Source organism: Balaenoptera borealis (genome assembly GCF_965194805.1).
Source record: "Balaenoptera borealis genome assembly, chromosome: 7".
NCBI classification, from domain to species: domain Eukaryota; kingdom Metazoa; phylum Chordata; class Mammalia; order Artiodactyla; family Balaenopteridae; genus Balaenoptera; species Balaenoptera borealis.
Genome location: NC_138864.1, coordinates 19,622,688 through 19,743,183, shown reverse-complemented (window position 1 = coordinate 19,743,183; position 120,496 = coordinate 19,622,688). Strand labels below are relative to the sequence as shown.

The 120,496-nt window shown below is 41.8% G+C and overlaps 2 protein-coding genes and 1 long non-coding RNA gene across 10 annotated transcripts; 2 read left to right on the top strand and 1 right to left on the bottom strand.

The window, feature by feature from the left end:
- The first annotated feature begins 4,680 nt into the window (after positions 1 to 4,680).
- On the top strand, positions 4,681 to 57,548 carry DLD (dihydrolipoamide dehydrogenase). Of its 8 annotated transcripts, none has more exons than XR_014246861.1 (15): positions 4,681 to 4,832; positions 6,320 to 6,398; positions 14,508 to 14,587; positions 15,078 to 15,146; positions 15,727 to 15,796; positions 17,239 to 17,339; positions 17,649 to 17,792; positions 18,225 to 18,326; positions 32,399 to 32,589; positions 33,253 to 33,423; positions 33,743 to 33,932; positions 34,357 to 34,494; positions 35,391 to 35,480; positions 35,569 to 35,752; positions 55,926 to 57,548. XR_014246861.1 is itself a non-coding variant. In XM_082399842.1 (15 exons), exons 1-14 carry the CDS (start codon positions 4,794 to 4,796, stop codon positions 35,632 to 35,634), a joined length of 1,530 nt encoding a protein of 509 aa, XP_082255968.1. In that variant the 5' UTR covers positions 4,681 to 4,793; the 3' UTR covers positions 35,635 to 35,681; positions 55,926 to 57,548. The 8 variants fall into 8 exon arrangements, 4 of the variants coding, with proteins under 4 accessions (XP_082255968.1, XP_082255969.1, XP_082255967.1 ...); XM_082399842.1 differs by having other exon boundaries at positions 35,569 to 35,681; XM_082399843.1 differs by lacking the exon at positions 55,926 to 57,548 and adding an exon at positions 35,958 to 36,327 and having other exon boundaries at positions 35,569 to 35,681.
- On the bottom strand, positions 43,792 to 119,507 carry LAMB1 (laminin subunit beta 1). Its single transcript, XM_082399701.1, has 34 exons — positions 119,272 to 119,507; positions 119,020 to 119,142; positions 117,788 to 117,963; positions 115,104 to 115,239; positions 111,925 to 111,998; positions 104,788 to 104,976; positions 104,634 to 104,697; positions 100,344 to 100,546; positions 95,847 to 95,967; positions 93,827 to 94,015; positions 93,392 to 93,571; positions 93,142 to 93,254; positions 91,903 to 91,982; positions 81,055 to 81,190; positions 79,627 to 79,785; positions 78,165 to 78,292; positions 77,827 to 77,950; positions 77,183 to 77,387; positions 75,897 to 76,040; positions 75,450 to 75,681; positions 72,568 to 72,731; positions 71,101 to 71,325; positions 69,871 to 70,085; positions 69,054 to 69,150; positions 58,440 to 58,809; positions 55,535 to 55,719; positions 54,206 to 54,447; positions 51,354 to 51,557; positions 50,594 to 50,738; positions 48,609 to 48,816; positions 48,280 to 48,421; positions 45,847 to 46,023; positions 44,266 to 44,425; positions 43,792 to 44,090 (listed from the first exon to the last, which is right to left on the bottom strand). Exons 2-34 carry the CDS (start codon positions 119,054 to 119,056, stop codon positions 43,954 to 43,956), a joined length of 5,361 nt encoding a protein of 1,786 aa, XP_082255827.1. The 5' UTR covers positions 119,057 to 119,142; positions 119,272 to 119,507; the 3' UTR covers positions 43,792 to 43,953.
- On the top strand, positions 58,816 to 65,853 carry LOC309632408. Its single transcript, XR_014246897.1, has 2 exons — positions 58,816 to 63,777; positions 64,164 to 65,853. It is a non-coding gene; the product is annotated as an uncharacterized lncRNA (long non-coding RNA).
- Positions 119,508 to 120,496: the final 989 nt, after the last annotated feature.

Sequence of the window (120,496 nt, the reverse complement as noted above, 5' to 3'; positions counted from 1 at the left end):
TGCAGAGACATTTATATATTCTTCTTCTGATTACTACCAATCTTACATATTCTTTTTCGTGTATTGCAGGGTGTTGAGTTCTTTGTGCTATACAGTACGTCCTTACTGATTACCTATTTTCTGTATGTAAGGGTGTGTATCGTAATTTAAACTTCCTAGTTTATGTCTCCCACCCAACCCTTCACCTTTGATAGCCGGAAGTTTTTTTTCTAAATGTGTGACTCTGTTTCTGTTTCATGTTCGTTAATTTGTATCAATTTTTGCTTCCACTTAGAAGTGACTTTATTTGATATTCTCTGTGTGACTTTTGTCAGTTTTTATGATCGTATCCATGTTCATCCATGCTTTTGCAAAAAGTGTCATTATAGTACACTTTTGACTTAGTTTTTCTCAGTTTACTTATATACTATAATGACACTGTAAGTAATTATCATCAACTCAATCAACCTCAGATGCTCAAATTAGCATTTTGGTGTAGTTTTGTTGTTGTTTAAGCATCATCTAAGAAAATGAAATTTGTCAGGAACAAAGGAGGTGATTAGGACATAAAGTACAGTTATTTCCTCCATAATGAGCAGGACCCTGTGAGGCTCCTGGGCACAAAAGCATTTCTGTGTCCCCTGTTTCTTGCTTGTAGGAAATAGGCTTCATTCAGCCTCCATGACCTTCCCTGAGTTCCAAAGGCAGGTTCAAAGAGTTGCTAATCAGATACGGAGACAAGGGAGGAGCAGTCAAGAAACAATAGTGAAGGGTTTCCCTGGTGGCACAGTGGTTAAGAATCTGTCTGCCAGTGCAGGGGACACGGGTTCGAACCCTTGTCCAGGAAGATCCCCCATGCCGGGGAGCAACTAAGCCGGTGTGCCACAACTACTGAGCCCACGTGCTGCAACTACTGAAGCCCAGGCGCTTAGAGCCCGTGCGCCGCAGCGAGAAGCCACCGCAATGAGAAGCCCGCGCACCGTGATGAAGAGCAGCCCCTGCTCGCTGCAATCAGAGAAAGCCCGCGCTGCAGCGAAGACCCAACGCAGCCAAAAATAAATAAAATAAATAACTCTTTAAAAAAAAGAAACAATAGTGAAGCCTGGGGGCGGGGTCCTGGGTCCCCCTCAAGGGATACATATAACAATATCTTTGAGCTGTTTTGCAGATGCTAAAATCCCCACCAGGTGAAAGAAGTTGACTGCATGCTGCCCATAAGCACATAGACCCTAGACCAGTAGGAACCAGAAGGTTGATGATGCTGACTCCCAATTACCTCACCACCAACCAATCAGAAGAACGTCGACGTGTTGACCACGCCCTCCTCTTTGAAGCATTACTATAAAACTCGTCTTTATCCCCTCTCGGTAGGGAGACATAGTTTTGAGGGCCTTAGCCTGCTGTGGCCCCCTTTGCCTGGCAAGCCAATAACTCTATTTTCTACTTCACCCAAAACTCTGTCTCCGAGATTCAATTCGGTACTGATCTATAGAGGCCGAATTTTGGCTACAATAAAACCACGAACTACCCAGGGGAGAGGGCTCTATGGGCAGTACACCTGAGACCATTTGGGCTGTTTGTGTCCTAATAGATGGAGAAATTCAACCCCACCAAACCTGAGTTAATCAATCAAGGCCGGCCAGTGCCAGAGATGAGGACTTACCCCACAAGAGAACGAAGTAGTAGAAAGAAAGAGCCAAGGAATTCTCTTCCTCACTGGTTAGTGCTGTGTCCAGCATGAATAGGTGTAGCACAGAATTGTGCAAAAGGCAGGGGCACACTGTGGTTTGCTGCTGATTGACTGCATGAGTTTAGGTATGTTATTTAAACTCTCTGAGCTTGTTTCCTTTACTTAAAAACTGGATTAATGATACCTGTCTTGCAATCCTATGAGATTTTTTTAAAGTTCATTTAAGGTGTCTGGTACACAGCAGCTTTTTAATAAATGGTAGTGTACTAGTCGTGTTTCTGGATTGCAAATAATCTCTGAGAAGTCATCTCTGGTTCACTTTGGCAAAAAGGAATTTATTGGCAAGCTGTCTGATAGCGAAAGAACCAATGTGAAGTTTTGAGAAGCAGGCAGGAAGATAGGCGGCCCCAGCTGAGATTTTCCACAGGTAGGGTCTGAATGGAGCACTGCTATTGTCACCACTGGCCACCGAGCAGCTGCTAGTGGCATGAATTCTAAGCTGTCAGTTTCTTTGTGCCACTCCTTCTGACTTTGGTCCTGGGAGGAGCTCTGATTGGCTTAGGTTCTGTGCCTGTTCTACCTGTTGGGAGTCAGGAGAGCCAGGGAGGGCCACTTGGGTTTCCTAGTGGAGTGTGATCTCACACTGTGACAGATCCCTCAAACATGGAGTGAGGGTTCCACTAGATGACAGAACCAAAGTAACGAACCTCTACTACAGATGTGACTGTTATGTGATTCTCTGGAAGCCAACTCTATGCAACTCAGTGGAATAGCTTTATAGCTGGAAGGGAGCTTGTAGCCCCTCATTTGAAAATTTGGGCAGCCAAGGTCCCAAGACACGACTTATACTAGATTACACAGAAAGTGAAGAGCATTCAGGTCTAGAACTTTGGTCTCCTAATTGTCATTCCAGTTCTCCTCACTGCATTCTTTCCCATCTGTAAAATGGGTATGATAATAATGCTTACTGCCTGGAGCACTCCTACAAATTGTTTGGATTTTAGCTCGAGCATCGCTTTCTTAGGGGAGCCTTCTGTCTCCAACTTATCTTCTCCCCAAAGCTGTTCTTCCTCCTATTTCTGTATTGACTGCCTATTTCTGTATTGGTTTCACTACCCACCCTGCCATCTAAGGTAGAAAGTTTGGAGCCGTCATCATTGTTTCCTTCACTCTTATTCTCACTTTCAGAATTGATAGAACTTGGTGATTGTAGCCAACCTTACTGGTGTCTCACCTGTATCCTTTTAGCACTCACTTTTTCTTTTCATGTTCACCCAAACCCTTCTAATTGGAAGCACCAGGGACTCTTTGCCTGAGAGATTTCTCCGGCTGTTGGTGCTCACTCAGCCCACTTACAGGGCAGGCCAGATGTGCCAGGGAGTTAAAATCCCTATGAGCAGTCCTCAACCAAAGCCTGATGGAAGTTGATGGATATATTTTGGGTAGGACAACTCTGAAGCATGTTTTATGCTGTCTTCCAGAGGTGTCCAGTGAGTCTGAGACACAATTGCCCACAGTGGTAATCTACTCATTAATGTAACTGAAATCGTTTCCATCTCTTTTCCATCCCCTACTGATGCTTTCTTGGTTCATCTCTCCAACAGACTTGTTGCACTCAAATGCTTGTCTCCAGGTCTGCTTTTAGATGTAGTCAAGTAAAACAGTGACTAATTAGATATTGGGATAAAGGGAAGAATTGAGAATGGCTACGAAATTTTTTTCCTATGGACGACTGGCTATTTGGAGGTATCATGAATTATAAAGGAGACAATATGTATTTAATATTTTAGATATTAGATAATTGCCATTGAGGTGCCGGCAGAACCGCCCAGTTGGATGTGTTCAGTAGACAGCTGAAAATACGGAATTGGAGTCCAGGAGAGAAGTAGAGATAGGAGCTAAGGATCTAGGAGTTATCATTATCAGTGTATGCAGGTGGGTGCTAAAGCCAGGAAAATGCTTAAGATGGCCAAAATGCTTATGTACAGAGGAAAGAAGAGGGAGAATGGATATTGAGTACAAAGTGGCAGCCTCTATAACAAACACTAAATATCATTCATATCTTCTCCCCTAAAACAGCTTACCTCAGCAAGGAGTAATTTCTTTTCTTTTTCTTTTTTTTGGCCATGCTGCACGGCTTATGAGATCTTAGTTTCCCAACCAGGGATGAACCTGGGCCCTTGGCAGTGAGAGTCCGGAGTCTTAACCACTGGACTGCCAGGGAATTCCCATTAATTTCTAATTAGTATTTAAATCCACTGCCTGGGCAGTAAACTTTCAAGAAATATAGAATAAAGTTTTATCCACGCTATACAGAGTTATTGTAAAGCAAGTATCAGACCTTAGATCTCCGTGCTCAGTTCTGAAGACAATGGTTTTCAGTGTCTCTTAAAAAAGCATAATATCACCCCCCACCCCCCACCCATTCTAATTTGCTTCAACAGGGAGGTGTGTTTCCCAGCTTAGGAGATAGAAGATAGTGTGTTTTCTACACATTGCCAGTTAGCTTAGTTACTTAGAGCAGGATGCCGGTGATAACACAGTCTGTGACCCCATCTCTTACATGGCATTTGAACTGAGGAAGAGATTATAAAGCAGTAATTAAGACTAAAGGCTTTGACCTCAGGGCTGCAGCTATGTGTCCTTGGTGAGACCTTGGGGGTATTGTTTAACCTCTCAGGGCCTCATCCAAGAAGTAGAAATACTCGGAATCCTTCGTATAGTTAGGGATAAAGTGAGATAGTGCCCGGAAAGTGCTGAGACTCCTCAGCCTAGCAGCATCAAGCACTGGTGAAACTTTATTTTTTGTAGTGTGCTTTAAGCAAACGATAGCTTTACGATAGCAAACGCCTTCCAAGTATTCTATAACATCACATTGCAACTCCGGACGCTTTCACTCCCCTAAAACGGTTCCTCATTCCCCGCTGCCACAAAACACTACGCTCTTTACGACAGTGTACGACGCCGAGCCTGACTGGTCCGCAGGGCGCGGGCCAATCGCGCGGCGCCCGACCGATGACGTAGGCCGCACTCGTGCATGCGCAGAGCGGGGAGACCTTGGCGAGGCGGCGGAGACGCTTAGCGGAGGTGAAAGCTTTGGCGGAAAGGAAAGTCCAGCGGCAACATGCAGAGCTGGAGTCGTGTGTACTGTTCGTTGGCTAAGGTGAGGGCCGACTGGGTGGGGTCGTGCTGAGCCAGAGACACAGAGAGGCCCGCTGACGGGGACCAGGACGCGGCCTAAGTGGGGGGGTTGGGAGAGGCCGGCGGCCAGGCCGGGACCAGCTGCGGCTCCACCCCTGAAACTGCTCAGCCCGGGCGGCGGCTCGGAGGCAGAGGCCTGGGCGGTGGAGAGGCCCTGCCGGTTGTATGACGGCCAGCAGTCACAGTTCCCTCCCAAGCGTGGGCCGTGGAGCCTGGCGGTCGCACATAGGCCTTGCCCCCTTGGCGGTGGAAGTATGAGTCTACCTTGCCCCGTATGGTCAACTCTTTTTCATACCTTTTGCTCATCCTCATCCCGGCCCCTGAGTGGCCTTTCTGCAGTGGACAGGTAACCTTGGGCCACCGCTTGAAAGACCCAGACCGAGTCAGCCCTAACACGTAGCCCTAGGAATTCCTCGAAGGTCCCTTCAGTGTTTGCAGTTTTAAGCTAGTGTGCCTTGACTTCCCTCTTAGAAGCTTGTATTTTTAATTGTAGCAGGTTAACCTCAGGAAAGCTTTTCTTTTTCATTTATGTACCAAATACAGCCAAAGTGTATATATGTGGGATCGTGGCTGGATACAATATTGATGCAGACCTTAAAAATAATACAGTAGTCAGACTCCTTTGTTTCAAAGATGAGTAGCTTATGTTTTCCGAAGTTAATGTAACATGCTAGAAGTCGTACTTTTAGTGAAAGGCAGAGCTGGGACTAAGACTCAGGACTGATATTTATTCTGCTGTTCTTTGGACCGCTGTCCTGACCTCAGGTGCAAGAATTGCCTTGAAATAGACAACGTTACTAGCTCAGTGTAGGTTTTGTCACTACTTCCCATTTGCCTTCTGTGATAGGAGCAATTTGCTTTGTTCCTTTGTGCCTCACTGTTCTTAGGAAATAGTAGCCATTCACATTTAGAGGTTGTTGTGGAGATTATGATGCAGTTTGTAAAACTGTAGTAGCTCTTGAATATGAGTACATTACTTGGTGCATTTTTCTAAGGTATTTTGTCTCATTTTCTATTTCTGTGGGACGGTTCAGGTACATCTTCATAGGTTGTACATGGATCACGTGTAAAAGGATTGCATAATGAAATTATCCAAGTACTTAAGCTAGAACTTTGAACACTTCAGTTATGACATTAAAATGATCCCTGGCACCAAAAGTTAGCCATGCTTCCTGAAAATTTAATAAAACTTAACACCATTGAGTAACATGTTTTAGTTAGGTTAAATATGAAATGGGATGCCGACTGTTCATAATGAAAAGTGTGGCAAGCTGACTGTTTTTACAGAAGAGGAGAAATTGATGTGTAACCTCTGTGGTAATGGAAGATACACTAATAATCATTGCTTGATACATTTGCCTTAACTCATTGTTTTCAAGGACCTTCAGGAGTTCTATATTTTGAAATCATATTTTACATGCTAGGAACATTTTCTTTTCTTTCTTTCAGAGAGGCCATTTCAATAGAATATCTCATGGTCTGCAAGGAGTTTCTGCAGTGCCACTGAGAACTTATGCAGATCAACCAAGTAAGTACTTAGTAAAACAGGTTTTCCTCATATTAACTCATATTTCCTTTGTGTTTAAAAGCAAGTGAATGGTAGAGTAACTAATAATAAAGTAATCGGTCATAGAATTCATTTGTTCATATGTTTATTCACTAAAATGTTTATAGAGCATCTGGTGTGTTCCGGGTGGTGAATGAGGCAAAGCCCTGCAGTTATGGAACTTATAGTCTGGGGGTAAAAGACAAACAGTACAGGGCTTCCCTGGTGGCGCAGTGGTTGAGAGTCTGCCTGCCGTTGCAGGGGACACGGGTTCGAGCCCTGGTCTGGGAAGATCCCACGTGCCGTGGAGCAACTGGGCCCGTGAGCCACAGCTGCTGAGCCTGCGCGTCTGGAGCCTGTGCTCCGCAACAAGAGAGGCCGCGATAGTGAGAGGCCCGCGCACCGCGATGAAGAGTGGCCCCTGCTTGCCACAACTAGAGAAAGCCCTAGCACAGAAACGAAGACCCAACACAACCATAAATAAATAAATAAACAAATACTTAAAAATAAAAAAAAAAAGATAAACAGTACACAAGTAACAGGGAAATATTTTGGGAGGTCTTTGAAAACGAAAGCTGGTAATTGGGAGGTAAGGAGGCTATTTTAGATAGGGTGTCAGGGCTTTCCTGTGTAAGGGCCTGAGTAAAGTGAGGGAGTGAGAAGGTTATTTCAGGCAGAGGGAAACAGCAGTGAGAAGGGTCCGAGGTGAGAATTTGGTTGTGAGGTTTAAGGAATTGCAAGAAGGCTGGTGTGGCTAGAACAGAGACCCATAGAGTGTAAAATCAGAGAGGTAGGCAGGGATCAGATACGGAGGGTTTTGTAAGCCAGGCCAGGATTTTACTCCCACATGTGAAGGGAAACCACTGAAGGGTGCTGGGCAGAGGAGCGATTTTATATGTTTACACTTAAAAAGTTATGGACTTCCACTGCAGGGGGCATGGGTTTTGATCCCTGGTCGGGGGACTAAGATCCCGCCTGCTGTGCTGTGTGGCCAAAAAAACCCCAAAAAACTTAACTCTGTCCACTGGGTAAGATTGAGTGTGTTAGTTGCTTAACACTGTTTAGAATGGTGAGAAATCTTTTTCCACGCTGAATGAAAATCTTGGTGGGCTTATCAAAAGCATGTTTTAAAGATTAGAAGAATGTACCCTGAAAGGAAGCTGTGGACTATGAATACTTTTGTCTTTATACTTTTCTATATTTTTGAAGTTTCTGTAAAAGATATGTATTTTTTAAAGTATTTAAAACAGGGAGTTAATGGGTTTATAGTAAGGTACTTTGGCCTCCCAGTATCAAGACTACTGAGTATTTGAAATTACCTGTTTTGACATTTTCTGGAATCGCTCATATAATCATAAGTAAAGTTGCACATGATGTCTTGAAGCTTCATTATAGAAACCATTAACTGGGGGGAGCTGTGACCATCAGTCTCCCTGCATTCTGTGAAATAATTTTATTCTGTATCCTTAAACTGTTGTCAAACTATTATCATTTTGTATATTCCTAGAATAAAGCGGAGGAGGAGGATTTGGGTCACTAATGACCAACAGTGGTTGATTTATCCTAGTTTTGAACAGGTCAAGAAATCCTTTAAAAAATACACTTTTTTTTTTTTTTTTTTAAATGAGAGCCTCTGGGAATTACAGTTTTGTCTTTTTAAAAAATTTTATTTATTTATTTATTATTCATGGTTGTGTTGGGTCTCTGTCTCTGTGCGAGGGCCTTCTCCAGTTGAGGCAAGTGGGGGCCACTCTTCATCGCGGTGCGCGGGCCTCTCACTATTGTGGCCTCTCTTGTTGCGGAGCGCAGGCTCCAGACGCGCAGGCTCAGTAATTGTGGCTCACGGGCCCAGTTGCTCCGCGGCATGTGGGATCTTCCCAGACCAGGGCTCGAACCCGTGTCGCCTGCATTGGCAGGCAGACTCTCAACCACTGCACCACCAGGGAAGCCCCCCAAAATACAAATTTGATGGTGGCGGGGTGGGGGGGGAGTTGGACCCGTTACGTCCTTTGTCCCTTCTTTCCCCCTTTCAGTTTATTGAGGTATAATTGGCATACACCCTTTGTCTCTTTTGTTAAATGGGAATATTACTTATTCTTCTCAACTCAACAGGAGAAATACTAGATTTTCATTTCCAAAGCATGCAAGTAAAGACTTTTCACGGCTCATTCTACACCTTTGGTATTACATATTCAAGGAGGATTTATTCAGTACCTTCTATTTGCCAGGCAGTCCCTGGGCAGGAACTTAAGATTGTAATGTTACGGGAATAACTGAGTACTCATGAATCTAATAATTTAGTGATCCCTTGACATCGAGTAAATTATAAATCCCTTAGTACCCATATAGATTCCGTGCATAAAGTCTTTGGTTGCATGAAGTAACAAGCGTTTTCTGTACATTTTTATATTTGTCTGAGGTGTTTATTTAATGTCTGTACTTTCCTCAAGAGTGCACACTTCATTAGGGCAAGGACTGTGATTTGTGACTGTTTAGCACCAAAAATGGTACAGTAGGTACTCAGTGCGTATTTATTGCATAAACTCTGGGGCCATGTCAGTTTTAGTTATGCTCCATCACAAGCATCCAGTATGGTGCCTGGTACACAGTGAGTACCCAGCAACAACAGTGATATTAACTGATGCATTGAGGGCTTACTCTGTCTCAGGCACAGTCTTTAATCCTTGTGGTTCTCCTACCAGGTATGTGCTGCTGTTTTCCCCATTTAGTGAATGGAGGAGCTGAGTCGAGAGAGCTTAGCTAGGAAATGACAGAGCTGGGAAAATTCTTCTGACTCTAGAGCTTACACTCTTTATCATTGTTCTGTTTGGCTTGCCTCCTTACATGAGTATTGCTTGACCAACTTGAGGAGTTCAAGCTTATTATGATACAGTCCCTGTTACAGCATCTGGGAGGTGTTTGAATATGAACCAAGTTCATCAAGGTTTGAAAAGTATTGTGTATTGTTGTTGATATGACCTGTTTCATGACAGGAATAGACTTACAGCCTTCATCAGTCACATTTGCTATGTTAATTTATTCATTCATTATTTCAACAGATACGGAGTATCTACTGTGTGCTAGTTATTGGGCTAGTTGCTGGGATACAGCAGTGAACAGGACAGACAAGATGCAGCTTTATAGTTTACAGTCCACTGGGGAATATAAACATCCAACAAATAATTGTGATAAGGACTCCACAAACTGAGCATTGGGAGTTACGATATCTGTATGTGGACCAGGAATGGTCACAATTATTTTCTAAGGAAATGATGATATCTGAAAAGGGTTGGGGTGGGAGTGGGTATGGGAGGAGGTGTTCCAGGTAGAAGGACCTGCATGTGGGAATATTTTGATGTGAGAAGGAGCATAGTGCATTTGAGGAGCTCACAAAGGGCCAGTGTGGCTGAAATATGTTGACGGTTGACTTCTCCAGGTTACAAAAGACCCTAACTCTTTATTTTAAGGGCAGTTGGAGGTCATTGAAGTGTTTTAAGCAGGGGCATGATATAATCAGATTTGTTTTTAAAGCTCGTTTTGGTTGCAGATCAGAGTGTTTATTGTAATAACTTTTTCTCTCATTAGACTATAAGAACCAGGGCTCTGTCATTCATTGGTAGCCCAAGAGCTTAGAATTGTGTCTGTAATGTGAAATACATGCTGTCAGTATTTATTTCTAGATAGATGGGCCAGAATGTATGTGGGTAGACCAGCCCAATTCTGTGCGTGTAAGGTACCAGTAATTCATTATTGCTGAAGCTTAAACTGCATGATATTGGTGGATAAGCAGAATGTGGTGGGAGATGAGGCTGGAGAAATAGTTATTGAAGAGATTTAGATGTGTATTTAAGAACTTGGATTTTATCTAACAAGAGGCAGGGAAACCAATGAGGAGCAAGAGAATAAAGTCCTAGTTGGGTTTTGGCAGGAGGTAACACCATGGTAGCTGAGGAGGGTGAGGATGAGACTGGAGGCTGCAGGACCAAAATTGGGAGGAGGATCTGAGAAGGGAAGAAACATGTGTTGAGTGCCCAGTGTGCACCTGGCATTCTCTCAGGATCTTGACATACCTTATCTCTCACCTCTCAACCCTGGGATGTAGATATTACTGTCACTGTTATGCCTATGTTGCATCGAAGCCCAGAGAGATTAAATAATTTACCCAAGAATTTAAGAGATGGTAGAGCTCATATTTGAACTCAGGTTTGTTTAACTTCACATCCTTTCTTCTTTTACTGTGTTTCTCTTTCGTTATGGACTGGCGGGTTGTAGGGTTATGATCAGAAAGTAAAAGTATTAGAATTCAAAATTTTCTTTGAAGCTGAGCGGTTTAGGGTGATCACAGGTAGAGGATGTGACTATGAAAATAGACTGAAGATTAAGGCTATTGATTATTGTATTTTTTGTTTTGTTTTTTGGGTTGTTTTTTGTTTTTGGCTGCACCACGTGACATGTGGGATCTTAGTTCTCTGACCAGGGATTGAACCAGTGCCCCCTGCAGTGGAAGTGCAGAGTCTTAACCACTGGACCGCCAGGGAAGTCCCAGGCTATTGATGATTTTAAAACAGACCCCCCCCCCCCCGTCAACAAAACAACAAGTAAACATTACAACAAGTAGCTCTTATACTCATTTAGTGAAATTGGTAATTAATGATTACTGCCTTATATTTCTTTTCCTATTCCTTTTATTTTCGTTTTAAAAATAATCTTGATTTATCTACATTTTGATACGTGCCTATTTCCCCTAACTATAACGTAAGGTTTTTGAAGGTAGTGATGATTTCCTCATAGGGTAGGCATTCATGAAATTTGATTTCATTCTGATAATGAAGAGCTTCGTATCATTTTAGTTGGAGTTCCTGATTGACCTGGAGATTATGGGATCATCTGAGTGTTTGGGAGGCATAATGGTGTAGGAGCATAGGCTTCAGAATCTAAAGAATATGGCTTGAATCCTGGCTGGATCAATTACTAATTGTGCAACCTAACATAGGTTGTTTAGTTACCCTCAGCCTTATTTTCTCCCTGTTAAATGGCAATAATAACTGTGTAACAGAGATGTGCTGAGGCTTAAATAAGACAACAGGAAGCATTTAGCTCACTACCTGGCATGTAAATTATCCAAGTGGCAGATAATATTGCAGACTGACTTCTTAAAACATGTGTTGTAATTTGTTGATGATTACAGTTGGTTTGTAACTGGACACCTTTATTTCAGTGGTGGCCTTGATAATGTGGTATCCTTAGTTTCCTCATAATGATACAATAAGTAACATTTGTAGAGTAACTTGTAGAGCACTTTTTCCTGCTTTTTCTTTCAGTTCATTTCATGACATTGACTAATTAAGTCAGTCACCTCTTATTGTACCCCAGTTCTTTTTAAAGTATCAACCCAATAGCTTTCTGCTGGTATTTTACTGCCACCTGAAATGAAGATTGCTATCCAGCTGTCTTTTGCCGTTTTGGCTTAGTCATCGTTCTCTTATGCTATCAATTTGTATATCCTTTTCAGTTTTTCTTTTTCACTTTTAAAGGCTGATGCTAGTTTTGTAAAATTATATATTAAGTGTTCCCTAAATTAATGTATTTTGTTTAACTACTTTTCTATATCCTGATTTTTAAAACTACTTTAAAATTGAGAAATGCTTCTTGACAAGGAGATGGTGAGTCAGAATCAGGTATTGTAAACTGTCACTTGCAAGCAGCCTTTGGTAAAGGTGAAAGCTAGCTGGTTTGTTTTTCCAGTATTTTATTATGAAAAATTTCAAACATTTAGAAAAGTTGCAAGAATTTTACAGTGAATACCCATGGATTCTTCACATTTTACTATACTTACATTATCACATATCTGTTCATCCATATACGTATCCATTCATTCTTCTTACCTTTCTGATGCATTTCAAGGTAAATTGCAGACATTGGTGTACTTCCCCTAAATAATAGCTTATTTTTGAAGCTTTGCACTGGATCATACCCTCCTGTACTTTCAGTTGACAAGTCTTCAGATGAAGACTTTTCTTTTTTCCCTTCATCTTTGTGCTTCCTAGCACTTTAGTGGGATTCTAATGGAATGGTACACTTAGTATCTTCAGTGCACGGCGAACTGTTTTTTGGTATTTTCTACGGTTTTTAAAAAGACCTAAGATCACACAGTAAATTGGGAAATAAAATGCAAGTATTTTGGCTTTTTTGTGTTTAGATTTAATCAATAAACATGTATATTATAACCAAAAAATGTTAAAAAATCAGCAAAGAAACATGTTTTGTAGCTTGTATTTACATTACTGTGAAATTAAAAATTAGGACCCAAACAAAGGGATATTGTTTAGGTCCTGATTTGGTTCAAGATTTAAAAATAGAAATACATTTTATTACATACTTAATTCTGAACGTGAATGAGTGAACCAAGCATTGTGGCCAAAAAGCATAATGGATCAGTAAAAATTGAAGCAATACTTTTATCATGTATTGGACCAGCTATATTTTTTTCATGTATTGAGTAATCCTAATTATCATCTGACATAACCAAGGAGAATCAGTACATTGATTTATTCAGTAGGACGATTCTTAGATTTTGTGGATAACTGGGTTGGATAACTTGTTAGTTGTCATCCAACATAGAGGTTATTTGATTCTGTTCAGGCCAGCAAAGGTCTTTCGAATGATAGTACACTCCCATCCCCTAGGGGGTGTGTGTTTTGTGGGGGAGGGATGATAAGAAATTAAATTTGCTGTCTTTGTAGGTCAGAATATAGTTATTATACAGTGAATACTTACTATGTACGTTCCAGGTACTATGCTAAGCTATTTGCATACATTATTTATTCTGTATTACAGCCCTATGAGGTAGATTTTCTTGTACTGTTTATTTTGCAGATGAGTAAACTGAGGGTGAAGCAGGTTAAATTACTCGTCTAAGGTCAGATAGCTAGTAATTATAAAGCTTGATTATTGCTCTTGGGGATAGGTGAAACTGAGGAATGGAGTAGTTTGAATAATGGAAAGACCACTGGAAGGAGAGACAGAAAACTTAATTTTGTCTCTGCCACACGAGTGCTAGATGACCTTGGGCAAGTTAATTGACCTCTCTGAACCTAGTGTTTTTTATCTGTGATATATCAAATATATGCCATCCTTACCTTCCTCCTAGGAAGTTCTGGGAAAAACATGATAATATATGTGAAAGTGTGTTAAAAACTGCTAAATGCTAGGTTGCAATGACAGTTGAGGGGTGGAGAAGGGAGACTGTCTCTAACTCTTAACAGTTATTATTGCTTTATTTGATGTTGGATTGAGGAGAATGGGAATAATTGGACTTAATTTTACATTTGTATCATAATTATTATATTCCTCAGGCTACTGATGAAAGTTAACTTTCAGTTTCTTATCTTTATATGATAAATGTCCAGAATAGTTCATTGAGTTCTATTTAGCCTATTATCTTAAACTATACAAAATGTATCATTATTCCAATAAAGTTCAAAACGTATTTGCCATGCATTATAGGGAAGCAGAGTTTTCCCCCTGATATCTTAGAAGTTAAGTACCTGAAAAGGATATAATCAGTCTTAAATTTATTGAGAGAACTAAAGTATTATACAAAATTATCTTATTTAATCCAAACATCAATCATTTAAGGCAGTGTTATTGTTCCTGTATGACAAAAATGAGGTCACTTAGTCACACAACTAATAAGTGACAGGAGCCACTTATTAGTTCAGGAGCTGAGATTTGAAGCCAGGTATGTCAGATTCCAAAGCTCAGGCTCTTTCCTTCATACAGATGCGTCAGTAAATGCCTGTCCGTCATGAAACTATGGAATTTAGCAAGGTCAGTGGGTACAAAACTCAGTTATATTTTGGTATGCCGTAATGAATAAATAGAAAACAAAATTTAAAAATCTGTGCCATTTCAGTTATGTCAAAGAACATCAGGTACCTGATTCATCAGGAATGAATAGTACTGTGTAGAAAATGCTGATTATTTGCGCTTTCTTGGAGGTGTAAAATGTAAGATTTTTTTTTTTTAATGTACTGTTTTTGGTCAATATTAAGCAATTTATTGTTTTGTATCAATTTGCTTTTATTGTAGTTGATGCTGATGTAACAGTGATAGGTTCTGGTCCTGGAGGATATGTTGCTGCTATTAAAGCTGCCCAGTTAGGCTTCAAGGTAAGGTTTAGGCTCAGACTAGGTGTTGATTCCTTTTCATTTGGCAAGAATTGATCACATTCACAAAATACTTTGCAGGTAATTAATAATGGTAAATAATTTCTTAATTCTATAAATTATATTTAGGCCTGAGACTAATGAAGAGAGAGGGTTTATTTGGTTGTAGGATTTTCATGAAATGGAAAGTGAAGTTGTTATTTTTCCCCTCCCCCCAATACTTTTTTGTTTTGGCTTCTTATCACACTTTGGAAGATACAGTAATAGAGCCAAAAACATGTATTTGGTTTGTTAAACAAAAATATTTTTTAGACTAATTCGCTTTTGGGTTAATATTATTCAAATAATAAATTATAAAGGAGTCTATTTCATTCTCACAAACACAGTTTCAGTAGCATGTTTTGTAGAAGAATTAAGACAGATACATTTGGAATTTTAGTGAACCGAAACATTGCAGGTTATGTGCAGTAAATAAAGTTTTCTTTGGTTGTAGGCAGTCTGCGTTGAGAAAAATGAAACACTCGGTGGAACATGCTTGAACGTTGGTTGTATTCCTTCTAAGGTGAGCATATGTTTTGTGCAGTGCAGAAATATTTTCATTAGCCACCAGCTAGAAGGATATATTGAAATTAGAATATTAAACTAATACAGTTATTAAAAAATAAACCAGGGATGATAAAAACACGTTTTTCCCATGTTAAAACTTAGAGTACTGTCATCAGTCTGCCATACATTCCTGAAATAACTTCCTTGTCTTAGAATGCTTAGCCTTTGAGCTAGGCTCTGATGACAGACTCTGATGTTCCATTTTTTTTCTTTTTAGCTTTCCTTTACAGTGAAACAGATAGTAGGTAGTAAATTCTTCTTTTAGGCCCTTTATATATGAAAATATGACTGCTTTTTTAACCTGCCTTTCTGAAATGTGTATTTAATTCGTTGCTTTTAAAGAAAGTAAAGATGTTTTTTCATTCTTGTTCGTTGAACGTTTAAGTCGTTATTGTTTGCCTTAGATTAATTATGTAAGAACAGAAACTGAATTGGTGTAGTCCTATATGCTATTTCACATAGAGAATGTCATTTTGTAAGTGGTTTTTGATTATATATAGTTTGTGAAATTTGATAATTGAGTCTATTTCCTTTAGGCTTTATTGAATAACTCTCATTATTACCATATGGCCCATGGAAAAGATTTTGCATCTAGAGGAATTGAAAGTATGTATACCTTTCATATTTAGCAATATTATCACTTAACTTGACTCTTCTAGCTTAACTTGACTTGTGTCTAATGAGTGTGTAATATATGTTCAGTGAGGGAAGAGTAAGAAAAAGATCTTAAAAATGTGAAAAGATTTATTTAAGAAAGAAGGCTTAAGTTCATATTCCTACTATGACATCTTGTGTTCCTTTGCTAACATGTGAGAGAGAGAGAGAGAGAGAGAGAGAGAGAAGTCAGTTTTTATTTCCCTGAAACCTAGAGATCATTAGGAGGTGCTGGATTCCTGAGTGCCATGGGCAAATAATGGTGAAGGAAGGAAAGTCTACTTAAGTTCTTGGTAGTGGAAAGAGATGCAAGGAGAGGGGGAAGGATGCAGCATAGTGGAAAAGAAGGACATTTCATAATGTTTTAATTTGTTATGTCATATCTCCTGCCATTCTTTTTGGACTGTGTTCATTTCATCCTTTTTCTCCAATTATTGTTGTTTACAGATATATCCAGGAGGGTAGTCCTTCTAGGAAGGGCCAAAACACACCTTTGTTGGAGGCGGGGGGGTGTGTTAATTGATTTCCCTTCATTTATTTCTTTGTAGCAGTAGGTTTCTGAAAGATTGGGCTGTAGTGTAGGCAGACAGGAAGGTATAGGAGTGATGTATATACATTAAAGCAAATATATTAAGCTCGATGAAAAGTAGAATCAAAACTCACTTTCTGTACCCACAAAGGAAAGAAGAGACAGGGTTAGTCAAAGAAGTGCATTGTAGGTAAAGCTTCATGTTCTAGCTCTGTGACTTAGGTAAATGAAATCTCTCAGGGCCTCTGTTTCCTCATCTTTGAGATATGTGTTGGTTGCATGAGCTGATTTCTGAGGTAGTCTTACATGTAAAGTTCTGTTGAGTTTGAGTTTCTTTATCTTCTGAGTTGCTTCAGAGTTTTCTTCTGAATTAAATGAGTGAGTAAAATCTAGTTTTTTAAACTCTTTTATATTAAGCTTCTGTATTTGAAGTTTTCAAATGTGTATTTTTAGTAGTTGTTTCATGAAATTTAGCCTTTTCTTTTGTTTGCAATTTCCAGTGATGTTTTACTTTGTCATTTTTATCAATACTTAAATTTAAATCTCTTCCAGATTTATAATTACCATAAGGTGTTTGGAGAATATATTGTCATAATGGGGTGTAATGTTATATTTTGGACTTCGTTTTTCCTGAAGGTGGACTTTTTACAGTGTGTGATAGGTTCCGTTATTGTGATAGGATGCTGTTTGCCTTTTGCCAGCTACGATTATTGTATCAGTTATTAGATTAAAAATTTTTAATACTGCCTTTTAAACAGTTCTGTAAGCATTAGGCTGCAGTTTTTTAGACCTTGATTCATGAAAAATATCACACATTGCTTCAGGAATTTAGCTATGGATTAAAGATTTATTTAACAAATTACAGTGTCTGAAGTTCGCTTGAATTTAGAGAAGATGATGGAGCAGAAGAGTAATGCAGTAAAAGCTTTAACGGGTGGAATTGCCCACTTATTCAAACAGAATAAGGTCAGTGTGTTTAATGTTCAAATTTTTGCTTTATTTTATATACACCTTAACATTGCTTTATGCTCACAGTGATGTTATTAGAACTTGGCTGCTGGAGAAAATTTATTTAATTTAAAACAGTATGTTAACCTGAAATAGATTTCCCTGATACATATAACAAAACGTTTGCTGTTCCATATGTAGCATTACTAAGTAGGGAAGTATTTTGTATTGGATAAATTATTTAATAGTTTTTTCTTACTAATCATATTTGTTTCTCCAAAAAAATTATTTTAAACTTTGTGAATTTATAAACATTATTTTATAAAGGTTGCTCATGTAAATGGATATGGAAAGATAACTGGGAAAAATCAGGTCACTGCTACGAAAGCTGATGGCAACACTCAAGTTATTGATACAAAGAACATTCTTATAGCCACAGGTTCAGAAGTCACTCCTTTTCCTGGAATTACGGTATTTACATGTTTTACAACTGTCACAACCTTCCTACAGAAATATGTTTTATAAACGACTTTATGCTCTTTATGAACTTTGAATGACAGATCTCTGACTGAAGTACTATATGTTGACAGTCATTCAGCTTTGGGAAATTGCCTGTCTTTATTCTGCAGTAATCGTGACCAGAAATAGAACACTGTATATTAAGATATATTTCAATTCAATATGAAGTTAAAATTTACCATTTTGTTTTGAAATGCTGAATGATAAATTTTTTAGTGAGCATTTTTAATGGGTTTTGATAAAATTGAGTCTATGGACAAAAGTCGTAAGTAGCTCAAAGCAAATAAATGACTTAGTATTTTTAGTTATTATACTGAGTGAGATCACAGTTTATAATCAGGTTTTTCCAAATAATTTTGATTGTATCTTTTTTTAAAATTACAGATTGATGAAGATACAGTAGTGTCATCTACAGGTGCTTTGTCTTTAAAAAAAGTTCCAGAAAAGATGGTTGTCATTGGTGCAGGAGTAATAGGTGTAGAATTGGTGAGTGATGTTTTTTTCTGCCCCTTATTACTTAACATGGAGTTGGACAGGACTTAGTGGTGCTCTGTTTGATTCTTTGTATAACATCACAGGTAGATCAGCATTGAGGGTTTTTTTTTGTTTTTTTAAAAAAATTTATGTACATCCATTAGTTTTTTTTTATATAATTAAAAAAAAATTTTTTTTGGCTGCTTTGGGTCTTCGTTGTTGCATGCGGGCTTTCTCTAGATGCGGCAAGCAGCGGCTACTCTATGTTGCAGTGCGCAGGCTTCTCATTACGGTGGCTTCTCTTCTTGGGGAGCATTGGCTCTAGGTACACGGGCTTCAGTAGTTGCAGCACGCGAGCTCAGTAGTTGTGGCTCACGGGCTCTAGAGCACAGGCTCAGTAGTTGTGGTGCACGGGCTTAGTTGCTCCCCGGCATGTGGGATCTTCCCGGACCAGGGATTGAACCCGTGTTCCCTGCATTGTCAGGCGGATTCTTAACCACTGCACCACCAAGGAAGTCCCAGCATTGAGTTTTGCTTAGACATTTATCTAGTAGTAAAGAATTTTCAAGGCAACCTATTTAAGTAATCATTAGTCATTAGAACATTTCTTTTGTTTTGAAATCTGCTTCCCTGTATCTTTCACCTTTCCTATTCCCTAGAACTGGACTAATTTTTAAAAATCTACCAGCCCTTCAGGTATTTAAACGTGCCAGCCCTTCGACCCTTCAGCAGACAGCTCTCATTCTGAGTGAATTACATGACTTATGTGACCTGACTCCTCCCTGCCTCTCCATCCTCATCTCGATCCCTCTTAACTCAAGTTTTAGAAATGTCACACTACTTGAAGTTCTCTGAATACTGTGCTGTCTCCTACCTTTTCACTGCCTGGTTCTCCTTTCTTGTCCGTCTGGCAGTTTTCATGTTTGTCCAGTGACCTCTATCCCTCCATTTTAGGAGTCCTTTCCCAGGGCCGTTTTACCTTGTAATCGCCAAGAATGGCTCTACTTCTGAAATCACAAATCCAGACATTTTATTCTCTAACCATAGGCTCCTTTCCTCTAAGTAATTCCTCAGGTAGACAGACTCTCTAACTTAATCAAGTTTTCTAGTCCCTAGATCCCTCTTATGTTTTTGCTCTCTGCCTTTATCCCGTCTTGACTGCTTTCGCGAGCAGGTTAGATTCTATAATGTGTCACTTTAATCACTTCCTTACAGGTGTTCTTGAGTCCCTTGCCTTGCTGTTCTGTCATATCTGCTTGGCAAAACTAGTCCTGGTTGAATTCAGCTGTCTGTCTTTTTAGGCTATACCCAGGATATTGACTACACCAGGAGAACGACACGCACCCTGCAGATTAGTACCTGTGTAAATTTTTGGTCACAGGTCTCAACAGGATCCTCAGCCTTGCTGACAACTCCATTATTTCCTTAGCTGGTACACTCTCCTGGTGCCTGCAATGGTTGTTTCATTTCCCACTCATCTCAAACCTCTGCCAGCACAGTGTCTTCCCCTGCTTGCAGATGACCTTGTCTCCTAAATTCCACATAAGAGAAACCATCAGGGGAGAACTTCCTCAGCCTGATGCCCCAGATTTCAAAATATTTTTACCCATTGTTACACTTGTTCTCTTGATCTCTGTTGTAACTCTGGAAGTGCTTTTTTCCCTAAGACTGAACCCTTTACCTGTGCTTGGTAGTGCATCATCTCCTGCCTTCTTGGGGACTTTGTTTTGTGATTTTAATTTTTGTATTTTTTTTTAGTCTTCAAACTCTCCTCTATTTTTGCTTCCTTATTTACGTTTAAACCTGCTTCTCTGTGGGCACCTGTGTGCATTCACACATGCCAAGATGCCTTTGCACTCATAGACACAGGCTGTGTACACATAAATAAGCCTTTTTTTGATCCTGTGTCCTCCTTCAGTTGCTAATTTTCCTCTCACCTTCTCTCCACAACCAGACTTCTTGAAAGAGATGCCCACACTCCGTTTCATCAGTTCCCACTCACTTCTTCGTCCATGGCTTCTTGTGCCATCAAATTGCTCTTGACAGGGCATGAATGGATTTATTGCTCAATCCAGTGGACTGTTTTCTTCACTGCTTTATTTGGTAGCAAACAGCATTGCTGATTTTCTTGCGTTTGAAACTTTTCCCTTAACTTCTCTGATCAAACCACACTGTGGGTTTTCCAGCTACCCTTTGGGCTGACTTCTCATTCTTCCCTTTCTCAGCCTTCCCTTTAATTGTTAGTATTACTCTAGATTCTGTCTTAGGGTTCTATTCCAGACCCTTTTTGTCTTTCCACAGAATATTCTCTTCCCTCTTACCTCAGTTACACAAGGACTCAAATATTTGCAGCCTAATCCTTTCTCCTTGCCTCTGAATTTTTTATATCTGAATGCTTACCAGCATCTCTGTTTGTAGGTCTCACAGGCACTCAGTTCAGTAAGTGCCTCTTAACCTTTCTCTCCCTCTTTCACTCCCCCAAATAAAACAAAGCCTGTTTCTTTTCTAACATTTCCCATATCTGAGTGGTACTGCCATCTATCTAGAGGCCTAAAGAAGTTTGGAAACTGTATGTGACCTCTCCCATGCTTTTGTGCCCCATATTGAGTCAGTCCCTGGGTCGTAATGTGATACTACCTGTTAGGTGGCTCATGAATATATCCTCCTCTTTTCATGTGTCTACTTAGATCCCACTTCATGCCAAGATCATGTCTTACCCTGGGTTTCTCTTACTTCTTTAACTTTTTCTAATCTGTTTTCCTCAGAGTGGCTGAAGTGATTTTTCTGTAACACAAATGTAATCATGTCTCTTCCCTGCTGAAAACCCTTCAATGACTCATTATAGCTGTTAGGATAAGTACAAACTCTTAAATGTTGGTTGGTGCTGGCTCAAATCTCCAGCCTCATTTCTGACCCCTTTCCCTCTCAAACTATGTTCAAGGTATATTGAAATATCAGTTCCTGAACAAGCTGCATTCTTTGTCTGTAGGTAGGCCTTCCTTCTGTTTGGAACATTTCATCCCTCTACGAGTTTCTGCACTTTCTGAGCCCTTCCCTGCCTACCCTAGATGTCCTTAGGTACTTTTGCTGAGTGTTCCATTGCACCCTATACTTCTTGTTCTAGCTTTTGTCTTGCTTTCTTGATGTTACTTGTTCACTTGTCTCTCTTTCATTAAATCATAAACTCCATGAGGGTAGAGATGCTGGCTGTTTGATTTACTGTGTGTCTTTAGGATCTAGCGTAGTGGCTGATCTATAATAAGTACTCATGTATTGGCTTTTATTATTGCTCTATAAACATTTGTTGATATAATAAATACCTTTCAAATGTCAGCTTAGAAGTTACCTTTTTAGTGGAGACTTCTGTTTAAGAAAGCTCAGGTCTTTCCTTCAAGTCTTCAGTATAATGTGTCTGCATCTTTGCGTCATCTACTAATAACAGTATATTGAATCTATTTGTTTATGTCTGTCTTTTTTATAGGACCATAAGCTCTTTAAAGGCAGAGATTGAGTTTTATTCATATTTAAATCTCCATTGCTTTTCTTTTTTTGTTTTGTTTTTTTGTCTGCACCACGCCGCATGCGGTATCTTAGTTCCCTGACCAGGGATTGAACCTGTGCCCCCTGCAGTGGAAGCGTGGAGTCTTAACCACTGGACCACCATGGAAGTCCCTGATACTACAGTCTTTAACCAGTTATAAACATAACTGAATACCTTGCTGATACCAAAATATACTACATTAACCAGCCCAGAAAAACTTTTAGAAAATAAAGTGTGGGTCGTTTACATGACCCGTTTGAAACACTTGTGGTAGTGTCTAACGATTGTCAAACCAGCTGTTTAAAAATCTCTTCTAGTATTTAGCAGAGGTTGACCTCTGCTCCACATTTCAGAGTCTATTCTTTTTTCTTTTTCTTTTTTAACTTTTTATTTTATATTGGAGTATAGTTGATTAACAATGTTGTGTTAGTTTCAGGTGTACAGCAGAGTGATTCAGTTATATGTATATATGTATTTATTCTTTTTCAAATTCTTTTCCATTTAGGTTGTTACATAATACTGATCAGAGTTCCCTGATTGGGTTATCCATTTTAAATATAGTAGTATGTACATATCAATCCCAAACTTCCTAACTTCATTTGTATATTACTTTTTTCAACCTCACATATAAGCGATATCATATGATACTTGTCTTTCTCTGTCTGACTTACTTCATTCAGTATGACAATCTCTAGGTCCATCCATGTTGCTGCAAATGGCATAATTTCATTCTTTTTATTGGCTGAGTAATACTCCTTTGTATATATGTACCCCATCTTCTTTATCCATTCATCTGTCAGTGGACATTTAGGTTGCTTCCATGTCTTGGCTATTGTAAACAGTGCTGCAATGAACATTGGGGTGCATGTATTCTTTTGGACCATGTTTTTCTCTGGATATATGCCCAGGAGTGGGATTGCAGGATCATATGGTAGCTTTATTTTTAGTTTTTTAAGAGCCTCCATACTGTTCTCCACAGTGGCTGTACCAATTTACATTCCCACCAACAGTGTAGGAGGGGTCCCTTCTCTACACGCTCTCTCCAGCATTTATTGTTTGTGGATTTTTTGATGATAGCCATTTTGACTGGTTTAAGGTGATATCTCATTGTAGTTTTTTTTTTTTTAAGATTTTTTTTTTTTGATGTGGACCATTTAAAAATCTTTTTTGAATTTGTTACAGTATTGCTTCTGTTTTATGTTTTGGTTTTTTGGCTGCGAGGCATGTGGGATCTTAGCTCCCCCACCAGGGATTGAACCCATACCCCCCGCATTAGACTGCCAGGGAAGTCCCCTGCCTTGTAGTTTTGATTTGCATTTCTCTAATACTTAGTGATGTTGAGCATCTGTTCATGTGCCTCTTGGCCATCTGTATGTCTTCTTTGGAGAAATGTCTATTTAGGTCTTCTGCCCATTTTTTGATTGGGTTGTTTTGCTTTTATGATATTAAGCCCTATGAGCTGTTTGTAAAGTTTGGAGAGTAATCCCTTGTTGGTTGCATCATTTGTAAATATTTTCTCCCATTCTGTGGGTTGTCTTTTCATTTTGTTTGTGGTTTCCTTTGCTGTGCAAAAGCTTTTGAGTTTAATTAGGTCCCATTTGTTTTTGTTTTTATTTCAATTAGTCTGGGAGACGGATTGAGAAAGATATTACTGTGATTTATGTCAGGGAGTGTTCTGCCTATGTTTTCCTCTAAAAGTTTTATAGTGTTCAGTCTTACATTTAGGTCTTTAATCCATTTTGAGTTTATTTTTGTGTGTGGTGTCAGAAAGAGTATTTTAATTTCATTTTTTTTACATGTAGTTGTCCAGTTTTCCCAGCACCATTTATTGAAGAGACTGTCTTTCCTCCGTCGTATAGTCTTGCCTCCTTTATTGTAGATTAATTGACCACAGGTGCATGGGTTTATTTCTGGGCTTTCTATCCTGTTCCATTAATCTATATTTCTGGTTTTGTGCCAGTACCATACTGTTCTGATGACTATAGCTTTGTAGTATAGTCTGAAGTCAGGGAGCCTGATTCCTCCAGCTCCATTTTTCTTTCTCAAGATTGCTTTGGCTATTCGGGGTCTTTTGTTTCTCCACACAAACTTTAAGATTTTTTGTTCTACTTCTGTGAAAAGTGCCGTTGGTACTTTGTTAGGGATTGCATTGAATCTGTAGATTGCCTTTGGTAGGATAGTCATTTTGACAGTATTGATTCTATCCAAGAACATGGTATATCTCGCCATCTGTTGTGTAGTCTTCGATTTCTTTCATCAGCCTAGTATAGTTTTCAGAGTACAGGTCTTTTATCTCTTTAGGTAGGTTTATTCCTAGGTATTTTATTCTTTTTGATATGATGGTAAATGGGATTGTTTCTTTAATTTCTCTTTCTGATCTTTTGTTGTTAGTGTATAGAAATGCAACAGATTTCTGTGTATTAATTTTGTAACCTGCAACTTTACCGAATTCATGATTATGGGCTCTAGTAGTTTTCTGGTACAGTCTTCAGGATTTTCTATGTATAGTATCATGTCATCTGCAGACAGTGACAGTTTAACTTCTTTTCCAGTTTGGATTCCTTTTATTTTTTTTTTTCTTTGATTGCTGTAGCTAAGACTTCCAAAACTATGTTGAATAAAAGTGGCGAGAGTGGACATCCTTGTCTTGTTTTGTTGAGTATGATGTTAGCTGTAGGTTTGTCATATATGGCCTTTATTATGTTGAGGTATGCCCACTTTCTGTAGAGTTTTTATCATAAATGGGTGTTGAATTTTGTCAAAAGCTTTTTCTCCATCTATTGAGATGATCACATGGTTTTTATTTCTGTGTTTGTTGATGTGGTGTATCACACTGATTGATTTGTGGATACTGAAAAATCCTTGCATCCCTGGGATAAATCCCCCTTGATCATGGTGTATGATCCTTTTAATGTATCGTTGGATTCAGATTTGCTAGTATTTTGTTGAGGATTTTTGCGTCTATGTTCATCAGTGATATTGGTCTGTAATTTTCTTTTTTTGTGGTATCTTTGTCTGGTTTTGATATCAGGGTCATCACCCTCATAGAATGAGTTTGGGAGTTTTCCTTCCTCTGCAATTTTTTGGAACAGTTTCAGAAGGGTAGGTGTCAACTCTTCTCTAAATGTTTGATAGAATTTGCCTGTGAAGCCATCTGGTCCTGGACGTTTGTTTTTTGGGAGTTTTTAAGTCACAGTTTCAATTTCGGTGCTTGTGATTGGTCTGTTCATATCTTCTATTTCTTCCTGGTTCAGTCTTGGGAGATTGTACCTTTTGAAGAATTTGTCCATTTCTTCCACGTTGTCCATTTTACTGGCATATAGTTGCTTGTAGTAGTCTCTTATGATCCTTTGTATTTCTGTGGTGTCAGTTGTAACTTCTCCATTTTCATTTCTAATTTTATTGATTTGAGTCCTCTCCCTTTTTTTTCTTGACAAGTCTGGCTAAAGGTTTATCAATTTTGTTTATCTTTTCAAAGAACGAGCTTTTAATTTCATTGATCTTTGCTGTTGTCTCTATTTCATTCATTTCTGCTCTGATCTTTATTTCTTTCCTTCTACTAACTTTAGGTTTTGTTTGTTCTTTCTCTAGTTGCTTTAGGTGTAAGGTTAGGTTGTTTATTTGGGATTTTTCTTACGTCCTGAGGTAAGATTGTATTGCTGTAAACTTCTGTCTTAGAACTGCTTTTGCTGCATCCCATAGGTTTTGGATTGTTGTGCTTTCATTTTCATTTGTTTCTAGGTTTTGTTATTTTTGTTTTGTTTTGTTTTTGCCAAGCTGGGCGGCAAGTGAGATCTTAGTTTCCTGACCAGGGATCCATCCATTGGTTGTTTAGTAGCATATTGTTTAGCTTCCATGTGTTTGTGTTTTTTAGCTTTTTTCTTGTAGTTGATTTCTAATCTTGTAGTGATGTGGTTGGAAAAGATGCTTGGTATGATTTCAGTTTTCTTAAATTTACCAAGGCTCACTTTGTGACCCAGCACGTGGTCAGTTCTGGAGAATATTCCACGTGCCCTTGAGGAAGAATGTGTATTCTGCTGCTTTTGCTTTTTTTTTTCTTTTTTTAAAATTTATTTATTTTTGGCTGCGTTAGATCTTTGTTGCTGTGCGCGGGCTTTCTCTAGTTGCAGGGAGTGGGAGCTACTCTTCGTTGCGGCGCGCAGGCTTCTCATTGAGGTGGCTTCTCTTTATTTCGGAGCATGGGCTCTAGGCGCACGGGCTCTGTAGTTGTGGCTCGCAGGCTAAGTTGCTCCACGGCATGTGGGATCTTCCCGGACCAGGGCTTGAGCCTGTGTTCCCTGCATTGGCAGGCGATTCTCAACCACTGCACCACCAGGGAAGTCCCCTATTCTGCTGCTTTTGGATGGAATGCTCTCTAAGTATCAATTAAGTCCATCTGGTCTAATGTGCCATTTAAGGCCTGTGCTTCCTTGCTGATTTTCTGTCTGGATGATCTGTCCATTATGAAAGTGGGATGTTAAAGTCCCCCACTATTATTGTGTTAGTGTCGATTTCTCCCTTTATGGCTGTTAGTATTTGCTTTATGTATTGAGGTGCACCTATGTTAGGTGCATGTATATTTACAATTGTTATATTTTCTTCTTGGATTGATCTCTTGATCATTATGTAGTGTCCTTTGTCTCTTATAACAGTCTTTATTTTAAGGTCTATTTTGTCTGATACAAGTATTGCTACTCCAGCTTTCTTTTGATTTCCATTTGTGTGGAATACCTTTTTCCATCCCCTCACTTTCAGTCTGTATGTGTCCCTAGGTCTGAAGTGGGTCTCTTATAGACAGCATATATATGGGTCTTGTTTTTGTATTCATTCAGCAAGCCTGTGTCTTTTGGTTGGAGCATTTAATCCATTTACATTTAAGGTAATTATCGGTATGTATGTTCCTATTGCCATTTTCTTAATTGTTTTGTCTTTGTTTTTCTAGGTGTTTTTTCTTCCCTTCCTCTTTTGTTTCCTTCTCTTGTGGTTTGATGACCATCTTTAGTGTTGTGTTTGAGTTGCTTTTTCTCTTTTGTGTTTGTACGTATTGCAGGTTTTGGGTTTGCTGTGCCCATAAGGTTTTGATATAGCAGTCTTTATATGCATAAGGTTGTTTTAAATTACTGGTCTCTTTCTTGCCTAGAGAAGTTCCTTTAGCATTTGTTGGAAAGCTGGTCTGGTTTTGCTGAATTCTCCTAGCTTTTGTTTGTCTGTAAAGCTTTGATTTCTCCATCAAATCTGAATGAGAGCCTTGCTGGGTAGAGTATTCTTGGTTGTAGGTTCTTCCCTTTCATCACTTTAAATATATCGTGTGACTTTCTTCTGGCCTGCAGAGTTTCTGCTGAGAAATCAGCTGATAACCTTATGGGAGTTCCTTTGTATGGTATTTGTCATTTTTCCTTTGTTGCTTTTAATATTTTTTTCTTCGTGTTTAGTTTTTGTCAGTTTGATTACTGTGTGTCTTGGCGTGTTCCTCCTTCAGTTTATCCTGCCTGGGACTCCCTGCGCTTCCTGGACTTGGGTGACTGTTTCCTTTCCCATGTTAGGGAAGTTTTCAGCTATTATCTCTTCAAATATTTTCTCAGGTCCTTTCTGTCTCTCTTCTCCTTTTGGGACCCCTATAATGCGAGTGTTGGTGCGTTTAATGATGTCCCAGAGGTCTCTTAGACTGTTTTCATTTCTTTTCATTCTTTTTTATTTATTCTGTTCACACTGTGATTTCCACCATTCTGTCTTCCACGTCACTTATCCGTTCTTCTGCCTCACTTATTCTGCTATTGATTCCTTTTAGTGTAGTTTTCATTTCAGTAATTGTTCATCTCTGTTTGTTCTTTAGTTTTCTAGGTCTTTGTTAAACATTTCTTGTATCTTCTCGATCCTTGCCTCCATTCTTTTCTGAGATCTTAGGTCATCTTCACTATCATTATTCTGAATTATTTTTCTGGTAGGTTGGCTATCTCCACTTCTCTTCATTGTTCTTGTGGGATTTCATCTTTTTCCTTCATCTGGGACAAATTCCTCTGCCATCTCCTTTTGACTGACTTTCTGTGATTGCAGTTTCCATTCCGTGGACTACAGTATTGTGGCTGTTGCTTCTGCTGTCTGCCCTCTGGTGGATGAGGCTGTCTAAGAGGCTGGCAGGCTTCCTGATGGGTGGGGATGTGTTCCCGTCCTGTTGGTTATTTGGCCTGAGGTGACCCAGCACTGGAGCCTACAGGGTGTTTGGTGGGGCTGATGGCTGCCTCCGGGAGGGCTCGTGCTGATGGGTACTCCCCAGAGCTGTTGCTGCCAGTGTCTTTGCCCCTGCAGTGAGCCACAGCTGTCCCCTGCCTCTGCAGGCGACCCTCCAATACTAGCAGGTAGGTCTGGCCCAGTCTCTTATGGGGTCACTGCTTTTTTCCCCTCGGTCCTGGTGTGCATGAAATTTTGTGTGTGCCCTCCAGGAGTGGAGTTTCTTTTTCCCCCAGTTCTGTGGAAGTCCTACGATCAAACCCTGCTGCCCCTCAAAGCCGGATTCTCAGGGGACTCCTCCTCCTGCTCCCGGACTCCCAGGCTGGGAAGCCTGTTGTGGGGCTCAGAACTTTCACTCCTGTGGGAGAACTTCTGTGGTATAATTGTTTTCCAGTTGTGGGTCGCCCACCGGCGGGTATGGGATTTGATTTTAGCTAGATTGTGCCCCTCCTACTGTCTTGTTGTGGCTTCTTTGTCTTTGGATGTAGGGTATCCTTTTTGGTTGGTTCCAGCATTTTTTAGTCGATGGTCATTCAGCAATTAGTTGTGATTTTGGTGTTTCCGTAAGAAGGGGGGTGAATCTCATGTCCTTCTAGTCCACCATCTTGAGCTAATCTCCAGAATCTATTCTTCTTTAGAATCTATTCTTTTCCACCTTTGGCAGTACTCTTATGCTAATTAAGTTCCCAGAGTTCACTGATTGACTCTCTGTTATCCAAACTCTGTGATCTCATTTGTTTGATTAGCGAGTTAATTCATCCAAAATCATTAGTTGTTGTTGGGCTTCACTTCTTGCTTAATGATATTTCTTCAGTTCACTCCACTTTGAAAATGGTTCTCACAGATGGATAAAACAAGCAAGAAAAAAGGAATAATAATAGATTTACTTTCTTTTGTTAAACAGTATAATAATATCCCCAAGCAGTAATTCTATTTCCTCCATCTCTGCACTTTTGCTTTAGGTTTTTTACAAGCCTTGGGTCATTCCAAATATCTTGCCACAATGTTTTAGGTGTCTGTTACCATATTGAATTAGTTTTCACATGTTATTTTAAAAATTTAGGCTTATCAGAGAATTTACTGTGTAGTCATACATATCTCTTTACTTTCTCATAAAGTTAGTCATATGACTTATTTTTTATTTATAGTTCTTGTTCCTTCTTCCATTACAGTTTAATGTAGTGCTTTCAAGAACATAGGTTTTGGAATCAGATATAAATTTGAATTTTAGCTCTTCCTCTTAATGACTTTATGTCCTTGTTAAATTTATAACCCTCTCTGAACTAGTTGATTCATCATAAAAATGAGGAAAAGAATAATTGCCTTATAAGATTTTGTTGGGATTTTATAAAGTTAATACATTTAAGAAACTTAACATAGTGCCTGGCATTTAACAAGCTGTAAATAAATTGTAGATGTTATTGGAGTTTTCCTATCTCTAAGGATTTTGAAATCAGCTTTCCTAAAGAGTTAGGGCACTTGTCTAGGTATGCTCATTGTTCCTTACTTTGAATTATAGACTTCAAGATGCTGCTTCTCATCATTTCTACTCTTACTATTTCGATTTAGGTTCAGAAGAGTGATTCCTTTCTTTTAAACATCTTTATTGAGATAAAATTTACATATATAGTTTACCCATTTAAAGTGTACAATTCAGTGATTTTTAGTATATGCACAAAGTTATGCATCTGTCATCAGTATCTAATTCCAGAACATTTTCATCACCCCAGAAAGAAACCCCGTGACTATTAGTAGTCATTCTATATTCCTCCCTTTTTCCAGCCCTTGGAAATCTACTTACTGTGTCTATGGATTTGCCTATCCTGAACATTACATATAAATGGAATTCATGCAATATGTGGGAATTTGTGTCTGGCTTCTTTCACTTAGCATAATGTTCTCAACGTTCAGGTATACTTAATTTCTCTTTATGGCCAAATAATATTCCATTCTATGGATATAGCACATTTTCTAAATTAACTCATCAGTTGATGAACAATTGGGTTGTTTCCACTTTGGGGCTAGTATGAATAATGCTGCTATGAACATTTGTGTACAAGTTTTTGTGTAGACATCTGTTTTCATTTATTTTGAGTATATACTTAGGAGTAATTCCTTTTTTAACCTTTCAAGGAACTGTACAGCAATTGGGAGATTGGGATTGACATATATACACTAATATGTATAAAGTAGATAAGAAACTGCTGTATAAAATAAATAAATTAAATTAAATTTTTTAAAAAAAAGGAGTTTGGAGGCCAGAAGGAGGAGCTCTCTCACCCTACCACTAGTAGTCAGTTGCAGACCCAACAGGAGGAGACATACCTCGCATCTCCAACAGGAAGAAGGTTACTACTGTACTACCCCAGCAGAAGGAAGGAAGATTCTCCTTGCAATAACCTTGCCAATGGGAGACTGTCATTATTCAGCTAATAAAAAACCACTACAGCTTCCAATTTGCAGGGCTCCAATGGACTTTTTATTTCTAACAGCCTTCCCAACTCCACCTTCTCCTCTATAAGAGAAACGTTCATCTTCTTTGTTCTCCAGACTTGCCTGTGGTTCACCATGGATTGTATGCCCCAAATTGCAATTCTTTGATATTCCCGAATAAACCAGTTTTACTCGTTAAAAAAAAAAAAGGAACTGTACAGCAAAGTGAATCAGCTATATGTATACATATAGCCCCTCTTTTTTGGATTTCCTTCCAGGTTCTTTTTTTTTGTTATTGAGTTTTGAGAGTTCTTTATGTAATCTGGATTTAGATTCTTTATTTAAATCCTTTATATGTTTTTTTAAAATTTTATTTTTGGCTTCGTTGGGTCTTTGCTGCATGTGAGCTTTCTCTAGTTGTGGTGAGCGGGAGCTGCTCTTCAATGCGGTGTGTGGGCTTCTCATTGCCGTGGCTTCTCTTGTTGCGGAGCACGGGCTCTAGGCGTGTGGGCTTCAGTAGTTGTGGCACACGGGCTCAGTAGCTGTGGCTCACGGGCTCTAGAGCGCAGGCTCAGCAGTTGTGGCACACGGGCTTAGTTGCTCTGCCACATGTGGGATCTTCCAGGACCAGGACTCGAACCCGTGTCCCCTGCCTTGGCAGGTGGATTCTTAACCACTGTGCCACCAGGGAAGCCCCCAGTAGATGGTTTGCAAACATTTCTTCACAGCCTGTGGTTTCTCTTTTTGGGTTCATAATGCTGTCTTTTGAAGCGAAGTTTTTAATTTTGATGAAGTCTAATTTATCTTTTTCTTTTATGGATTGTGCATTTGGTATTGTAGCTAAGAAAGCTTTGCCTACTCAAGGTCACAAAGATTCTCTCCTATATTTTCTTCTAGAAGTTTTATAGCCTTGGGTTTTACATTTAGGTCCATGATTTTGAGTTACCTTTTCATGTATGCTTGTTATTGGATTGTTAGTGTCATTGTATTGCCTCTAGTTAACTCAGCTCTGACCCCAAAAATTCATGAAATTTTTTAAATGAATACATGAACTTAATTTAGTTGGTAAGGTAAACTCTTAAGGTGAATTTTAAATTATGAGATGAATTTAATACAGATTCTTGCAAAGGATATATTCATAGCTTTTCATAGTTTATTTAATGCTGTAAAATTATCTTCATATTGCCAGTTTCACATATAAGTATTCACAAGTTATAACTGATAAAATGTTGTTAAAATAAAAAGCCAGCATTTACTTTAAATTATAATTTGAATGAAAATGTAAACATTTCTCTGTTGAGAAAATAAAATATGAAATCAGCTTAATATTTTGCAAGCATCAGTAATTAGCAATAAGAGGTTACTTCTTCCCCCTCAAGACCTTCCTTCCCACTGTTGTTCCTCTTTCTGGACCAATTACCAGTGTATTTCATTCCTTCTCCAAGTCTTTGTGCAAATGGCACTCGCAGTGAGGCCTTCTCCTGGCCACACTGTTTAAAATTACAGTCCCTCTCCTTTCAGTAGTCCTGGTTCTACTTCCTGCTTTATTTTTCTCATAGCTCTTTTACTATCCTCTGCATGAATTTTACTTACTTGTCTTCCCTGTCAGAATTTAAGGTCCCTGAGGGCAGTGTTTTGTTTACTGACGTATGTCTATCACCTAAAATGGTGCCTAGCATATAGTACGTGCTCAGTACATGTTGAGTTAGTGAATATTAAGTTATATATGTTTGTCACAGTGTTAATTTTAAACCTCAGAGTTTCTAATAGGAACATATTAACACAAGAAAATACCTTACAATAAACTGTTTAAGATGATTTTTTAAAATATTTGCTATAGAAGCCTTTATTTTTATGATTATTGTTTTTTTATTATTTGCAGGGCTCAGTTTGGCAAAGACTTGGTGCAGACGTGACAGCAGTTGAGTTTTTGGGTCATGTTGGTGGAATTGGAATTGATATGGAGATATCTAAAAACTTTCAACGCATCCTTCAAAAACAAGGATTTAAATTTAAATTGAATACTAAAGTTACTGGTGCTACTAAGAAGTCAGATGGAAAAATTGATGTTTCGTAAGTATGCTACGTTTGTTTTTGTTATGATACCCTTCTGTGCGTTTCTTTAAGAAAAACATTCAGTTTTTAGAATCAGATTCTTTTATAACTTAATACCATTTTACTGTGTAGTATAACTCAGTATTGCTTATCAAGTCAGTCCATTGAAATTCACGATTGCATTGATGATAGAAAAATTAAGCCAGTGTTCTCATTTGTAATGTACTTTTTCATAGTATACATTCAGAAAAATTTAAACTCTCAACATTCAGTAAAATTAATTCAGTATTTTTAGACAGATACATGGGGAAATCAGTAATATTATTGATTCAGTTGCTTACTGTGCTTGGCATTCTGTTTGTGTAACACTGAAATAACTTGCCTAAGGTCACATAGCTGGTGGGGGCAGAAGCACTACTTGAACTTGGATCTGTCGGTCTCTAAGACTTAATGTTCTTAAACTGTGTTATACAGCCTGTTGTTGTGAGGTTCTAATGATAGACCTCTAGAGGATATGTACATTTTTCTTTGCCTGACCCTTACGTTTATATTTATAATAAAATAAACTTACACTGTTAGAAGTGTCATCGATACTTGAGAAATGTCTAGTCTTAAATTTCCAAGTCTGTCAGCTGTTCATATAGATGTGTGTTTAACAGTTATACACTGTTCATTATCTAGTATTGAAGCTGCTTCTGGTGGTAAAGCTGAAGTTATCACTTGTGATGTACTCCTGGTTTGCATTGGCCGACGACCCTTTACTAAGAATTTGGGACTAGAGGAGCTTGGAATTGAGCTGGATCCTAGAGGTAGAATTCCAGTAAATACCAGATTCCAAACTAAAATTCCAAAGTAAGTTGGATACTTACCTGCATTTTCAATAATTTTAAGCAAACACTATTTTGAAAATAAGGCTTTTGTCATGCTTAAAAAGTACATTGGCTGTGGGGAAGAACAGTAAACTTATAACATGTAAAAGCAAAAGTAATTAATTGAATTTTTTCACTACCCAGAGATTAGAATCTGAACTCAACCGATATTTGAAGAGCTGTATTTGATTTATTTTTTGGTGACTTTATAACTAGAAACGTGTATTTTGTTACCCTGGTATAACTGTAGATGAGTGTCTGTGATTTCAGAAGTTGACTGTTTCTTTTGATCTCCGTGGCAGTATCTATGCAATCGGCGATGTGGTTGCTGGTCCAATGCTGGCTCACAAAGCAGAGGATGAAGGCATTATCTGTGTTGAAGGGATGGCTGGTGGCGCTGTGCACATTGACTACAATTGTGTACCGTCGGTGATTTACACACACCCTGAAGTTGCTTGGGTTGGCAGATCAGAAGAGCAGTTGAAAGAAGAGGTAATTCTGAATGAGAGTAGTTTTCCTCTAATGTGTGATTTGAGTTAACACCAGTAGTTGAGAATCCTTTCATTATTGCATTAATGCATTTTAATAACTATGGTAGAACATTACAGGTAAGTTTGTATAATTTTTTACTTTGTATCTTAAAGGAGATCATTTGGTTGCCTGTATTCAAAAACTAGTAATTCCAGAGCTCTTATATTTGGCTTTGAAATATATCCACGTGGGCTGACATTTGCATTTGCTTGTGTTTGTACCCAAAATATATTTCAGTAACAAGCCTTTTGGTCTTTCCTTCTATATGCTTTGTGAAGAATTGCCTTCTTGGGATTTATTTTCTGAACAAATGGTAGACGCTTTCACCAAATGGGAATGAATTTTTTGATAGTTTATGTACGTTCTCATTTTCTGCTTCTCACAGGGTATTGAGTACAAAGTTGGGAAATTCCCATTTGCTGCTAACAGCAGAGCTAAGACAAATGCTGACACAGATGGCATGGTGAAGATACTTGGGCAGAAATCAACAGACAGAGTATTGGGAGCACATATTCTAGGACCAGTGAGTACTTTAAACCAGAAATCCCACTAGGATTTCTGGAAAGCAATGTTATTTAGTAGATTAATTTAAAACTACCTGGTGTTTACATTCTGCGGTTAATTATTTACTAGCAAAAGTTTGAATATGGCTTCTTCATGTATCGTTTCTAGCACTGACATTCTTGCCCATCGTATCATCTGCATTCCATGCTGCAACTAAGATTTATCCCTTTAAAACATACACCAGGCCATTTGCCTGCTTAAAACTCTAGTGGTCCTTTCTGCTACAGACTTATATAAAAGGCCCCACTGAATTTGGCCCTGGTTACTTTTCTGACCTCATCTCTTTCCACTCATCCCCTTTGCTCATTAATTCCCTGTCTCATGGGCCTTCTCTCAATTTCTTAATAGGCTGAGCTTGTTCCCATTTTAAAGCCTTTGTTCTAGAATCCTCTGCCTTCACATCTTTGCATGACTGGCTTATTATTCAGGTCTTAGCTCAGATGTTACCTTCTAAGAGAAGCCTTTCCTGCCACTGCACATGAGGTATGCCCTCCCCTAGGTATCTGGTGCATCAGTAATGATACTAGAACATTTGAGTGCTTACTCTGTAACAGTTTTTCCTAGATGCATGCATTAACTTTAGTTTCCATGACCCTGTGAGGTAGGTGGTGGTGTTCCCATTTTTGAGGTGAATAAATGGGCCGAAGCACAGAGTCAGTGAGTGGTTAGGGCAGTACGTGGTAGGAGTTGAATCCAGGCCATCTCGCTTCAGAGCCCAGGCTCTTAACTTCTGAACTGCTTTTTTCTGTTAAGGTTTTTCTGACTGGAGGCAATTAACTGTTCTAATCTCTCGTATTAGAAGGTAGTTGTTTTTGCCATAGAAACAAAATTACTTCTTGGTTTATTATTTTAAAGGGTGCTGGTGAAATGATAAATGAAGCTGCTCTTGCACTGGAATATGGAGCATCCTGTGAAGATATAGCTAGAGTCTGTCATGCACATCCGGTAACAACATATGCAATTAATGGCTATCTCAAGTTTCTTCTGATTCACAAATACTTGGTTTTTAATTCTAAATTTCTTCCCTTTGCAGACCTTATCAGAAGCTTTTAGAGAAGCAAACCTGGCTGCATCATTTGGCAAATCGATCAACTTTTAAATTAGAAGATTATATTTTTCTGAAATTTCCTGGGAGCTTTTATAGAGGTAACATTTCTGAACAGGAAATGCTCACAGCTCCAAGAATTTCTAGGACTGAATTACGAAACTTTTGGAAGGTATTTAATAGGTTTGGACAGAATGGAATAATCTCATCTATATTTTAAATAAATTTAATATTTTATTTCACTGCATTAATACTGCAGAAAAAAAGCTACTTATAGTAGCATCCTGGAAAATTTTCTTCAACCCATATTTTCATGCTGTTTATGAAAGGCTCAACTTCACTGAATTTATGCTAAGTAGCTTTTATCTCTGATACAGGATTTACTTACATGGATGGAGCTGGACTATGCTATGTGAACAGCTGTGTTTGAAACAAGGTGATCAAGTTATTTTAAACTTGGTTTTCACATTGGAAACAGTCATTAGAATAAGTTAAACATGTATAAACTGAACTGATGTAAATAAAAAATGATGGTCTATCAGTTATTTTAATCCCCAAAGTCTTGGCAGTTAGAGGTAGAATTTGTGTTTAGATTTTTAAGGTTCTAGTGAGGTCTACAGTCTGAAGTATAGTTATATAGTTGACCAAAGTAAGGCAGTATATATACGAAATTCATATATTAAGTGGAGAAGCAATGTATTACAGTGGGAAATTAAGATATGGAAATAAACATGTCTTAAATATTCATTTACTGGTTATTCTGAGTGGATGTCAAGATGGTCCTAGATTTTTTATGACTACCTCTACCATACATTCTTATTTATTACTCTTTATTATTGCTTTTATAGGCCTGGATAGATCTTTTTTTCCCACACTGTAGGACAATATTAAGGTATTTAAAAGGTCATTATCCTTTCATCTGTTTCAGTGATACCTACTAAATGTTTAACATTTATTTTTGGAGAAACAACATAAGGGAATCTTTAATCTGTTGTCTTTTCTTAAGTGGATTGCCAGTGTATCCTGGCTGGGTAAAATCGACTATTTCTTTGAAGAGTGCTATAAAATTATATTTATTGATAAATATTTAAAATGGCTGTTTCTTAAAACACTTAAATAACAAAGTGTTGAATACTAAGTAGACTTTATTATAACTAAATTTAAGAATCATTTCAGATTCATTCATCATATTTGATATAGCATAAATTTTTAAAGAAAGTAAATTATCTTAAGGAACTGAAATATGCAAACCAGATATTCACTTGATTGCAATATAAAGGTTATATATCATCTTAAGGAAAGTTTGGAGAATGTAATTTATGAGCAGAAAGCTGTATGGAATAAGAAATCATCAGTTGATCCATAGATAAAAGGAAAATGTTTAGTAGGCTTCAGGTTTTTATTGATTTATATATAGGTCACATTTTCCTTTTACTTCACATGTCCAGTGCTCTTGATTTGTATTATGGTCATTATAAATGGATACATTGTAAAGACTGGATTCTGTTACATACCTCTGAAAAATATTGAATTTTTTAGTGGGCAGTTAACTTGGTTAAACTCCAAACTCTTGTTGTCTTTGTGCGTGCGTGTGTGTGTGTGTGTGTGTAGGGGGAGGGCGGGTGGACAGCTGAAATCTCTACGCAGTTGTTTTAGCTTTACCTGGGCTACCTGAAGTTTGTGCCATGCACGTAAAGTTCACAGGTCACCCAGAGATTGGACAAGGGATATGCAGAATTTATACCTCTTTTCTGGGGTTCCTCCCCTCATATTTCAGTTGCTGTTGGTTACCCCAAACTCTGTCCTCCGATTCCTTAACCAGTAAAACTTGGCTTCTCTCCAAGTTGCCACTTGGGACCTCCCCTCAGTGAAAAGCTATTAAAAATAGAAATCTCACGCGAGGCTGTTATTTGAGTGCAGCGCGCACCCCCTCTTCTGTCTACTTCTGGTTGTTGTCCAGTACCTTTACTTTTTAAAAATATATTTTATTCAGAGTTTTCAGTTGTTATCTGTAGGAGTGGTGGTCTGATATGTGCTATTGGCCATTATTGGTAATGAACTCTGCATCTTTTTAAAATCTGAAATCCCAATATTATGTGAAGTGCTAATTTATATAAACCTCAAACATGTCCTCTACTCTAGGTAGAAAGATTCTGATGAGGGAATAGTGAAATTTAATTTAATACAAAGTCCTAGCTATAGAGAGACACAAAATAATAGTTACATGCAACTTTAAGGATTCCCATTCACTGTGAGAATGGAAATATACCTGGTTGGGAATGAAGTCCTAGGTATAAGAGAAATTTTTAATGTTCGCTTATTGTTATTTATTAAGTTCTAAGTATTCTCTTGGTTTGTGAAGGGTGGGGCTGTTAGTTGTCCAATTCATTGAGCTGATTAAAATGAGTAATTTCAAAGTGCGACTTTTAGTTGCTGAAAAGCAATGAGGGGTAGTGAAGGTTTCTACCTCTGCTTAATTTTAAGTAAAATACTTATAATCAAGGGGGAAAAAAAAGACTTAGTTGCCCTGGTAGATGAGGAGGTACAACCACTTTGGTAGTTATTAGAATTCCTATCTAAATAAAAGTGACAACTGTGTGGAACCAGAGGGAAGTTGCCTTATTATTGAGATTACAGCCATTAATGTAACTTTTGTTCAGGCCCAGCTTCAAATGCAGCTGTGTTGGATGTGTGGGTTGTTGTTACGTGGTGCAGAGTAGCCTTTTCTCTAAGAAGAATGTGTGAAAAAACCACTTAAGGCCTGGCCTGTTTCCAGCTAACTCAGCTATAAAGTCGACAAAGGCTTGGCAATTGTATTCCAGCTATTTTCTTTATCCTGTGGAATAACTGTTATCTGATTGTGAAATCAAATAAAATTCAATGTAAAACCTGAGAAATTATAGCATCCTTCTGTACTTTGAGTAGCACTGCTCACTGTGCACAAGCAGTAATATCCCCAAACTTTGGCTCAACTTAATTTAAACGTTCCCCTCAGCAGCCCTAGCCCTGTTTTAGGTGGCAATACTCGTATTTTTTTTTTTAATTTTATTGGAATATAGTTGATATACAGTGTTGTTAATTTCTTCTGTACAGCGAAGTGACTGAGTTCTACATATATTTATTCTTTTTCATATTCTTTTCCATTGTGGTTTGTCACAATATTGAATATATAGTTCCCTGTGCTATACAGTATGACCTTGTTGTTAATCCATCCTGTATATAATAGTTTGCCTCTGCTAACCCCAAACTCCCATTCCTTCCCTCCCATACGCCCCCTCCCCCTTGTAGTTGTAAAGGCAACTACAAGTCTGTTCTCTTTATCTGTGAGTCTGTTTTTGTTTCGGTGATAGGTTCATTTGTGTCATATTTTAGATTCCACATATAAGTGATATCATATGGTACTTTCTCTTTCTGATTTATTTCAGTTAGTATGATAATCTCTAGGTCCATCCATGTTGCTGCAAATGGCATTATTTCATTATTATTTATGGCTGAGTAGTATTCCATCGTACATATGTACCACATCTTCTTTATCCATTCATCTGTCAACGGATGTTTAGGTTGCTTCCATGTCTTGGCTATTGTAAATAGAGCTGCAGTGAACATTGGGGTGCATGTATCTTTTCAAATTATAGTTTTGTCTGGGTGTATACCCAGGAGTGGGATTGCTGGATCATATAGCAACTCTATTTTTAGTTTTTTGAGGAACCTCCATACTGTTTTCCATAGTGGCTGCACCAATTTACACTCCCACCAACAGTGTAAGAGGGTTCCCCTTTCTCCACAGTCTATCCAGCATTTGTTATTTATAGACTCTTTTTTTTTAAATAAATTTATTGATTTATTTTTTAAATAAATTTATTTATTTATTTTTGGCTGCGTTGGGTCTTCATTGCTGCGTGCTGGCATTCTCTAGTTGTGGCGAGCAGGGGCTACTCTTCGTCGTGGTGCACGTGCTTCTCATTGTGGTGGCTTCCCTCGTTGTGGAGTGCAGACTCTAGGAGCATGGGCTTCAGTAGTTGTGGCATGTGGGCTGAGTAGTTGTGGCTCTTGGGCTCTAGAGCGCAGGCTCAGTAGTTGTGGTGCACGGGCTTAGTTGCTCCGCAGTTTGTGGGATCTTCCTGGACCAGAGCTCAAACCCGTGTCCCCTGCATTGGCAGGCAGATTCTTAACCATTGTGCCACCAGGAAAGTCCGGGGGCCACTCTTCATCGCGGTGTGTGGGCCTCTCACTGTCGTGGCCTCTCTTGTTGTGGAGCACAAGCTCCAGAAGTGCAGGCTCAGTAGTTGTGGCACACGGGCCCAGTTGCTCTGCAGCATGTGGGATCTTCCCAGACCAGGGCTCGAACCCGTGTCTCCTGCATTGGCAGGCAGATTCTCAACCACTGCGCCACCAGGGAAGCCCATTTATAGACTTTTTAATGATGGCCATTCTGACTGGTGTGAGGTGGTACCTCATTGTGCTTTTGACTTGCATTTCTCTAATAATTAGTGATGTTGAGCATCTTTTCATGTGCCTATTGGCTATCTCTATGTCTTCTTTGGAGAAATGTCTGTTTAGGTCTTCCCATTTTTCGATTGGGTTGTTTTTTGTCGTTGAGTTGTATGAGCTGTTTGTATATTTTGGAAATTAAGCCCTTGTCAGTCACATGGTTTGCAAGTATTTTCTCCTGTTCTGTAGCTTGTCTTTTCGTTTTGTTTATGGTTTCCTTTGCTGTGCAAAAGCTGGTAAGTTTGATTTAGGTCCATTTGTTTAGTTTTGTTTTTATTTCTATTGGCTTGGGAGACTGACCTAAGAAAACATTGGTACGATTTATGTCAGAGAATGTTTTGCCTCTGATCTCTTCTAGGAGTTTTATGGTGTCACAACTTATGTTTAAGTCCTTAAGCTATTTTGAGTTTTTGTGCATAGTGTGAGGGCGTGTTCTAACTTCATTGATTTATATGCAGCTGTCCAACTTTCCCAGCACCACTTGCTGAAGAGACTGTCTTTTTCCCATTTTATATTTTTGTCTCCTTTGTCAAAGATTAATAGGTTGTGTGGGTTTTTTTCTGGGCTCTTTATTCTGTTCCATTGATCCATCTGTTTTTGTGCCAACATAACACTGTTTTGATTACTGTAGCTTTGTAGTATTGTCTGAAGTCTGGGAGGGTTTTGCCTCCAGCTTTTTTCTTCAGGATTGCTTTGGCAATTCTGGGTCTTTTATGGTTCCACATAAATTTTAGGATTATTTGTTCTAGGATCACATTAAATCTGTAGGTTGCTCTGGGTAGTATTGCCATTTTAACAATATTGATTCTTACAGTCCAAGAGCATGGGATATCTTTCCATTTCTTTGAATCATCTTTAATTTCCTTTATTAATGTTTTGTAGTTCTCAGCATATGTCTTTCACTTCCTTGGTGAAGTTTATTCCTAGGTGGTTTTTTTTTTTTTTTGGATGTGATTTTAAAAGGGATAGTTTGTTTACATTCCTTTTCTGATATTTCATTGTTAGTGTAAAGAAATACAACTGGTTTCTATATGTTAATCTTGTATCCGCCTACTTTACTGAATTGTTTATCAGTTCTAGTAGTTTTTGTGTGGAGTCTTTAGGGTTTTCTATTGGGTTGGCCAGAAAGTTCGTTTGGGCTTTTCTGTAAGATCTTACAGAAAACCTGAACAAACGTTTTGGCCAACCCAATAAATACAGTATCATATCATCTGCATATAAAACAATTTTACCTCTTCCCTACCAATTTGGATACCTTTTATTTCTTGTCTGATTGATGTGGCTAGGATTTCAATACTATGTTGAAGAAAATTGGTGAGAGTGGGCATCCTTGTCTTGTTCCAGATTTCAGTCGGAAACCTTTCAGCTTTTCATGGTTGAGTATTATATTGGCTGTGGGTTTGTCATAAATAGCTTTTATTATGTTGAGATATGTTCCCTCTATGCCCAGTTTTGTAAGGGTTTTTTAATCATGAATGGATGTTGAATTTTATCAAGTGTTTTTTCTGAACCTATTGAATGATCATGTGGTTTTTGACTTTTCTTTTGTTGATGTGGTGTATCACATTGATTAATTTGCATATGTTGAACCATCCTTGTGACCCTGTGATGAATCCAACTTAGTTGTGGTGTGTGACCTTTTTATGTGTTGTTGGATTTGGTTTGCTAATATTCTGTTGAGGATTTTTATGTCATAATCAAAGATACTGGCCTGTAATTTTATTTTTTGGTAGTTTCTTTGGTTTTGGTATCAGGGTGATGGTGGCTTCATAGAAAGTCTTTAAGAGTGTTCCTTCCTCTTCAGTCTTTTTGGAAGTGTTTGAGAAGGATCAGTGTAGGTTCTTCTTTGTATGTTTGGTAGAATTTCCCAGTGAAGCCATCTGCTCCTGGACTTTTGTTTGTAGGGAGGTTTTTTTTAAATTACAGATTCTACTTCGTTTCTAGTGATTGGTCTGTTCAAGTTACCTATTTCTTTTTTACTGGAGTATAGTTCATTTACAGTGTTGTGTTAGTTTCTGCTGTACAGCAAAGTGAATCAGTTATACATATACATATATCCACTCTATTTTAGATTCTTTTCCCATATAGGTCATTACAGAGTATTAGGTAGAGTTTCCTGTGCTATACAGTAGATCCTTATTAGTTATCTATTTTATATATAGTAATGTGTATATGTCAATCCCAACCTCCCAATTTATCCTCCCCCCATCCCCCTCTAGTAACCATAAGTTTGTTTTTTATATCTGTGACTCTGTTTTGTAGATAAGTTCATTTGTACCATTTTTTTTAGATTCCCCATATAAGTGATATATTTTTCTCTGACTTACTTCCCTCAGTATGACAATCTCTAGGCCCATCCATGTTGCTGCAAATATCATTATTTCATTCTTTTTTATGGCTGAGTAATATTCCATTGTATATATGCACCACATCTTCTTTATCCATTCCTCTGTCAATGGACATTTAGGTTGCTTCCATGCCCTGGCCATTGTAAATACTGCTGCAGTGAACATTGGGGTGCATATATCTTTTTGAAGTATGGTTTTGTCCTTTATTCCTTCTTGATTCAGTTTTGGTGGCTGTGTTTCTAGAAAGTTGTCCATTTCTCTAGGTTGTCAAATTTGTTGGCATATAATTGTTCATAGTATTGTGGTTTTTGTATTTCTGTGGTATCAGTTGTGATTTCTCCTCTTTCATTTCTTATTGTTTCTTGTGTCTTCTCTTTTCTTCTTGGTGAGCCTGGCCAGAGGTTTTGTCAATTTTGTTTACCCTTTCCAAGAACCTGCTCTTGGTTTTATTGATCTTTTTTCTTTTAATCTCTATTTATTTCCTCCCTGATCTTTATTATCTCCTTCCTTCTGCTGACTTTAGGTTTTGACTCTTCTTCTTTTTCTAATTGTTTTAGGTGGTGGGTTAGGTTGTTTGAGATTTTTTTGTTTCTTAGATAGAAAGGCCTGGGTTGCTATGAACTTCCCTGTAAGAACTGCCTTTGGTGCATCCCATAGATTTTGTATGGTGGTTTTCTCATTGTCATTTGCCATGAGGTATTTTTTTATTTCTTCTTTGATTTCATTGTTGACCCATTGGTTTGTCAGTAGCAAGGTGCTTAGTCTCCCTGTAACTTTTTTTTCTGTGGTTGATTTCTAGTTTCATGCCATTGTGGTCAGAAAACATGCTTGAAATAATTTCTGTACTCTTAAATTTGTTGAGGCTTGTTTTGTGCCCTAGTACATGGTCAATCATAGAGAATGTTCCATGTGCACTTGAAGGTGTATTTTGCTTTTTGGTGGATGTAATGTCCCGAAGATATCAATTAAGTCTAATTGTTCTATTGTTAGGTGGCAATACTTTAAAGTCACACTGCCCTAAAAGTTGCTTTTGTTGTTCTCTTGCCTAGAGCAAGGAATACTTACAGGAGTTTTGGAGATTGGAACAACTGAGCAGCCAGGGAAATGGTGAAGGTAGCTCAGGCTACTTCCTTCCTCTTTAATCTCCACCTGGGAATCCAACTGGGAGGTGATTTTAGGGGTGGATTTGTAGAGGATATTGACCCAGATGACTAATACTTGTTTATAGACATAAGAGAAATCAGCATCTCTGTGAAGGCAATCAGTTTGCTTTTAAATCCATCTTTACAGTGAAAATAACATTCTTTGTTAAAGGGATTCATGAATGCTAAATCAGGAAAAGTAACAATGAGTTTAAGAATTATTCTGAATATATATTTATATAAAAGCACTGTACTTTATTTAACTCCATACAAAATGTGGCGATTAAGAACATTAAATAGGTTATGAGTTTTATTTTGAAGATCATTAAGTCTGTTTTTAAAATGTAGTGATTTTGCTTTGGTCACATGTTAGCATCTTTTCTCCTCCTCTGTTACAAGCAGGTGCTATAAACAGCAACTTTCTGGCTTATATCCTTTAGGAGTGAACGGACTTCTCCTTCCAGTCTTACTAATTCTTGAGCTTTATCTTCTAGATATTTTTGATTGTCCTCATATTTTCTTTCTAAATCTGTGGGAGATAAAAAGGTCTGAGCAGTTACACTACTATGATGATCTCAAAATCAAATACTGATCCTCTTTGCCTATAAGGCTCTATTTAAGTGCTTGAGACAGAGTGAATAGATGTTTACCATTTAAATAAACTAAAAAATTATAAGTCTTAAGTGAAAGAAAAAAAAATCTACCTTTCAGGAGTTGCAGCTTGCTGTTTGCTTGAGCCAGAAGTTTTTTTGCTTCGTTCTGTAGCAGTTCAGCTTTCCTTCTGGCATCAGCTGACTCTTCAGTTTTTTGGGCAATTATATTTTCTACTTTCTTGTACTTTTCATCAAGTTCACCATCCAGAGTCTGCAGTTCCACATTTTGGCACAAAGAGGTAATAGTGTCAGTAGTTACATTTAAGACTGGTAAACCGTGGCAAGTTTGGATGACATTAACTTGCATGGCAAGCATTCTGAATTAAAGGCCACTACCAAGGGTACTCAGGCTACCCAACTTGAAACAGTGGAATCAGATACAACATTGACATGATTTTTTAAAATGAAAGACCCTTAAAGACATGTTGGAGTTGTGGGTAGGTCTTTGGGGATTAGTACTTTTCTATGGAGATGTAGGAGGATGCATGGAGGGAGAGTTTGAGAATTAGGGTTTCTCAGAGGTAGGTTTGCCGAGATCCAAATATTTAGAGATCAAAAAAAGCCAATTTTGAAAAAATGGTAAGACCATCTTGATTGTGACTGAATTTAGGGTTGATAGAGACTTGCTATCAGGAAATCAGAGGGAAAAGGCAGATTTAACAAAAGGAAGGAAGGGCAAGATTGTAGCACAAGTGGGGTTAATGTGGGTTTGGAAAAATGGTTGTAATTCTGTTGATATAGGAATTTCATGTCAAGGGGTTTTCTTATTTCTAATGAAATTTAATATTGATGCAAAATATTCTGTAAGAAGACTACTTGGGAGATTTATGCTCTCAGACCTGTAGGAAACTAGACCACAATGAAGAAAGACACATGTGGCAGTAAACTTTACTTATTGTTCTCTTCCCCAAACCATAGGTGTAGGGAAGTCACCTGTATGTAATGCCTAAAAGCTACAGTCGCTTCTAGGAAAAATCTTGACTTCATGTCAGTTTATAGCACCCTACTATTCATTTAAAAGTTTCAACACTCCTCTGAAAAGTTTAAAAAGGTTTCTTTACATATTTGCTCACAGAAATTCAGAAATTAAATGTGTCTCAAGGATTACTTGGCTTGTAGTGAGAAATTTGGGCTTGAGACTTTTCTCTACAAAACATAGTACCCTCCAGTGAGAAGCAAGAGGTGGTTAATTCCAGATGAGCACAGAAGAGGTGAGATAAGGGTTCCCTACTAGCTGTTGTCTGTTACGAATTCTTTAAGCATTTTCTAGCCTGCTTTGAAAGATTTCTCAAATGGCCAGGTAATTTACTGTTTGCCATAAAGGTCTATCCTAATTGAAATACAAGCTCAATAATGCTTGTTTTAAGCCTTCAGGCCTAAGTTAATTTCATTTTTCTAAACCCTTATCCAAGTTTGGATTTGAGGACCTACATCACGTGTATGGATACTTTTATATCCACTCCTGTTCTTTTCCATCTGTGTCTCTGAAGACTGCTATTTCAAAACAGGTCACTTGGGATGTTTCTGATGAATAACCATGTTGAGGTCCATGTCCCTTATTCCAAGGAAGGCATGGAGGAGACTAGTTGCTCCTTTATCCACATAGCTGTGAAGTTACAAAGACTTACTTACCTTCTTAACATCTTCTGCACTTTGTTTCACAGTATATACTACTTTTTCAATATATTCTGCCTCTCCAGAGTTCTGGGCAGCTTTCCGCTTAAGTTCTTCCACATTTCTCTCTAGCTCGCTGAGGCGCTGGGAGGCATTGAACAAGGTTTCCTCAGAAGCTGCTGTTTCAGACTCGATCTAAAAGCATCATCATTCAGCAAGTCATTAATTCAAGAAGTGGTAGCAAGTGCTATGACTACAGTGTAGAGGAAGATTTAAAAAGCTATGACATTGCTCTAGAACAAAAGAAATTTCAAGAAAGCTTATATAAAGTGCCCAAGTTTAAAATAGTCTCTGCTACATCTCATATATTAACTTCATTCTTTCAGTACTTCTGCTGGTCTAGGCTGAAATTTTTGTAAAATTTTTCCTTACTGAACCACCTCCAGACAGCTTGATGTATTGAGAAAGCACTTTAAGAACACCTGCAGAGTTTGGCTAAACAGTGTTCACAAAGCAGCAGATGTGAGTAGAGGGATAGCCACACAACTTTCTGAAGTATTATGGGTGGAAAAATTATAACTTCCAGTCAATTTTAGTTTTTTTCTATCAACTGTAAATGTTAAACTCTAGTAGCAGAGGTTACAGTACTTCAGAAACGACATGGAAATCAGGAATGTTAAAACTGAAAAGTTACTATAGGATTGTGAGATGGCATAGGTCTGGGAATGTTACAACTGGAAGCTGTAAGTGCTCAAAATTATTTTGGGAAAAAGTATCTTACCTGGGCAACTAGTGAGGGTCCACGTTTGCTCTCATTTCAAAGTATCAGTACTTTGATCAGTAACCGTTGTTTTTAAAGCTAGCCAAAGTAAGCCTGACCCATAACAGAAGAACCAGTTTCACTGAGCACCTAATTTTTCTGAAAAATGATCTTCAAGGATGGGTCTATTCCACAGAATTACTCTGAATAACAGTGTAACTAATGGGTCAGTATATGCATATGCTAGAATTTGTAACTATTTCAAACCAAATGATTCTTGATCTGAGTTCACCCATTAGATAACTTAGAAAACAATTCTTAGGGACTATTCTTACAAGATAACCCTTATAGTTTTAAGTAGGCAAATAGTTTGTGACAAGCTTTCATTAGTGTGGTTTAGGTAAAGGCTCTGTTTTTTCTTACCATTAACCTGAAACATTTCTGCCCACCATTATTAAGTTCCAACAACAAGCCAGATATCACACCTACAATTTGATTAATAGTTTCCATTTTGCTTTTCAAAACAGTCATTTTTTTAAAGTCACTTAAAGTTCATTAACATGTTAACAACACACTGACAAATTTGAAAACCCTAGAGACAGAAAAAACAGTAATTGAAAGGGTTAGAGCGTAGTCTGGTGGGAAAACATAATTTTTCTAAACTTGAACAAGTAGCCTGAAGAAAGGGCCTTAAATTGCTCATAATGTAAGAAAGTGGCTTGGGAACTGTCCGGCTTCATTCTACTGAGAGTAATGGAATAGGGGAAGATAGATGGGCTTTTATCAACTACTGGTAGGGAAAGCAGGCTGAAAAGGCATTTCCCAAGGTTTTAAACATTAGGGGTCATTGGCTTGAGAAGGGGGATAGCAAGTAATAAGAGCATCTAACTTCAAAGTGTATGCTGAGAACAGAAGGAGGGGTTAAATGAGTCATCAGTTTTCTTTACCCAGTTTCATAACAAATGAACTTTCCTAAGATTGGAAGGAATAATTTGCCTCTAGAACTGATTTCTGAAAAGTGAAAAACAGAATTAGTGTGCATTACTTTTAAGAGAGAAGTTTTTAGAATAATGCACTAAATCCATGTGAAAAGTTCTTAGTATCTTTAATATTTGGTAGGCTCTAGGGTATTTTGCCTATAGATTTCCCATGCATTCTGAACAAAAGAGATCATTTAGCTGTAAGAGCTCTATTACGTTCCTCTAAAACTGGGTGTTAGAAGCAGACGTTTTGTGAATGATCACAAAGTTTTTGTTAATGACCATCTCATAAAGCTTGAGGCACCGGTCTTACATGTAGTTGCTTTTGGGCTGCAAAACCTTGCTCTGTTCGTCCTCTGTCTCCAGCCAGAGATGTTCTAAAACTGGATATTAAGTAAGAGTGTGCTTCATACTAAATAGAATCTGTGTGAGTCCTTGAAGGAACAGGAAACACTTTTTATCTTTCTTAGGCTTTCTGTGGGGATGAAAATGAAAGGGGGTTTAATGTTTGTCTTTAGAGTCCTTTTTCTTCCTTGAAAATGACACTTTTAGCACCTCGTGCTATGGGAGTAGTTTAGATTTACTGAAAGGACTCCTTTAACGTTCAATTGTAAGATTTTTCATAGATAACTGTCAAATGCGCTTCTTTTCTGATAAGAGTATATGCGCGTGTGTTTTCTCCCACAGGTAATAATGATTGCAGTCTCTTACCGAAGTTAGCAGGTTCTGGGTTCCTTGGATGTCTTCATCTGCTTGTTTAATTGCCTTCTCTGCTGCAATCTGGGCCTTTTCTGCTTCTTCCAGAGCTTCCTTTACCATGTCTGCAGTGACTTTAACATCTGTTGCACTTTTGCTGAGTAAAAGAATGAGACAGTATATTATATGTGAACATGAAAAAAGTACTTCCTCTCAGAAGAGAGCATTTCTTTTAAAGAAAAGCCTTCCTGAAATGACCCCGAGAGACTCACATGGAGAAATACTTTACTCAATGCTAGATACACAAAGTCCCCCCTAAATGCCATAATACTGTCTTCAGATACCTGGCTCTTTGAGCTTCTTCTAACAGCATCTCAGCTCTGGCAATGTCGGCAGCACTCTGCTGTAGAATAACCTCTACTTGAGAAAGGCTTTCAACTCGTTCACGAATATCTTCTGTCAAGTTCTGTAACTGCTGTGGGGTGCTGGGCATTTCCATTTTCAGTACTTCGTTAGCAACTGCTTCAATGCTGTCCAGGTCAGCACTATCCTCTGTTAAAAGCGAAGATGGTTCACTCATTCAACCACTTATTGGTCATCTCCTATGTGATCAGCATGGTGGGGTTACACCAAGACAAAGGTACTTCCCATTTAAGAGTTTTTAATCTAAGCTGGGGAGATAAGACCTACACACAGGAACAGTACTGCAGACAGTGCGTACTACTGGAGTTGGTTGTAGGCTGGGGTCGTCGGGTAAAACTGTGGAGGGTGAGGAATGGATCAGGTTTTGAAGGATAACAGGATTTGACAGAAGAAAGAACATCTCTGGCTGGAGAGGCAGGATGGGCAGAGCAAGTTATGTGGAAGTTGAGTGAAGCGAATGGTTCAGATTATAGAAAACGATACAGGCCAGGTTAAAAAAGCTGGGTCTTGATTCTAAAAGGCAATGAAAACTTTCAGTTGAGGTTGAAAGATTAGGTAGGAAACTACTGTAAATGCAGATGTAAGTGTTGAAATTCCTAATAAATTATCTGGATTCAGGAAACTACAGAAAGGGAGAAAATCCAGTCAGAAACAAGAGAATCAGGATAGTTGCCTTATCAAAGAAGCCATGGAGTTTCAAATGTCAAATGTGAAAAGAGGTCAAAAAAATACCAGAGTTTAAACTATAAATATGTCATTGATATTTAGGCTTTTTTTTTTTCTTTTAAACTGTGCAAGAACATAAAAATGGAGCCCTAAGGGTTTAAGCACAGGATAATGTATGATTGAATGATGGTTTCCACAGAATATTCCATAAGATATCCTTAGCAAATACTGTTGGCGGCTTAATTAGCCATTCTCCCTTTTTCCTTGCTAACAGCATACTGATTTCACTCAGGTACCAACCTCTAAGGTAAGGTGAGCTTATCAACTCACAGAGTTAAATACTGATTAGCCTGCCAATTACAGTAATCCCTTTCCATTTGTCAGGGACATCTATACATGGGGATGGGACTCATTTCTGGCCAATGAGCTTTATGGAAATGACTTCTCAAAGGCTTCTGGGAAAGATTTCCTCCCTTTAAAAATGATACAACAAAGGAATAGGTGGTCTCTTCTTCCGTTAGCTATTATTGTGTCTTTATGTGAAGTTTGGAACTTTGGCAGCCACCTTGTAACTGGGAGGAGCTAGCCTGAGAGCAAAGCTGATATGCTTAAAATGACAGTAAAGAAAGATGAGAAGTGCATGGATCCTAGAACGATGGAGCTATTCTACTACTGAACTTACTATGTGTTATAATATACATCCGTTTTTTGATTAAGTCCATTTCAGTTGAGAGTTTTCTTTAACTTGCAGCCAAAACTATCCTGACTGGTAACACTCAAACTGTGACCTGCAACATTTATGAGCTGGACCACAAATCCCACAGATTTTCTATTTCTGTACAGAACACTTAAGGTATAGGGCTATGTAACTAACTATAAGTATAATATACTATAAATAATAGGATTACAAAGCTTTGGGGACGATGCCAAAAAAGCTCTACTTCGAATTAAGGTTCTAATCACACATTATATGTAATCTGTAACACGAATTCCAAATTCAGTTCTCATAGTGTATGTTTGACTTCTTGATTTGTTACTTGGGTATCACATCAGGTGTGTCTATATCAGCATAAATTAGAGGTTATTTACATACAGACACATTTAAAAATTTGGAAGTATTTATTCCCTGCAAGATCTACAGTGCAGATTTGAATTATGGCCTCTCAAACACTCTTAAAAAATTGTTGTATATTGCAAGACAGGAAGAAATGTCTAAAAGTAAAATGAAAAAGCTCCTTACGGGTCAGAAAGTTCCTGATTTGCTTGATGAGACTTCTCAGATCCTCATTGCTCCTGTCCACTTTTTCTTTGGTAGCGTTGGTTTTCAACAGGACGTCTTGAGCATTCTGCTTTGCCTCATCTGCCCTCAGTTTTGCTTCAGAGACCTATGTATGCGGAATAAAATACCCATGGAACAGCGTCACTCTTTCTAAAACGGACGAGAATATTATAAATGGTCCAGAAAATGACGTCAAAAAACTTAAGTATTTGGAGTCACGGCTTTTAGAAACAAACATCTCCCATTCAACCATATTATATTCTTGTATAGACAAAGTATTAACTATACCCATTCCTATACAACAGTCTTACCTAGCTAGGGCTAGCATATAACATTTTTTTCTAGTTGTTTTTAATTCCTCCAAAACATTTGGTGGTGTATAAGATGTTCTTTAGTCTCTCTCTCAGGTACCAACCTACATACTTCAGTTAACATGAAGTTAATACTTCATGTCACTTCAGAAGAATAAAGGCTCAACTGAAATAACAGCTGGAGGTATTCATAACCCTAGACCCATAGTTAGTAACATGGTTATTTCAAATTATTGTGAGAGACAAGCAGGTTCTTAAACCATCTGTGAATAAAACCTCCTCCTCTCTTTCCCTGACCTCACAAAAACTTAGGCCTTTTCGTTTTAGTCAGCACTTGGAATTGATTTGTCCCATTCAGCTCCTGCAGTCCATAACGGGAAGCAAACAAAACAGCCCCTCCGTGGAATTACCATCTTGGAGAGCCGCTCCACCTCAGCCAGGGCACCCAGGACATCTCGGTCGAAGTCCACGGCTTTCTGCCAGGCGCCGCGTGCGGCAGCAACCAGCCCGCCACAGCCAGGCCCCCCACACTGCTTCTGTCCTTCGTCGGTTCTGCAGTTGGGGCCGCCACATTCGGTCTCGGAACAGGCGGCTCCTGGAGGTGTTCCACACGTCTGCAGCGAGCCAAGGAACAAGCACGGGGTGCAGAGTGAGGCCGCTGCAGCCGACAGCTGTGCTGGGCCTGGGTGGCCCCAGAGAGCGTGTAGGTGGTCCTCAGTGAGGGTGCTTGAAAACAGTGTTCAGGATAGAGCAGAGCAGAGCAGAGAGCTCAGGGGTGAGCTAACCTGCTTATTTCCAAGGAAACAATGATTTACAGCCCTGCATCAATACCTTCTACCCTAATGAACGGGAATGCCATATGGGTTCTGTGCAGGGTGCAAATGTTATCTGCCCCATCAAGCTGAAGTCGGCCAATGTGAAAGTCAAAGAATGTGTCCCGTCCCCTTTCTCCTAACTTGGTAGGGTTTACCAAAAAAAAAGTATTGAGAACCTTCTTTACACCTAGCACCATGTTAACTGTTTTGGTGAAAAGGGTGATATAAAAGGCCCATTATCGGGCCTTTTAGTAATTTCCCATCTAGTAAGGAGGACAGGATCATTCTAGGTAAAACAGCCAAGAATAGGTCAGATGCTGCAAGTACGAAGGAAAGCAGGCAAAGCAGAGACCACTGAGTATTGTAGTTCGGGAAGGAGAGTTGGCTAGTGGGATTTGAGCAGGGGAAGTGGGGGAACATTCCACATGGGAGAGGAAGAGAGAAGACAAAGGTACGGGTATAACTTTTCCAAATAACCTCCCAACGGCCCTGCCAGACTCCTCCTTTCTTATCTACCAGAAACTTCCAAAGACCAGGGCTTGGTTGTAGAATATACACAGGAAATTGATAAATTACAAGATTGCTATGTGATAGAAAAGGCTGAGCAGGAAGAAAAATTACATGCAGAGCTATCCTTTTGTGGAAAATGGTCATGTTGAAAAGAGGCAAAAGCCATACTACAGTGAAAAACAGTTAACAGGATATTCCCAAACAAGTACTCCTTTTAATAAGTAGAAAAGTAGTTTTTGAATAAATACAGTCAACTGTTTAACCTAATAGTTTTGTAATAATTATAATCCCATTATATCTCAAAATAATGTGTCTGGTTTACAGCACATAAAAAGCTTCAGAAAATAACGTTTATTCCACATGCTGTACAAGAACATGAGCCTTAATCAAGAAGAGGTGCGTTAAGACCTTAGGGATGCTTTCTAAAAACTATCTGACGGCACACTAGAAGATCTGTTTTATTTCAGCAGCCTGGCAGGCTTAAAAAAAACCCAGCATGGGTGTAACTAAATATACACAAAGACAAAGAACCAAAGGTACTTGAAAAGCACAAAGGAGCAAAAATCTTTCTACAGGATAAGCGGTGGTATAGACTCTATAAAGGGAACTCTCACAGGATCATTAACACACACACAGAGTGGGAGATGGAAGGGGCGTAGGCAGTTCCTAGGCCACGCCCCTGACGGAAGGCAGGCCCAGGGCAGGGCTCCCGCTCCCGTGGCCAGAGGCACCCGCTGCAGCCACCCGCTCCCAAGACACCCTCTGCTGCAGAGCAAACATCCTTTAGCATGCTTATCTGCTTTGCATTTTAGTTTGGAGAGATTTCGTTTGTGATGACTAGTTTTTAATTAGAATTTATAAGGAAGGAGCCAATATACCGAAAGGAAGGAAGACAGATTTGGCATTTCACACTCGCGTGTCATGGCTTTGTCTCAGGTGCGATTACACATTGATCTAGGCCTCTTTCTCTATTAAAGAAATGGTGACAGGAGATCTCCTAACTCCTTATTTCCATTAGATGCCATCAAGTTTCCTAAGATAATGAAAATATAACCTTGTAGGCATTAATTATAAAGCACAGTGTGTTTTTGTCTATTTTGGAGAAGGCGGGCGGGGGGAAGGCCGAGAGGGCGGGGGACTGTCACTAAGACAAAATTGTAGTGAAGCCTGAACTCACAGCTTCCTAGGAACCCACCTTCCCCCTTGTACTGACCCTCTGTTCTAAGCTAAGAGAGCAGAAGCCTTATAAAATAAAGGTACAGTATATAAAAACATCCTCCAAAGTCTCTCAGATAGGTATTCTTCCATGAAAAACAATAAGGGAGCAAGAGGAAGAAACAGGCTTAGTTTGGCTTTTTTTGGCTTTCTGCCTGATTTTCATTGAACTCACTACTCAATTTCATTTGGCTTCAGAGTTACTTTTTAAAAGCTTCTGGGAAATGAATCCACTTCCTAGGCTGGTCTTCACTAGGTAAAGTTACTGGGACAAAGGAGCATTTTAACTAACACCCACCCACCCATGAAAAAACATTCTTTAGCGCCCTTTAATTTTTTTAAGAAGTCTCCCAGAATGATTCTCAATTGCTCCACTGAGATGGAGTTTGCACTTCAAATCAAAACAAAGTAAAAAATGTCCACAGTATAAAAAGGATCCAGTTTAGATAAGAAGGCAGTGACTCAATTCAGCAGCCTTGGGAATAGTAGTCCTGATTCTTGGTTGTACCAGAGAAACCTCTAGGAGAGAGGAAGGTTGGAAACCCACACACTGTTGTGTTTAATCTGGCTCGGTCACGGATAACCCAGACTGTGGGCCAGAGACTGAGCCCGGGAGTTTCCCTCCTGCTGACTCATTTGCAAAGTGGACAATGTTAAAGACAAAGCAGGGTGTTTTTTCTCCTGTAGCATGGCAGCCTTGAGGCCAAACCCTCAAACCTTACCATTTCGGCAGCAGCTGAAAGGTCGAGACTTTGTAGTTTGCCTGCCAGTTCATCCAGAAGGCGTGCCTGCTCCTCCTGTTTTTCCCTGAACTGGGACTCTTGCTCCAACATCAAGCCTTCCACTCTGTCCCGAGTGCGGGCCGACTGCTCCACAACGCCCCTGGAATCTGTGGTGGAGGCGTTCACGCGCTCCTCTGCCTCGAGAGACATCTGGAAATACTTGGTGATGCTGTCCAAGGCGCCTAGGGCATGAAATGAAATTGCCCATAGTTAATCCCCTTGTACTCGATCTCCCCATCAAGCAACGGCTGTATTTCCCGTCTAAACTGACCATATGGTTTTGTTTTAAAATTCAAGGAATAAAATCTTTATGAAGAAATACAACTTTCCTCTCATGATCAATGAATACACTTTGTCCCGTTAGCACCTAACTCTGGCTCTGGAGGACGCCAAACATCTGGATTAGAAAATTAAGTCAATCATGCAGATGTTGTTCCTACACACAGGCAAGCGTCCAGTTCTTTCTAAATAGCTGGTGTCAGGCAGCCTGTAGATTACATGTCCAGATGATTTTTCCCTTTTCTCAGTTATTTAACTATTTAGATCCACTAAAATGGCTAATACTATATACATAAAACAGCCTGACGTGTTTTGGCTTTAAGGATCTAGCCAAAAAAATAAGCAATCATGCATAAAGCAGGATGGATAGGCTGATGTGACACATTTTTAACTTTCTTTTGCTGTGGGGAGGGAAGGTCCCATAATACGGCCTACAATACCAATAAACGATTTGTAAATGTGATTTCCTGACCAAGTAACATTCTTGAATATAAAATGATGTGCAGAAGTATCAACTTAATTTCTTAACTTTTTACAAGAGCCCGTTTCTAAGAGAAGCCAAGGGGGTAAACCACTAACTGGAAAAAAAATTAAAAAATCAGGAAACACATGCCATTCTAATGCAACCACCACTGCTCGCTCCACGCAACCCCTTCTGTGCCCCGCGTCCCACGTTTGTAAAATGGGGACTTCAATCCTCATTTGTGCCAGAGTCTCGATGAGAAAAAGCTTTAAAATGACTACAAAGCACTTAATTTTCTTCTGAAAGTGCTCTATTAAAAGGTTAGGAGGGAGATGCAAGAGGGAAGAGATATGGGAACATATGTATATGTATAACTGATTCACTTTGTTATAAAGCAGAAACTAACACACCATTGTAAAGCAATTATACTTCAATAAAGATGTTTTAAAAAAAAATAAAAATAAAAGGTTAGACAGGTGGTAAAATCCATTGCCCAGGATTAAGTATTTGCACAAAAAAATGCTCACCCCGAATATCTGAATTTTTGATAAATTCCAGTTGTTCAGCAAGCTCTTTCACTGTGTTATCCAGGCTTTCCGCTTCTGTCTGTAGAGCATCTAGTTCTCTGGCCGTGCTGTTGTTTTGCGTAGCTGTGTCAGATAAATTTACTTCCACCTGAGCCATCTTTTCTGTAATATCTTTGGTTAGTTTCCTGTAAAGAGGAGGGCAAATTTACTTAAGGAAAATAAACCAAAGGGAAAACTTGAAGTGTCAATTTTACATTTTCTACTAATACTTTATCCATTACTCTGTAATTTCAGACCGATTCAGTAGTCTGTAATAATTTATCTTTAAGTACTGGTTTTATTCTTATCATTAAGAGACTATGTTAAATCTAATAATTTTTCTTTCTTCAAGACTTTGAAGAAAAACACAGCAGCACCACTCAGCTGTGTTGTGGCGGATGGACTACAGGAGGGATTCCGAATGTCTGATGTAACATGAGCACAGATCCAGAGCATGGAATACCAGCTCTGTACATAAGCAGCTTCAAGCCCATACAATCCCACAAACTCGAAAGATGTGACTCCAGTGTACAATTATGCCTCCCAGCCACCCACCAAAAATGCTCTCATGTGAACCTCAGGGACCTCCTTCAAGATGGGACATTCAGAAAGCAAGCCCCACCGCCACCAGGAAGACAGTGGGAGCAACCCAAAGGAGCTTTTCATACCCGACCCCCTTCAAGCCACGTCCCATCAAAGGAGCCTCCTCCTTCCACCCACAAAGCAACCCTTTTGTTTTTCCTGAGAAAGAAGGTAGTACCAGTAAGAATGGAATATGATAACCATTTAGCTTTCACAATATTTCATTTGGAATCTAAACCCAACTGCATTTTGTTCTGTATCTTCCTGTCTCCAAAGCTGTACTTTAGGCATCTATTTGTAAATTACTCGTATATACAGTGTGCATGTGTGTATGTATCTCAAAGAAAGGAATATTTGAGAAGACCTTACCCCTGGGTATCACCTAACTGAGTATTATTGTCTTCTCAGGAACATAATCGTACAAAAAACTGGGAAAATGCAGAGATGCTGAAAGGTTGGGGGCCAATCGAAAAATGATGTTTAAGGCTGAGAGAATACCATGACCCAACTCAAAGAAAAAGTGCTTAAAAGGATTTCGGGTTAAATTACATTTTGTAAACCTGATGGCTGTTTTCCTGAGGCTAGTTTCTTTTTTTTCAGTGCTTTGCTTTTATTAATCGGTTGATTCACAGAAGGCTTTCATTTCTCCTCAGGTCTCGTACAATGTTATAATTTTACAAAGTCAAATCTCACATTGTATATTTGTAAATAATGCCCCTTTGGATCCTAGACCACGCGTCCTTGGATACTGTGTTGAAAAAAGATTGATGAAATTGGTGTTCGTGAGGTGATTACAATCTGTCTGATTAGGTGAAGAGTGACGGTAGGACCAGGGCTGTCTGAGGAGTGTAGTCGCTCTTCTGGCAGGCTCTTGATGGATACCAGATTTTCTTGTTTTCCCTTAAGGTGCATGACACCCAGGCCAAAGAAATCATTTCCTAAATGGGCTTGCACTCAGACCAGGGCCTTCCACAGCTCGTTATCGCTACATGCGAGAAGTCTTTTTAATGAGGTTAAATTTCTCACTAAGTGCATTATGGCCCCGCATCAGACATCGCCTAACACCCTGGTCAACCGCATGATCTTGGCCGTGAGATCTGAGGCTTGAAATCAAGGGACTAGTTACTTTAAATCTAGAAGGTCTAGGAAGGACCTCCTACAAGGTACTTGAGCCAATGTCAGCGGTCAGCTTCCTGCTTCTCATACACAGCACTGAGATGAAAAGGCTTCTTAGAGATGCTGATTAAAAGTCCCATCACACAAAAATGTTACCGTAGTTCTGTCATGATATAATATCGCCTTAATGTATAGGACTTAGCCATGAAACAACCCCCTTGCTCATGCCAAATGGTGAGTCTACAATAAAAACCCATAGCATTTGGGGAAACACAAATGCTTCATACCCTTTCCTGTTTTGTCCTTTAGCTTAGACCTTATTCTGTTTTGGGTCGGGGCGGGGGGGTGGTCCTTTTTGGCAAAGGGAGTTGGAATGTTTGAGAGCAGGAAAGATGACTGGCTGGGAGAAATGGGAGAAAAAAATGGGAGAAAAAAATGGGAGTAAGTTCAGCATCACTTTGCTCAATTCTCTCTGCTTCCACTGGCAAAATACACGCTCTCCAATTAGATGATTACCCAGAGAAGGGCTAAGAAGAGGAATTTTCATCACAGAGAATTTGTTATAATTAGATGAATGAAGCACTGCTCTAGTGGACCAACAGCTGAGCAGTGGAAATAACCTAGAAATAGGAGTCTTATTTGTGGTAATGGACTTTCCCTGGTAGTAGCAAAACATATAACAACAATTCATACTGTTTTCTGTAATTACCTTACCATTTCATAGATCAATCCTTTTGTTACTCCGTCAGGGAAAGGTAAATACTATCCTCCCCTCCCCCGCAGGAGAGAAGAGAGAGGCTTAGAAATGAGCGAGTCATTCAAGTTCACAAGCGTAGCAAGTAACCCAGCTGTGACTCTGGTATGGATCCTTTGTCTCTGAATCCAGCATCCTGGCCATTCTACTGCCCGAGAGTACCGTTTGCAGAGAAGAGTGCTGAATATAACGTTCACACATTTTGCACTGCAGTCTCTGCAACTCTGGTCCCCAACAATGAGCCAGCGTCCACTCACCCCCATGCCCAGAGCAGCGACTGCTGGAAAACGAATGGCCCAGTTACCCGTTTTCACTCACAGCACTAACCACGCCTCCTGGTGGAAGGGCCACGCTGTGGATTCATCAAGTGGAAACAGCATCGTGAGCTGTTACTCTGGTTCATCAGCTACTTACTCTGCTTCCTCAAAGAGGTTCCCGACGTTCTTCAGCGGCTCGGCAGCTGGGCTCTGGGCCAGGACATCTCTGATCTCGTTGACTTTCTTCTCCACCGAGTCCACAGTGTCCCGGTAAGGCCCAATCACGCCACTGATCTTCAAGGCCTTGGCTTTCTCCAGGAACTTCTGGGTCCTGTTGGTCAACTCAGCGATGATCACGTCCCAGAGAGCGAAGCACTGGTGGCAGGGCACGCAGTCGGGGAAGGCACCCGAGTGCCCCCGAGTGCACTTGTCACAGCGTGGGCCCTCCACACCCTCGACGCAGACACACTGGCCGGTGGACTGGTCACACTGCGGTGTCTCGACGCCCCCGGGGTCGCAGTCACAGGCTAGAAGGGAGACGGCAGTGCTGGCTGAGCTACTAGAGCCCCAGCCTCAGCGACTTGGCAGTTAGAATCCTCAGTCACCGTTACAATGGGAAGGTTTGTAAATGGTCCACGACAGTTTACCAGCGGTTTGAACAGGGACCGCATGCTGCTTCCTCCAGAACACGCGTTACCTCAACCCTGGCTAATCATGTCTTAACAATAATAGTGACGATAGTTTGTTTTTTTTAAGTGAACACCATTGTACACCGTTGTGCCTGCCGCTGTACAGACGGTTTACGTGCATCATGTCATTTAATCCTCACCGTAACCCTACAGGATCCAGGTGTTAAAATCATCAGTTTTATGGAGTGGAAACTGAGGTTTAGAGAGGTTACATGACTGCTAAGTCTTCCAGCAAGGAAATGGCCAAGCCAGGATTCTAACTCAGCACTTTGCAGGCTCCATAGCCTGTGCTCTTAAGCTCTGTCCTGCCTTTGCCTCCCTCTTTTTTTGACCCGTCTGTAGATCCTACCAGGACAGACAATGCAGGTGACAGCCTGATGACGTGAGGCCTCTGGCCCGAGATACAGCAGTAATGAGCAACACACCAACATCCCTCTACCTGGTCACAAAGCAGAACAGTGAATGCTTGACGAAATGCAATAAAGTTGATTAAAAAAAAAAACTAAATCAGGCAGCCGTCTCAGGAATTCCAAGTATCCGATTAAAAGGCTTTCAACTCAGTGTCATCTAACTCGTGGGTGGGTGTCTGCCATTGTGGTAACCACCCCCAGCCCTAAGAGCACAGGCTCATAAAACATCTGAAGTGATAGAAAGGGGCTTGGGAGCCATTCAGTCCCAACCTCTCACTGGCCCAACAGGGTGGGCACCTTAGGCAGAACCAAATGGTACAGGGTGAAATCTGCGTTCTTGGCCAACGGACTGTGGCTGAGATTACCCATCACGAGGCCTACGCCATTGAACCCTGGCTCAGAGTCCCAAAGCTCAGGTGACTAACTTGGTTTTATATCAACACTTGACATTTCACAGTATCTGTACAGTGTTTGAATAACAAAAGGCCTGTACACACATCTTATCGCTGGCCTTAAATCCTTTCTGGGAAAAGGTGGGGATAAAAAAAAAAACAAAGATCCTATCTCCCTAACTAGATTGTGGACTCCGAGGGCAGAGGTACACCTGTAACCATCTTTCCATTCTCAGCTCTGAGCACAGGGTCAACTTGCAAACTGGAGTTCAACTGTCTTTGCCAAACGAGCCTTTAACCTCGCTTTTGATACAGGCACGCAAGAGACGTCCATACACCCCTACAAAAGAAAATAATCCTCCTAAGACGCAATGTCAATTGTGGCAAAGCCCAACAGAATCATCCTCTCTGAGGTAGCTTTGCACCCCAGTGCTCATAGCAGCACTATTTACAACAGCCAAGACACAGAAGCAACCTAAGTGTCCATCAACAGATGAATGGATAAAGAAGATGTGGTGTATATATATACATACACACACACACACACAAATGGCATATTACCCAGCCATCAAAGAAGAATGAAATAATGCCATTTGCAGCAACATGGATGGACCTAGAGATTATCATTCTAAGTGAAGTAAGTCAAAGACAAATCATATGATATTGCTTATATGTGGAATCTAAAAAAAAAAAAAATGATACAGATGAACTTATTTACAGAACAAATAAACCCTGAGACACAGAAAACAAACTTACGGTCACCAAAGGAGAAAGGTGAGGGAAGGGAGGGATAAATTAGGAGTTCGGGATTAACATGTACACACTACTACGTTTAAAATAGATAAACAACAAGGACCTACTGCACAGCACAGGGAACTATACAATATTTTGTAATAACCTATAGGGGGAAAGAATCTGAAAAAGAATATATAACTGAATCACTGTGCTGTACATCTGAAACTAACACAACATTGTAAATCAACTATACTTCAATTAAAAACAAACAAAAAAACCCCTTCTTGAGTCAATAGGTGTGATTGCCTCTGAAAGACTTTCTAATAAAACATCTTCCAGAACCGGTTTCACCGATGGTCCTGAGAAGCAAAACGCCTCTATCCTCCAAAGCCAGGAAGACGTGTTTGTGGCTTGGACCGTTCACCTGAACATCCTCACACCTTGCCTTGTATTGTTAGTTTAGCTTTTCCTGGCCTTTGTTTGCCAACTACACTCCACGATCTCAAGCGGCAAGTGTGAGTAGCACAGCCTTGTAATGAGAGCGCAGGCTGCCCGGTGGTGAATCCTGCCTTCCCCACACCCAGCTATGCGGCCCCGGGGAGGACAGAGACTGACTCATGCTTTCCGCATAAAAGGGGGAATGATTACACCTAGCTCCTCCTAGGATTGCTTTCAGGATGAAATAACTTAACTCTAAAATATTCAGAGAAGTGTCTGGTCCAGAGTAAGCGCTCAATAAATGTTTTTATTCTTAACACTCTGTCCAAGTGTCTGGTGGTTCCTGCCCAGAGTGCTGCCTGATCATATTTCCATGGGAAAAAAGTTGTCATGGCCTTACGTTAGTCTTTGCATATTTGCCAATAACATGATTCTTAAACAATCTGAAGTTTGGAATACTCCAGTCTTCAACCTTTAGGATTTAAAATCTGTAGCATTTTCCTGGTACCTTACGTTTTCAAAACAAAGCTTCTTTTTCCTTAAGCATTTTGTTTCTTTCTAGGCAGGTTTCATTTTCCTGTGTTCTTTGGGGCATTCTCATGAATTGGGAAGCAGCTTAGGTGAGCTGTGGATAACTCTTTTCCCTAGACCATTAATTAGTTCTAGGAGATGTTCCCAGAAATGAGAGTTCCATGATCAAGCAGGTTCGGGAGATTCTACATCCTCCTCTTGAAGGTTCAAAACAAACAGCATATTAAAGACTCATAGGAGTTCTGCAGGAACAACCCTGTTTCACATTTTTTTTTTTTTTTTTTTACCCAGTCATATCCCAGACTCATTGGACCGTGGGATCTTTCTCTAGTGGAATACCTAATGACACCCCAGAAAAAGAATGGGAAAGGCTTGGGGAAACCACTGCCCTCATCAGTTTCTACAATCAGGAGGATGGGAAGAACTTCAGACTTTAGGAATGAATTTCCATATCATCTCATAAAATTTAGTCATCTTCCAAAAAGCTGTAAGTTAACCTGGGTCATCTAGGTCCTAGCCTCTCAAACTCCGGCGCGCATCGGAATCACGTGCAGGACTCGTTTAACACATTTCCACCCCACTCCCAGATCTGGAGCCAGTGAGGTCTGAGAATTTGTATTTCTATCAGTTGCCAGGAGATGCTGATGCTGAAGGCTGCTACACCCCATTTTGGGGAGTACTGACTGTTACCTTCCCAGCTGTTCTCCTCCCTTCTGCCTGTTAAGTGTGTATGTGTGTGTGGAGTGGAGCAATCATGAGCCTCGAGTTAACCCATGTAAGCTGATGCACCGACCTCAGGACCTGTGCAAGTGGGGGGCCTTCATGATGCCATGTGAAATGAATCAGACTGTCAGTCACTCCTGTCCCGCAAGCCCCAGCAGGTAGCCCTGTTTGGGGCCTCAGTGGCCCAGCAGATCTGTCCTATTTTACCATCCCCCTTAGGCTTGGGACAACGGTAGCAGATGCTGCACGTGCTTAGAAAACCTTTCTTTCCCCTAGATAATGCAAAGGTACACTTCAGTTCAGTCCTAAAGAGGTTTTCACTAGATTCATGCTGGGGGCAAGGGATGTGTGCATATGTTAAATTTATTTTTAATTTCTCTAACAATTTTTCATTGAGGTCATTGGTAAAGGCATGTCTTGCTCTCATTCTGTCATGGGCATCTTTGAGGGGGAAAATATTGGCCCCAAACTGGGGGATTTAGAAGGCAAGGGCCCTCCCATTAAGACTTTCCTTGTTTGTCTTTCACACAGCTACATTTTTTATCTATAAGGAGAATACTTAGCTATGACTCAAGTCTTTCCAGAAGCATATAGGTGGTCCCAGAAAGTCTAAACCTGTGCCCTCCAACAAACCACTTCAACTGAAAGATTAGCAATGGAAAGCATATTTGGCAATTAATCACATAATTTGAGAAGAACGGTCATGTTCTTTTCCCATAGTCCACCTAATTCTCGTCCCAGCTGAGCTCTGGACCCTTCCCCTCAAGACCAGCATCGCAGAGGCAGGGCAGAGCTTCAGCGCCCTCCAGAGACCAGGACCCACTCAGCTGACAACACTCCTCCATTTGAAAAGTACAGTCAAATTTCATAGATGGCTGGATTGCAGTTTCATCACTGAAAAAGTCGATCCTGACCTTTCACTGGAAGGGTACCAAATGACTACCTAAAACGCATCAGGTTTTCATTTCAAACTGAAGCTGGGAAACCGCTAAAGTGCCGGTGGGCACGTGCTTCTTTCCCTTATTGAGTTTCCAGAACTGCTTCTCTAATGGGGTCACCTGGGAGGCAAGAACTAGAAGGCCCACACTTAGGACCTTGTAAAAAGACCTTCCCTAAGAGTAAAGGTTCGTTCTCACCCGACAGTTTAAAACTTCAAGGACACTAAAATTGTGAAGGAGACTCTCCAATCAATCATTTCTCACATTCACTGGGATGGGAAAAATCAGCTAATGTGCAGGCTGTCTCTGACGGGGGCCAATGGGTTTTCTCCTCTCTTCAGAGAAAGGCATAGGAGTCCAGGGGGACCTGCAGCTCAACGTGGCTTTAAGGAATGGGATCATCTGGCAGAGGATCAAAAACTTTCTCTTGGGAAGAAGAAGAGGGTATATAGCAAAAGTTGTTGCCTGATTTTTAAGCTGAACAAATTGTGAAGATGACGAACAGCATTCTAAAAATGAGACTGTCATCATTTTAACAAGCCATGAGAATTCTACCTTCATCTATAAATATATTCTTGGTTATGTGGGCAGCGGGTTCTCTCAATTTTTACTAAGTTTTCTCCTCATTTAAAACAAGAGGTACAGGGCTTCCCTGGTGGCGCAGTGGTTGAGAATCTGCCTGCTAATGCAGGGGACACGGGTTCGAGCCCTGGTCTGGGAAGATCCCACATGCCAAGGAGCAACTGGGCCCGTGAGCCACAACTACTGAGCCTGCGCATCTGGAGCTTGTGCTCCGCAACAAGAGAGGCCGCGATAGTGAGAGGCCCGCGCACCGCGATGAAGAGTGGCCCCCGCTTGCCGCAACTAGAGAAAGCCCTTGCACAGAAACGAAGACCCAACACAGCCAAAAATAAATAAATAAATAAATAAATAAAAAAAATAAAGGAATTCCTTTAAAAAAAAAAAAGTCTTTAAAAAAAAAGATTTATGTCTTATTTAAAAAAAAAAAAAAAAAAAAACAAGAGGTACAAACTATTAGGTATAAAATAAGCTACAAGGATATCCTGTACAACACGGAATATAGCCAATACTTTATAATAACTATAAATGGAGTATAACCTTTAAAAATTGTGAATCATTATACTGGACACCTGTAACATATAATATTGTACAGCAACGATACTTCAATTAAAAAAATAAAAGTAAATAAAACATGTTCTCTAAGAGGTAGGCAGATGAAAAATATTGTACCCATTTTAGAGATATTGAGATCTAGAGGAAAGCGTTAGCAAGTGAATGCCAGAATGGGAAACATCGGCCCATGTGCCTCTGTCTCAGTAGGTGTAACTTTTCTGCTTTCTTTGTATCCTCCCCTCCCTGTCTGCAGACCTCCCCTGCCCATTGAAGAAAATCCATCCCCAATGGTGAAACCAAAGCTCCTCATTACTCTCCACGAAGACAGTTTCCATGACACCTGCCAAGTGACTCCAGTTCCTACCGGGCTTCCCTCCTCTGATGCTGCAAAGGACAGCACCACTCACCTCCAGCGGTCCTGCTACTTTACCTACCCTTTCCCCACAGCTTGCAAGCTCCGCCCCCCCAGCCCCCCTCTCAGGGAGCAGCTCTCCTCTGCTGCATCCACTCCCCACTGGGCACCCCAGTGGGCAGTCACTCAGGGTTGTGTTGATCCCCTCTTTCCTTTTGAAGCTTGAACTTGCCTGGGGACCGAGAGAGTGCTATATCCTAAAATCAGGTGACGGTTTATTCGCTTTTGCCGTGGACCTTGCCTCACAGCAATAAGGGACCCCAGGATGTGCTATCATGCCCAAAGCTTTACTTACTTTACTTAGGCTTTTCTATTTTACTTTAAATGCTTTTTCATCTCTGAAATGTGATTTTCTTTTTCTTTAAATTCTCTACCTCCTCCAGCCCCACCTTTTTTTTTTGGCCTCAGTACTATAAGTTCAGTTTTGAAGTGAAAGTTGGAGAATGACTATGACTTCACCTGCAGAAATGAGCTGGCTGTCTGGCCCAGGAGTTGGCAAACATTTTCTATAAAAGATAGTACGTATTTAGGCTTTGCAGGCCCTATGGGCTCTGTCACAACCGCTCAACTCGGGCACTGCAGCACAAAGGCAGCCCCAGACAATATGTAAACAAATGGGCATGGCTGTGTTCCATTAAAACTTTATTCACCAGCCCAGGCTGTGAGCTGGATTTGGCACATGGCCGTAGACAAGCCTTCCCTCTACTAACAGAGGATCTGTGGTTCTCTGAAGAGTCAAATTAAATCTGATTTCCTGAGCCACCCTGGAAATAAAAAGGTGGGTGATTGTAAATGAATCCCAGCCTGAGAAAAGATGACAAGCATTAAAAAAAAAAGAAAATTACTTATGTCTGAGAAAAAATGTATTTCGATTTTCTACAAAAAAGTTTGAAATGAGAAACAAGCTGGATGAAAAAAAATGCCACTCCCCAGAGCCTCTCACCTATGGCCCACATTTCCAATCAGCCTGGGTTCAAGAAACACTGGCCTTTTCCAAGAGCCAGGATCCCTGCTTCTGCTATCCACCAATCAACAGGAAGATTCCTCCTGTGACCCCTTCAGTCCTCAGGGCACAAGGCAGGGCTCTGGGCCGAGGCTTTCTCGGGCACGTTCAGGACTGGGTAGGCGAGATCCTCTCCATCTAGCACAGTGATGGGCTTGTTCAGACTCGGCACCATCGGCCAAGAGCCCCAACCCGCCAGGACAATGGGAACATTCAACAATTCATGAGCTGGAGGCTCAACTCGTTTGTCCTTGACATAACTCCATTTTTTTCCATAAGGAGACTACTTAGCTATGACCTAAGTCTTTCTATAAGCATATTGTTAGCGAGGTGGCCCCAGAAAGTCTAAACTTGTGCCCTGTTCAACTAAATGATTTGAAACTGAAGACTCTTGGGCAATGAATGATGTAATTTGAGAAAAGTGGTCACATTTTTCTCCCCATAGTTCCACCTAATTTCAGATGACACCTATTCTTGTCCCTGCTGGTCGCTGGACCCTGTCCCTTCAAGTTCTTATCCTCCCGTTTTCACTGGTGACTCTGTTCCTGAACTCTGTCCACTCCTGAATTTTTGTCCCTGCCCTCATCATATTATACTGGTCCTGCTCCGACTGCCATCCTGTGTGCACAAGGTCCGCAGCTGGCCAGGACTCCCCCATCGTTAACTCAGTTCTCACCCTCTCTGGGTGCCTTGTCAGTTACGAGCTTTCTCCACAGAGTGTCGAAAGCCTTTGGGTCCCCATAGTTTCTTATGTAACAGGCTGACCTTTCTTCTAGATAAAACGAACAAAGAAGTTGGCAAACATGGAGGCCGTGGATTCCTCTCTTTGCAAAGTTTCTAAAACATGATCTAACTTTTGACCTGAGCAAGTTGACACTGTTCTTATAAGCCACAATGTCTCTGGCAGATTTAGAGGCGAAAGTTTGAAGATTAAAGGGTAAGGGGTAAAGTTCTGAGTATTAAATGAACAATCCTCTGACTGACTCTGACTCCAGGAAACAGGTTTTCCATGCTAATAAAGCTTAGACGGAGCAAAAGGTCAGAAAGCTTTGGCAGCCAAAGCTATTTTGCCAATGACACATGCTGACAGAATCAGGCTATAAGCAATGATAGAACTATTATCTGGAGAAAATCAAGCTCTTGGGGCAGTACAAGATTGAGGAATTTAACAGAATTGTGGTTAGAGCTCTGGAGAAACCAGATTTTAAGCAGGATCTTACTTGCAGGAGACATCTCGAATCAAGTGGTCCACTGAATGTCACGGACCTTCTAAAGGAAGTAAGAAAATCAGATCCCATTAAGAACCAACATCGGGGGCTTCCCTGGTGGCGCAGTGGTTGAGAATCTGCCTGCTAATGCAGGGGACACGGGTTCGAGCCCTGGTCTGGGAAGATCCCACATGCCACGGAGCAAGTAGGCCCATGAGCCACCATTACTGAGCCTGCGTGTCTGGAGTCTGTGCTCCGCAACAAGAGAGGCCACGATAGTGAGAGAAGCCCGCGCACCGCAATGGAGAGTGGCCCCCACTTGCCACAACTAGAGAAAGCCCTCGCACAGAAATGAAGACACAACACAGCCAAAAATAAATACATAAATAAATAAATTAAAAAAAAAAAAAGAAAAAGAAAAGAAGCAACGTCGGGACTGAAGGATGATGAATTAAAGCACACTTATCAACACAGCCTTCATATCTCCTCTGTGGAGCAAACCTTCATCTCATCCAAGATGTTAGTACAGACCCTTCTGGCTACATCTCGAATGAAAAAAAACAAATCATATGCCATTGGTTCTGGTCGTGTCCACTGTTTGAAGTCTTCTGGCTGTTAAGGAACAGATGAGTTGACTCTGAAAGAACATGTAGTATCTAGGTTTGTGACTTTTGACAGAATATTCTGAATGAACCGCTAACTTGCAGATCTGTATTATTTCTCACTACAGTTGTATCCAAAAAAGAAAAAGATATATATTTTTTTAATGTAGAGTCCAACAGGGACCTAGAATTTCAGATGTGTAATGAAGAAAATGTATCAAAGAGCAAGTAAGAAACTACAGAAGATGTTTATCCATAGTTATAAACTTAAAACATAGGGAAGAAAACCCAAGTAGGAGAGAAAGAAGAGGAATACAGAATAGCAACAGTCATTTAAAATCTTTCCCATAAACGCTTTTACTTGAAGATCTTAAAAATAACCTGGCAGGTCAAAAAAAAAAAAAAATTGCAACAGCATAAAAATTAAGCAATCCTTCTGATTCACATGATTGTAACAAGTTTTGTTCTTAAGAAAACATCAAGTTTTCCCTCACAGTCCTAGTTAATCATAAGCCTAAGTGGGAATCTGGGTTTCAGTCACATTTAACAGACGTGGCGCTCCCGTCACCTGTTCCTTTGTTGTCCCCGCTGACGAGGACAGTACACTCCTGCCGAGGGCTTTAAGTGTCAGCACCACCTGCCTGTTACACTGGGATCAAACGATCCTACCAGAACACTTAGCTCTGCTTGTGCAGACAAGAAAGCTGGCCCCAGCATCCTGTTCAGAGGGGGAAAAAGTCAATTTGCGGAACTCAATGGTGAATATGAGCACATTTTGGTTAAAAGCATTTTTAAAAGCCATTCTGGTTACTCAACCATAAAAACGAATGAAAAAATGCCATCTGCAGCAACATGGATGGACCTAGAGATGATCATACTAAGTGAAGGAAGACAGATAGAAAAAGACAAATATCATATAATATCCCTTATAGGTGGAATCTAAAAAACAGTACAAATGAACTTATTTACCAAACAGAAACAGACTTACAGACATAGAAAACAAACTTATGGTTACCGAGGGGGAAAAGGATGGGGGAGGGATAAATTAGGAGGTTGGGATTCACATTTATACACACTACTATATATAAAATAGATAACCAACAAGGACCTACTGTATAGCACAGGGAACTCTACTCAGTATCTTGTAATAACCTATAAGGAAAAGAATCTGAAAAAGTATATTTTTATATACACACACATATATATATATAACTGAATCACTCTGATGTACACCTGATACACTGTAAATCAACTATACTTCCATTTAAAAAATAATAAAAAAATAAAGCCATTCTGTATGTATTTGGGGTACGTATGTATGCTTGTCTGTGCTGAGACAAACCTCACCCCTGGGGAACAGAGCTGGAAGCCAGCAGGTCTACTTTTTACCACCTACATGCCTCCAGGATTTTTTGTTTTTAAACCATGAGCATGCATTTCTTTCGTAATCAAACCTCGTTTTTATAGACAAGTTCATTTGTGCTGTACTGGACAGAAGGCTCCCTCAGACACCCGTCGCCTCCACTCCACCCGAGAGCCCGGCGCCCGCGCCTCACCTCGGCACTCCACGCTGGGGTCCCCCCAGAAAAGCTCCTGGCACTCGCTGCACGTGCGGCCTCCGAAGCCAGGCATGCACTGGCACTGCCCCGTGAACTGCGGCCAGAAGACAGAGCCGGGTCAGACAGGCTGCCGGGCCAAGGCCAGGCTGCACTGCCTTTTCCGGCTGCCAGTTACGGGAAGGGGGACCCATCTGTCGGCCTGAGAAGGCCTCACACCTGACCAGGAACAGGGCATCTTATGCTGAGCCCAGGTGCTGAGGGCCCCAGGCCGGTGTCTCCTAACTGCTCTTCTGCAACTGGGGCTGGGAAGGCCCAGGGCACGTCTCCCTTTATTGACATGTTTCCTCACATCGCTCACAAGCCTGGACCACCTGTGACTCACTCACCATTCTGTGTGTGTCAGGGAACAGGAGAACTTTCTACAATGTTGGGTATGACTATGTGGTTCATGTCAGGCTGTGTGGTTAAGGGGAAAAAAGCCTGATTCGGCAGCCAGGTATTGAAGAAAAACGGCCCCCCTTGTCCATTCTAAAGCGAGTCTGCACCCCTTCAGCTGGGGCGCTAGGCTGCGGTGCTACGGGTGCACCCGATGGGGCCTCTGGGCACAGTTACGCAGCCCCAGCCAAGGGGGACCGGTGACGGTGCGTATCCAGTCTGTGCTGTGTTTGCCAAGCTGCATGCCCTGGTGCAAGGCTGTGACCACATGGAGGGGTGCCTTTCTCTAACTGGGGCCCGGCCACCAAACAGCTGCCACCAGGACTCAAAGTCATCTTTCCATATGCCATGACGGCCTCCGCCGGCCACAACGCCTCACCTCGTTACAGGACGGCCCGAAGGCATGAGCAGCATCGCAGGCGCACGGGTCACACCCTGTCCCGCTGGCCAGCTGCCAGGTGTTGGGTGCACAGCGGTCACAGTTCTGGCCGATCACATTAGGGAGACACAAGCACTGCCCGGTGATTTTGTCGCACTGGCAGTCAGAGCCGTTACAGTGCTCCTGCACGGTGCCCAGGTAATTGCAGACACACTCTGAAAAAAGAACAGCAGGTCAGACGTACTTACAGAGTCACACTCGGAAAACACACAGAACACGCCAAAGTCAGCTACATCAGATGACTACCATTTTCCCTCTCCAGATTTCGACTTGGAAATGCAAACAAGTAGAGAAAGGAACAGAGGGGATTAAAAAAAAATCTAAAACTGTGGCCTTCATCTTCTTATGATGTCCCGTGCAGTTCTGACATTTCCCAGGCAGACCTGCAAAATGACACATTCTGCCCGGCAGTATTTTCAAAATACTTGATTTAATAAGCGGCTGGTGAGTCATTGTAAAGTTGAAGATTTAACTGGAAGTAAAACCTATGCTGTGGGAACGGAGATACCTAATGATTTCAAACTCTTGGCAGGGAAGAACAGTCATGGCTGTGTGAGCCGTGGCAGGGAGAAGCCCTTTAAGCGAGGAAGGCTTAAAGCAATCAGGTCCTGCTGGTCCTCAACATTCCACACGTGTTTGTATCAACAAAGACAGGGGCCTGGGGGCCGTGCAGCCACAGCAGGAAATGCTGGCTGATCTCGTGATGAGAGAGAAATAATGTGTTCCAAAACAGAGACTTCAGAGATGTTACTTCTTTCTTTTCCTTAAGCTGGAAGGCTCTATCCATCAACGACGTAAGAAAAGGTACGGACCAAAGTGCGTATTTAGGACGCAGAAGTCCCAGCCCATCAGCAAGTTCATGGGCAGAACATAAAATCCATATACTCTATGGGATGGCATTTATCACGGGGACAGCGACACAGCTTTTGGTTCCCTTTCAGGCACTGAGCCACAACTCGACACGTCAGCTCTGCCAGGAAATGAGGATGTAAAGAAAAAAAAAAAATCATCCTCATCTTTCTTTTGTCACCAGTGAAATTTTACCCCTCTGAACAAGCATTTTCCCCGATGAGATAAACCCCCGAAGAATAAAATCCCCCAAGGAGGAGGAGGAGGAGGAAGAGAGTGGGAGTCATCCAAAGGAGCGGGCAGAGGGAACGTGCATCTTACTGCGACAATCCTGCTGGAGGGCGTCGCCATAGTAACCGAAGCGGCAGAGCTGGCAGTGCTCCCCCTCCGTGTGGTACAGGCACTTGAGGCACCTCCCGGTCTCCTTGTCACAGGCTTCTGGGTCCGTCGTGTCGATGTTGTGGTGACACTGGCAAGGCTGACACGTGCCCCCCGCGTCCGAGGGATTGCCAAAGAAGCCCGAGGCACAGTCGTCGCATCTGGAGCCTGTTGTCCAATAAAACCGGCATGGGACCTTCGGCTTTGCCCACTGAAAGGTCTGGTCCCCCGACATTCCCGCCAACCAGAGGGCCCACCCAGGCAGCGCCTCGGTCCCCAGCGTGCTAGTTACCGAGCCGGGTGACTGAGCCTTCAGGGGAAATGAATGGGCCGTTAGCCGTGAGGGGAAGCCGCGTCTTTGCAGCGGTGCTGCTGCAGCCCGGCTCCGCGGCCGCGGTGGGGCGGGGAGAGTTTGGAGGCTCCAGCACACAGGAGGTTAGCTCCTCGTTGCACAGGGATGCACAGATCAGGAGTGAAACAACGGTCTCACAGCGGAAAGCTTAGCTGGATGTTACATCCTAACCCGAGGCTTATATTCACTGGAAAATCCCTGCTCCTCCATGAGCAACCTGAAAAATGGGGCCCCTCGGAATGACCGATTTCCCTTCTTAAGGAATCCCAAAGGATAAACAAGGTCCTACTGTATAGCACAGGGAACAATATTCAGTATCCTGGGATAAACCATAATGGAAAAGAATATGAAACAGAATGTATATATATATGTATAACTGAATCACTTTGCTGTACAGCAGAATTTAAAACACTGTAAATCAACTATACTTCAGTAAAATAAATTATTTTTAAAAATCCTGAAACATGCAAATTGGCTGAGCCATGGATAAGCATAAAGAGTATTTGAAACGGTGGCATCAAGGATGAAATAATGTTTGTATGTACAACTAGCTACATTCTGAGAGTGTTGACAGATAATGTGAGTATAGTAAACAATGAAGAATATATCTAGCTTTGACTGGTTCTGTTGTCTGGGGAATCCCAGATGATATTCTTTTCTTCCTTCTGCCCCCTATTTGGCCACTTCACTACTTTGAGACTCTTCCACTAGGAGTTGGATAAGGAAACTAAAAAGTAAAATGTAAATTAACTTTTCAACTGGTTAAGACCAGAAAAGTGTCAGCAGGGACTTACGGATTAAATGAGCTTGCTATTGTGCCCTGTATTATAACATTATTATCAGAGACACAAAAATTGACTCTACCCCACATGCCAAACAGGAAAAGAACATCTTCTATATTTCAGATGCCCTTCACTTTTAATTAAGGATTGTAAAAAAAAAAAAAAAAAAAAAAAAAAAAAAGCAACTAAACTGGCTCACTCTTCATCTTTTTTCTTCCTTAATAGCTAACCTCGTGAAGACGCATCTTTTCCTCCGAAAGTCTGCACATCACTTACCGATGTATCCAGGATTACAGACACAGGCAAGCTGTAAAGTAACGGGGTCTTGATAACAGCTACTGGCAAACTGGCGTCCGCTGTCGGGACCATCTGGACAAGGACAAGGACGGCAGTGATCTCCTGACCCAATGATGGGGTCTCCATAGTAACCAGCCAAGCACCTGCGTCAGTTGCCGAAGAGAGAAGGTCGTGAACCCCAGTTATAAAGAAATCTGTTGCAAGAAAGAGTCTAAGAAACCACATTCTCTGTTTAGGAACATCATTCCTCACGTTTCCACACGAAGCACTTGCCAGTAGAGCAGTGGCTCAAACACTAGTTCTAATCAGAAATCCCTGGAGGGCTTTTAAAACACAGATTGCTGGGCTCCCTCTCCTCGTTTCTGCTTTAGGGGCTGCTGCTGCTGCTCCTAGGCTGGGGACCTGCCACGGCAGGACCCCTGCATTAGGGTGACACCGCTGGCCTCACCCGGACCCTCGTTCACGCCTCCCCAGAGGAAGAGGCACATCTCCCCAAGTGCACCCTACTGCCTGCCCTGAGCATTCTGGTAGCTCCCTTCCTTGCATTAAGGAGTCTGGGGGCGGGGCTTGGGGGAAAGAGAGCCCGTGGTTGTCAGTCTCTGCCTATGCCTGGGAGGGACGTTGTGTCAGCAAGCCCACGGTGCCTTGTTCTGCAATCCAGCCTGTACCAGTAATAAAGCCGACAAGGATGCTCTCCAGATGCATGACCCTTGTGTCTGCCTCTCAGGGATGAGAGACGTTATTTATCCGTTCTCAAACCCAACAGGTTCCATCTCCTCTCCTTACACATAAGGCAGCCATGGAGCTTAAACGACTGGCAAGGCTTACACAACCAGTGAATAAATGAGCCATGATTTGAATTCAGCCTCCTGACTTTTAGCAAGGAATTCTTTTAGTATGTCATGCTGCTTTTCGACATGACTGGTACTTAGGTTACTTTTTTACTTCCTATAACATGAGAGCTTGAAGGAAGTTTGGATATCATCTAATCCAACTTAGTTATTCTACTATCAGAAAGTTGGATACTTGGAGAGGTGAGCTAACTCATCCAAGATAAGCAGGATAGAAGCACAACTGGGCCTGGAACTTCTAATTCAGTTTTTTTTTTTTTTTTTTTTTTTCCTTTCTTTCTTTTTTGAGGCAGAGGTAATTTTTTTAAAATGGGGAGCAGGGAAGGATGAAGAAATAGAAGGGGAAAGTTGTTCAGAGGACATTAACCTTCTATTTAATTAGACACAGACACAATACAAGAACATGTGCCCCAATTATGTGCTGGGAAAATTAGCAGTGATGAAGCAATTTTGTGCAACAGTTTGTGAGAAAGTTTTCTATGAGGTTTTTCTAGGTGAAGTAAGTCCAAATACATTATGGTAAGAACTGAGTGTTCATTTCCTGTCTCCTCCTTCTCTAACCCCCTCGGCAATAATCTGAGCCTAGAGCTTCTTTTTAAATTCACAGGATTGAAATTGATCATCTCGGAAAGAGGAAAAGAAAGAGAAATCAGCTCAAGCTAGACAGCAGCATCTGAAATACTTTAATGCACTTTTGTCATCCAAACTAGGGCTGAAAATCTTTTCTCTTCCTATACCCTTTTGAGTTCTGCAAGAAATCAAAATGCTTTACAAATAAAATTCACAGTGGGCCTGATTTCAGATCGGTCTTGTGGACAACCACCGCTGTTGACCTGTGTTCCCCCCACCCATCTCTTCCCCTTTTTCATCTGATTTTCTTATCTGTCTCTCTCTCTCTCTCGAATATATTCTCCATCTCTCAATGAAAGAACGGTAATGAAAAACTTAAGGGAGAAAACCAAAGATGACACTAATATATTAATTTCTTCATCTTAATCTTGTGTAACTGTTTCCTTGTTATCTTTTCACAACACAATTTGTGGTTGGAAGGACTAACTTTTACTCTAAGGAGTAGTCACTGAAATCGCTAAATTCTTGAATACCATCCAGCAGTATTTGCTGCCTTGCGTATCTTCAAGCCATAAGGTAACCAACAATGCAGTTTTCACTAACAATTTCTTTCATCTGATGAGCAACTTTTGCACTGACTGAAGCACTTGCTGAAATTTTTTTTTACAACAAAAATCCCATATAATGTGGATGGATACTAGAAGAGAGAAGATTTATTGACTTGAAAGGTGGAGACTAGTAATCCAAAAAAAGCAGGTTCTAAGAGCACGTCTGCCTTTCTTAATTAGTAATGAACGCTGTAGGTCAGGATGTAATTTTTTCATATGGACTGTTCCTTATCTACTGAGCTGGGCTGTAATGTTATTAGAGGCACATTTTATGTCCAATTTTTACTATCCCTTAGTGCAGTGCACTACATCCATAATAATTATGCAATTAACATCTGCTAACTGGAGAACAGATCTACTTGTGCACATTTTATGTGGGCTCCTGGAAACTGTAGCTGCATGACATGTTTCCAAAAAACAAAACCATTTAAAATGACTAATCCCCATTTGGATTTGGTTTCTACTTTGACCTAAATTAGGCATTTACATTTCACAACTCTCATCCTAGGCCAGGATCTGCTGAGACAGAGAGATGATTTCTATACAGCCTTAAGGTGACCTCTAGAAAGACTCTCAAAAGAGGGCAGATTCACATCAGTCCTGTTCTCTGCTGTATCCCCCCCAGCCCTTGAACAATACCTGGCACGCAGAGGGTGTAAGCTAAATCTGTTCTGGATAAATGAACGAGTTCCTAGAAAATAAATACCGAGGTGATCGGAAATGAAAGAGCCATCTGGAGACCGGTAGAGATTCATTCTGTGGTTTGTCTAAGATGCTGTTTGCTCAGCCAAAACCAATCTCGTTCTCTTTACTTTCAAGAGGCTGCGTGTACCTTTCACAGTTATGCCCCGTGGTGTAGTCCTGGCAGCTCAGGCATTCCCCGGTCACTGAGTCGCAGTCATCGCCATGGCCGTTGCACTGACAGGGCTGGCAACTCGGAAAGCCCCAGAACCCGGGTAAGCACCGGTCACACTGCCGCGTGTACACCCCCTGGAAACAGCGGCACTGGCCAGTGATGGGGTCACAGAAAGCATTGACAGATCCTTGCAGATGGCACTCACAAGCTGAGGAAACAGGCAACCGAGGGACCGGCTGAAAAACTCATTAAATGCAAACACACCCCTTACATAGGCCAGTCCCCCCCGCTGCCCAGTGCAGAATGCTCATGGGCCCCTGTGGTCAATTTCCAGAGGGCAGCATGCCTTCTGAAGCTATGGAACCCATGCTAGTATGACTCATGATCTGAACGAATACGTTACAATTCTTCTGATCAACTTACGTTTGCACCCGCTGGGGCCAAAGCCAAAGGTGCCGGGAGCACACCTGTCACACCTTCTTCCAACCACGTTTGGCCGGCACTGACACTGGCCTCCATTGGGGTCGCAGACGGAACTTAAGGAGCCCTGAGGGTCACACTCACAAGCTGCAGGGGAGAGAGGCAAGAGCCCACAACCCTATATACAATGGAATATTACTCAGCCATAAAAAAGAACAAAATAATGTCATTTGCAGCAACATGGATGGACCTAGACATTGTCATACGGAGTGAAGTAAGTCAGACACAGAAATACAAATATCATATGGTATCACTTATAGGTGGAATCTAAAAAAAAAAGGTACAAATGAACTTATTTACAAAACAGAAGTAGAGTCACAGATGTGACTCTGGTTACAAACAAATTTCTGGTTACCAGGGGAAAGGGGGGAGGGATAAATTGGGAGGTTGTGATTGACATATACACATTACTATATATAAAATAGATAACTAATAAGAACCTGCTGTATAGCACAGGGAACGCTACTCAACACTCCGTAATGGCCTATATGGGAAAAGAATCAAAAAAAATAAAAGAGTGGATATGTATAACTGATTCACTTTGCTGTACACTAATGTTGTATTAGTTTCAACTACATGCCAATAAAAATTAAAAAAAAAAAAAAGAAAGCCTGTGACCCAAGGCAGCCGTGCTCCCCATAGCAATGAGCCCGGTGAGTACCATTTGGCTCTGCAACGGTCTGTCCTTTCGCTCGAGCTCTTCCCAATCCACCCCCATGAGCACCTTGGCTTGTTCAGAATTCCCATTTAAAGCGGTATCCTCCCTCGGATGGGTGCCAGGGAAGTGGCAGGAGCCGGAGTTGACAGATAAAAGCGGTTTTTCTAGGAAGGAGGTCATTAAGGTTTTCTCTCCTTGCCTTCAAAGCTCAAATATCACAGGACCTTCAACAAAAAGCCCAGTGACCTTTCAAAGAGCAAAATATCAATTTCAGTTATGGAGTGCTCCTGTCATTCCATCCCAACTCCCCACCCCGCGTATGGAAAGTCTCAGGGACCTTTCCCTGGTCCCCTATTCTTTGTGTGTTACTTGATGACTGAGTCCATTGTTAGTGGTGCTCTATCACTAACATACTCTTAGAAAAGCAAAGACCAACTGTAGTTGAGACACTATTTCCTTTGGGCTGACTGCCTAACACAGAACTACAGGACCTGCCCACGTACCTCGTGATGTCAAGTGTCCTCACGCCTCTTGAGAAAGAAGGGGCAGAAGCAGCAGCCATAATACCTACCCAGGCCTGTCTGGTGTAACAGGGCGGAAATGCTAAAGATAATGTTTCTGCAAACATCGGTCATCGGAGTCTTCACGACGCTTCTGCTGTTCTCCAGACATCGGTATCTCTGAAAGGTTTCCCAGGCACTGTTGGTGACGACCCCATCTCCTGAGCCTCCCACGGTGAAGATGTCCAGCGACTTACAGAACGGCATGAGAACAAGCTAGGAAGAAAACACCACCACGTTGTTCTTACCGGGGTTGTCCCAGGTCATCAATTAACGCAAGCAAACACATAAAAACCCCAGGTGCTTCTTTGACTCTTGAAAAAAACAAAAACAAAAACAGGCTCATGGAGTCAAGTGAAAACCTTTTCATTCTTAAATATTCTTGCCAGAAAAAGTTTAGAGACCTCTTACAAAATTTGATGGGTTTTGAAATGTCATTGTTAAGACACTTCATATTTTCAGGAAGGATCGTCTTGAGTAGATCCTTTCCAGAGGGTGGAGTTTTATTAAAATAAACAAGCAAAGTCGCCTCAGAGGCAGAAAGAATGACTCTGCCTCACCTCTCAGCATTACCCTCCACAAAACCCTCTGGGGAAGCTGATGCATGCTTTCTGCCCAGCCCTCCCTGCTCATGTCAGAAACGACCTCCACTTACAGAATCGATCAGCGTGTAGGGGCTGTCCACACTGCTGTCCGAGGAGGTGTACTGGGGCAGCTCTAACCGCACTGTGTAGTTCACACCCTTCTCAAAGCACACGGGGCGGGGGAGGACCACATACCTGCCCCGAAACAAAAGAGAAAAATAACAACCAAAGGTGAGCCTTTAAGTATCTAATCCATCAAAGCTCCACGTAGATCATCCCAAAGGAAGGAACAGTCCGTGTTTGGCTCTGGCCCCAAAATGGTAACTGTACAACTCACCAGGCGAGACATCAGAAAAAGAATTAATTTGCATGTTGGTTGTGTTGAGCTGCAAACCACTGTCACACTGACCTGGAGCCAGGCGACAGGGACACCACCTGGTTATCATCATCAGGAACAGTGTTTCCACATCGGCTGCTGGTTGGAATCTTCCCAGGTCGCTGCACTGTGATGACGGCTTTCTCCCAGTGGTCGGGGAGCTACAGTAAGAAACAGATGATCGGAAAGACCATCCGAGCTGGCCCACTGCTGCCTGTTTGTTTGGATGGATCCATCCATCCATCTTTTGACAAGTTTAAATGGGAAACACTCGCTTGTGTTTCTCTTCCCTCTTTACCATTCCCTCGGCTATTACCCCAGTTCCAGCCTGAACCCCTTCCCACCTGGACACTGAAACAGCCTCCCACTGCTCTCCCTGCCTCTCCCAACGTCCCTTTTCATCCACCTTAAAACACAGCTTATTATTATTATCTTTTATTGGAGTATAGTTGACTTACAACGTTGTGTTAGTTTCAGGTGTACAGCAAAGTGATTCAGTTATACATATGTATCTATCTATTCTTCTTCAGATTCTTTTCCATTATAGGTTATTACAAGATACTGAATATAGTTCCCTGTGCTATACAGGAGGTCCTTGTTGGTTATCTATTTTATATATAGTAGTGTGTGTGTATCCATTAATCCCAAACTCCTAATGTATCCCTCCCCGTCCTTTCCCTTTTGGTAACCATAAACTTGTCTTCTATGTCTGTGAGTCTATTTCTGTTTTGTAGATAGGTTCATTTTTATCATATTTTAGATTCCACATGTAAGTGATATCATATGATATTCATCTTTCTCTGACTTAAAAGCAAAAAAGAAGATAAAAAAAAAAACCCCAAAAACCCCACAGCTTAGATAATGACAATCCCTTGCCCAAAACCCTTTGACAGCTTCCTGTTAGTATAGAGTCCAAGTTCATTTACTGATCCCAGCATTTCTCCTAACAGCATCTCCAACCATATCCCTTACCTGGCTATGTGGAAGGATGCTCAAAACACCCCTTTCTCCGCTGCTTCCTTCCTTCCTTCCTTCCATATTCCTTACTTCCTTGTGTCAAAATTCCACCTCTGTTTTAAGGCCTACAACTGACTCTTTAGTAAACATTTTGGCAGCACCTGGCCAGTCCGGCTGGTATGAACCTCTCATCTTGCAGCACTGTTTGTGTCTCTGCTCTTAGACTTTCCACCTTTGATGGCAGTTAGGGACATGTGTCCATCCCTGGGCAGCGCAGGCCATAAAGGCAAGGAGAGAACCTGGCACATTCTCATCACCACCTCAGTTCTCAGCAAGGCTAAGTGCCTAACAAGGAGATCACGAAATGTTTGTGAAACTGAAGAAAAATGTACATTTTTACTTCCAAGGAGCATAGAAAGTCAGAGAGGGTTCCCTCTATTACAATGCACCCTTCCACAATTCACAGAGACACAGTGTTCATTAGAAGAAAGATTTTTCTACCAATATCCCCCCCCACATTAGTCTACCAAGGGGTTACCTGTGGCTCATAGCGAATTAGGATGTCATACTCCATAGAATATGGTATGTTGTCGATGAAGAACTCCAAATAAGCCCCTTCAGGCACTCGGACGAAGCCCGCTCCAGTCCAGGAAGGAATACGGCCCTGGATATACTGCCGCTCCGCTATGCTGACCCCCTGAGGACAAGGGGACAGGGCCGATGCTTTACTTGAAATGGAATTCAATGTAACAGTCGAAGAAATCTGAAGTCACCCAAAGGTCCAAAACGGTAGATATTAAACCCATTTTTTGCAGTCATATTTTCCAGTAGACTGTATAATTTTTTGGTCTATAAACAGGTAATTGGTTTCTTTTTAGTTTTTAGGTTGAGGTAGTCTTGGGACACTGGAGATGGGCTTAAGACTTAGGATATACCTTCTATGACATAACCAGGAAAATGAGCATGAAGGAAGGAAAGAGAACATCCCAAATGCTGTTACTAGCAAGCCTAGGAGTGACCAGGTATGTCCCAGGTTTCCACAAGGCTAGCCTGATATCTAGAGGATGTATTTCTGTCATTCTCACTGGCATTTGTTTCAGGCGCCACGTACAAGTGAGGAAACTTGTTACAACCATGAATGTTCACTACCGATGAGTGAATTCTGATTGTAAGGCTGAGAATGGATCAATTTGAGTTGCTTAACTCAAGTGTGCATTTGAGTTTGTTCACAGCATTACATACCGTAACTGTGATTAGCTACCTCCAGAGATGAAGCCCTTCATTCCCTGTAATGTATGTGTGTGCGGCTTTACCCACCAAGAGGTGGAACCTATGTTCCCCTGCCCTCGAATCTGGTCTGGCCTTGTGCCTTATGACCAGCAAAGTGTGAGAAAATGACATTCTGGGACTTCTCAGTCGAGACCTTGAGAGACCTGGCAGTTTCTGTTTCCTCCTCCAGATGCCAGGTAAGAATTCTCACTGTCCAGACACCTCCATGCTGTGAGGAAGCTCAAGACAGCTGCTTGGAGAACAGCACCCAGCTGGCCTCCAGCTGTTTCCGCCGTCCCAGCTGAAGTGCCAGACATATATTTGAAGCCGCTAACTTTTGGCATGGCTTGTTACACAGCATTAGAAAACTGAAGCAATATCCTCTCTGAATATTTACTATACCAGCTAACTCTGGTGCATCAGTAGAGAAAAGAATGGAAAAAGAAAAAAAAAACAACAACCCACCTCCTTAAAAACACCAAAAGCCTTATTAGTGAATGTTCCAAAGTCTCCTTCTGCGTTATGGATTTACTTAGCTTTAAATCTGACTGTTCTCAAGAAGGCCTGTTCCTCACCCTTATTTTGTGCTCACTGACAAGATGCTTCTTACTTGGTCTTTTTGCAAAATGTGTATATGCCATTACTGCCCGCCCCCCGTACTCTGCTTTACCCACCTGGCAAGCACCCCCCTACTTACAGGCCCCAAGTTGGCTTCTTCTGCTTCGTAGATGTAGTGATCCAAGGTGGGGAAGTAGTAACCAGATTCCACTCCGTTGCACTGGCGTCCGATCATGTGGGGTTGGCAGACGCACTGGCCTGACTCTGCAGAGCAACTGGAAAGGAAGGAGAGCTGGTCAGCTGTGCTCACCACGTTCATAATGAACCCACTGGAAGCAGATCCACCTTTGCCATTAAACAGTAAGTGGGGTGAAATATTCAGGTAGGGTTTTCTTACTTCCTTCAGAAAATAAGTACACGGAAAAAAACATTGCCTACAAATTAATCCCAGACTCCTGAGGTTGAAAGCTCTCAGTGACCTGGTCTTTGGGTTTTCTCTCCCTTGCTCTCTTGACTATGCTCCATCTGTGCCACATTAAGGTTTTCTGTAGTTATCACATATGTTCTTGCATTGATACATCTTTTGCAAATGCGACCCCTTTTGCTGGGCCTCACATCTAAATATCCAGCTCCCAGAAGGACAGCTCCAACTTAGTTGTCCCAGAGGCTAATCACAGATCCCAGAAAGCAGCACCTAATCCCTCCCATGTTCTCTGTTGGGGAGAAGACTCCACCACCCAGAGTTAACCACATCAGAAACCAGAAGTTCTTCTCCAGATTCCTTCTTCATAGCCAATCAGGAACCAAATTCGGTGATTTCCCCTCCTAGCACCTTGTGCATCTCTCCCTGCTTTGCACTGACTAGGCTACGCCTTTCTTCTCTCTCTCGCTCACAGTAAAAGCAGGTACAGTCCTCTAATTGGTATCCTTATTGCCAGTCTTCCAACTTCGCAGCCTGAACTTCCACCTTCCCCCGGAGCTGCCTGAATGACCCTCATGAGATGCATTAACCGCATCGCTTCCAGGCACGATGGCCCTGGGGAGGTGCACCAGGCCCCCACCATCTGGCTCTTCTCTACCTTCCTAGCCTCACCTCTGCCCTCGCCTCACCAGCCACACTGAACTACTTAAGAGTTTTTCCAATGCACTAGGGGACTCATGACCCCTTCCCTTTGCTTGTATTGTTCTTGCAGCCTGGAATGCCCTGCTCCCTTATCTACCCAGCAAAGATCTACCCACTCTTCTTTCAAGATTCAGCTCACAAATCCCTCCTGCTGTGGTGTTTCCTGACCATCACTCCCCATCCCATAGAAGGAACCACCTTCTCCGTCATGCCACCGCCTCCTTGCAAGAGAAATGATGTATGCGACACATCAACAACTAAGCTCCTCACAAAGTAGGTGTTCATTAAAGTTGACGCACTGTGTCTTCAAATCCTCCTGATTTTTCAACTGTCATCCCTTCATGAAGGCTTGTGTGGTTCCCTCCCTCTCCTCTTCTCAAATGGTGCCTTCTGAGGCCTCAGTTGTTTGCTATCTTTATTGTTAAAAGACATTGATCACTTCCTCTCTTGTTGGACAATTATCGACAACTTTGCTTTGTACCTGAAACACTGTAAATCAACTATACTTCAACTAAAAAAAGAAAAAACCCTGAATTACATGCATCCATTTTTATTTCATTAAACTCAAGATGTGATTTGGAATTGTTACTTTAAACCTATTCCCAGAGTTCTTTTTTTTTTTTTTTTCCTTGTCCCTAAGTTCATTTTAAACCAAATACCTAAGGCAAGTTACAACTCACAGGAAGACTGAACACTCAGAGCTTTATTAAAAACACCCCAAACAGCCCTGTCCTGGTCCAGCTGAAGTCTTCTTCCTTTATGTCATGTGAATAGTTTTTATCCTACAGGGGTAAGAGCACATTCAACATCCTGTAGACAATTCCCAGAGGAGGAAAGCTTGTTCCAATCAGGACCCAGCCCTCCTTCGAGCTAATCCACCAAAAGCCATTTTCCAAAATTCAGGCGTCACACATGACATCACAGGGGCAAAAGAAAATCCCTTTCCCCCCCAGCACATGTTTACTGAGGGAACAAATGTCTCAAACGTGAACCACCAAAGAAAAAAACACCCAGATTCTTCCCAATGCCGTCCATTACTAGAGAACAAGCCAAGGAAGGCAAGGATAGAGACAGCGGGCAGGCTCCCGAGAGGCTTTTACCCGCAGCACAGTTGTAAAGAAGAAACAACTCACTCAGGACCTGACCCCGTGCAGGGAATTCCCCTCATGTCAGCTCCACAGCCACACGCCTGTGTCCACACACTTGAACGCTTGTCACCGGTGGGCGTGGCTCCCACTCAACACCCGCTCCTTTGGTGAACTCGTTCTTGGGGCTTTACCTGCCCCCATGCAGGTGGCCCTCACCTACAGCTCTTAGCTCTTACTCACGACTGTGCTCTGGTTGTACCCCTCCAGCCGTGAATGGGACATTTCCATGGTTTGCCCAGCCGTCACCTCTAATTCATCCTGTCCCAAACTGTTCGCCACCTCACACACCGACTTATCTTCAGCTCTGCTATTTCTGTCAGCAGATTTAAAATTACTCTGATGTAGAACGGACTTGTGGTTGCCAAGGGGGAGAGGGGGAAGGGATGGATTGGGAGTTTGGGATTAGCAGATGCAAACTATCATACAGAGAATGGATATACAACAAGGTCCTACTGTAGAGCACAGGGAACTATATTCGATCTCCTATGATAAACCATGACAGAAAAGAATATAAAAAAGAATGTGTGTGTGTGTGTGTGTGTGTGTGTGTGTGTGTATATCTGAATCACTTTGCTGTACAGCAGAGATTAACACAACATTGTAAATCCACTATACTTCAATTTTAAAAAATCCCTCTGATGTAGGTGAGACGTAATCTTCCCTTTATCCTCAATATAACACGTGTTATTTCAAGACGGTTCTCGACTCAGCCGTTTCCTCTCATTGTCACTGCGGCTACCCTAGTCCCCTGTGTCATCGTTCTACACCTGTTACTCCAACCACCTCCCAAGCTGATCTCCCCAGTTCCTCTCTCTCTCCCCTGCCCAGATCATCCAGCTACACGGCCAAACCAACCTTCCCAAAGCCCCGCCTTCCCAAAAACCCACAACTGTTTCTTCTTCTGTCAAGTCACGGAGCCTCTGCCTGGTTTCCTGCAGCCTCTATAACCCCTCTTCTGAAAACAACTGCTTCTCTTTCGGGCGCCCACCCTTGGCTTTAGCTGAGCCACACTCCTCATACCCTTCCACAAATATTTACTGAGCAGACATTAGCCCTGGCAGCTGTGCTTCCTGGTGTCGAAACTCTCCCATTTTAGTCCATGCCAGTCAGCTTTTTTTTTTTTTTTTTTTTGGCTGCACCTCGCAGTATGCGGGATCTTAGTTCCCCGACCAGGGATCGAACCTGTGCCCCCAGCAATGGAAGCACAGAGTTTTAACCACTGGACCGCCAGGGAAGTCCCTGTCAACTCTCTTCTGAACCAATCCTACCTTCCTTGTTAAGTCCATTATTTCCAGCGAAATGATATGGAGAAAGAAAAATGGGGGAAAAGAATAGTTCCAGCCCTACAGCACTTGCAATCTAACCAAGGGGGATAAACAATAAAGCAATTGACCAGTACAACCAATCAAAATGCAGGCAGTGCCCACACAGAGCTAAGAGCAAAGAACGACAGGTGAGAGGAAGACACTGCTCACCTGAGGAGATGAGGGGACACCAGGACAGAGGTGGCCTGAAGGCCGCGGAGAGAAGACAGGAAGACAGGAGCCAAGAGGGCTCATGGGGAAACGTGAGCAGACACGGTCGAGATCAGACCAGGTCTTCACCATGCCACAGTCATCCCACCTCTGTGCCTTCACCCCAAAGCTCAAATCCCGCCTCCTCCAGAGAGAGGAAAAAGATTTATTACGTGCCACTGTTCCTGCCTGTGTTCAAGCAAAACCAAATCAGATAGAAATGGTACATCTGACAATGCTGTATGTTCCCCCCACCAATTTCCCTGTAACTAGATACAGGTGCAATTCATTGGATCAGTTAGGTAGAATAAAGACACAAAACACAATATATCAGGGTCCGTGGCAGGCAGAATAATGACTCCCAAAGATGTCCACATCCTCATCCCTGGAATCTGTGGATATGTTACCTCATGTGGCACAAAGGACTTTCCTAATGAGATCAAGGTTAAGGACCTTGAGATGGGGGATTATGCTGGGTTCCCCAGGTGGGCCCAAGCGAATCACATGAATCTTTAGAAGCAGAAGAGGAAAGCAGAGGAGTGGGTCAGAGCTGTGGCACGAGGAGGATCTGACCCACCGCTGTTGGCTGTGAAGGTGAAAGAGGCAAGGAATGTGGGCAGCTTCTAGAAGCTGGGAACAGCCCTCAGCTGACAGCCAGCAGGAAAACAGGAACTGCATCCTACAACCAAACGAACTGAAATCTGCCAACAGCGAGAATGAGCAGGAAAAAGTCTCCCCAGAACCTTCAGGTGGAAACGTGGCTCCACCGACACCTTGATTTTAGTCCCCTGAGACCGTGTCTGACATACAGGACTGTAAGATAATAAATTTATGTTGTTTTAGGCCACTAAGTGGTGGTAATTTGTTATGCCAGCAACAGAAACCTAACACAGGCCCTATTTTTTTCCTCAAAGGGTAAAGGCCAAGATTATTTCTCAAAAGGGAACCCTCCTACACTGTTGGTGGGAATGTAAGTTGGTGCAGCCACTGTGGAGAACAGTATGGAGGTTCCTCAGGAAACTAAAAATAAAGTTGCTATATGATCAAGCAATCCCACTCCTGGGCATATATCCAGAGAAAACCATGATTCAAAAAGATACACGTGGACTTCCCTGGTGGCGCAGTGGTTAAGAATCCGCCTGCCAATGCAGGAAACACGAGTTTGATCCCTGGTCCGGGAAGATTCCACATGCCGCGGAGCAACTAAGCCCGTGCGCCACAACTACTGAGCCTACACTCTAGAGCCCGCAAGCCACAACTGCTGAAGCCCGCATGCCTAGAGCCCATGCTCCCCAACAAGAGAAGCCACCGCAATGAGAAGCCCGTGCACCACAACGAAGAGTAGCCCCTGCTCGTCACAATTAGAGAAAGCCCACATGCAGCAACGAAGATCCAACACAGCCAAAAAATAAAATGGATTCTTAAAAAGAAAAAAAAAGAAAAGATACATGCACCCCCATGTTCATAGCAGCACTGTTTACAATAGCCAAGACATGGAAACAACCTAAATGTCCGTTGGCAGATGAATGAATAAAGAAGATGTGGTGCATATATACACAATGGAATACTACTCAGCCATGAAGAAAGAACGAAATAATGCCATTTGCAGCAACATGGATGGACCTAGAGATTATCATACTAAGTGAAGTGTCAGACAGAGAAAGACAAAAATCATATGATGTCACTTATATGTGGAATCTAAAATACTACACAAACTTATCTACAAAACAGAAACAGACTCACAGACATAGAGAACAGACTTGTGGTTGCTGGGCGGGGGGGTGGGGAGGGATGGATTAGAAGTTTAGGTTGAGCAGATGCAAACTATTATGTATAGGAATGGATACAAAACAAGGTCCTACTGTATAGCAACAGGGAACTATATTCAATCTCCTGTGATAAACCATAATGGAAAAGCACATGAAAAAGAATGCATAGAAATGTATAACTGAATCACTTTGCTATACAGCAGAAATGAATACAACATTGTAAATCAACTACACGTCGATAAAATAAATTTTATAAAAAGATCGTTTCTCAAAAACACAGATTTCTCATAAATGTAGCAATTGGCAACTCTTGGAAGGAAAACTCATTTAAACAGTGATGAGCAGGGAAAATACTGTACAATCTCAACTTTACTACTAAGAAATAAAGCAAAAGAAAAACATTAAAGGATAAAAATCATCACTCATAAGGACCACTACTCTGTTCAACGCTGAAATCTCCTCCAAAATACTGATTACAAATAAGAGCTGGTTCCCCCGTGATGAGCAGTCAGCACCATCCATTCTATCCAGAGCAGTTTCCCCGCCACCCCTCCACCCAACCTCCACCGCCAATTCCCCTACAACTAGAATACATTCTTAAAGGGTAGGAGCTATGTTCCATAATCTCTTTATGTCCAGCTGCCATAGCAATTAACAAAGGGTTAGATACACCACAGTTATCCCATACATTGATGAAAATATCTATTAACTTCTGCTCTGGTTTCGAAGCACAATAAATTTCAGCTCCTCATTTACTGAGCACCTATCACTGGGCTGGGGACAAAAGAATATGCAAAAACAGCTGAGACACAATCCCTGTCCAAAGAGACCTTTCAAATACAAACAGCTGTAACACAAAGCAGAAGGAGTGCTAACAAAGATGCAGAAGTAATGTGTTTTCACATTAAGGGAGGATTGGGGCCTTTAGTCTAAGAAGGAGAGATCTTCAGAAGAAAGTGGTGGGCTTCAAGCCAGATATCAAAGTCCTAAATTTAACTGATGAAATAATTTTGAAGGATGTTGTCAAGCTGCTTCTATTTTTCAATGTTTTAAACGGTTGCAAGCAGCATTTACTTAGCAACCACTCTTATTCATTAAAGCAGGTTAGGGGACTTCCCCACTGGTCCAGCGGTAAACACCCTGCAATGCAGGGGATGCGGGTTTGATCCCTGGTTGGAGAACTAAGATCCCACATGCCGTGGCCACAACTACTGAGCTTGCGCACCTCAACTAGAGAGCCTGTGTGCCGCAGACTACAGAGCCCACGCGTTCTGGAACCCGCGTGCCACAACCAGAGAAGAGAAAACCCGCACGCCACAACTAGAGAGAAGCTCGCGTGCCACAACAAAAGATCCCGCATGCCTCAACAAAGATCTCGCGTGCCGCAACTAAGACCCGATGTGCCAAAATAAATAATTAAAAAAAAAAAAAAAAAGCAGGTTATCTACTAGGCAAAACGTCATTAACCTGGTTTGAGTCACATTATTTATATCAATTAGGTCTTACTTTAAAATATTCCGGGGCTTCCCTGGTGGCGCAGTGGTTGAGAATCTGCCTGCCAATGCAGGGGACACGGGTTCGAGCCCTGGTCTGGGAAGATCCCACATGCCGCGGAGCAACTGGGTCCGTGAGCCACAATTACTGAGCCTGCGTGTCTGGAGCCTGTGCTCCGCAACAATAAAGGTCGCAATAGTGAGAGGCCCGCGCACCGCGATGAAGAGTGGCCCCTGCTCGCCGCAACTAGAGAAAGCCCTCGCACAGAAACGACGACCCAACACAGTTAAAAATAAATAAATTAAAAAAAAAAAAAAAAATATTCCGAAGTTCAGACTAGCTGTCAATATAATAGGCATGGATTACACACTTTAATTGTTCTACCAAAAGCCACTCAGCTCATTAAAAAAAACATTTAAAAACTTTTTCCACTTCATGACTTTACACTTAATCTGGCCCTGGCCAAAGTAACCAAGGAATGCTTTGGGATTGATTTAGAGACTGCCTCTCCCGAGGAGGGCATGCTTAATTTTTATATCGTAAAAATCTTTTGTTTCTCAAATTCTTTTACTCAGTCAACATTTATTCAACATGTGTCTGAGGCAAAGCAAAGTACAATAATACTGTCAGGTGGAAGATATTTATGAGTGTCTGCAACAAATCAATCATTCAGCAAGTATGATCCTGAGCGTCTGTTATGCACCAAGCATTCTAGAAGAATTCGTGCTTTAGAAGACAGAGCCTCTGTCACCTCTCTGGGACTCTTAAAGTCCTGTGGGGAAAAACAACCTTGAAAAGGATGACTATAAAACACTGAAGAGTCACAAGACTATAGGGATCTTGAAAGTTTCTTTTCTTCCCCCACCAATGATGCCAAAAGTAAGGCATCTATTTCATCCATCATGCTAGAAAGATCAAATTACCCATTTTAAAATCCTCACTAAAGGATATACATATACATGTATAACTGATTCACTTTGCTGCACAGCAGAAACTAACACAACATTGTAAAGCAACTCTACTCCAATCAAAACTGAAAAAAAAAACTTCACTAAAATGTTTTGTTTCACAAACTCTCTTGACTAGCACATTCTGGTTTTTGCACATTTTTTGCAGGAGAGATTCGGGGCAGGCCAGGGGCTGTGCGTGGGTGCATTTAGAGACAGGAAGCATGTGTGGCCGAGCGAGAGAGAGGAAGGGAGTGTAAGCAACAAAAACCGTTTAGGGTAAAGGAACACAGGACATTCCTGAGTTTAGGACATAATTTGGAGAGTGACGTATGCCACTTTCCTCTAACCGAGAAGCATTTTTGGAGTGCCGACAGCTTTGAATTGAGGAATCAGTTACTAAAGAAATCATCAGCTTGTGTTCTGGGGGTCACCAAGGGAAGTCAGGGAAGTGATTTCATCAGCAGAGACAGCAGTTGGTCTCGCTTTCCTCCTTTATGGAATTATCCTTGCTTCCTCCCCTCTGGAGGTTTTCTAAGAACAGACATTCACCCTGGAGTTCCGGAGGCAACATGCTGTCCCAAGTTTACTGCACGATCTGGAACAGAACAAATCCAAATACGGAGGCCAAACAGAACATGTTCTTGCTGCCTAAAATCTCATTCCTGCCCAAGCAGACTACTACAGTGTTGGGAAATCTTCTTGTAAGAGAGTCAGTTTTTGAATCCATGAGGCTTACTCAACAAATTCAGCACATTCTCCCGGGGAAGATCCTGGGCCACAGGGAAACATCTGTCTATCCTCCCAACAGTCACTTATGCTATTTTTACCAGATGTTCTGAATCTGATCCAGTAACACACAGAGACGACTCAAAGGTAATTAATCCAACTCCCACAAATTGAACATCTTGCCAAAATGTGTACTTTGATCATTCTGAGGAGAGGATCATGTCTCACCAATTCAAGGAATACCAACATATTTAAGTCACTAAAATTATTGTATGTAATTTTCATTAATGTACCGGCAAGTTGGAAAAAATGAAATAGTGAAGAACAAAATGAAGAGCCTTTACACAAATCAAAATGGGACTGCATTTTCTGTCTTTTAAACTGGTGAAAATAAAAGTTTTGATGATACCAGCTGCTGGTGGGGGACTGGGGAAAAAGGTACTTTGTAACTGGTTGGGAAGAAAATAGACTAGCACCATATGTCTGGAGAACAATCTGACATCCTCTAGTAAAATAGAAAATGCACATGTACTTTGACTTAGCACTTCCATCACTGGGAACCCAATCTATAGATATGTCTACAAACATTCATCGAGATTACCAATAAGGATATTCACTGCAACATTTTTGAAAAGAAAAAAAACCAAAAAACGGAAATCAATAAATCATGGCATTATCACATGATAGAATACAAAAAAAAGAGGTAGATGAATAGATGCTGATATAAAAAAAAAAAATCTTTAGATTAAAAAAACAAGTTGCAGAGTAATGTACATACATACATTACTTTAAAGTCTGTTAAGGGCTTCCCTGGTGGCGCAGTGGTTGAGAGTCCGCCTGCCAATGCAGGGGACGCGGGTTCGAGCCCTGGTCTGGGAAGATCCCACATGCCGCGGAGCAACTCGGCCCGTGAGCCACAACTACTGAGCCTGCGCGTCTGGAGCCTGTGCTCCGCAACAAGAGAGGCCGCGATAGTGAGAGGCCCGCGCACCGCGATGAAGAGTGGCCCCCGCTTGCCACAACTAGAGAAAGCCCTCGCGCAGAAACGAAGACCCAACACAGCCATACCATACATACATACATACATAAATAAAAAGAATGTAAGCAGACAAGAATAGCATTAAAAAATAAAAAATAATTTAAAGTCTGTTAAGCTGAGCAGGAAATCATGGACTATATTCCTTTGTACTTGTCTTGTTTAAAAAGTAACACCTAACATGTTATTTCAAAAGAAATGAGAGGAAGAAAACTGTCATTTTCACAGGTATTTTGAGCACTATTATTAATTTCTAGAGAGACACAAGAAACTGTTAACAGTGGCACTTCAAGGCAATGGAACTTGGTGGGGAAAAAAGGCAGGATACCTGTCTGAACTGTTTGAATTTTTTTTTTAAAACCATGGGCGTACACTGTTTCCATAATCTAAAAAATACCGAAAAGTAAAATACAAAACAAGTAACACTATTAAAAACCAAGAAACAATAACCAACAAGGACCAACTATATAACACAGGGAACTATACTCAATATTTTATAATAAACTATAAGGGAAGAGAATCTGAAGAACATATATATACAACTGAAGATATACTATTATAACTGAATATATACATATATAACTGAATCACTGTGCTGAACACCTGAAAATAACACAATATTGTAACTCAACTATACTTCAATTTAAAAAAAAAAGACAAAAACTAAAGAAACATCAAAAAACAAAATAAAGGGCTTCCCTGGTGGTGCAGTCGTTGAGAATCTGCCTGCCAACGCAGGGGACACGGGTTCGAGCCCTGGTCTGGGAAGATCCCACATGCCGTGGAGCAACTGGGCCCGTGAGCCACAACTACTGAGCCTACGCGTCTGGAGCCTGTGCTCCGCAACAAGAGAGGCCGTGACAGTGAGAGGCCCGTGCACCGCGATGAAGAGTGGCCCCCGCTCGCCCCAACTAGAGAAAGCCCTCGCACAGAAACGAAGACCCAACACAGCAAAAATAAATAAATAAATAAATTAAGAAAACAAAAAACCAAAATAAAAAACCCAAGAAACATAAAGACTAGAGAAGGCTTCAAAGCTAACTCTTGGAATGAATAAACCTTTGAAAACCTTGAGAGCACAGGTAAAAGTGATTATCAGGCATTCAAAGCAAAGGTGAATGCACTCTGCCTATCTTCTTAGGAGACACCGAACGTCACCCTCGTCCTAGAGGTCGCAAGGACCCTGGGGGTGACTGAGCGCAAGAGTGTCAGAGCAGCTCCACTCACCTATTGTTTAAGGCTCCCCCAAGGTCACAGTCACAAGGTCGACATCCATCCAAGTCATTGCTTAAGCCCCAGTGCTCTGGCTGCAGAACAAAAGATTAAACATCTAAAGGGGGGTTCCTGTAATTACACAATAGACTCAGCAAGAGACAAGTTATGGCGTGTTTTGGATGTTCCACCAAACGTTTATCTGCACCGTGAAAGCAGAAAGCCTACAATAGGTATGAGTAGGAGTATTCTAGCATAAAGAACCCAAGCTCTGGGTCACTGGGGTCAGAGAGGGTTGCACATACCCACATGGTAACCCCAGATCAGAGCAGTTTCTTCGCCCTGCTAATAGCCTTCATCCAAGAATTAACGTGAGCTAGCAGCAAACATGCCAATTTTCTTCAATGGAATTACTCTGGCAGTGAGACAGTAATATGAAAGCAATCACAAAAATGTTTTAAAAGATATAAAATATAACTTTTAAAAATTACTCTCATAATTACTCCACCCAGAATCACTACAGTGAACTTTTTGGTCTATTTCCTTCCAGATTTTGTTTTTCTTGATGAACTTTTTCCCTAGTCAAGATACTACTCACATCCTGTGTTCTTTTATTTTTTTTTTCACACCAGCATAAGCATTTCCTCATGTTACCATCATTTTCAATGGCAACCAAATATCACACTGCATAGAAACACCCAAATTTATTTAACTATTTTCCCTACTGTTGCTTCCAAGTTATTTTTGTTATGATTAATAAAAGATGCAATGAGTCTTCTGGTGAATACATCTTTGTCCAATTTTCTGATTATTTCATTAGGATAGATTCCCAGAAGTGGGATTACTGGGTCAAAGGGGATGCACATTTCCACAGGCTATGGATACACATCTCCAAAACACTTTTCACAAAGTATGAACAAGTCTGTATTTCCGTCAGTAGCACACGAGTACCTGCCCCTCACTATGTCCTCACTTAATAGTCAGCATTCCTATTTTTTAAAAAAAACTTTTGTTAGTTTTGTCTGTAAAGATGGTACTTCACCGTGGTTTTATTTTGCAACTCTAACGGCGATGGTGAATATCTTGTCAAAATTATTCATTAGTGATTCCTCTTTTGTGAATTGTCTACTCGTGGCTTTTAATGTTAATATTTACATTAAAGGGTGATGGTAGAACCTACAACTGTGAAAATTGTTCTCTATTGAAACGTCATATTCACAAACCACCCCTCCCATGTAATTACGATTTACCTACCAGACACTGGTCACAATGCTGTCCTGTCACCAGACGCTTACAGTAGCAGTAACCAGTCTCAGAATCACAAGGATTCCTGCCAGGAATTGTTCCCAGAGGATTGCAAGTACAAGCTTCATTAAAGATAAAATGAAGTAAAGAAACACAAACCAAGTGAGTCTGTAGTAGTCGACTGGATTAAGAATTGCAAAGTAAAATGGGAATTACGTGCACATGAGAACTCCCAAACTTTTTGAACACATGTACTTACATTTACAACCAAATGGATCTTCAGTGCTTAAACCATAGAAGCCTTCTTTGCAGGTATCACAATGTTCTCCTTCCACGTGTAATTTACACCGACACTGACCAGCAATGAGACCGGCAGAAAAATCCGTGTAACTGTCACAGATTCCCTTGTTCTGAGAACCAGCTGGGTCACAGGTACATTCTAAGGAGAATGAGAAGCATCAGGTAACACAATGTGTGTGTATGTAGAAATACACATGTTCCCTTCATCCCTCCAAATGTCACAAAATAAGACTCAAAAAGGCTGGACTACTAAGTAAATTCCACCCCCGGCATCCTATACAGCAGCTAAAATGAGGCTGGATCTGAGTCCCAAGAGAAGGATGGTGACTACCAGACTATTCAAGCTGAAAGCTGACCTAAACAGGCCCCCCCCCCGTGCCCTTTCCCCACATACGTTCACAGAGATTAGGATCCCGGATGTCTCTCTCCGGGTGCTGGTAGTAAAACGGTTTGCACTGCTCACAGTTGCGCCCCATCGTGTTGTGCTGACAGCCATCACACACCCCTCCGCTGACGTTGCCAGTGGCCAAGTAGACCGCCATGTCGAAGTGGCAAGAGCTGGAATGTTCGTTGCAGTTACATTCTGCGAGACAAGACCGACGGCAGGAAAAGCCTTTTCAATCTACTTACCGGGGGAGGATGGGGTTGGTCGGAAGGAAGCTCATTTTGGATACTGGGGACGAAGTTCAGGCAAAATGGCAATTAACAAGAAGGCGCTGGCGGTGAAAAGGACGCATCTGCTTACGACATCAGTGTAAATCCTAAGCCATGCTGGAAACCTTCCGAGTGTGACCTTTATGAAATAACCTCACTTGCCCTCTTTGGAAGAGAATGGGTTATAAAAAGTTGAAAAGTTCTGGGGGAAGTCCCCTTGGAGGCTCACTCACAGGAAGGCCACACTGCACGGAAAAGCGTTTGGGTCATGCTCAGGGTGGGACGGGAATACATCCCTCCAGAGGGGTTTCTAGGCGATATGTTCCTGGGGAAGCCTGTCTGGGCGGCCAGCTTTGAGGAACATGGTATGAAGGCCGGATTCCCTTGCTCCTCATTCACACCACCACAGCGGGCCAGGTTCTGTTAATCAGACCCATTAACAGCCATCCAGCTGGCCTTCTTGGGTCATTCTGTCCCTCCTCTAGCCCATTCGGCAGAGTCCTCTTGGTCCAACCCAGCTTTAACCATCTCTCTCTCTCACGCTCAACAACCCCCATCAACGACTCTTGTCTTCTCACAATGAAGCTTCTCTCACTGGGGCCCTCACGGGGCTCCACACACTGGCCTTATCCGTCCTGTAGGGAGGGACTGTGTCGTCGTGCCCTGGATACCTTGGTTTAATTAAACCCCAGAATCATGAATTAAACCCTGGTGTCGTGAGAATGTCCTTAGAGCCTTGTGTTTTGTGTTCTCCTTATCTGAACTCCCTTCCACCTCCCCCCCCCGCCCCCCTGCGCTTTCTTCTCTTTACCTAAACAATCCTAACTATCAGTTAAGGGCCAGCTGGTCGTCCTTACTAACAAAACCTTGCCCACTCCAGCCCTCACTGTTTTCTGAGCTCCTAGAACAGTCCTCAGTGGGGGCAGAGACAGCACGCCTCACAGGGATGATAGTCTATCAGAATCACTGTGTGTGTGGAGAAGGGTGGTGGTATTTCAAACTCCCCCTCTGCCCAGAGAATAGCACCGGGAGGGATGGGTGGATGGGTGGATGGAAAGATGCCACACGCTGCGCTGGGCTGGCACAGAAACAAGGCTGACAAATACTCCATCTCTTTTAGACCTTATTGATGCACCACACGATTGTTTTCATTCACCGTTCGCTCATGGTCATCTTGCCTTAAAAACAGGTACAATTGGGGCTTCCCTGGTGGCGCAGTGGTTGAGAATCTGCCTGCCAATGCAGGGGACACGGGTTCGAGCCCTGGTCTGGGAAGATCCCACATGCCGCGGAGCAACTGGGCCCGTGAGCCACAACTACTGAGCCTGCGCGTCTGGAGCCTGTGCTCCGCAACAAGAGAGGCTGCGACAGTGAGAGGCCCGCGCACCGCGATGAAGAGTGGCCCCCGCTTGCCGCAACTAGAGGAAGCCCTCACAGAAACGAAAACCCAACAGAGCCAAAAATAAATTAAAAAAAAAAAAAGAGTACTGTTTTAAAAAAAAAAAAAAAAACAGGTACAATGTCAGGGATGGCATCTCTGTCTTCTACTAAATCTGCCAAACACATAGGTGCTGGTCAAATACTAATTGATTAATTTAATAGACTGGAGAGTGGCTTCCTAGGATTATCAGGGTGAGGCTGGGAAAAGGGTAGTAACTTTTCTTCCTTTTGCAGACCAGTGTACCGTTACAGCATCTCTACTCCGAAAATGGATACCGGGGTCTGAATTGATTCAGAACGTCCTTTTGCCTGAGACTTACTTTTACAGGCGTTGCTGTTTCGACCTTCGGCGGGTCTCCAAGGTAAATCATGGTAGAAATCCATGCACTGTTCACAGTTTAAGCCCTTGGTGTTATGCCTGCACATGCAGTGCCCGTGAACCTTGAAAGTTACGAAAACAGAAAAAAGCAAAGGAAGAGATATACTAACGGCCAGACCTTTCCCACAATCAATGGAAAATATCAACCCCTTCTGATACTAATCCTCATCTGTAGCGCACCACAATGAGGGTTTCTTTGTTTTTATTTTGTCCCTTCCCCCCAGTGAGTCCTGTCTTATTGATGGCCGTAATTCCCAACTCTAGGAACAGTTCCTGCTATATATAATGGGTACTCGATAAATATTCTTATTGAAGTATTGATGAGAAAAACACAGAAGAACAAAAGCAGTCACTTAAAAATTTTTTTAAAAAACAAACTAGTTACTTAACAGTTAAAAAAAATCTATTATAATAGAAATCAACAAAAGTTACAATGAGGAACTAAATGTGTACACACCACCAGGAACCAACTCAATTTACTGCAAGCTTTACCCCATGCCATACAAAAGACAGGTTTTCTCTGCTTGCTTTGTTTGGTTTTTGACTTCCGGCTCAGCACTTAAAAATGTTTTTTCAACCCAAAATGAGATTTTAAGAATTAATCAGTTACCACATTTACATTTTTAAGGAAAGAAATATAAAATGTCAGAAAAAGATACAGATTATTTTGCTTCAGGAAGGGACCACGATGTGCTCTTTTACACCACACCACCAGTCACACTTGAGCCCCTGAGGCACATAAATGATAAATCAATTCTTTCCGTCTAGCAAATATGCACGTACATGGATCCCTCACCTTAACACTAGTTTCTACAGGATGGAATTCAGAAACAGGACAGACAGGTCCACCCTGAACCCACCTTGACAAGAGTGCAGTTAGCAGAAGACTAAATTCCTCTCGTTACAAGGTGGTTTTACGTAGCCTGAAAACCAGTCCCAAAGTCCATACCACAGGACCCTACGGCATCTGAATCAACAGTACAACGTACTGTGAGACGCAAGATAGTGACATGACTACATGAGGTTAGCTACACGCAGCATTTGTTACTCTGAGAAGTAAATATCATCTACCTGGCATTCTCTGAAACATGGAGCAAAAAGATTAGAAGGACATATTCTCCCTTCAGGCTCTGTTAAAAATTCAACTTTATCTGTGCAATAAAGGTTCTATATAGAGTAAAGGGAAGGCAGAAGTTTTAGACTGTTGAATACAAGTCAGTCCTGCACCTTCACCTTCTTAGATGAGGACTAACAATTTTTGAAAAGGCCAACATCAACTAAGCAAGGCACACCTTTCGTCAAGAAGCGAGGCCCACAGCCCAGTGGAGGCCCCAGTGCAGAGCCAAGTGGGATTTATCCCGGGGATGCAAGGATTCTTCAGTATATGCAAATCAATCAATGTAATACACCATCTTAACAAACTGAAGAATAAAAACCATATGGTCATCTCAATAGATGCAGAAAAAGCTTCTGACAAAATTCAACACCCATTTATGATAAAAACTCTCCAGAAAGTGGGCAGACAGGGAACCTACCTCAACATAATAAAGGCCATATACGACAAACCCACAGCAAACATCATTCTCAATGGTGAAAAACTGAAAGCACTTCCTCTAAGATCAGGAACAAGACAAGGATGTCCACTCTCACCACTATTATTCAACATAGTTTTGGAAGTCCTAGCCACGGCAATCAGAGAAGAAAAAGAAATAAAAGGAATACAAATTGGAAAAGAAGAAGTAAAATTGTCACTGTTTGCAGATGACATGATACTATACATAGAGAATCCTAAAGATGCCACCAGAAAACTACTAGAGCTAAACAATGAATTTGGTAAAGTTGCAGGATACAAAATTAATGCACAGAAATCTCTTGCATTCCTATATACTAATGATGAAAAATCTGAAACAGAAATTAAGGAAACACTGCTATTTACCACTGCAACAAAAAGAATAAAATACCTAGGAATAAACCTACCTAGGGAGACAAAAGACTATAAAAAAAGATGATACCAACAGATGGAGAGATACACCATGTTCTTGGATTGGAAGAATCAATATTATGAAAATGACTATACTACCCAAAGCAATCTACAGATTCAATGCAATCCCTATCAAACTACCAATGGCATTTTTCACAGAACTAGAACAAAAAATTTCACAATTTGTATGAAAACACAGAAGACCCCGAATAGCCAAAGCAATCTTGAGAAAGAAAAACAGAGCTGGAGGAATCAGGCTCCCTGACTTCAGACTATACTACAAATCTACAGTAATCAAGACAGTATGGTACTGGCACAAAAACAGAAACATAGATCAATGGAACAGGAGAGAAAGCGCAGAGATAAACCCACGCACCTATGGTCAATTAATCTATGACAAAGGAGGCAAGGATATACAATGGAGAAAAGACAGCCTCTTCAATAGTGGTGCTGGGAAAAGTGGACAGCTACATGTAAAAGACTGAAATTAGAATACTCCCTAACACCATACACAAAAATAAACTCAAAATGGATTACAGACCTAAATGTAAGGCTAGACACTATAAAACTCTTAGAGGAAAACATAGGAAGAACACTCTTTGACATAAATCACAGCAAGGTCTTTTTTGATCCACCTCCTAGAGTAATGGAAATAAAAACAAAAATAAACAAATGGGACCCAATGAAACTTAAAAGCTTTTGCAAAGCAAAGTAAACTACAAACAAGAGGAAAAGACAACCCTCAGAATGGGAGAAAACATTTGCAAACGAATCAATGGACAAAAGATTAATCTCCAAAATATATAAACAGCTCATGCAGCTCAATATTAAAAAAATAAACAAGCCAATCAAAAAATGGGCAGAAGACCTAAATAGACATTTCTCCAAAGAAGACATACAGACGGCCACGAAGTACATGAAAAGATGCTCAACATCACTAATTATTAGAGAAATGCAAATCAAAACTACAATGAGGTATCACCTCACACCAGTTAGAATGGGCATCATCAGAAAATGTACAAACAACAAATGATGGAGAGGGTGTGGAGGAAAGGGAACCCTCTTGCACTGTTAGTGGGAATGTAAATGGATACAGCCACTATGGAGAACAGTATGGAGATTCCTTAAAAAACTAAAAATAGTATTACCATATGACCCAGCAATCCCACTACTGGGCATATACGCAGAGAAAACCATAATTCAAAAAGACAAATGCACCCCAATGTTCATAGCAGTACTATTTACAATAGCCAGGTCATGGAAGCAACCTAAATGCCCATTGACAGACGAATAGATAAAGAAGATGTGGTACATATATACAATGGAATATTACTCAGCCATAAAAAGGAACAAAATTGGGTCATTTCTAGAGACATGGATGGATATAGAGACTGTCCTACAGAGTGAAGTAAGTCAGAAAGAGAAAAACAAATATCGTACATTAACGCATTATAGGTGGAACCTAGAAAAATGGTACAGATGAACCGGTTTGCAGGGCAGAAATTGAGACACAGATGTAGAGAACAAATGTAGGGACACCAAGGGGGGAAAGTGACGGGAGGTGGTGGTGGTGGTGTGATGAATTGGGAGATTGGGATTGACATGTATACACTGATGTGCATAAAACGGATGACAAATAAGAACCTGCTGTATAAAAAAATAAATAAAATAAAATACAAAAATTCAAAAAAAAAAATAAAAATATTTATTTAATTAAAAAAAAAAAAAAAAAAGGAAGCAAGGCCCACAGTCCAGTGGAGGCCCTGGTGCAGTCAGGAGAGCGAGATTTCAATTCGCATCTGCCATGTACTTACTTAAGGCCCTTTGGCAAATTACTTAAACTCTGGTCTCTTCTAACAAGAATTAACAATTCACTTAGAAACTGGTAAAATATCCTAACGTTACCCATTTGGCAAGTTACCCAAGTCCCCTATTTTTAAAATTACATAATTTGAAAACACAGCATAAAAGTGGAAAAAGAATGAAACTAGAAGGTCAAGAAACAAAGTCCATTTGACTCCTAAATGGTGTCCCGTGGTTCTAGGTTCAAATTTCCAGGTTCTCTGGCCTGGGGTCAATTTATGCCTTCTGGCATGCAGGCTGGAATGCTTGTGGTTTTTAATATTCCCTCAAGTAAAGGAAGATGTGACTGTCATGTAGAAAACTCTTTAATCCTTACTGACTAAAGTATCTACTGTAGCAGCAGCCCACAGGGACAATTTCCAAAAATTCGGTGTCTACGAAATGAGTATTCTTTACATTCTCGTAGTCCAAGAAAATCAGCAAACAGAAAAGGAAAAAGAAAAAAAATCAACCATTGGAATGATACAAAGGACTAAATAGCAGTCTGGAAAAATAAGACCCCAAATAAAAAGGCTTAAGGTAATACTACTAGCTTCCATCTGCTTTTTAGAATCACCCGTATGAAGGAGGAAGCTGCCTGGAACGTGTACTTACCATTCCTTCTCCTTCTGCGTGGAATCCATCCACCGGGGCACACTCGCTGGCGTGGCCATAGCAGAAGCAGTTTCCTCGAATCACCATGTCGTAAACCGCGTAATAGTACTTTTCTCTGATTTCCATTCTGGAATCCAAAAGGTTATCTCCCAAAGTATGTAGTTTCACAAACTTGATTCTCAAGTTGGTGATTTTTAAGAGATCTATGAAGGTCACCAAGAATATGAAAAGTTTGATCAAAGAAGCAAGACTTCCTTTGCAATTAGACAACTTGGTTTTTTTCTCTTTATAGAAAGGCATGACAAATAAAAATGGCTTAAGCTTACCCCCCCCCCCTTGCATGATCTAGATGCACGTAATGATAAAGGTTAACATAATGTGACAGTCTCTCGAAGAAAGGTTATTCCCTTCTCATCAGTTTAACAAGAACATATGTTCTGTGATGGATTTGTTGGCAGACTGATGTCTCAGGAAGAAGTGTGGAGGCGGAGAAATTTTAAAATGCGGTTGCATGATTGCCGGAAGCCACTGAACACACAGTAATCTAAACTATTGCAATACCATCTGGTTCCCACAGCAATTAGTCTCAAAATCAGAAAATTCCATTCAGGTGGGAAAGAGCTTATCAAACCACTCCAATTCTCATTATTATTATAAGATAGTTAGAGACATGTTTGTGTTTATCTTTGGAGAGGAAAATGCTATCTGAAATTTCCCACCATTTAGGTGAAGTCCAAGTTACTAAAATCGATTTAACACGATAGAATAACCACAATCCAGGGCCTGACTTTTCAACCAAGTTTGGAAGCATCATTACAATCTACAACTTTCTGGGTCTTAGTTTTACAGTTTACCAATATAATTACCAATATAATACAGTGGCGTGAAGATAAAGGAGCTTAGTATTGGGATGTTGAGGCAAATTATTTTTTCCTAAATAGAAGTTACTTCTAGACCAATGTCTCTTATTTGATCTTCCTTTTCCTGGGTCTATAGGCCTATGCTTATTACAGAAGCGGGGCTGTCAATTACATTCTCTAATAACTTGATAAACCAAGAGTCATTCAATCTTCAATCTTCTTCCATCAGTGTTTTCATTAATCACTAAGTGGCTCTTGCTGAAGTGGACCCCAAAAGATTGATTAGTCCACCCGTCCTCCCCTTTTAGCTCTGTAGCCTAAAATTGCTCCTAAGCTTTACGTTCATTTCTGCTGATAGATTCTTAAAATTTACAACACGGGACAACGTGGCATTGGCCCAATGCATCAGATACTTTCAAAGCCCACATACAATTTAAAATACTTATAATATATGCATAGCTTACAATGAAGACTATAGAAATAGCTGTGGGTTGAAAGAGAAAGCCCATGAGTCCATGCATTCAACTTAGGCTCTTTGTAAAATCAAAAACTAAACAGAGAAACTGTGGTACTACTTCAATGAACGGAATTTCTGAATGCCAACATTTCCTCCTGCACAATATGAGCACAAGCGCCTATTGACAAGAGGCCAAACAACAAACTTGAAGAGCAGCTGGAGTATTTAGAAGCCCTTGAGTGATCTCTGTGGAAGCCCTCAGCAGAGCAAATAAGCTCCCTCGCTCTCTCCTGCCATATTTAACGACAGCTAAGTCTCGTATTGACTGCTGTTATAAGAGGCACAATCACTTTTGAAGTGAGTTTCGGAGGCCTCAACAATAGGGACAACTAAAGAGATACTGTTCCCTTGATTACAAAGTAAATCCAAAGCATGATCTGTTACAGTGGATGCTTCTTTAATATAGGAATAGGTTTTCTGACGCCATTTAACAGCCAAAGACAATAGAATTATAATGGCAGCACATTCTCCAAGTCCCACAAATTTCACCCAAAAGGAACAGACCGTGAGTCCTTTTACGGACCCAGGAGGTGTTGGTCATGGAGACTGTGTGGACATTTCTCGCAACTGGATTTTGAGAGCGGGGAGGGCAGGCCTCCCAGAGCTCACTCAGAAATGGCACAGGGCTGGATATACCATTAAATATTTGTTTGATATCACACTAAGCGAAGTAAGTCAGACAGAGAAAGACAAATGTGTCATATGATATCGCTTATATGTGGAATCTAATTTTAAAAAATGATACAAATGAATTTATTTACAAAACAGAAAGACTTACAGATATCCAAAACAAACTTATGCTCACCAAAGGGGAAACATGGCGGCGGGTGGGGGAGGGATAAATCAGGAGCTTGGGATGAACACACACACTACTATATGCAAGACAGATAACCAGCAAGGACCTACTGGATAGCACGGGGAACTCAACTCAATATTCTGGGATAACCTATATGAGAAAACAGTCTGAAAAATAACAGATATATGTACATGTGTAACTGAATCACTTTGCTGTACACCTAAAACTAACACAACATTGTAAATCAACTATATTCCAATAAAATTTTAAAAAATAAAATAAAACTTTAAAATAAATAAATATTTGTTTGACAACAGAATGACTGAGTAAATTACAGACCAGACACGGTCTGGGCCATATGTAAACTTAAGTGGGGAAACAGCACTTTTCTGGCAATATTCCCTGGACTCCTTCCATTCTACTCTCCCCTGCTGTGAGCCGGGAAGTGCCACGGGGCTTTGGTTCAAAGGAGGGCCATGCTCCGCTGAGAAAGACCAGCAAAACCTCACCCCATCTCTGCTCAACTGACTGCACCTCAGTAGCTGGAGAGGGGGCCTTATCCTCACTCTGAGGTGCAGGACCCGGTCTACAGAAGGCCTGAGTGACAGCTGATGGCAGTGACGACACCAACAGTGGCAGCAGCTTCACGGACCCAACATTTTCTATGCGTTGGGCACCTTGGTGAGTCATTTATATATGTTAGTCATTTTCCGTCCACAACAATCAATATGACTATCTCCATTTACAGATGAAAAAGTAGAAGCTAAAAAAAAGTTGTAAGTAAATGACTTGCCCAAGGTCACAGAGCTCTAATATGCTGGAGCTGGGACTTAAACCCAGCTGTGTCGGACTCCAAAGCCCATTCTGCCTACCAAGAAGATCAAAATGTATTTGTGTAAAGACATGAGCCTGGTTGCTGGATGCTGGAAAGCACTCTGATCTAAGAATCATAACACGTGCGCTCAGGATCTCTCATTAAACAGCCCCGTCACTTTATGCATGTGAGTCCAACTCTGAGCCTCAGCGGACTCACCTGTGAAATGCAACTGCAACCCTCACCTTAATGAGCACATTGAATATGGCTGAGACCTCAAATTTTCCCCCAGGATTCTTTCTTCTCTTCTTCTTTTGACAATAAGAGCCCTAGCCAAGAGTTTGAGAGCGCACACAGCCACCAGCTAGAGCATCTCACATCTCCTGCGGTGTAGCCAGGGGACTAATTTTGGCCAATGGGGTGTGAACGGATGTGACGTATGCCTTCAGGTCGCTTGCTCTTTACTTGTCCCCTCCCACAGGCTGGGACAAGGATAGGGTGGGGTTGATCCAGGTCTAACCATGTGGATACAGACTGCAAGACAGAGGGAACCTGGGAACCTGGGTGACCTAATGGCTACGCTTGCCAGATCTGGCAATAATAATACAAGGTGCTCAGTAAATTTGAATTTCAGATAAACAATTAATCATTGCAGTAGCAATATGTCCCAAATATCACATGGTTATACTAACCACAAATATTGCATGGAATAGGCTCGTACCAGTCACAAATATCACATGGGATACAGTTATCCTAAAAAAATGATTTGTTATTTATCTGAAAATTCATACTGAACCGGGTGTCATCCTGTATTTTATCTGGTAAGCCTGCTTGCGGCAAGTGAATGGTACTTTATCTGTAAATCTCCCTCGGTGATTTCGTAAAAGAGAAGTCAACTTTTTTGAGACACTGCATTTTTGGGGACACCTTGTTACAATGGCCTAATCTGTACCTTTATATACATAATTATATATATGTATGCATAATATATGATATATATCATATACGCGATATATATATATACACACACGTCATATATATGTGATACTGAGCAATAAATAAAGTATTATGACCAGCACAATGGTTTGGGGTCTTATGACACAAACCTTTTACTCTTATCAAAATGTGTTCCCCTTCAGTGAGGACTGATAACTGCCAATTTCAAGAGCATTGCAAAGAAAGAAAGAAATGAAGAGGGTGGAATTAGCACTTGATATTTAGATTCTGGGTAGCAGTGCTCTGGGTAAGCATTCTCCCATGATTGCTGTTCTTCATCAAAGCTTTTATTTGAAAACAAGCTTACTCTGTATCCTTGGACTGTACGGATCTTCTATTCTGAAAGCAGGATCTAAAGCACGAAAAATCACCTAAAAATAGATATAAGAGGAATTGGTGTTTTTGCAATGATCAAAAACTAGATTTGAAAGTAGAATGGAAAACAAAAAGAACAAACAAACCTCTCCTTCCGTTGAGGGTTCAATGTCAGAATATCGGGAATCACAAATTATATCATCGACTTTTTTCATGGGGCCGGTGGAAATGCCGGGAAACGAGCTCTCACAATCATAGGCAAAGTATCTGTATACACCCCAGGTTTTTCCAAAGTCGGACGATCGTTCTATCAGCATAGCGGCTGGACGGAATGTCTAAAGGCAAGGTGGAAGAGACTCATTGGACGTTTTTACTGGTAATCTGTATTTTAAAATCTCAGAGGAAAGTATCATTCAATTGCGTGCCACAAACCCTGACTGCATGTGGTTGGTATTTCAGACTGTGGCTGGATTTCAAATATTTCAAGCTGTTCCATGGAGCTTCTTTTCACAGGAAAGTGTCTCGCCTCTAAATTTTGCACTTTCTCCCACCCTACCAGAGACTAGTAAGCTGTTTCTCTTTAGAAGCTGATTATAAACAGGCCTTAATAGCATACAAGTTTTGGTGCATTTAGCCACCCACCATGCCCATGACATGACTGCTTAGCTTGAGTGTTCCTTCTTTCATTCATTCGTTTAATCAGTCAGTAGATGTGTAATGACAGCTACTCGGTACCAGACAGGGGTCTAAATGCTGCAACTAATGCTGTCCAATGAGGTACAGGAATGGGCAGAAATGATTTACAAAACAATTCGTCAAACACTATAATAGAGTCACATGTGGTGTGCTTTGGGAAAACAAGAGGAAGGAATTACTAACTCGAGAAGCTAGAGAATCCTGCAATTCCAGCTACACACCCCAAAGAACTGAAAACAGGGACTCAGATGGACACTTGTACATGAACCGTCAGGGCAGCATCATTCACAATCGCCAACAAGTGGAAACCACTCAAGTGGATAAACAGATACACAAAAGGTGATATATACATGCAATGGATTATTATTCAGCAATAAAAAAGAATGAAATTCTGATACTTCCTACAACATGGATGAACCTTGGAAACATTACTCTAAGTGAAATCAGCCAGACACAGAAGAATGTGTGATTCCACTTATATGAAACATATGGAATAGGCAAGTACATAGAGACAGAAAGTAGATTAGAGGTTAAGAGGGGCTGGGAGGATGGAGTGGTGAGGAGCTATTGCTTAATGGGTACAGGGTTTCTACTTGGGGTGATGAAAAGGTTCTGGAGATAGTGGTGTTGGTCGCACAACATTGTGAATATACCTACTGCCATCAGAACTGCACATTTAAAAATGGTTAAAAAAGCAAATTTTTGTGCTACATATATTTTAGCATGCGCACGCATACACACACACACACACACACACACACACAACTAGGGAATGCTTCAGAGAGAAGATGGCATCAAACTTATCTTAAAACGGTAACTGGGTGTTTTCTGGACAGTGGGTAGAGATGGTTACAGGTGGCAGGAGGGGTTGGTTGGGAAGGAATTTGTTGCCATGCTAAGGGGTTTACTTTATCTTTATGCAATGAAGGGGAATACTGAAACATTTAAGTGAACAGAATGAAATGCTTAGATTGCACTTCAGAAAAACAACTCTGGCAGAGTTATTGGACATGGACAAAACAAGAGACAAGGGAACCAAGTGACAGAAAAGAGATGAAGGTCTTAACTCAAGCATTACAGTGTGGATAGCAATAAAGGGATGGGATTGACTGCTCTGAAAATTTACTGGAAGTAAAATATGCTGAATTGCACTTGGTGATCAATTTGATTCCAGTGGAAAGGGAGGGAGAAGAAAGAAACAGGAACCCCTGAGCTTAGGTAGGTGGGCATGTGTGCTACTGCTAACAAAGATACAGAAGAGAAGCAAAGGCATGTAGTTTTGGTCTAGTTACGTGCAAGGTCTCAGAATCGAGACGCCCACTGGAGAACTGGAAACAGTGGTCTTGGACTCAGCTATGAGAATGGAACTTGAAACATGGATTTGGGAGGCACTGTATACATACAGTATTTGAAACCTCCAAATATTTAATTTCCCCTCAAAAAGAAAAGGACAAGATAAAAGAGAGCCAAGTCAGTGCTCCAACATCAGCAAAGGGCTAGCAGAAGACAAGAGAGGGGTGCTGGGAACTTCAATCACATTATTTCATTTAACCTTCCATTATGCGCTGAACTGTGTCCTTCCCAAATTCTGATGTTCAAGACCTAATCCCTAGTACCTCAGACTATAACTGTATTTGAAGATAGGGTCTTTAAAGGGGTAATTAAAGTGAGGTCACTGGAGTGGACCCTAATCACATATGACTGGTGTCCTTCTAAGAAGAAAACATCAGGACACAGACAGGTCCAGACAGAAGACCAGGTGAAGACACAAGGAGAAGACAGTCATCTAAAAGCCAAGGAGAGAAAGAGGCCACAGAAGAAACCAACTCTGCCGACACCTTGATCTCAAACTTTGTCCCTTGAGAATCCTAGAAGATACATTTCTGTTGTTCAATCCACCCAGTCTGTGCTACTGTGTTATGGCAGCCCTGGCAAACTAATATACCTTAACAACACATTTGTCTGACAGATGAGGAAATCGAGGCTCAGAGACATTAGTTAACTCGCCAGCTATTGGCAGAGAGATTTCAATCCATACTGAATGAAGACCTTTCAAATCCAGGCTGAATGAAGATCTTTTTTGCCTCACTGGCTAATGGTGTAATAGAAGCCTGAAAAATGGATGTCAGAGAGGAAGGAGGAAAAAGACAAGAATTCTGGAAACTGAGGCAGGATGGAGATTTAGGCGGGTGTGGTGAACAGGGGCAACAGGAAATTAGAGATGAAGCAGAATTAGCACTAAAAATAGGCAAAAGCTTCAACAGCGATGAACAGGGTAAGTGCCTTTCGGGAAGTGGCAGTCAGATGACGATGGAGGAAGATCAAGAAAGTTAAGGCAACTCAGCAAACGGAACCTCAACAGAGACACTCACTTCTGAATTCAAACCAGTGCCTGACTCACAGATACAGAGAACAAACTAGTGGTTACCAGTGGGGAGCGGGGGAGGGGCGATGGAGGGGCGGGGAACTGGGAGGCACAAACTACTTGGTATAAGATAGGCTCAAGGATGTATTGTGTTGTACAACACAGGGAGTACAGCCAATGTTTTCTAATAACTGTAAATGGAAAGTAACCTTTAAAAATTACATAAAAATAAAAAAATTTTTTAAAGAGAGTAAATGTTGGGGGCCAAGACGACCAATACAAGAACTTGAACAGGACCATAAAAAAAAATAAAACAAATGCTTGACAGAAATCTGGGTGACAAGTAAGGGTGAAAAGTAGTACATGCCCAGCTCTCCTTGCACCATCCTTCATAACCCTGATGGTCTTTCTCGCAGATAAAAGGAGACAAGGGTAAGGAAATGGAAAGTCACATTTCGACAGATTCCTTGACTTATACATTTACTAGTTGCTCAGGTTTTTTTTTTTTTTTACCTTTTCAGAAATATAAGAAAATGATACTTTATTAAACCCAAGAGAGTATTAGACTAAAAATTTTAAACAAAGGGGGAAAAAAACCCAATAAATGAACCAGGGCAAACTCCCCAGGGGACCTGCCTCATGGGTGGCAACACTTTGGAGAGAGACTAGCCTGATATCTCTGTGGCACAAGACAGCAGAGAGGAAAAGCCTTAGAGCCAGTCCTGATTGTGCTTCCTTCTCTCTCCCTTCTGGAACCTTCTGAGTCCCAAAAGGCCATTGACGAGTTATCCAATTTCCTGTGAAGTTAGGAAGCTGCTGGAAACTGGGACAACACATTTTACCTACAGAAGGGAAGCCTTTCCAGGTTCACTGCTGAGTCATTGAGCTTCTCAGGCCTCACATTGCTGCATAGCTGCCTCTGAATTTATACTAAACCAAAGAGCTGTGAGTTTGGAAACCTTTGGCTATGAACAAAAACAGACTGTGGATATGCTAACTGGGTTTTGCTACCCTAAGAAAATCCAATCCACTTAGTAAACAGCCATGTCCACGCAAACACGAGTTAGAATAAACACACTCTCATATGATCCAGCAAAATCCCACTCCTGGGTATACACCCATACAAAACTATAATTCAAAGATACATGCACCCCTGTGTTCATAACAGCACTATTCACAAAAGCCAAGACGTGGAAGCAACCTAAATGTCCATCAACAGATGAATGGATAAAGAAGATGTGGTAAATATATACAATGGAATACTACTCAGCCATAAAAATGAATGAAATAATGCCATTTGCAACAGCACAGAGGGACCTAGAGATTTTCATACTAAGTAAGTCAGAAACAGAAAGACAAATACCATATGCTATCACCTATTATGTGGAATCTAAAATATGGCACAAATGAACTTATCTACGAAACAGAAACAGATTCACAGACATAGAGAACAGACTTGTGACTGCCAAGGGGGAGGGGGGTGGAGGGAGGAATTGGGAGTTTGGGATTAGCAGATGAAAACTATTATATACAGAACGGATAAACAAGGTCCTACTGTATAGCACAGGGAACTGTATTCAATGTCCTGTGATAAACCATAAAGGAAAATAATATACACATATATACATTTGTTTTCATAACTGAATCACTGTGCTGTACAGCAGAACTTAACAGAACACTGTAAACCAACTATACTTTCATAAAATAAATTTAAAAACAAAAAGGAATAAACACACTCTTCACCCTCGCCCCCTTCCTGTCCTCACCACTCAATGGTGTCACCACCCTCCTAGTTCCCCAGCTTGGACATCTCAGTAATTTTTCATTCATCCCTGCCTTCTGCTGTTCTGCTTCTAATCCTTCTCCAATTCATGGCTGAGCCTTTGATTCTAAAGGGTCCGACGGACTCCCTTAGAAAACAGGGGCTCCTCCTCTCGGCAATGACTCTCAAAGGCAACGGTAGCAGAGGGTAGCAGAGAGGGCAGCAAGGGGAGACGTGGGACTCGGAAAAGCTCTCCAAGTCACACTGCCAGGACTCCGGGTTGCAGGAGGAGGCTTCCTCCTACTTGAGAGCCACAGCCAGCCTCTGCGTGAACACCATCCCTGCCTAAGTCAGCTCCAGCTCCCCCTTACCGCTGACCTTGAGAGCCTCCCGCCTCTGTGCCCTCTCTTCTCTGTGCCCCAGGCCCTCCTCTGCATTTCCTCTTGGCTCCCTTCCTGAAACACAGGTCTCATTTCCTGTCGATGGCTCCCCATTTTCTATAAAGTTCACACTCCTCAGCAAGGAAGCAAGGTCCTTCTGGCTGTAATCTTACTTCCCGCTCCTCTGTTCACTAGCCCAAGTTCAAGGCACGTCTACATAGTACGTGCTGAACAAACCCTGCCCGAGCTGTCCCACACCACCAGAGCTTTGCTCTCACACTGCCAAGAAGGGTTTTTCTTCTACCTCCTCTCCCTAAAATCCTGCTCACCCTTCCTGGCCCAGGTCAAGTGCAATCCCAGTCCTCTCCTCGTAAAGCTTTCTCCTTTATCCCAGGCAAAAATGAATCTCACTCTCCTCCCTGCCGATGTACATTATCTGAACTTCTGCTATAGCAGTGAGCACATCCTACCTTGTATCGTAAGTTATGTGCAAGTATGTATTTCTCCTCTAGAAGACTGGAGCTTCCGGACAGCGCAGAGCAGGAACATGCTATCTTTAAAATCTAAGGCAGTTTCTTACGATCATCCCTACCCCCAGGGCAGAGGGGTGTGCCACACAACCTATAATGCAGGCGTTATTTTTCTTCCCATTTTACCAAAGAGGAAGGAGAAGCTCTGGCCACACACGCCAGCAAGGGGCAGAATGGGGAGTCACACCCAAGTCTGTGCAACGCTGTAGATGTTGCTTTTCACACGTGAACTAGGAGCCCAAAGGATGAGTTCTGCCAACTTGTACCCATTCTTTAGGTCTCAGTTTAATCACCACCTCCTCTGTTTGCCTTTCAGCACTTCTGCGCAGAATTTCATCTTTGGCCCATTGTATTCACTTGAATGAGTATTCAACTACAGGATATGTGCCCACCCGACTTTTGGGTATAAACGAATTACCCGTAAAAGGTAGTTTTACCTTTTAAAAGGAAAAAACGAACAAAGTAAAAGATAGGACCATAAACATTAATAAAGACGATTCTGAGTATTTTTAGGTGTCCCATAACATGAAGGCAACATCCGAAGTTGAGTCTCAATTCTAACTGCCAGGTTGAGCACGTGGCCAATGAAGGGACGAGGCGTGCTTTAGGGAAAGTCCTCCCCATCCCTCGTAGGAGCAGGTGCCGCAGTGTAAACCTGCCCCCCGCCCACCCCAACCAGCAACAGCACATTCCCATGGAGGAGCAAGGGGATGAAGAGCTCAGGCCTGGGGGCCAGCAGCCCAGCATCCCTCCTAGTCACGTTGTGACTTCCACGCCCACCCCTGGCCCTTGGCCTCCCAGACTTAGGCAGAGGACACAAGCAAGACTTTCATGGCTACCCGCCCACACTGTAAACCTACCCCTGGCACCTTTTCCAAACCTGAGAAGGTGTAGATAAGGCCCCCAACTGAAAACGATTCAAAAGTGATTTTAATCTGAGAAGCAATAAGTAAATTATAGGTTTTGTGTGCACCAACATGTACTTTAAGCCATGTGAAGCCTGTCATTTCCAGGCAGCTGCTTAAGAAACAAAGGGACTTTGTACACAGACATTCCCTAGTCCTGGAGTCATTTTACATCTCTCAAAGAAAAACGATGGGAAAAATCCACGTTGAAGAAGGCAGGCACATTTCTTAAGGAACTCAAAAACCATTCCCACATATTTTGCAAAACCTTGAAAACTAAAGATAATACACTTCCTTTTCAGTTACCAAAGTCAGCATTAAAACCTCAACCCAAGGGAACAGGGACTTACTCTCCAGATGTCTTACTGTGATTTGGGAGCAAGTCAAAGCTGCCTGTCTCTATGGGGAAATAAACAGATATCTAATTAAAAGTTTACAGTCGAATCATCTTAGAACAGTGGCTCTCTCTACTTATTGCCATGAAGAGAGACTATCTGTTAAGCGTAGTTCTTCACGTCCATGTTGAAAAGCTGTTCAATTATCCCAATTTATAGCAACAATAATGTTTAGGTTCCCACTGAGGCCAACTCGCAACAGCCATCCATTTTGAAAGGGGAATTTGTGAGAAAGTTAGGGATTGCTTACCTTGAAGGTCATGATGAGATGAGTGAAATGGAATTCTGCTTCCAAATCCAGTTGGATAGTTACATTTTCCACGCCTATAGGAGATTTTTTTGAAAAGACAAAAGGAAACAGCAAGGTAAACAGGAACATCTGTGAACAATTGAGACTGTTCTCTTCAAGTATCCTTAGGCTCCTCATAGAAGTTCTCTCTGCAGTCCATCTTAAGCTGAAGATAAATAATGATAAAACCCTGGCTTGATTCAGGTGATGGAGCACATCTCAGATTGATTCTTCAGTTGTTCATAAATCATTCTGGAGTTCAACGTATTGAATGTGCTCCCTGGTACAAGACATCTGGCAGAATGTCAGAACGACAGCCTTTAGTTTGCTGTCAAGAAAGACATCTTTTGCTTAGGAAAAAAATGAAAAGTCTCCCCAACCCACTAAGCCAAGGGACTCTCAAAGGGGAAACAAGAGTGGGCACTTCCTGTGCACAGTAGGGGTTCAGCTTTGCTGTCTGAAGCCCAAGAACACAATCCTCTTCCAGTCGAAACACAAATATTCCTTTTTTTTCTGTGCAGCAGCAAAGAAAACAAATAAGAGTCCACCACGTTTTGTGAGTTACACTACAATTTAGAAAAACCTATCCCTGATGGAGAAGCCTTTGGGTGCATTTCCACAACTGAGAAACAATGCCAAAGAGACAAAGAATGGGTCAAATAAATAAACTGGCCCAGAACAAATACTAACATCTTCCCTTTCAGGGGAAAGCCTGAACAAACAAATGAGCCTCTGCACTACGCCCTGGGGGTCAACCCACTGGAATTCCAGGGACAGAAAGCACCTCCTCCCCAATCCCTTGGGCCCTCAAGCCTGCCTGTTTAATGAAGGAGACCTTTCCACATTTCCTGTGCTCGAGAGAGCTTTTGGGGGTCCATCTTCTGATGCAAAAGAAGTCTTAAATGCAGGAAGACAGGAATGTGTCGGGATGAATCATGTCACAGGCTGGTGTATTTTCAGGAAATCAGTAGGACTTTTGAAATAAACTCTCCCACTGGACAAATGCCAAGTCAATTGGGGATGGGGGTGGGGGGGAAGTGGTCACTGGAACGGATATGAGTTAGTTGGAATGTTAAAGAAAAACATTATAGCCGTGCTAACTAACCTTATCTAACTTACTAGAAAGAACTGTACTACAAACCTACTCTCCGCCTTTCTTTTTGAGCGACCAGGTTAGCTAAGCAACTATCTGCCTCTCCTTTCCCAGGCTTTTAAAAACCTGCACTATTTGTTAAAAATGAAGAGATAATGAAATAGTGTAAAGTAACGAGCAAGACTAGGACCAGTTCTGTAACATAAGAACGTATCCGGCAATGGGGGCTTAAAAAGCGCATTCCATTTTAGATTCCTAACCTGATAAAGCACTGCAGGTTTGTTTTTTTTTTTTTTTAATATGGGAAGAAAAATCCACGGAGAAAAGAAATGAGATCATTCTTCTATGGTGTACTTGATTTCTGTCAGACCTAGGAATAAAGCATCGTGAGGGATAAGTTAAAAGTAGCTGCACATTCCAAGACTGTTTCTGGGCCTGAGCACTGATAATTTAACACGTCACGTAAAGCTCATCTTAGACAAAACATACAGAAAATAGATAAAATCACATTCATAAAGAAAGTCTTCAGTTGTGACCTATCAGACAGCAGAGAGATGAGAGGGGACAGTAACAGTCTGACTTTCTAAAACTAAGTTCTATCCATCTAATCTCATCTGATCTCTTGTGACAGAGTGACAGCGCCCTCAAACCCCTCTATTTGAAAATCCCTTCTTTCTGGCATTTGGCCTCTTTTGTCCCACAAACTCTAAGTTGTAGAGACTGATTAACTCCTGATGTAACCAAGAAAAACCCTCCGCTAGAACAAAAGCACGTGACGAACTATTTTACTGGCTATCAACTTGATACTGATGTTGAGGCATCCTTCTTCTAATTGTGCTTCGGTCTCACTGGGAAAACGTGGACGGTCAGAAACGTCCCACATTTGTCATAAGCTCTATGTGGTTTCAGAAGTCCCAGGCTTTCTCTGCCCAGGCTTAGATTCACTTCTTTGAGAGTCCTTTCTCATAAATGTTTTGTAAAAAAAGATCTAATGGTCAGGACCTCCCTGGTGGTGCAGTGGTTAAGAATCCACCTGCCAATGCAGGGGACACGGGTTCAATCCCTGGTCCGGGAAGATCCCACATGCCGCGGAGCAACTAAGCCCGTGCGCCACAACTACTGAGCCTGCACTCTAGAGCCCTCCAGCCACAACTACTGAGCCCACGTGCCGCAAGTACTGAGGCCCGTGCGCCTAGAGCCCGTGCTCCGCAAAAAGGAAGCCACCGCAATGAGAAGCCCGCGCACCGCAATGAAGAGTAGCCCCCGCTCGTTGCAACTAGAGAAAGCTCACGCTCACGCGCAGCGAGGTAGACCCAACGCAGCCAAAAATAAATAAATTAAAAACAAAAGATCTAATGGTAACATTGTTAATGACAAACACATTAACTCTACCTTTAGTCCTCAAATTTCAGCATTCAAGTTTGAAACAAATGCAAAACTAATTTGGGCTTAGTTGTACCACAACAGTAACATCATATTTGATGAATTTATTAAACCAAAACCCAAGAGGCAAAGAAAGGAAAAACGGTGGGATTCACACACTCACTGGAAAAGCTGACTTGGGGTCATTATCCAAGTTGAGTCTGAAAAACTACATCTAGTGTGTATTCAGAGTATTATGATTAAATGTTCTCTAGATGGAAGGAAGGTGGTGGCCGTTGATTCTGCCCTTTCCTTTGGGGTTGATCAAAATGAAAGATGCTGTTTTGTGGAGGAATAAGGGCCTGAGATGGTGCAGGGCCTTCCCACGGCCTCCCCAGACTGCCCCCGGTCCATGCCCACGCTCCCCAAGGCCCCCTCAGGATGAAGACTATGAAATACTCCTTTGGTCTCGCATGAAAGACTTCTTTCTTATAGGAAGTGCATACTTCAGGAAGAAGGATCGGATTTTACCAAGAGAAGTTAGTGCTTCAGGCAGTAAATCTGTCAAAGGCCATAATTCCAGGATAGAGAAACCAATCGTAATTACAAACACCCAGGAGCCCGTAAACCCCTTCCAGGTGACCAATCACACTCCTTGGAACTTAACCCCATACAAACCACATACCATTTTCGGATTGCCACCAGATCTTAAGACGGTTTGGAGCAAATGTCGTGACCACATTTTCAATGAGATGACTGTCAGGGTTCAGGGTTTCATGATAAGGATCTTGTGAATTGCATATGAAGCATTTTTTGTCCTCCTGAAAGCAAAGTCAGTTCTATGAGTCTATGAAGTAATCGCGCGCGCGCGCACACACACACACACACACACACACACACACACACACACACACCAAAAATCAAGCCCACAATACAAAAACCCATCCTACTTGCTTCAAGAAAAATGCATGTGCCAAAGTTAAATGACCTGTCATATGTCTTTCACTTTTTAACTTAACTGAGTATGAAATACTCCTGAAATTTTCCTCTTCTCTTGCAACTTCAAGGTCAAAAGTAGAAGAAGGCATTGTTTCCACAAGCTATTAATTTAATCAAAATGAAACTTCTAGGCTTAAGTCTTAATCTCAGTGAACAGCTGGAGAAGTTTACTCTTGAAGCAAACTGCAGAGGAAGTTTTAGAGAATTTTTGCTGACATAAAGCAAACTGAAAATAAAAAGAGAACAGTTCAATTGGCCTGATTTTCGAAAACCTATATAAAGCAGAAACCAAGTATTAGGCAGACGTATTTAAGAAGCTTTGGGAACTACAGATAAAGATTTCTTAGCTTCTTCTCCTCTGCCCCAGCAGTGAATTCACAGTGGCAGCGAGCAGGCTAGCCTACAAACTGCTCAGAATATCCAGGAAGGACACCAGACTCTCATGTTGGGAGCACTGAAAACTGGGACCAATTCAAAGAACACCAAATTGGACCCGAACTGAAAATATACTTTAGGTTTTAGAGCAGCTTTGAACTTCTCTCTTGTCATTTTCCTTTTCCCTAAAATGAGGGTCACAGCCAAAAGAGCCCTCTTTGCACTCCATCACAGTGAATTTTAAACAGCATCACTTAAAGTTCCCTTTTCCACATAAGGCTTTGCTCTCTAAGATTTTCTGAAATGCGTATTATTCTTAGGTCTGAAAGTGACACTGAGATGGAAATCTATAGAGACCCACACACATCTTACAAACAACATTTAAGCAAGGGTGATATTCTTATAAGGACAATATCAACTGACTGTACTTTTTATGTTTGTATTTATTTAGCTAGCTATTACTTATCACCTTCCTCCCAAAAGGATTTAGAGACTGGCAAGATGTACCAACTAGAAAATAGAAGCCAGAAGTCAGGAATACAATGGGACCCTGGACAAAATACTTACGCTTCCTGCCTCAATTTTTCACCTGTTCAACGTCTGAGAGAAGTACACACCCAGTGCCTTTCTTTAGGCTCTAATATCTGTGAAGAGTGCTCCACAATTTCATGGCTAATCACATAAACCAGAGAGTCTGGCTCTACTTGCTTTTAAGGCAAATAGTCCAATTCTCATTCTGGTCAAAGCTGGTTTCAGGATCTGGTGATTTATTTACAGGATGTCCTGGCCTCGGAGGTAAATGTTAGCATAATATTTTAGGTAAAATTTACATGCTAATATTAGAAAAGGTAACATCAACTGCCTTCAGTAACTTGTAGCCAAGGAAACTAATACTGGAGAACAATTACCAGAACTTAAAAAAAGTTTAATTACAGCCTCCCTTCTAATCAGGAGGAAGCAGTCTAGACATCTCCGTATAAACCTGGAAGCAAGTAAGCGGAATCCACTTTACCACATTCCTTTGGTTTAATTTATCAGGTCTCCAGAATGGGCTCTCCTTCTGCTTTGTAAACGTGACTCCATTTGAAGGCATCTGTGTGCAAACCACACGGTATTCTGTCCCACTCCTGAAGGGCAGATCTGAAGGTGGGTGCAGTGACCAAGTTTAGAGCAAGTGGCTTGGCACTTGCCCTGCGCAGGAGACTAAGCCCTATGCTGGCTTTAGAGGCCAGAGATACCTGCCTCCCTTTTCAAAATCAAGGAAAGGGATTCTGAGTCCGGGTCGATTATGCTTTGTGTCTTCTTCTAAAATTAGTTTTATTAAAAACGTGACCTTTGAAAGCTAAGATCTGGGTCTACTTTTAGAAACAGATAACACTCAGAAATTTCATTTTGGTCCTCCTCTATCGGGTACCATGGCAACCAGGGCATTTTGAAAAAGCAAGCATCTGATCCTGCTATCTAATGGAAGTAGATGGGAACAGCACCAAATGAGGAGAGAAAAACATTGGAGTGTTTTTCTCCATGACTGGAGTGACCTTGCAAGGTGTCTATCAGTGCTGGAATACTCTTTATCCAAGTTAAAGATTTGGGAAAAACCCAAGATCACCACTCAGTACATAAAAAAGAAGAGGTTAAACCACCTTTTATATACATTTCCAAAGAGGAAAGGATTAAAAAACAAACCAACAAACAAAAAAAAAGACACGGGTCTTTTAGAGGTCAGGGCTTGGGGGCAGGGGCCGCCAGACCTGTCTGCAGCCCTGCCTTTCCACACTGACCGTGGCAGCGGCAGGAAATGTTTGGCGGATGCAACTGTGCAAACTGTGAGCCACCACAGTGCAAAAGGGTGAGCTACCAGCCTAATCCCGGGACTCCCTGGCTGCGACGCTTCCTATCTGGATCGCTGGCAGGATGCAGAGTCCCCTGGGCCTCCCCCTTCGGTCTGGACTGGAGGAGGCGCGCGCAGAGCCTGGAACCATCTCACCCCCTCACCTGGAGGTGGCTGACGATACAGTAAGGCTCGGGTTTGTACAGCCCGCAGGTCGAGGTCACCGAGAGCTTGTGTGCTCGGCCGATGAGAAGGTCGCCGGTGGCCGGGTAGCAGCTGCCCTCCGCGCAGCCGTAGCTGAACTCGGGTTCTTGAGCACTCACTTGAGCTCCGCACAGGGCTGTGGAAGGGTCAGGCGACAGGGTAGGGCACAAGCAGGGAGCGGACCCCAGCAAAGGGAATAAGCAGGGGCGGGCGGGGAGAGGGGAGATTCAGAAAAAAAGCAGGATACACAGAAAAGAGACATAATGGAGAGAAGAGCGAGGCCGGGAAGGCAGGACGTGGAGAGGAGGATTCAGACAGAAACAGAGACGTCAAGTTTGTCCAGCAGCCGAGAGCATCACTTCCCAAGAAACCCACCGACACTCGCGCCCACCCTAATCTGCCCGGGAAGCAGCTCCGGGCACTTCGACACGCCTGGACCTGGGCGCCGGGAGGCAGGTGGCCAAACGCCGCACATCCGTACTCGCGCACGTGTGTGTCTGTGAACCCGCGTGCACGCGGCAGCCTGCGTATCCTCGGCGTGACAGCGCGAGTGTGTGCACGGAAATCTGCGAGCGTGCGGGCGCGTGAGTGTGTGTGCATACACGCTCCGAGGACGCGGGCGCTTCGCCGGGGGACGGGGGATGGTGGGGCTCGCGGGGGACGCCACTTTCCCGAGCGAGGGGCCGGTGGACAGTCCCTGCGGCTTTGGATTGGCTTCAACAATTCGTCATTCCAGGGACGCTCCCGGTCCAGCTGTTTCTGGCGCCATCCGGGGGCAAACCGCGATGGTTAATTAAAGCCACATGGCCCCAATCTGTTCCCAGGACGAAGCCTGCGTTCAGCTCCGGGCACTTTCCCGGAAAATGGGCTCCCGGCGAGCCCTCCACCCCACGAAGCCTGACCCCAGCGACGGAGAGACCCACCGAGAAAGGGCCGGAGATGCAAAGCCCAGAGAGGCAGCCGCGGGAGCACCCGGAGCTCTGGCACAGTCCCCCGCGATGCAGTCGCCTGCGGTCCTCGCACGCCGTCCCCGGCTACCACCCAGGGCGCTGGCGTTTAATCCCAGCGCAGAATTTCCACCGGGTCCCTCTCCCGATCCCCCAGGCTCCCCCGAAGCTGGGACCAACGGCTTGGTTTATTCTTTCCCCGCGTCCAAGCCCACGCCCTTCCCCCACCGTTTCCTCGGAATTACCTAAGAAACTGAACGCGAACATCTGGAGCCGACCCATGGCCAGTCCCTGCAGCCGAGAGGACACGGCAGAGGAGGGGAGGACACGGCCGCCGAGCCGCCGGCTCTTTTCCGCCGTCTTCCTTTCTGGAGAAGGGGAGAGGAAAAAAAGGCAAATATTCAGGGAGAGGAGAGGGGCCCTCGCATTTCCTGCCGCTCCCACGGAAGCGGGGGGGGGGGGAGGGAAAAATCGCGCCGCCACTTTGTTCTCCTCACCCGGCGGGGCGAGCGCTCTCCCCGCTCCTGGCAGCCCCGGAGCCCAAAGAAGGGAATTAGAAAGTTTCGCCCTGGGAGGAACCGAGGGTGGCGCCTCTGCTCATGCGCACACGCGGAGCCGGGGCGGAGGGGGCGGGCGGCGGGCGGCCCCGACTTGGCGGGGAGTGGGTGAGGGCCAGGTCCAAGCCTCCCCCGGCGCCTCTTTTGTTTTAAGGCCGCATCTGTGGGCGCGGTGGGGCTGTGGCTCTTAACGTTCCCAGCGCAGAGCTGCGGGGCGGCCGCCGGGTGCGCGTCCCGAGCGGTGCGCAGGGCGGGGGCGGGAGGTGTTCAGATCGATGGGTGAGGAGGCGGGTCGGGACCTACGGGGCGTTCGTGCATTTACATTTGTAAGGAGTGAGTCACGAAGAGGTGCCCAAGGCTATAAACTCTCGGCACCCAGCGCTCCGGGAGGGCCGGTTAAACCCTTTAGAAAGAGGGTCGACCTGGCAGGTTTGCTCCTGAGAAAGCAGAGAAGCCCCCTGTATTGCTGAGCCCGGGCTGGGCGCCACCTCTGATGTCTTCATTCGAAGGAAGGAAAGTGCTCTTCGCTCCGCTGCCTTTGCGCACCAGCTCAGGACCTGCCTGGAGTCCCTGCTACCCAGGTGGCCACAGCATTGAATTACCCATCTAATTCTGTTTATTTTAAATCTACTTTTTACCTAAATCCAGACGTATGGCTCGAATTCAGGTAATTTCTCGAACGCCGCTCTTGGTAGTGACGCTTTTTTCCCATCTTACCGTGAAAGGGTCGACTCAGCCACGAAGCTGGAGGTCTCTCTTGAGACGCACTTGTCCACAATCTCCACAAAGCACAACCTCGCAAATTCCAGAGAGGAATTCCATGGTGTACAAATGGTGAGGTGGGCGAGCAAGCCTCTAATGTCGGGTCTCCAGCAGCATTGCGTGTGACCTGTCTGGTTAAATACGGGGTAAATACACGCTCACCCATCTCGTAGGGGTTGGAGAGGGAAGAGAGGCTGGTGGTGTGATTCTGCCACCCCTCCTGTGAATTAACCCAATTCTGCTGCCTTAGCAATGGCTGGAATCAGAGCTTGAGCTTTCTTTAGTCCTCCGGGCAAAAGTGCTCCCTGGAATGAGGGAGTATAGTTAGTTGTTAGTCCAATCAGGAGATTTGGTTTCCTAATTAATCACCCCAGAGAGAAGCGTTTAAGTGGCCAGCTGGTCA

What these genes read in the sequence shown, in the direction of transcription:
- DLD (XM_082399840.1), top strand. Translation starts at nt 4,794, where the DNA reads ATGCAGAGCTGGAGTCGTGTGTACTGTTCGTTGGCTAAG. An exon ending in TGTACTGTTCGTTGGCTAAG is followed by an intron (nt 4,833 to 6,319) that starts GTGAGGGCCGAC and finishes TCTTTCTTTCAG; the next exon opens with AGAGGCCATTTCAATAGAAT. An exon ending in ACTTATTCAAACAGAATAAG is followed by an intron (nt 17,340 to 17,648) that starts GTCAGTGTGTTT and finishes TATTTTATAAAG; the next exon opens with GTTGCTCATGTAAATGGATA.
- LAMB1 (XM_082399701.1), bottom strand. Translation starts at nt 119,056, where the DNA reads ATGGGTCGGCTCCAGATGTTCGCGTTCAGTTTCTTAG. An exon ending in AACCCTCAACGGAAGGAGAG is followed by an intron (nt 104,698 to 104,787) that starts GTTTGTTTGTTC and finishes ATCTATTTTTAG; the next exon opens with GTGATTTTTCGTGCTTTAGA. An exon ending in ACGCAGAAGGAGAAGGAATG is followed by an intron (nt 95,968 to 100,343) that starts GTAAGTACACGT and finishes GTAACTTTCAAG; the next exon opens with GTTCACGGGCACTGCATGTG.